The following is a 144,179-nucleotide window of genomic DNA, read 5'->3' on the forward strand; positions in this document are numbered from 1 at the left end:
GTATGCAAGTATGCAACGTGGGGCAAAAGTGTCGACATATGATAATTATGTTAGAAAATATTTTGGAATGAAGCTCTTGGGTATGTGCCATTAGCAACTGATTAGAAGGATTAGCGTCCCTGTGATTATCCCAAATTTGCTACAGTGAATTTAAGTGGTGAAAAATGAGCAATGCAGAAAGTGCTGGCACATGCGGCTGAAATAGACAAAGGACTATAGCGTTTTGAACGCGAACTTGCATCGTCACTTTCCTGCGGCGCGTCACCACTTCGGAAGTCTGCATGGATTTAATTAACTTCATAAATTTTTTGTTTTGAGCTTCCAATAATGCACGCCACTGGAAAGTAGGCCGATCCCACTTCTGATGACGGAGACTCGATCCGTGATTCTTCGTCTTCACTGTCCATGTCAGTAGAAATTTCGCAGTTCGGTTGTCTATGACGATGGTCCAGGGTTTTTTTTGGTTTCAAAGCCTTTAGTTGCATCATTACTTCCAGCGGTGAGGTATGTCAATAGGGCGTGTCTGAGCAGGCGGAGTATCCAGAAAATTTGCGATGGTTTCACGATTGGTGTCGTCCGTTAAATTGAAGGGCATGAAAGTGGAGGACAGGTGCGAAGCAAAAGCAATTGCCTTCTCATCATCCGTCCTAAGCCAGATGCCACCTCGCTTCCACTATTACTATCTGGACCAGTACTCTCCAATAAGGTATCCGGGTTGCTTTACAGCTATTGGCTAGCAGACGGCGCAGTCGATTAGTAGTACTTGAATATTGCTGGTAAATGCTGGGATTTCCTATCACGATGTGGATGTGGTATTTAGGCAAACATTTGTATACCCGTTACTCGTAGACAAAAGGGTACACTAAATTCGTTGAAAAGTATGTAACAGGCAGAAGGAAGCATTTCCGACTTTATAAATTATATATATTCTTGATCAGGATCAATAGCCGAAACGATCTGACCATGCCCGTCTGTCCGTCTGTCCGTATGAGACTGTAGGGACAAAGACGCAGACTGTCACGCCCACTCTAACGCCCAAAAACCGCACAAAACTGACACACCCACACCTTTTTTCATATTTTCATTAATCTTGTAAATTTCTATCCACCCAAAACTCACAATTCAAAATTTCTTTATTAAATTATATCAACAATTGCTACGAAGTGCATGGGTTTACTTTAGTAGTATGGATTACCATTGCCCCGCGAATGGTAAGCTTGACCTTCTGGGCCGCCAAGGCCGGGCAATGTATTATAGTAGTCGCCTTGCCCACTGCTCCGCTGCTGTTCCATTGGAGAGCTAAAAAGAGCTACAAGAATTCGAGGAATATATGTATATATACATACTAAAGCCCGTTTCGAGAGTTCATTTCACGAAGCATTTTTGTGTATCGCAAGGGACTGCGATACCCAGGACCACCAAGCGATGCAGATCCACCATTAAAATTTGAAGATCCTTGTCCGCAATTACTCTGCTGCTGGCTATATCCTTGGCCACTGCTCGATTGGTTGTACAACATTTCAAAGCCCTTTAAAAGCAAAGATTGTTTGTGCACATCAAAAAAACTTGCTGTGTACTTACCTCGCCACCTTGGCTATAACCATCGTATTGCATACCATTTCCGTATTCCATGACTACAAATTTTGAACAAAATATTTGACTTGGATTTCTTACAAAATTTTTACAATTTTTTTAGAGATGTTTACAGTCCGAAACCTGAAATGAAACTGGAAAAAACTCATAAAATGCCTGGGAGGTGTACAAAATCAAATGTCACTTTTTCCATAGATAAAGTGATGAAAAAGGAATAAAATTTAAATTATTAAAATTTGTATTTTATTTATGTGTAAAAGTAAAGAATTAATATTTTCACCCACATATTACTTAGCCTAAAAAGTACATATATTATGGAATAGGATCACTAGCCGAGTGTCTACTTGCCGTCTGTCAGTCTGTATGAACGTCGAGATCTCAGAAACTTTGAAACTTATAGATTAAGAATGCAGAATCTGATGAATACGCTGTGCTGTTTTTGTTTTATTTCATCATTTGTGTTCTCCAACTCTTCGAGCTTTTACATTTTAGGATAATATATTTTTATATATTTTTGTATGTTTTTTATATTCCAAATATAAACTCATTCAATTTTCAAATATATATATTCAAATCATATATATTTATATATTTCATATTCAAATATAATTAATATTTAAATTTATTATAATATTTAAATGTTAATTTATTATTATTTATTTCATAAGATTCGTTGTTCGCAATTATTCGTTCCTTCAAGTTTTTTAGCTTAATTGGCTTCCGTTTTTTATAAAATATTTTCTTCGACCATGTATCCAGGATCAATTTCGGAACCAGGTCAGAACTGTATATTTTCCAGGAATGACGAGATATATCATTTGATGCTATATAACTTGAGTCCTTTTTCGCAAGTACTTGTGACACGCCCACACTTTTAACTATTTTTTGTACCTTTTTCTCATTTTATTAACCAATATATCTAGCTGAATAACAGGTATCTGATAGTCGGGGAAGTCGACTACAGCAGTCTCTCTTGTTTTATTTATATTTTCATCAAAGTTATAAGTTAGTTCGTTAGTCTTGATATCCTTAAATTGAGTAATGAAATACGTCAACATGACGTCCGGTTATTTAATCGCAATCACCACAGCACCGTTGCTACAGCAGTATCTACTTCTCTTAATATTGAAAAACTACTTACGTTTGTTGTCGTTAGATTAGTTTTTTGCAATCCTTGCCATTGCATCGCAGCTTCCTTCTTTCTGCTACATACTATCCAACGACCTCGTACACCCTTTTACCCAAGACAGAATAATTACAATGGTAATACCATATTATATCTTAATTGTAGACCCTTACGTGGATATTTAGTGTTCACTGTCAAACGACTGGCTGATGGCTACTATATCGCATATAGATGGAAAATTTCAAAGGGAATAACAAAATAGAAAAAATTGTAATGTAATGTAATGTAAGTATTGATAGAACTTTAAGGTCAATAGTCAGATACAGAGACAGAGTGCATGCATTTTTCAAAATTGTGAACATTACAGGGTTGTGGTAGTCTTTTGGCACTTTCTGGCACTTTTTTATAAGCGGTCCGGATACCTTATCTAGTCCATTGCAGCCAAAGTTCCTGCGGGTAAGGACACGGATAAAGTCTGTAAAATCGCCATAACGGTAATCAAAGCAATGCAAGCCCGGACAATACGTCCTTCCCTCCGTAGGAAAAAGCAATGAATATGCAAACTGCACAGAGTGAGAACGTCGCCGAATAATTAAAATCGAGCTGGATACCGTTTTTAAGCCAGCGGGAGTGAGATCTTCTTTGGCCGGATTAGAGATACCGGCAAACACTTTACGGCGGACAATTAAGTGCGGCTCGTAATCGGTCTGTCGTAATTATAGCGACGCGCCGCGTATTTATCTAGAGCAATTAACGCCAAGCCAGGGAGGGCCAAGTCGTATATTTTACATCACCAAAGATGCGCAATTGGACCAGACGCTTTCTCAACTTTAATTAAAACTTTATAAGGGCAAATACATTCAGCGAAAAAGAATGGTACATGGTTTAATACAATGATTTAGGTGCCTGGATTTTGCACTACAATAATGATGTAGTTCTCGGAGGGCAGCACAATCACCTCGTGGACCTTGGTGCGCAGACGTATTGTCACTAGCTCATTGCTAGCATCCAAATTAGTAATCATTTTGGCCGCCTTATAAGTTAAGGTGCTGATCAGGGCCGCGTAATGCACGGTCAAGGTGTACTCCATGGTGGTCTTGATTGGGATAGCGAACGGGTCCAAAATAATGATGCCAGTAACATTGGGGTAGTTTTGGTAGCGTTTTAGCAATTCCTCGATTTCCGCGGACATTTTAAGGACAGTAATATACTTTTAATGTAATTTAATCGATATATATATATATTTATATATGATACTTGATGTGAGTGTTGACAAATCGCACACTAGGGTAATCAATTATACGAATACTAGTGCTAAGGCAGTTAAAATAATACAAATATAAAAATTAAGTGATACGGCCTTTTAACGATGTAAACGCCACCCATGAATTCATATACGTGGAAGGAACGATGCTCGACTATTAGCACATATATTTTGTGCACTTTTTAATTACTATCTTTAATTACCATCTAACAACTATCTAAACATGAATTACATAAGCTACAAAATGAAGTATATTTCATGAATGCCTTTTGCTGTATTCACTTTAAATCCCTTTTTAAAATTATGATTTTATCACAAAAATATTTTAGTAAGACGGCTTACATTTTTACGGATTTAAGGAGACAACACGATTTTTTGTTAGTTTCGAAAGCCACAACCACATAAAACAAGCCCCACTATATAAAACTCATTTTGCTGAATGAAACAAAACGCTTTGGTCCAAAAGGCATTAAGATATATGTAACAAGGGAAAAACTTATCGGCAGAATAATCCATCCATCCAAATGATTAAAGCCTCACACGATCATACAATTCCTTATTAATGGATTGTACTTGTACAAGGATCACGATAACTGCCTTCAGTTTTAAGCTTTAATAGAACGGTCGAAAAAGAGTTGTTCCGAGCGTGCCAAATCGGAAATTCACCAAGCCAATCCTTTGCAGGTTTGCTTTAGTCCCCTCCTTAGTCTTGCCTTTTTTTCCTTAGCCCAGGAAATGCTAATATACTTGATCTGCCAAAGCGCCATGTGGCGTTACTCGTAACTGCCTGTTGGTCCTAAGCTTCCACTTCATCGGATTAGGAACGATTTTTGCAAAGCATTTTAAACGACTTGGGCTTCACTTTTACTTTCGCCTTATCTGTATACTACACTTTACAAGCACAATGTAGAGATAATGTATGGTAAAACTATTGGTTGTAAGCAACAAACTGATAATTAAAATCAGGTGTAAATAAAGCGTTTAACCTTTCCGGTGGCGCCGAGAATGCGCCGCGCCTTTTGAGTCTGCTACAACTCGGTGCAGTGCATCGTCATAAAGTTCATACATATATGTAGAACCGGTCACTCGAACTAAACACTAAACACGTTTCAGTGGGAATAAACGCGTCTGTTTTAGAATACGGGCGATGCCATGCACGAGATGGGCAATTCTCAATCAGGGGCTGACTTATGGGGTTTAACTGCCGCCGCTCTTATGACGTTCATTTATGGCCAGCTTATACATACATATCTGGTTTGTGCTAAATTTGTATGTTGGTATTAATATGAAATACATATGTTCCTTATTTGAAATTTGTCTAAATCTAATTTTTGCTTCTGCTTTTGCTTTTGCTCCTTGCCGCCCCCTGAGCACTCTATTACAACTCCTCCTCTGTTCGAGCGGGCTGCCGATCTGAGTCGCTTGAGCGTTTGCATTACTTGGCGTTGCCCAGCTATGACGTACTGGGGTTGTCTCGAGACATAGTCTATCAAAACCCAGAATGCATCGAGCTATTGGAGCATATAAAGCCCCTTAGCCTGATCGAACAGATCCACACAGTGCAAAAGCCATTTGGATGGAGAGCTTCTATAGCTGCAGCTGATTCAATAAGTTTACCAATGATGCGGACACATCTTTTTGCGTTATGGCTGTCTGTGGCTACAATAGGTGAGTTTATTTAAATTGGCAAAGAATTGTGTCGCCTCTTAATAAAGCTTTAAGGTATGAGAATGCCAAAATCCAATGGAGTCATGGTCGATTACGATGCTGAGATGGGCGAGTTCATGAATGCTCTACCGAACCTCGATGATACCCCCTATGGCTTAGGCCAGCGATCAGATATCTCAACGGAGCCGGAAGAGGATGATATATTGGCAAGCCTGGATGATGAGTTTGAGGAGGCTAAGCATTACGTCTGGAACACTTGTGACAAGGATCTCAGCGAATCGCGGGGAATCGGAAAGTTTCTGGACCTACCCTTTATAAAGAAGATAGCAAGTAACCTAAATCCATTTGGCAGCAAGAAACTTCGCATGCACTTCTATCTCTTTAAGAGGGAGTTCCCTGAGTGTGGCAGGGAGGTGGATTTCTCAATCGAGCGCAAATGGAGGCATTGTGGCTTTAATGCTTCTCTGCCCACACGATTGATGATACACGGTTGGATGAGCCAGTCGCGTGGCTCTTTCAATCGGGATGTGAAGAATGCATACCTAAAAAAAGGGGAGTACAATGTGATCGTAGTCGATTGGAGCGCGAGCTCAGCCAACTTAAACTACTTTTCGGTGGTGAAGCTCATAGAGACCTTTGGAGCTGAGTTGGCCCAATTTATAAGGAACCTCAATCGTCAGTTTGGAGCTGACTTCGACAGCATGTATCTTATTGGGCACTCACTGGGAGCTCAGATCGCTGGTTCTGCCGGGAAACGTTTGAAACCGATTCAAGTAAATACAATATTTGCTTTGGATCCCGCAGGTCCAAAGTTCCGTCAACGCGGAACCGAATTTCGGATAGATCCTAGCGATGCAAAGTATGTGGAGTCCATGCATACGAGTGCTAACTTTGGTTTTCGCCGTCCTACAGGCAGTGCCACCTTTTATCCAAACTATGGAGCCTATCAGCTTAGTTGCTACTACCTAGGTTGCTCCCATATTCGATCATATCAGATGTTCGCCGAGTCCATCAATTCGCCTTTGGGATTCTGGGGGACCCCTTGCATCCGAGACAATGGAAGGTGGCAGTGCGATCATAGCCAGCGACAATCCATCCAGATGGCGGGTGAGCCTTCGATTCATAAAGAAGGCGTTTTCTACGTAAAGACCTCCAGCAGTGATCCATTCGCCCTTGGAAAGCACTAAGGCTGTAACAGATTATTTTTTTAAGAGACTCGTTGCTGTACGCGCATATTTAATTCACTAGACGTTTAGTAAAAAAGTATTGTAAAAGATTTAACATTATATAAATAACTTCTTAAGCTTACCTAAGTCTGAAACTTTAGCCGCGGTCATTACGAAATAATGGTTTAGAAAAAATGCTTGCGGTGAATCTTTTTCATACCCTTACCAAGGGTATATTGATATCAGTCTGAAGTTAAAATGGAGTTAAGGATACATTCATATAAAGAATATAAATATAAAATATATATATATATATATATAAATATCAAATAGTTGTTTGTTGGAGAACAATTGTTTTCATACCCGCTACTCGTAGAAAAGCATGTACGAGGAAAACCGATTCCGACCATATAAATAATATATATTCCTAGTCAGGATCAATAAAAACAATATCAAAAATGGGGGCGTGGCAGTTTTCGGCGGTTTGTGAGCGGGCTTTCTATTCAACGCTCAATATGAAGGCTTTACATCTACCAACTTTGGAACTACCTGCTAGTTTAGTGGGAAAACTGATGTAACATAACCATAACCGACTTCAATTTCGTGAGTTTGAGCAAGAGGGTACTGTTTTAAATAAATTGGGGGGCTATGTGTTGTACCTATTACGTTATCAATGTTATTTGTAAAAGTTAATTTGTCTCCTTTTTATATTGAATAATTTTAAATTTATTTATTAAGCCAACTTTCAACTTTAAATTTTCCTCCTGATGATCTAATCGAAACTGTGAAAAACATTCCTTTTTTATTCATTCCTGATTTGAGTTATTGGTTCTGGTGTCTTTTGAATATAAAATTATTTGGTTCTTTCCGATTCTGATGTATCTGATGTGTGTTTTATCAAAAAGGGTAAGTGTACTATTTTTGTAATTTATAACTGATTGTCCATTTTTCAACAATTTTCTTCCGATTATAATTAAAATTATAAGAAAAACTGCGTACAGAAAATGGTTGATTTATTTTTAAAATACTATTGCTGGGTAAGATAATCGTGCTTTTCAACGTAATAGGACCATTTGATGTTAAAACTTCAAATCTAGTATTTTGAATAGGAAGACAAAATATATTTTAATTTTTATAGATCCTAAGGCATTTAGTACTCGTTTTGTTCAGTTTGGTTCACAGTTATTTTGATTTTGTTCGTCATTAATTTTGACGGGTTGGTGATGATCCATCCATGATTTTGGTATGGATTGTGGATCATGATTGTTCAAAATAATTATGTTGAAATTGTACAGTAACAAAGGTCTTAGTCGTTTGGTAATAGGGAAGTTAGTATTTTTAGATGTAGAGGGTTGTTGTAGTTGAGGGTATGTATTTCCTTTAAAATATGTTATTTGGGGATTTTGGGATTTGTCGGGATGTAGTGGGAAAGGATTTTTTGGAATAATTGGTTGTGTGTGTGTTCATGTATTGGGGTTGGGTGCCTGACACATAAGTTGATTGTTAGGCATCTGCCTATCATATATCGATTAAAATTAGGTTGGAAGGGTTGAGAAATTGTGGGTAACTTGGTCGTTGTTGAGCTTGGGTATTTGTATTGAATTTGTGTGATTTAGAATTCTGATTAAGATTTAAGTTTTTATTACGGTTTTTTTGATTTTTATTTAATTCAAAATTAATATGTTCTTCATAAATTCCCTAATTTTGTGCAATAGTAACAAAGATCTTAAGTCTGTAATATCGTGATGAGCTAAGATAGTAAATAATTGTTATGGTTTTTATTTATTAAAGTTTTCAGAGTTTACCGAGAGTTTTTAGGGTATAATCTCTTAGAATTTCAAAACTAATATTTAAAATTTTGTAAATTGTAAATATTGTACTTTGTTCTAGTTTTATTTTATTTTAACTTCTTGTAGTTTTTATTTCGAATTATAATTCCCTTATGTTTGTATATTTTATTTTAACTTGTTTCACTTATTATAGTTTTTATTTCAAATATTTATTCACGTATGTTTGTATTGTTTAAATGTTATTGGATTGTCTCTTATTTTATTAAAACGATTATTAAAACAATTAAGTGCCTTATTGTTTATAGTTCTTCGAAATAAAGTATTGGCTGGTTTGGGTGACGCAAATACGTCAATATATAATCATATAGTCGGAAACGCTTCCTTCTGCCTGTTACATACTTTTTACTCTACGAGTAACGAGTATAAATATATGTGACGACTTTTGATTAAGAGCAACTTAGAACGCCCTGATCTTGGCAAGCTTTCAACGTTGGAAAAAATTCACCGATCGCGGTGAAAAATTTGTTTAAGCACTACGTGGCTTGATGCTAATTTTTGTTGTGTTGATATTAATTGCGGCTCAAATGCGGGGATGGCAGCTCTTACCTCTCGGTCACCACCCTCTAAAGTTGGAGTTGATTAATTTGCGACAGACTCCAATCTACAGCTGCACGCCGATCGTAGTAGTCAGAAATACCCATTTGAACTGGGTTCGACTGGGAAGTTTATGGCAAACCAGGCCATAAGAATCAAAATGGCTGTAGACACGAAGGCAGCCAATATTAACCCTACACATAGCAACTCTACTCCAAAGCGGGACATGCCAACTATAAAGATCTACCAAATGGGTGAGGCCGATCCATATTTTTCTGATTCAGGAGCTGAGTGTTCCCTATTAAAAGAAAAACAATAGAGAATGCTGTAGTCGCGTTCCCCGACTATCAGATACCCGTTAATCAGCTTGTGCAAACGCGAAATTCAATCATTTTTCTGGGATCGATAGATATCGATAGATATTGGCGAGTAAAATGAAAAAAGAAATGAAAAGCTGAACTCGCAGAAACATTGAAAGCCAAAGTTGGAAGTGCTTTAAAGTTTATAAATGGTATTCCAAATAGCCGAGTTCTACATTTAGTCGATTATCAGTTTATATCGATGATATTTTGATCGTAGCACAAAGGAGACTTTTATTAGACTTAACGACGATATGCAGCACTAGATAGCCAGTGCTGGCTTTTCCTATAACATGAACAACAACTGCATGGAAAGATACAGAGAAATGGCCGAAATAGGTGCCTGCCAGTAATACCGCGAGCATTCTGGGGGTCCATGATAAACCATGTCCCTGAAGCTATCATGCACTTGGGTTGGAAAAAGACCTTGGATATACACGCAATATTGGTTTCAAAATATGTCCAAATGCGTGCGAAAATTTGTGGAGAATTGCATTACATGTAAATTGTCAGTCAACCTCAGGCAAAGTCGAAATGGAATTGCATTCCATATTGAAAGTCTCCATACCACGGCACACAGTGCATATCAGCATATCAGCATATGTAGATATGCAGCGGCAAATTAAGTGGTAAGAATGACATCAAAGAATATGTGATACTTCGTAAAGACGCTAAGTATGTTCTTCTGCATAACACATTCTGCCTCGACACTAACAGCTGCGTTGAGGCATCTTTATGCATTTGTGCATTTTTGGTGTTCCGAGTTGGTTGATAGCGACCGCAGTGTTACCAGCAGTAACTTCAAACAGTTTTAGTTTTGTAGTCTCAACGGATGCTAGCCGCGCAAATGGCCAGGCTGAGCGCGTGATGAGCTCTTTGAAGGCTATGCTAACAGCTGTAGAGACGAGAAAGAGATCATGGCTGGTAGCTTTACATTAAGTTCAGTTGGCTATGAATTGCACGGCCAATAGAGTCACAAAAAACAGTCCTTTGGAACTATTAACTGGTAAAAAAAGCCACTGGACCACTGGTTATGATATTAATAGAGGAAGAACAGTTCATGTTCATATCATGCTAAGTTGTAAACTGAATGAATGAAATAAATGAAATGTTATCCTAAATGTTATGTTAGAACCGAGTATCCGTCAAATATTATTTATTATACCAGTTACTCGTAGAGCAAAAGGGTATACTAGATTCGTTGAAACGTTTGTAGAATGAAGCGATTCCGAACATATTAAGTATATATATTCTTGATCAGGATCAATAGCGGAGTCGATCTAGCCATGTCCGTTTGTCCGTATGAACGTCGAGATCTAAGGAACTATTAAAGCTAGAAGGTTAAGATTACGCGTACAGATTCAAAAGAAAAAGATGCAGCGCAACCCGTGTTTTTTCATATTTTTATTAGTCGTGGAACATCGTGTACTCACATACAGTTGCGGTAACAATAATAGCACCATAATCACATTTCGTGTTTGTCCCAGCGTCCCATAGTAACAATATATACGTAAATTTTCTGAAATTGCAGAAAACCGCGAATCATATTGATTGTTATATTTCATTTGAATTTATGTTTTCCTCATATTTTCCTTTCTGTTAAAAATCTGTTTACCATTATGTTTTTGGTTTAACAGCATAAATCAGTTACATATTTGCGTCTTTGTATTTTGATTATTATATTATTATTTCCAATACAGGGAATTCAGAAATTAATGGACTTTTAGTTCAGCAAAATAAACAATGATATATTTATTAACGCGGGTTTTGTTTGTTATATTTTATACTCAATAACAGTCTTCCCGATACATGATTCTGGAAAATATCCAGAAACAATCCTGAGAAATGTTTACGAAAGTATTGAAATATATATATTCTCGTATAATTGTCTCAGATTTCAGTGAATGCTTACAGATGCTTTTCAGGGAGTGCTCACAGATGCGTTGCACGGGAAGTATGAAAGAGGGACTTACGCCAGGCAAAAGGGAATGCTGTGACCCCCGATGTGAACCTGTACTTAATTCCAGGCATAAATATTTTGGAATGTAGTGATGCATTTAGGATGTATCGAAAAGAATGAAAGTGCAAAACCGAATGAAATTTGGACTAATATGCAAGAGGTTGTTGACGTCCTTCGCAACATTCGTGAAATAGACGTACAGCTATTAACCATTTTGCTGCTTAGCCGAAGGGTACAATCGATTTTTCATTTTGCCGATTTCTATCGATATTAAACCTTATTAAAATACGAAACGAAGCCTAAAATAATCTGAAATTATTTTATTTCGCCATTTCTTTGATATATCTCTCAAAATTTTGAACGGTTATCTGATGTACACATGTGGGATTTATTTTGTAATAGCTGTTAAATACGCCTACTGACAGGAGTCCGGAAAAGCAATAAAATGAATGTCGTAAATTTGTCACACCTAGTTTTTATTCAATATTATAATGTAAAGGACGTCTATTTATTACGCAATCACATATATATGATTTTTTATGCTCTTCCATTACAGCAAAAATGAATTATAAATGTATTTTTCCCAATTATTACGTGCTGAAAAACAAAATTGGTATTTGCTTATAAAGGATCAGCATTGTCTTATCACTGAAACGGTTAGCTTGAAATTAGTTGCCTTGTATTTTGACATTGAGATTGTTAAAGTTCACGCATTAATTTGGCTGTGTGAATAGGTCGCATAATTGTCTTGGCATTAATTAATGTAAGCGGGTGCCGACGGTTTTTTTTACCGTTGCGCCATCTGGTAACACTGCCCAGGCCGCAAATGGAATGGATTTTCGAGAGCTCGATAAATTGAACTGGCGTTTGCATCTGAGTAACAATAACAATATCGTTAATTATAGTGCAAACCAACACCGCGGTCCTGATGCGGCAGAAGAGCGACGCCCGGAGCTCTTAGTCAGCCAAGTCAATTGTGGGACCGGTGTAAAGACAATGGGCACAAACCAAAAACGAGCAGCAACAACATCAGCGCAGGCCGTAGCGGTGGATGAGCAGGTCGTTGTAGCCGGGGGAAATGGCGCGACCAAGGCAGAGGAGTGCCCTGCAGCGACCATGGCCGCAGAGGATGGCGATAAGGGAAGTAACCGCCGCTTGAAGCACAAAAAATTATGTTCATTATGTTATGTTCTGTTTACCCTTCAAACAGGTGGAAAGTGCTTCCTACTGCGAACTGGATCTGGACGTGGCAAGCTACGGGCTTGCAGCAGCTGCCCTCTCATCCTTTGAAGCCGCCGCTTGTGGCTATAACTCTAGCCGCACTTCCATAAACAACTCAACCGAAAACCTGAGCTATGCCAGTGACAATTTTTACGGCGACGATCTAATTTTGCTGGACGACAACGACGTGAACGCGGAGGAGATATCTATCAACTACGACGACTGCGTCTACGCTTACCGTGGTGAAGGGGCTGATTTTGACATGAACATGGAGATCATCGCCACGGGAAGGGTAGCGGGGCAACATTTCGACCTTGGCCGAGGACCAGTGAATACTATGGGAGGCGATAGCCTCATTTGCGGCGAAGATGAAACGGAGTTTCTTGAAATGGACTTTGAGCCAGACCCCTCATCAGAGTTGGAGCTTGTTGGCGGAACCCACGATATGACCATCCTTCCGCACGCCAATTTGTTGTTAATGCAACGCGACTATAGCCAAATGAACAGCATAGGCGGAACTACTTCTACGCAGGAAGGACAGCTGCACAGCTCGCCCATAGATGATTTTCCGCAGGAGGACCTTATGCAGCAGCAAAAGCTACGCCTTAGTAAGAAGTTTGCACGCATCAGCTTGAATCTAGATAAAATCAAAGACGTTGGTGCTGGTGGAAGTGGCGTGGACATAGATTTAAATGAGCTAATAATTATTGACTCGGAAAAGCGAGCTGAATCCTCCGGAAGCTTTCAGGCTCATTCCTTGCCCAACCCATTGCACACAGGCTCAAATTTTTCGCGCAGCACTAGTGTCACCAGCGAACACCCAGAGCCTAAGATGACTGGTACTAAGCCAAAGCGTTTTTTGCACACCTCGTCTGTGATGACTAAAAGCTCCTCATACAAGTCGCGGCGCTCTCATCCATCAGCTAGCTTCGACGAACGTTGCTACAGCTGCACTGATTTCCGGGCAACAACATGCCAGCAGCAACAGTCAGGGTCGAAGTCAAAGCAAGATCAAGTGGCTCCTATACTGGTGACTCCTGCGACTGTTGGGACTTTGACCACGTCTTCTTCGTGCACGGCCCAATTTGACTTGGGAATAACCGAGGAGAACTGCTTAGACTGCCTAGAAAAGGAGTTCTTGGCCAATACCATAGGCAAAGTCCTAGACCCGGGGACATGTCCTAAGTGCCGTAGATCAGCTGGCAGTCGGGGCAGTAGTATTTCGCTTTACTCGCGGTCAGATCAGGTTCGCTGTCGTAGCGGATCCCCAGTATACTTCGATGGAGGTCCGTTCGCCGGCTGGCACAGCTTATCAGCAACCGGAATTGTTTCTGGTTCCAATTTGGGTCCACCCTGCAACCAAAGGTTTATTTCGTGTGATAATAGTTTCAACGGTCTACAGGTATGTAAACGCATGCTATATTAATTGTGTAAAGTGAATTTACCCACACTCGCGAATAGCTCCTCAATCAAGGCTATCTGACTGAGCCACTGGTGGCAAGTCTGTCTACAGGAAAGACGTGCGACGAGGAGCACCTAGTGCAAGCGCTAGATAAACTGCGCGTACCCTATGACAGGGAGCTACTTCATGGCTATTTCAAGCAATTGGCTAAGCGGCGACGGACGGAAAGCAGTGTCAATCTCAAGCAGCTCTTAATACAGGCCTCAAAGCAGCAGGGAAACCATCGCAAGCTCAAACGGTTGATCGAGATGGCGACCCACCAACAGCTAATTGTACAATTTAAGAGGGTAAAATCAAAAACATGTACATACTTTTTTACCTAATGCAACACATTTTTCCAACAGAAAGCTGGAGGAAAAACTGAATTGGTGCCTATAAATGTGAGGGACATACTTAATGCCTGGGCACGTTGTCGAGATCTTTCCCTGCTTCAGCAACTAGATGACCGCTTTCATTGCGCAAACGTGATGGGTAAGATGTTCTATAGTGTTGTTTTTTCTTAGTATGTATATACAAGTTTTAGCCGGTATTTTACATATTTAGTAAAAAAAATGTTCTAATCATAAAAGAGAACGCTATAGTCGACTTTGCCCATTATCAGATACCCGTTACTCAGCTAGTGGAAATGCGATCGAGAAATTTCATAATTTTTCTGGGATATCGATAGCTGTTGGTGAATCAAATGAGAAAACCCTTAAAAGTGTTCAAAAGTGTGAGCGTGTCAAAACGTTTTTCGGCTAATCGATACCATTTTACTGCACGAGTAACGGGTATAAATATAGCGATGAACTGTAATTAGTTAATTATAGCTTAATGAATTGAATTGATTTGATTTTAAAACGGCCTGGTTTTTGTAATACTTTAAACATTTTGAAAAATATTAAGTAATGGTATCTTTAAATTTAATAAAAAGTACGGACTGCAGGAGTGCCAACAATTTATTAATTATTATTATGAAAAAAAATCCTTAAAATCCGCCATATTATTGCAAACGTAGAGATCGGACTATGTATCTTAATTATATAACCTCAAAGTGTATGCCTTGCGAAATAATGTATTCTATAAATTAACTTTAACTTATGTCACGTTTAAAATATACATATCATAGTGTACCTAGTGGAATAGTAAGTATTGTTACCCCGGGATTTAATTGTAAACTAATGACATTTTGTCATCAACCCAATACACGCTAATTGCATTCTGAGTGGGTGCTCTTTGGATAAAATACGTGTTGACGATCAAGATGCTCTTAAAATTTTCCGATCATAATTAACCAGTAGTGGTTCCTTCCTAAAATAAATGAATTTGACATTAATTTTGGTGGTCCGTCAGACTACATAATTTGCTACCGTAAGGAAAGTCAATTAATGACATGAGGGAATGATATAGTCGATTTCTTCGAATTCGATATTTCCGTTACTTAGCCAGTGGGCGAAACAATTTTTGTATGCTTTACAAATCAACAAATCATTTTAAAATGTATTAAATTGGTTTTTTTTTTACAAAATTACATTCTATTTTTCAGGAAGGGTTGGTCACATCGTGCGTCAGGCAACAGTAGCAGCATCCACGCAAGCACAGGCCTCGTCGTCAACCTCCTTTTGTAAACGCACTCTGCCTGAATATTTAATGATCCCGCAGTATTATATGAGTGGGGTGCTGACTCTAACCCGCAAATGTTAGGACGTATTTGCACAACCATTTAATTATTTTCACACTAAGCCCCGGAACACATCATCTCTCTAGAGATTAGCCCAGTTATATTGTGTAATGCTTAGTCCAGTTTTATTGTTTAATTCTTTTTAAATAAGTCATCTTCCATATTATTATATTAAATCAGGTGATCGCATGGCCGTGACCCACCGTTTAAGTCGAGTTCACGAGTCTCTCCGCTCTATAAAACGAAAATAAAGAAACTCAAAGTTTAGTATGTGTTTAAATCTCAAAAAGGTTATCTATGTAGGCCATAATATACATGTCTCAATACAAATAAATCTGCCTCGCCTATCAACCAACGCCTTATATTGTAATGAGCAAATACGTTTACGGAATACGATATACATACATATGTAGTATACCCGTTACTCGTAGAGTAAAAACAAAGACAATAGAATATTCTAGTGTCTTTGGTAGAAGGGTATACTAGAGTCGTTGAATACGTTGCATACGTTGACGTATGTAACAGGTAGAAGGAAGTGTTTCCGGCCATATAAAGCAAATTTATTCTTGATCAGGATCAATAGCCTTGTCGATCTAGCCGTCCTAGCTGTCCGTCCGTATGATCTTCAGATGAGCATACAGATTTCAGAGACATAGAAGCAGCGCGAGTCGGGGAACTCGATTAAAGCATTCTCCCTTGTTTTGTTATTGGCCTTTTTAGTTTGTTTGGTTAGAGAGTTAGCGCTATGCTATACAAACAATTGTGATACAGAAGCTCTTTTTAAACACTGATGGCCAGAAAAGGCAACATAAGGTAACAGTTATTTAATTGTGTGACAGCAAGAATTTTTCAACACTAAATTTCAGGACTGTGCAATTCCAGTGCTTAAACCGTTACGCAACATAATTGCTACTGCGGATATTTTGATAATATAAATAAAAATAATTTAATAAAAGACATTTTCTAACTCAACTCATCTCAGTTGGTCATCGTCTTCCTGAAATCCACTTTGGCTCGTCCACGTCGATCTTCTTTCGTCATCGTTGTTACTCGTCGTCTTTAATCTTACTTTAGCGTTATATATATATTCATGCCTATGGATGTATGAAAAACCCACCCCCCATATATTGGCAAAAATATATATCGGATTGGTGGCTAGATCAAAGACAGAAAAAAGGGTATACATTCGAATGGAATTATTAAGACAATCAGAACTTTATTACATGTTTTTTACAAGAAAGGGATCTTGCAAGCGGCTTATAACTAAATTGGATTAGCTGATAAGTTTCATCTAAGAGTTGCCTGTGTATAGAACGACATATTTCTTGCTGATCCAAATTTTTGTTTTGCTTTAAAACTCACTGTTACATTTCAACGAATCTAGTATACTCGTATAACTAGTAAGTCGGCAACTAAAAACCAAATCAAGAATTTCTGCCGTTTTAAATTAAAAATCCTTATTTTTAATTAAAATCCTCTTATTTAATCAGAGCACATCATCGAAACAGGTAGATGTTTGCGACCCATGGTTCCATGGAACTTCAACGGCCAGGAGAATGTTCTTTTGCAGGAAAATGTGTTATTCCAACACACTATCGTTTTTCAGGTCGTGAACGACTTACTATCATAAAGATGTTCTGTCAAGTTGGCTTGTTGACCATTTTATATACAATTCTATTGACATAAGCATATTAGGTGTATATATTTACCCTTAAGTACGGTTAGATCTACTCAATAAAATTAGTTGGAGTATTGACAAGTACAATCTTAATTTATTCCCTTCGACAGAGGTGGTCCTATATCATAATCACACAATCAACAGGGTTATGTCTAGTTGCGACTTGAAGATTTGAAGGGAAGAACTGTACGTCAGGCATATAAGTCGGGCACAAACAAATGCAAACTTGTAAAATATATCATCGCATTATAATCCAGTCAGAACTGGTTTTTGTCTTTCACAGGGTAGATCCCTTGACATTCTATATGGCAATAAGAGGGTAGTGATCAGAAAACAATCAGAACACAATTTTTAGTCTAACAGATTTTGTCCTAGCTTCAAACCTTAATACATAATATAAAACATTACTATTCCGATTACACTATTTATTTAGATGTATTATTTAGCCCTTAAGAAAACGGCAATAAGTAATACTTTAAAACTTATTTCCTTCATATTAATATTTATATAATATTTAATTATTTCTGAGAAAGATTTACGCATTGAAAAATGTATATTTATTATTATTTAATCGCAAAAATATTTTGATAAGTGTTTCATGTTTTACCACTATATTTGGAATGGTTATAAAAAAAATAAAAGCAACTCTGGACATCGGTCAATGCAGTCAGCCAAAAATGAAAAGATTGAGACGTTTGAAACGAAGCAAGTCAGCGAATTGAGACAAAAGTAGTTGAGGTATTCGAAGGCATAGCGCGGTAGATATTACATCAAAGAGGCTTGGTTCGGAGAAATCGATTTTATGAAATTTGAAAGATGAAAAAAAATTAATTATTCTTAAAGGATTTTACTAGCAGTTTTACGAAAGCGACATGGGAGAGGGGAGCTTATATAACCATCCCAAAAGTTGGCAGCAAATAAACAAATGAATTTATGAACTGATGGCGACTGCGAGACACGAAAGTCAGCAAACTATAAAGACTAATTTTAAAGAATTTTGTAGGAGGTGAGCAAACGAGATTTCTTTTTTTTCAGTTTAGGAAAACGATAAAAGCTAATGTTAAAGTGTGGGAAAGCGTTTTTTTTCTCTCCGAGAAGACCGATACTATCTTTAAAGTCTTATATTTTCTAAGAATTCAATTTTCTAAATTCTAAAGGCTAAAAGTGGAAAAAAAGCGTTTTAAAAATTGAATTGTAATGAAGAACATTTATTATTTTCGAACATTTTTGCATTTAGCCTGGAAAACGAAACCCTTGGCCACGGCATAAATTTTGTATCCAAGTGCCCAGCACCCACCTACGCAGAATATTGCAGTGGCGCCCTCCAGAACGACGAGAGACACATAATATACATACGAATCGAGGCGGCCTGGCCAGCCGTTATTATGCCAAATGTACCATGACCAAGAACAAAGTCCATGGAAACTGCAAAACTGCACTGTTGTTACTGGTAGCCGAGCAATCTTCGCACACTATGTACGTATGTACAACCCAGAAATTATTAAAACAGCCAAAGAGCTATTATACATACCCGTTAACCGTAGAGTAAAAGGTTAGTATGTAATACGCAGAAGGAAGCGTTTCCGACCATAAAGTATAAAGTACATGTCGAAGCGCGACTCTTCGAATTCTGGGAATTGTTTCTATGATTGTAGAAATTGTAGCATTGCGGTAAAATTCTGACCAGCCTCTGCAGCCGTGTGAAGTTTGATTGGTTGAGCTGATCGGCCTTGCTGTGCTGCGTCCAAAAATTACAAAGCTAATAAACAAAATGGATGAGACTCCCCTCTTACAGACATCAGAAGTGGGATCGCCTTCGCCAAAAGAGCCCAGATCTGATCAGTATATGGCGTTGGAAACACAAAACCGTAACTTCATGGAAATAATAAAAACCGTGCACGCACCGAGAGCATCGGCGTTAGATGAGAAGTCTGTGCACGTCACACTGCCAAAATTCTGCGCTGACAGCGCTGGAGCGGATCCATCTGCATGGTGCACCACCGTGGATTTAATCTTTGCAGATAATGCGCTTGTAGGCGTGCGCTAGTTACAATCCCGTGGCCGAGGGAGGAAAGCTTGCAAAAAAACAACTGAGCAGTTTGAGGTGTGAAATGAGAATAATATGAATTCTTTATTACAAATATGTATATGTATGTATCTCCCAAATATCTTCGTCAGAGTTCGTATTGGCGATCTTCCTCGAACTTTCGCTCGGCTCTCAGTTGTTGGTGGGTCGGTGTTGTCTCTCGTTGCAGTACTGGGTAGACCGAGAGAGGGGGTATGTTAACTCGCTCGTAATAGCGTTGAGCAAAGCGTTAGAAGGCAGTGCATCGCAATGGCTGTCGCAGATATGCTTCGCTGGCATCACCTGGCCCCAGTTTAAGGAACTGCTCATACAGCGATTCGTAGGGATTGAGACGCCGGCTGCCATTCTCATGGACGTTTTGAACGGACGTTGGGTGTTACGACAAATAAGACTAGGCGCAATGAGCTTCACCAAAAGCTGCAAGCTTACGCCTTCAAGAAACGTAACAACAAAGATGATTCTGGCGCAGAAAAGAAGAAGTTAAGAATGCAGTCGCAGACCAAGTGCCATTTTTGTGGGACAGTTGGCCACAATTTCGCCGATTGCCGTGCTCGGAAGGAAGGTACATGAAACACATAATGAAGAAGCTACAGCGGAAGCAACACGCCTGGGTTAAAAGATCGTTCGAACATAACATGTTTTAAATGCGACGAATTGACGAATGCAAAGGCGGGCGAGCCGCCCTTTCCATTCTTTTTCGATTCGGCAGCCGAATGTTCTTTGGTAAAAGAAAAATTAGGTAACAAATTGGCTGGCAAGAGAATTAATAATCTAGTTATTTAAAGAGGAATTGGTGACGATATAGTTAAGAGCCACTTGCAAATACTATCAACAGTCCAAATGTCTCAATTTAATTTAGAAATGTTGTTTCACGCTGTGGACAACTATTTAAAGCACGACATAATGACAAGACATATTAAAGCTTGGTTTCGGTGTATTGACTGAATCTGATAAAGTTAGTATTTACAAATCCAAAGTTATTAATGCCGTTCAAAATAATGCACCTGAGAACAGTTTGGAAATACTTTTCGATACCAATACAGAATTAAGTGATAATGATAAATGTAAATTAAGAAATATATTGGAAAAGTATGCCGATAGTTTCGTAACTGGGATACCAAATAAGTGTGTAACCACAGGTGCATTGGAAATTCGTTTAATTGATAAGAATAAAACTGTCCAAAGGCGCCTATATCGACTCAGCGTAGATGAGAAGCTGATCGTGAGCGAAACTTAAATACGATTTCTGATAAGTTTCCATTGCCGCTGATTTCGGATCAAATAGATCGTTTGCGGGGTGGTAAATATTTTTCCATTTTAGACATGGCCAGCGGATTTTATCAAATACCGATTCATCCAGACTCTATAAAAAGAACAGCATTTGTGACTACAGAGGGTCAGTACGAATTTCTGGCCATGTCATTTGGTCTAAAGAATGCGTCGTCTATTTTTCTTAGCCTATTCCTATGCAGTTGCTTACATAGACGATGTGCTGGTAGTTGCGACTATAAAGGAGGGAGAGGCTGAATACAGTGCTAAAAGCGTTATCAGAGGCATGGCTCTCGTTCAATATAAAAACATTTTATTTTCTTTGTACAGGTATAGGGTACCTAGGATTCTACATCAAGGATGGAGAAATTAAATCAAATTCTCGTAAGATAAAAGCTCTTTCTGTTTTATCTCAGCCAACCTCGGCAACGCAGTTAAGGCAGTTTATAGGTCTGGCATCGTATTTCAGATAATTTGTTCCACGATTGTCAGAGAAAATGAAGCCACTGTATCAGTTAAACTCTGAGCTAAACGCTTTTGTTTGGAAGGAGGAACACGAGAAGATACGGCAGAATATTATCAAAGTGCTTACATGTGACCCTGTATTGACCATATTCCTGAGCTTCCAATTGAATTGCATACTGATGCCAGTGCAGATGGCTACGGCGCTATGCTCGTGCATAAAATAGAAGGGAAAAATAGAGTAGTCGAATATTATAGCAAATGCACGTCAACATCACAAGCCAAATATCACTCGTATGAGTTAGAGACGCTAACTGTCTATAATGCAGTAAGACATTTTAGACATTATTTGCATGGTAGAAAATTTTTTGTGTATACTGATTACAATTCGTTGAAAGCTAGTCGTCGAAGGCCGAGCTGACCACAGGAGTACACCGCAGGTGGGCGTACTTACAGGCATATGACTTTAGTGTAGAATACCGTGGATTTTTTATCACGAAATCCGATTCCCACAGTTTCAAGTGCCATAAGCAAAGTAGATAAAGTTCGTGGTGATCTGGCGACAATAACAGATAATTGGCTATTAGCCAAACAGCATCTTGACTCTGAAAATTGTACTAAAGCTATAAAGTCAAGTATGTCTTTCTAGCGGATCAAGGCAGAAGTTTTGCCAGCAACAAGTTCCGAGAGTTTTGTTCAACAAAAAAGATTGTTTGGACTTAATAGCTACAGGTGCCAGCAGAGCAAATGTCAATTCAGCGATCATGCCAAGACGCGTTGGCAGAAATCCAGCTAATTATGAATTGTACCACAAATCGAGTCACTAAAGCAAGTGCTTTGGAATTGCTGGTAGGAAGAGAAGCTAGGCCTTTTGGGTTGTTGCCAAGGAAAGCCAAGGAAAACATGCGAAAGAATGCACAGTACGACAAAGGTTTGATAAAAACAAAGCAGAAGTAGTTCGGTATAAAGTCGGTGATCATGAGTTACTGAAAAACGAGGAGCGTCATCAAACGAAGCTTGACCCCAAATACTGGATGGTGATCGATACGAGGGAAAAGGGTTGAAAGATGGCACTAGTAATCGTGCATCTGTGTCCCAAGAGGGGAAAGATTTGGCACACGGAAGAAAAAAGGATGACCGCACTATAACAGCTATCTCGCAGGGACGAGAAGTGTTATGGCGGTGGTCAAGAGATTGGGTGTGAGAGAAGACACGCCAATGTTGATATGTGAAAATAAAGTTATTGAAAATTTGAATAGTTTGAAGTTTTGATATGTAAATTGGAGATGGCTTTGTAATTAAGTCTGTAAAAGAAATTAATCATGAGATGAATTGTCAATTAATGTTTGTGTAAGCGGCTAAGAGAGAAAGATATTGAAGTTTATTAAACAAATTGGAATTAAGTTGATGAAATTGTGTGACTTGGACTTGATTGGTGGATGAGACACCCGAAGACGTGTGAAAGGTCAGGAAGGCCGCGTCGAAGCGCGAATCTTTGAATTCTGGGAATTGTGAAATTGTTGCATTGCGGTAAAATTCTGACAAGCACTGGGGCAGAGGCACAGACAAGGGCGTCGGCAGGCCATCAGACCGGGGGTGGGCAAATAGTAGAATTCATCTTCCAACACTGGAAACTCTTAGTGAATGCACCTAGAAAACAGCTTATGTATGGAAAGCAGATCGATAGAAAAGGAGCTAGATTGACTAAGAGAATAAGAATAGTAAATAGTGTAAATAAACAACGGGAAGTTGCGTGATAGGCAGCAAATTATGAAATTTCTTGAACATTCCTTTAAGGTCCAGGGGGAGGCAGCTGAAAACCCCCCCTGCCGCTGAGTGAAGTTTGACTGGTTTGACACGCCACAATTTTGAAAAATGTTTTGATTTTTCTTCGTTTTATTGTTTGTCTTGCCAATTTTTATCTATATACCAAAAACACTGGCACTACAAAACGCCCAAAACGCTAACGCCCACACTTTTAAACCATTTTTAAATTTTGTTTCATTTTATTCCCCAATATCTATCGATATCCCTGAAAAATGATGAAATTTTACGTTCGCATTAACACTAGCTGAGTTAGATATCTAATAGTGGGGTACTCGACAAAAGAAATCTCACTTGTTTTTTATTATATTCTCCAATATCTATCGATGTCCCAGAATAAAGTATAAAGTCAAGATACATAGCTTTTTTGCCTAATCATTCTAAGATGTAATAAGGCAAATTGCAATATTATATATATATATATATATATATATCCGGGCTTTGTAGGAATGAACAAATTCCTGTTGGGAGGTCCAGCTCGTCAGAAGTCCTTCTAGATTTATTCTAATATATGTACATATGTTGAAATCCAAGGTAAGGGACCGTATGGACACATTTATCTTCCACTGTTATAAAATTCGCCGTTACGCACGTTCCGCTTTGTCGCAACGTGTCGCCCCAATATCTAAAATATTTTTTTTTAGTTTATTTGGTTTTATTCAGTTTTGGAAACATCACTTCAGCAAAATTATGCTAACAAGTACATGTGAAAGGGTAAGGAACCTAGCTCTACATAGGGAATAAAAATCATTGATAAATACCCCTTGACAAAATTGGGCCTAGAGTGTTACCAAAAAAGAAAACGGAACCGACCGAACGAAAATCCCCGCTCTAAATTCTATTGTGAACGGTTCGCTAGTTTTAATATACAAATGTTTCTTTTCTTGTTTCTTGTTATTGCATCTACCGAGAGGTCTCTACTAGTACCGCTGCTGCGATGGACGCCCACCGGCGTTGTAGTATCCACTGGATCCTGGTGGCAAGCTAGGCGGCATTGGTGGTGGTGGTGCAGCGCTCCCGCTATAGTGTCCGACCACTGTCTGCTGGACTCCCCAGCCGGAAGAGGGGTACGGCGGCATAGGCACTATCGGCGGGGGCGGCGGTGGAGGTGCATGGTAAAGATGGTACCCGGATGGCTGACCAGGAGGTGTTGGGCCCTGTAACAGATTCTGGGAGTCGCTAGGACCAATGACTGGCACGCCACTGGCTAGGGACTTAATGCTCTGAATGTTGCTAACCTCCAGCACGCCACCGTTGCCACATACTGGGGGCGGCGGCTGTTGGGGAACGGAAAGTGGTCCAATACCCGTAGAATTTGTAAGCTTGCCGGCTTTTGGACTGTCGGCTCTGCTTGGTGGCTTTTGGGGCGGACTGGTCGGCTGGAGCGCTTCTTTTTGGGTTGATTGGTACAGGTCCAGAACTTGGTGGCAGATGTCTTCGAGTATTTCCATCGTAACATCAGACACAAACATGTCCCACCAACGCTGCTGCTGTGGCTGGCGGCCTTCCCAGTCTTGCACAGTGAATTTGCTTAGCTTGCTGGCCAAATGGATAAGAGCCACAGCAATAATCTCCGGTTCCCACTGTAGACAAACTACTGTGCTGAGAGAGTCGTTGACGAAGTTCCACGCCATTTGCACCATCTTTTGCAGCTTCTGCTGGTCGCCTTTGAAACACTTAGCGTACTTTAGGAGAAAGGTGTAAGGATGCTCTACCTGCAAATCGAATTTGATGGTCTGCAGCAGAATACGCTCGAGCGTCATCACCTCCTCCTTAGGGTCGTCTCCAAACGAGTAGAAGTAATTGTCGGTAAGGATGCCACGTGCAGTTTTAATAATGTCGCGACACTTCTTTGGGGTCTCCTCCACCTTGCCAGCAAAGAATAGGCAGCAGCACGCAGTCACGTATCGGGGGAAACTCCGAAACGAATGAAACATGTAAAATCGGTGAAAATATACAACGCCGGTGGCCATCGTGTTGTGGCCCAAGCCCATTTTGGTGCCACATTCCATGATAAATCGAGCACCTTCTTTTCTGTACCGCCGCTCCGTTTCGAAGCTTATTCCATCCAAGATCGAGGGCGTCTCCCGCAGCTCCTTTTTGTCGTAATACCAGCACGGCATATCGCCAATTTTGGCTGCGGGTACTACTAGTAGTCCGCGTCGTTGGATGGAATTTGTGTTGAACCTTTGGCCAAATGGTTTTCAGCAAATGCGCGTGCTGGACCCGATAAACCCCTTTGTTTATTGTAAATAAATCAGTTCTCGATTTTTATGTTCACTTGCAGTGTTACCATGTCTATGATGATAAACCAAAAAACTTGATTGGAAGCCCCTTTTACACCAAGACCATCTTGATTTTGAGTTTACGGAACAACTTCATTGGTAAAAAGATAACGCAAAATATAAACTTCTATCTCTTGCGGTTCACACTGGAAATGTTTTGTGCGTTAGCGCGCTTTGGTAACTTTATTTTGGGATAGAGCTTAACAAATATGTATATATACACCTGGTTTTGACCGTCCTGTGACTGTGTTACACTGTATACGCGGAAGAAATGGGACGTTTACACTGGAATTGCATTTCCATGTTTTTGGAATATTGCGTCTCGTTAGGTATAATCCTACTAGAGAACATGCTAATGCGTTATTTATTTTTTCATTTGCATTTCCATTTTAAGCATAGATAGCTTTCTTTAAACATTATAAAATGCAATAACAAGATTATGAGCAGTGTAAACGGTTTCTATTTAATAGTAATTACTCCTGGTTAACTGATGATGGATTTATTATACCCGTTAGAAGGGTATACTAGATTTGTTAATAAGTATGCAAAGGAAGTATGCAGAATGAAGCGTTTCCGACCATATAAAGTATATATATTCTTGAATAGGATCAATAGCCGAGTCGATCTGGCCATGTCCTTCTGTCCGTATGAACGTCGAGATCTCAGGAACTACAAAAGCTAGAAGAAGCGTACAGATTCTAGAGACAAAAACGCTGCGTAAGTTTTTTGACCCATGTTTCCACGCCCACAAACCGCAAAAAACTGCCACGCCCACAGTTTTAAAAAATTTTTGCATATATTTTCATAATTTAATTAGTCGTGTAAATTTCTATCGGTTTGCCAATAAACGCCAAATCGGGCACGGACACACCTTGGAACAATTTTTAAAATCTTTCTCATTTTATTCCCCAATATCTATCGATATCCCAGAAAAATGATGAAATTTCACGTTTGCATTCACACTAGCTGAGTAGCGGGTTGGGGAACTCGACTATAGCTTTTTTTGTTGTTTTTATATAGTTGTTTTTATTATAAAAGCGAGTGATAAGTATAGTATATAATTAACTAATGTGCGAATTAGTTAATTGGTATTATGTTTGTATAGTTTGTGTTATTTACCATAAAAAAACGGTATATTTCATTCAAATTACTTAATATTGGAAAACGGAAATGTGAGTTTGATAGAGCTAAACGAACAAATCAGTCGAGATGCATTGTTTTAACGTTCCAGGTTTCATACATAAAATTAAAAATGTAAGAAAAAAGACAAAGAAAGTGATGACAAGCATTTTATATTTCTTTCACCAAGTGATTCAATACAATTCCAGTATTTTAACTTCCATTTAACCAACACTTAGGGAATGTGAATGTTCGTCACTCGTCTGCGGCAATTGCATGCTACGTCTCTGGTTGCGGTGATCAAGGCTGGAGTACCCCCTACGTCGAAAACTATCGACGTCTCACAACGATTTCGAACTTCAAAAGGGAAAACAAAAGCAAATGTTGTGTAAATTCTAACGTTTGATCACCCCTGATCGCAGATTGCGTCTATGCGGAATGTGTTCCAGGATAACGGAAAGCTACAGATATCGCGTAAAAATGTTTCGTAATTGGAAGCGCAGCTAAGCGTTGCGCTAGGACCGGACCGGCGATTGGCATTGTCGGGACGCGGGACCCAGATTTCCAGTTTGGCGTACACGGAAAGATTCCCAATTGGTGAACGACGACGATCTTGGTCATATACCCTGGATTGCCCAAATTTACAAATTAATCCTGCCAATGCCACGCCCAGGTAGATATTTCCGGTTCAACAGAAAAGTTCCTGGCTAGGCTATGTCAAATAACTTAATCGACATTTGATTTCATGGTTATATTTATTCTGGGACCCGGTTTCCTGTATTTCATTTGTAAAGCACAACAAACAACGAAAACTGACATATTTGTAAAATTAAAATATACATATTTAATGACTAGTACCGTCCTATGTGTTTTAAAATAAACATTAAATTATTATGTCCTTAAACTAATGTAGCCACACAAATAATAAATGCATTCCAAAAATGACTTGAGGATTGAAAAATGTGACAAATTCATTTACTTACTAAATTGAAACAAACTTATAATATATACACATTTGTAATATTTTGTGCATAAGAAAAGTTAATAGGCAATTAATTTTATTATTATTATTATTAATTTATGTAAATATATTCCGACATCAAATTATATCTAGAGAGAACGCCATATTCGTGTTCCTAGACTATTACATACCCGGTTAATCAGCACCTATTAAAAAACTTTTTACCGCTCGAATTAGCTTCCGAATAAAATTTTGAAATCGGTACCCAGGGTACCACGTGGACGACCTTGAGTTACAACGGGGTCGATTAAAACAAAATCAATTTTTGGGACCTACAGTCGGTTTTCAAACCTTGTAAAATTTGGAAAACTCCATGTTCCCCAAAAATTTGGTTTGTTCCTAGCATACGGAGGCATACATACATAATATTAATATTAAAATTAAATATTGGTAAAATAAAAAATAAAGAAAATTTCAACGCGTTTTCAGAACTGTGGGCGTGGCAGTTATTTTGTTACTATTTTATTATAATCCATTGCCATTATCGTATGTCCGTATGAACGCCTCGATGTTAAGAAGATGTTAAGTTAGAGAGTTGAGACTAGACATGCAGATTCATGAGACGCCAAACAATTTTTGGTCATGCCCACTATAACGGGCAAAAACTGCCTTACCCACATTTTTGTAAAATGTTTTGACTTTTCTTCGTTTTATTGTTTGTTTTGCCAATTTCTATCGGTATACCAAAAACACTTTGAGCCCACCTCTTCTAACGCCTTCAAAGTTTTAAAAATTTTTAATAGCTTTTCATTTTACATATTCCTTAATTTCTTGCGATATGTCAAAAAAATATGAAAGTTCGCGTTCGCACATTTACTAGCTGGAAATTTTATGATTTTATGCACAACTTCAAATAGAATAACTAAAATGGGCTCATTCTGCGCTCTTTTTACCATTTTTTAAACATGCATTTTTTATGAAGCGTACAGGTTGTAGGTAAATTTTAAATATTGTATTATAGTTTTCCCGTTAAGTAGCGTGTTTATCTAAAATTAAAATTCTTATGTTTTATGTTTTGTTGCCGAGACGATGTTATCCCCACTCACTCGTAATATTATGCTTTTACAATTTTAAACCTCCTTAAGATCTCACAAATAAATGGAAATTTTCTAATTTGCGGGGACTTCAACTCGCGCCACAGAGCATGGAAGTGTACCCGAGCCAATGGTTGGGGCAAAATTCTCAATGAACTTTCAGATCTGGGAAAATTCAGTATTTTGTACCCTACGCAACCCACATATATTCCGCATAACCATAAAGCAAAAGCATCAACATTGGACCTATGCCTCACTAATATCCCTAACCAGCTGGCTAATCCAGCAGTAATGCAAGAGCTTTCCTCTGATCACCTACCAGTGGTTATTAAATACTCTACAAATTTTATGCGCAATGTAAAAACATATCCGATTTTGGGAAGGGCAAATTGGGCGCTTTTTAAGAGAATTATAAATGAAAGGCTGATGGTTGAAGAGGTGGTTGTCAACTGCTCACAGATATCGACTTTGGATATTGATAATTTAATCGGCTCTTTCACTAGAGTAATCAATTATGCCTTTCTTAAAGCAGTCCCTCATAAACCTATACATCACTCCAAGCTTACACTCCCTGTACATATAACTGAATTATTTAAAACAAGAAATATTATCCAAAGACAATGGTTTAGGTCACGTCATCCATTATTAAAATCAAGATGTGATCATTTAAATTACATCATACGAAAAGAGCTTTTCATTTATAATAATGCAAAATGGAACAATAAACTTCAAAAGCTGGATAAATGCAGCAAACCCTTTTGGAATATAACCAAAGCAATTAAAAAAAGAAAACAAATTGTTCCGTGTCTAAGTAAAGCTGATGAAATATACGCTTCTGGAAAAGAAAAAGCGAATATTCTTGCTGATGTCTTTCAACTGAAGCATAATCTGACACATTCATATTCAAACCAAAATACAATTGACCAAGTCAAAATATCTTTACAATCTATAGCTGAAACCCCAAACAACATCGCAGAAATTTGTAGAGTCACTTATCCAGAGGTTTTTTCAATTGTAAAAGCTCTCCATACTAGAAAATCTCCTGGAATTGATGGAATACCTAATATATCCTTGAAAAACCTTCCTACAAGCGCCATTAATCATATTGTTAACATTGCCAATCACTGTCTTCAGGCAGGCTATTTCCCACGGGATTGGAAGATAGCAAAAATAGTTCCAATTCTCAAACCAGGAAAACCTCCTGATAACCCTGAAAGCTACCGACCAATAAGCCTATTAAGCGGTTTGTCCAAGATTCTGGAAAAATTAATTAAATTGAGATTGGTGAAATTTTTGGACATACACAACACACTACCAACGGTACAGTATGGTTTTAGAAATGGTCTAAATACCATACTGCCGACCTTAAAACTAAGAAATTATATTAAAGAAAGTATCCAATCCAAACAATCTGTAGGGCTGGTTACACTTGATATTGAGGCTGCATTTGATACTGTATGGCATGACGGACTGTTGCACAAACTAAAGATGATTGGAACTCCCATATACCTCATTAAAATAGTTCAAAATTTTTTGACACATCGATACTTTAGCGTTAATTTGGACAGTAGTCAATCTGCTAGACGAATTTTAAATGCAGGTGTGCCACAGGGTTCTGTCTTAGGACCTACATTGTTTAATATTTTTACACACGATATTCCACAAGCTACAAACTGTGTACTTTCACTGTTTGCTGACGACGCCGCTGTCTACAGTGCTGGTTTCTCGTACAGCGAGATAAATCAATCCATGCAGAGTTACTTAAATGAATTAGACATATATTACAAAAAATGGAAAATTAAAATTAACCCTAATAAAACGAATGCTATATTTTTTACAAAAAGAAGGAAACCTCGTTATCTTCCTGATAGACAGTTGCGAATACTAGACTCTCCAATACAATGGGTTGACAACATTCGATATTTGGGTATAATTTTTGATAAAAAACTAACATTTAAATACCACATCAACAACACAATTATGAAAGTTAATAAAATTATTTGCACACTGTACCCTCTAATAAATCGTAAATCTAAATTATCAATATCCAATAAGATCATAATTTTTAAAACAATTTTTAATCCAATATTAATGTATGGGTCACCTGTTTGGGGTAGATGTGCTCAAACTCATATCAAAAAACTTCAAATATGCCAAAACAAGCTGTTAAAATTAATAATGAACTTACCTTATTACACAAACACTAAGTACCTACATATAAAAGTAGGTGTACAAAAAGTTCAACAAAAAATACAATATTAACAATCTTTTGTTTCAAGTCTTAGTCTTTTAAGTTAGTTGTAAGTCAATTAAGGTTTTTCTTCTCCCTTGTTTTCCTTAATAAATAATAAATATTGTTATACAAAAAACTAAAAACAGGCCAACTAGACATAATTAATAAATATTTCAGATGAAAGCCTTAGCTAAACACTGTAAATACCTAATTATACCATTAGCTTTAATGAAATGTACATATATATATAAGGGATAAAGCACAAATAAATTAAAATTAAAAAAAAAACAATTTTAAAGCATTTTCTCTTGATCCGTATGATCCCCTCAGATTTTGCGGTTCCTTTCAATTGGTGAATATCTTTTTAATTGGACAGCTACCGCAGTATTCCATGTAGTTTTTGGAGTAGAATATACTACATACATATATGTACATATACATATGTATATAATAGTCGCCTTCGCATACTTTTCTAGTGCGCTTCGTCACTGTCATCCACGGAAGTATGTATATTAAAGGTACTCCAGGCACTAAAAAAAAAATCAAATTGCCTTCGATAAAAGAGATACCGATCGCTGATCGGTAATAATATCTACACTTTCACAATAGGTCTTCCCGCAATTTACTGCATATGTACATGTAAATGTATACGTGTTTTGGTCGCCAAGGACTTTTACAGGAGCTTTCAATTTGTTTTGTAATATACAGAGGTGGTCAAAAGTATTTACACAACGAGCTTTTTTTTCAATTAGTTGACAATTGAAAAAAAAGCTCGTTGTGTAAATACTTTTGACCACCTCTGTATATGTATGTGCATGCATTGCAAAGTTGACTGCGTATTTTGTTTTTGCTTAAGTCTTACCCATTTAGGGGGTATAAAAAGGGTCCGTGCCATTTTCGTCGCGCCCTTCTCTAGCCGAGATTCTTCTTTTATTCCCAATGTTTTGGAACATGCCTGCAAGTATTCCAACCAGTTTCTTTGTTCGCCTTGCTCATGGCTTTAAACGGATCTCTCTCGGGGCTCTTTCGTGTCTCCGCTATATCTCGGTTCTCTCGGCCACGTTTAGTCTAAGACACGTTCACAGCCTTGCTCCGCTCAATTCAGTCTCTATCTGAGCGTTGTCTTTGCGAGTTAGCCATTTGCAATCGTGCGGTCTTTTTCAATATGTAGCCGCCCCAATTACATATGTATTTTGTCTGTGGATATATGTACGATGTATATAGGATATACACATTTGTACATACATATGAACAATGCCTATTTCTCCAGCTTTCGTTACAGTAGTTTTGAGAACTAAGTGTATCTAAGTGTTAACGTGAATATTGAGGGCACAAAACAAAATAGCATAGCAAAGAAAAAAAACTCATTGTAAATAAGACATGGAAAAAAGTTATAAAAGTGACCAGAAGATCGCGGAGAATTCGTTGTCGCGCTTTTCATCTTGCGCAACCGGTCAGGACTCTTTCTACTGAACATTCTATTGTTATTTTATATACGTTTCTATGTACAGATGTATGTATGTATGTTAAAGCCGGAAAAATAATTAAGTTTGGATTTGTATATAACTAAAAATATTTACTGCATTTACAACACAATACATGTAAATGAATATATACATATGCATACATGTAAACACATTGATCGCATTTGCTACTAGAAAGCTCTTAGAGGCCTCACCGCTTTCTATTTGGAAATACATTTACACAGTTATACAAAAGAGATATGTTTAATAAGACTGTTACCAAAACACTTTCGTCGTTTCTTCTACCCATGTTATTTCAAAAGGAAAACCACAAAAGCTATGTGCTTTGGGTATCCGAACTTTTAAGAACTTGACAACAACATCAACAATAAATATGGTGACGGTCGAAGCTGCAACATACGAAACTTCTGATGTGAGAAATGTGACGAAAAATGTATATACAAAATTTGTATTTGTTATATAATTTTAAAATTAAAAAATTAAAGTTGTTTCTATGGCAGCTATAACATAAAGACAGCGAACCACAAACAAGGTATACAGATGTATATATTTTATACATGTATATTTTAAAAAATTTATAATTTGATTGCCATATGAATGGTCATATAAAAAAAATGAACCGAATAAATTATGTCTTTTCCGATACATGTATGACCCTTTTTATGTGGATTGTGCTATGAACTTACGTACCACTTAATTGAATAGGTTTGACTTTTTCCAATTTTCTACAAAGAAAACAGTTCTCCTTGAAATAGCAAAGATTTGGTTCTGTAAATTTTGATTTTATATTATTTATTATTATTTTTCAAAAACATAAGCAAAAATCTTCGTTGTTTTTTGGTCACCTGAATAGGATTTACACTTTTGACTTCACTTTTTGTTGGACCGTGTGGTTGAAAAGAGTTGCATTCTACATTCTACAATTTAAAGCATTTATTATCTGTTTTTTATAAAAAGCCGATTTGAAAAAGGCAAAGGAAAAGACTATATGGAATGGAATATGGAAGCCGTATCTTTTTATGGAACATGGTCCAATTTCAGTTTGTCACCTCGAAGATGAACGCAAATGAGCACAACACTGTACTTTAAAAGGTTTTTCCAACGATTTCTGAGATTTATGTTCATATTCAATGGGCGTTCCAACATGACACTGTTTTGGATCGTAAATCAGTTGATTAAGATTGCCCGAGTGGCCGCCTTACTCGCCTTATCAAACACATTTTGGAGAGTATACAAAGGAGGAAGACAATTTGGCGACCTTGGTAGCCAAGTTGAAGCCTGGTCAACAATTTCACAAAGTGAAATTAAAAAATATTATGATATAATTAATAACAATAGTGGGAATACCAAACATTAATAAAGCCTAAACAAAGTCCTTTATTATTTAAAAATATCGTTCAAAACGTCGTTTGAGCGTATATTGTTTAAACAACAACAGAATTTCTTAATTCTTCTTAATTTTTGATGGATTTTTCGAAAACTATTCTACCGATTTCAATTCCTAATTATTCAAATGTGTACAACACATTTGCGTAGAAAAGGCGCGATGGATAGTTATTTAGCAACAAACACGACCACTATCCATTTTGAGCAATAGATTTTGTATAGGCGAATACACAAGTTGTTTTAGGCCCATGCACATTTTTTATACGAAATTGCTAAATTAAAAAAAAAACAGCGACTGTACTGCATTAGCTTTTTAAGCTAGAGATTTAATGACGGTATACTAAATATTTTATAAAGCTCGTTCGAAAAGATTAAATTTTTATTGTGTATTGTGAAGTCAGATGCTAAACTATATTTCGTCACTAAACACCAGACTCTTTTTACGCAATTATTTAAAACGGATTAAATAAAAAATGTCTTAAACCAGCTGTTTAGAGTGGGCGTGACAAATTAAAATTTAATACAAATCAAGAAAAAATATTCAAAAGTTTGGGCGTTGAGCGGCTTGTGATCATTTCATCGGAAACGCCTCATTTTACCTTTTTCTATTACATTTATAACTTAACTGGCTACAATTAAATATTCGTAAATTTCGATTCGAATATCGTAAATCGAGGCGTTTTCCATTTCGTGCAATTGGGTAAAGGATCAATCAGTAAGGGTATGCTAGTCTCGGTATTGTTGCTTTTGAAAATTTTTCCTCTTTTCGGCCTAATGCTTAAAAATGTGGGACGTTGCCAATTACCACTAGGGCCACAACAATACCGAAATATGTATGTGAAAAAACTTGCAGAGGCTCTGAAGCGTGAACGAGTGAAAAAAGTCAATGAACCCATTAACTATGGTACAATTGGCTCTTTTTCATTGCTCCCAGCAACACAATACAAGAAATTATAACGGAAAGGATGCTAAGATCTGTTTGAAGCTAGCATCCGAAAAGGTCGTTACCTATTACTTGTACTAAAGTGGGATGCAGAAAAAAGCTGTTGCTTAAGTTTTATTTGTATGGTTGATGAATAAGTTTACAGAGGTGGTCAAAAGTATTTACACAACGAGCTTTTTTTTCAATTAGTTGACAATTGAAAAAAAAGCTCGTTGTGTAAATACTTTTGACCACCTCTGTATAAATGTATATGGAAATTTCTATCAGTATGTCAACTATTTTTTTGCCACTCCCATTTTTACGCCGCACACCGCTCAAAACTCCCACGCCCACAATTTCGAAAAATGTGTTTATATTATCTTATCTAATTATTTTTGTGCCAATTTCTGATATGCCAAAAAATTGTATTTCTCATTCGCACTCCCAGTTTGTAACGAGTAACCCGCCTACGTCGCTCTTTCTTGCTTAGTTTATAATACTCTCACTATGCTAGGTGTACCCACACATGTATTCAGATATGCATGTGATAATCACACCCAAGATGTGCAGCTGTAGCCCTCAAACAATTGCTTGTAAAAGTTGGTTTCGCATGAAAGGTAATCAGAGATTAGGTAGTGTAGAAAATAAAATAAAATCTCTACGTTTGTGATGCCATGAACTGTAAAATCGCTTCTGAACAGAAAATTGCTAGGCCCACAAGCCGCCGAAAACTTTTCCGTTCACACTGTTGAAAAATGTATTGAATTTTGTATACCCTTGCACGTGGTATTTTGATTTAAGTTAGAGGTTTGCAGCGCATGAAGCGGACATTTGCGACTATTTAAAGCTTATATATTCTTGTTATAGCCATGCTTGTCTGTCCGTCCATTTCTACAGAAATTCGTGTGAGTTTTAAAGCTATTCTCATGAAAGTTGTCCAAAAGTCTTAGGGCCGCTTCGGACGACACATACATACGTATGTAATTAGCTGCCATTGGAACATTGATAATGAATAAAAAAGAAGAGTAAAAAGAAAGAGTAGAGCAAAGAAAAGTGAAAGAAAAGAATATTCGGAGAATATCCACTGGATTTTTACAGCATCGTATTACATTTGTAATCAGATCAAAATGCATTCTATCATGCAGTTGCTATAGGAGCAGTCTGAAAAAATTCTTTTGAAAATTATAAAACTTAATTTTTTAACATGGCGTGCGTGACAGCACTTGCTTGATAAAAGATCCAAAAAACCCCGCAGCTCTTTTAGTTCTTGAGATTAACACGGCTGATCCAACTACCTTCAAAACATTTGGGGCTAGAGGCTTGGTCAATGTTTCGTTAACTACTGCTCAATCAGCACGCTTAAAAAGAAAGTGATCGGGCGACCGGCTTATCTCGAAAGAATCAGAAAATTAATATTTTACAGTAGGAATCGTTTGCCCATGCTGCTCATCCATGCTCATTATATTTTGAAAATGTAAAATTTAAAAATGTTAAAAACAATACTGAAAAACTAAAATTAGTTTTTGATTCCCTTAACAAGTTATTTTTCTACGTTTTCCTTTAAAATAATTTATTCATGCACAGTTAAATTCAACAGTTTATTTTAAAATATATATTTCTGCAAGGGTTATATAAGCATCGGCTTGCAAAGCTAACTTTCTTCCTTGTTTAATTTTCTTACTTGTCTAGCCTATTTTTATCGCTACTCCAAACGATTATATTTAAGAATGGTTTGTTTATAAAGGAAGTTTGTCTATGTTGTATCAATGAACAAACGCCTTGATAATGTGAAACGAAATATCTTATCACTGAGTAGTATCTTATCCGTATACACTGAGGTTACCTGCGTTCTTTAATCGCCAACTGCACATATACATACCACTGTTGGTGGGAGTCCACGTAGTTATAAATCGCTTCAGGACAGTGTGCGAAGGGGAATTCTATACATACATAAAAAAATTCAAATTGCCAAATCATAGGTAGAGCAAAGGTATTTCATACCAAGACTTTGGAGAGGTTATATGGTTCAGGAGACATGGTAGTAAAAGTGTATTAAAAATAAATTTTAGATATTTAATATAAATATATATGTATTTAATATCACCCACAAAAAACATTAATCCATTTTTTTTTCAAATACCAAGAGTTGCCAATTTCGTAAAATCCTGTGCTCCTTTCAAAGGATATTTCCGAAATAACATTTTAAGAATATTTAAAATTTGAAGTTTTTTTGTTTGTTTATTTGCCACAAAACATATATATAGTATAGTTCTACCACGTTTGGAAAAATTAAGTTTGTCGAGAATATCTATAAATAGCAAAATTTACTACGCCCATATCTTGCCATTGAATGCTGAAAAAAGATATTTCCAAAATTTTTGTGTTCACGTGTTTTACTTTGTCAAAATAGGACAAATTAAACAATTTTAAGAAAATATTGTTTTTCTCCTTTTGGTGCATATTTTCAAAAACTTGTCTGAAGACTTCTTTTGAAATTGAAAACTGTAGAAACTAGTTAAAATTTGATTAAGTCTTACTGTCGAATGTGTCACCGTCACTTTTATCTTACCTCGGCAACGAGTCTTCAATAACCTTTTACTCTGCCAGTAAGTAAGCATGTATCGTTAGCTAGTTCCAAAGTGTACCTCCAGCGCATTGGTTGGTGCAGTGTTTTGATTCGATGACTCTGCTCGCATTTTCCCCGCCTTTTTTGGGCACGCGACGGTTCTAGGGGGTTCCGGCTACCGGTAAGCTGTGCGTGCATACTTTCCACACTACTATATGTTTTTATTAGCATTTGGGAACTCCAAAAACGTATAGTGCTTAAATTTTCTATAAGATCCGTTCCCACAATTTTGGCACTTCACGACGTGTCGCTAGTGAGTTAGATAACGCTTATCATTGCTCCCCATACAACTTTGTAGTGTGTTCTCAAAAGTCTGTGTTATTCGCACATAGATAGCTCGTGTTGTTGTTTGAACACCAAGGCTTGTGATCTAATAATAATAATAATATTCAGAAAAACATATTATGCTTCTGGGGAGATACCCAGTAAGGTCGCTCGAACCGTCAAAATATTAATAACAATAACGAATGAATAATCATTGGGTTAATTGCGGCTTTTCTTTCGTGGTTATATTAAATTGTTGGCACTAAAAGGTTATACTCATGGGTGGTTTTGTTATGCTTTACGATTACAAATAGTGCCACCTATTTAATAATACAATTTTTTATTGCAGATGCCACTTTTGCCCATACAAAAGTTTTGAAATAAAACGACCACTTTATAAAGAATATAAAAACGAAATGATTCAATCAAATTTGCATTTGCCAATTAAATACGACAGCGGAAGACGATAGTGCCAATTAGCATTGCCACGACGACGATCTATGGGTACAATTTGTTCCTTGTCAGCTGCACTAAGTTGTAACATTGCTTATAGATTTCCTATCTATGAAATGGAGCATTTAGATCTGGCCGGCTATCTTGGCCACGCTCCTCAAAGTTGGAATACTCTGGGAACCTTTCAGGAGCAAGGTGAGTGTTGCGATATTGAGAGTAAACTATTTAAATTTATGAAGATTAAAACAAGGGAGAGTCATGTAGTTGAGTTATTACAAGTAAATAACAACGTTTTTAACTGCCAAAATTACATTATCCTTAACAATAAATTGATTCATACTTTAGCAAAGCTTCTTTTTAACATTTGATAATAAAAAAGTTTAACTGCAAATTATAACTAAATAAATAAAGAATATCTTTAAAAAATGCAGTTAACATAAGAATGCCCAATCCTGCTTTTGTGGTCAATTGCTAATGGGACTGAATTAGTATTCGAACCCGATTTTTAAACTGGTTCTATATATATATATAAATTGGCATGTAGTAGTACTACCATAAAAACCATTATATATCACAAACAGTGTAACGCTTCTATTAATTTAGGCTTTATTTCATCTTCTTTCAGATGCTGTTTACCTATCTAGCTCGCGACAAATGTTGGAACCAATCTTGGAGGAGACTAGCGAGGATGAGGAACGTGCCCGAAGTAGCTTCATTGTAAGCCTAGATCACCGCTCCACCCTCTGGAGCTCTACGGAGTCTGAAACTGGATCAGTCTTACGCATAGAAACGATTAAGGGTAAGCTAATAGAGTTAAGGTTCTGCCATTCCGAACATTCGCCTATACAAGCATTTTTAAAGCAGATGTCGATGCTGTTTCTGAGAGGGACTTTGTCTGCCCACCCAAGCGACCAAGGCGCAGCCATGACTTAAATTCTGGCCAGATTCCAGAGGATTGCGTGCAACTTCGCCGCCCTATGTCTTACGATCCCGAGTACCACAATAGCTTTGAACGCTTTCTGGCTTTGGAGGCATGTGCTCGCGATAGCTTCGGAAGCCAGGGCCAACGCAGCAGTATAGGTAGTAGGCGGGGGGGCACCTTCGACGATTTTTATTCCGACAGGGACTCCGCCCACTCGCTATCTCGCAGCTCCTCCCTGGTACAGTTCGAGTCCTTGGAACGCCAGCTCACGCTCCAGGAGCAGCATCAGAGTATGAACAGTCTGGGCAACAGTTCGCCCTCGCTCACCTGCGAGTCTGGTGCGGCAACGCGGGCCAGGACCAGGGACAGCAGTCCAGACAGTAGGAAGGGATCAGCCCCGACGCTGTCCCTGCTAAAGCGTTATGAATCCAGCGACTGTAGTCGTTTGCACCAGACATACTATGAGCTGAACAATCTCAATTTTGAATATAAGCAGCAGCAGGAACTTCTCTCTAGAAGCCTGCGAGAGACGAAGCTAAAATCTGAGGGCTCCTCTAGCTCCAGCTCGTCCAGCGATAGCAGTGGTCACAGCCTTCTAAGCTCTTGCCTTGTTCCCGATGGTGCTGTTGCAACGGAAGGGGGGAAACAGGATGGGGTATCCTCTCGGCGAATTCCCCCCAACTCAGCTGAGAACCTGTCCGAGGACTCCGGGTACTGCGAGCCACGTACCCTAAAGCGGGAAAAGTCCAAATCCATACCAAAGAATTTCGACAAACTTTGCGAAGAGGAGGAGGAGCTGCTGTTACTGGAGGAGGGCGCCCCGCATTCTCGCGACTTCAAAGACGAGCATGATTTGTGTCAGACCGAAATAGAGCAGACTGCGGATACGGCTGCATTAGCATGCTCTCCGTCGTCTATAAATAGTTCCCCGGAGAGGGCCAGCTCTGAATCGGAATCGGCATCGCCGCTGCCATCGCCGACCGGATCGGCATCAACGTCGTCTGCCGCCTCGTTCACTTGGCTACACAACAGTTTGCCAGATATCCGCGAGCCACGAGGTCCACTCTCTGGGGGAATTAACAATTCAAAGCCCAAGACAAACGGCAGCGTTCTGGCCACCACCAGAAAAAACAGTGGCAGCACCCGGAGCAGCAGCTCCGCCGATAGCTGTGACGGTTTATCGCTCCTCGGCCCCACCCATTCACTCAACGAGCTCCAGGTGCTTGAACGGAGGCGGCGACCACGTCAGATTCGCCCCAGCCAGAGAAACAGTCACAGCAACAGTTCCAGTGAGGAACTGGAGGAGCTGGACAACTTCTTTGTTGCCTGCCACACCCCGCCAATGATCCGACGCAGTTTCAGCTGGAACGAACGAGCTAGAAAAGTAGTGGGAGTGGCAAGTGCCGGATATTTGAACGCTAGTTACCAAAACCTAACTCTATTGAACTACACGGATAACTGGCTGCCGGCAGAGCTTCTTCAGAAGAACCACAAGAGGAGCCCAGCAGAAGAAATGTCGAAACAAAGCAGTAAAACTTGCGGAAACTACGAGCACATGATATGTAAGGGAAACTTTTTGCTGGATGAGATCAGCAAGGTTTATGACAAAAACGTTTCTATACTGACGGATAAGCCGGTGCTGGATACCAAGCTCTCTGCGCCAGAGGAATGTGATTTAAATGCTCCGATTGAATGCTCGAAGGTGCAGCACGTACAGCTAAACATAAAGCCACCGCCGCGCCAGAAACGTTTGACTCAACAGCCGCCAGCCGCCATAACCTTTAATGGCCTTGTTAAAACATTTGACCAGGATCCCACTAATTTGCGAACCTCTTACACCCAAAGCCTAGAGCGGTGCCACCTTGACGAGCAAGAAACGGCAAAGCCTGCTTCGTACCCGCCGTCAGTCATCTCACAACGGTTCCTGCCCAAACGGCGTTTCCAGTCCCAGACGTCGGCGGCTATGCAGCGAAGTCTGGTAAGCAGCACGCCAAATCTCGCGGCCAGCGACGACGGGCAGCCGGAATCCGAGTACGATATCTACGTGAGCAGTGCACACGCCTCGATGCACCAGTTGCCGCAGACAACAACGCTCCCGAAGCCGCTGGGGATTCTGCTTCCAGCTGGATCGCGCCATTCTTTTGGCAAGGAGGTAAGCTTCTGCCCAGTGGTAAGCAAGTACTGTTGGCAGGAGCAGTCGTCAGAGGAGCCCACCGAGGATCACTTTCACTCCAGCGAGGGCGAGCAGGGCCCGCCCAGCGACGACGAACAGATGGACCCCACTTTGGTGCACAACACTAGAGAGAACGAAAACATCGTTGCGCTCTTCGAGCCGGAGCCAGAGCATCATCTAAGAGAGCCGACGATCGCACAAAAGGTATCTATTAATGTACATACATACATATAAATAGGCGTTGGTTTCTAGATGTATGTACCTAGCTGTGTACACACTCGTATGTACATGCATATTTACAATATGTAAATACCTATGTACGTACATGACGGCGAACGTATTTATGTATGTATGCATGTGTACACAACTATGTATACAAATATGCATTATTCGGAAGAGAGCATTCCAGCCCTCTAAATTAAATGTTGAAAAAAATTGTTTGTGCTTGCTTGAAAAATGAAGAAATCTTTCTGCCTTAAACAAACCAAATGTGGAGTAAAATATAGTGAGTTCGTTGTCTAAATAAGAAATTGTTTAATTATATATCTACATAGATCTAAACAATGTGAAGTTAAACTTTCTGTGTAACATTATATTTTGATTTCCAATTATTAGGAAAAGTTGAAATGGAATAAATATTTTTTTAAATTTTAAATTACATATCATAGCTTGTAGTGTTATAAATTTCTTGCAATCACGATGAGAGATGACCTAAAAAGTCTAAAAAAAAGGTCCCAATCAAGGCTATCACAAATTTTACATTAAGCAAGAAAAGACAATTAAATTAAACATTCAAGAAAACCTCGTGTATCATGCTAAAAACATCGAAACTATTCTTCTAAGGTGTTTTCAAGAAGCAGCTATATGGTAAATCATCCGATTTTTATCAAATTAAAACGGATATAATATCGTGTAAAAAGTAGTTGTTTATTGTGTTAGAGCGTTTTATGATTTAAAACAACGACTAAAGCCATCAGATACCCGTTACTCAGCTTGTGGGATTAAGAACAGGAAACAATTTATTTTTCGGCAAATCGATAAAGTAGATAGGCAAGAGTAATAAAAATATTGTAGTTTTGGTCGGTTTGCGGGCGTTGGAAAGGGAGGGGAAACTAAAAATAAAACAAAAAATTATAAAACAATTTGTCTAAAGTATGGGCGTGACAGTTTTGGGCGGTTTGTGCACGTTAGAGAGGCCAATTGTTGTTGTGCAAATCCATATAAATTAACAAGACTAATAAAAAAATATTCTTCATATGTATATTCCTATGACAGCTTCCGACTTATGTATATATGTACATACATATGATAATATCTGCAATAAAAATAAGACTTTTACGAAAGTTTGATGCAGAGAGATTAGTTTGCATAAAAAGTTTGCAAAGATCTGATAATTAATACATGTATATACATATTTCTCGGCACTTTTTCTTATACCTGTTGTTACATACTTTCCAAAAGAAAGGGGTATTTTTTAAGATACATAATATATTTAAATTTTAACGCATCAAAACGTCGAAACCAACAATTGCATTACTCAGAGCTATACGTTTGTAAATATCGGTATTTTGTAAAATTCAGCTTATCGTTATCTTCCTGGAAGATCGTTAGCTGAGCTCCTATTTATACCTGTTACTCGTAGAAGGTACTCGTAAAAGGGTATACTAGCTCTGTTAATAAGTATGTAACAGGCAGAAGGATGCGTTCCCGACTATATAAAGTAAAATATTAATCAGGATCAATAGCCGAGTCGATCTATCCATATCCGTCTGTCCGTAAAAACTTCGAGATCTCAGGAACTATAAAAGTTAGAAGGTTGGGATACAGATTTTAGAGACAAAGACGCAGCGCAAGTTTGTTGACCCATGTTGCCACGCCCACTCTAACGCCCACAAACCGCACAAAACAGGCACGCCCACACTTTTGAACCAATTTTCGAAATTGTTTCATAATTTTATTGGTTTTGTAAATTTCTATCGATTTGCAAAAAAAATTTGCCACACCCACTCTAACGCCTTAAAACCACCCGAAACTGCCACGCCCGCATTTTTGAACCATTTTTGGATATTTGTGCATAATTTTATTAGTCTTGTTAATTAACTTAAACGCCCTAAAGCCGACGAATCGGTCACGCCCACACCTTTGAACAATTTTAAAAATTATTCCTCATTTTATTCCCCAATATCGATCGATATCCGGGAAAAATGATATAACTTCGCGTTCGCAGTTACACTAGCTGAGTAACGGGTATCTGATAGTCGGTGAACTCGACTATAGCATTATCTCTTGTTTTCTATTACAAACGAAGCATACATGTTTATTCTGCAAAGCGCAAGTATGTACATACATATTTAATTAAGAAGTTCATTTTTTTTGGTTTGTGCACCCCATTGAAATGATTCTCTTTCTTCACGACATAAATAATTTAACAAAATCTCTTTTTTCAGTTTACCGGTTTCAATACCAAAGCGCTCTTCTCCGCCTCCGCACACGCAGAGAAAAAATCATCATGTGAAGAGAGCGCCAATGTTAAAAACAAAGCAAACTTAGCCACACCCGATTGCCGCGATCAAAGAACCGAAGCTAAGACCACCCTAGAACCTGAGCCCGCTTTAAGCAGCACAGTCAGTCTAAAACCTTGTGCCGTTGCGAACTCGTCTTGCCGAGAAGAAACTCCGAGCGATGTCACTGAGGAACCTGCTTCTGCGACTGCAAGACCGCTTAGCCTACCGATCCTTAGCGAGCCGCCTACCAACCGCGCTCACCACATCCTGTACTCATCCCAGCAACTAAGGCGCTACGAACCGAAGGCGTCGCCGATTAACAAGATGCCGCCGGCCCAAGAACTTAGCGGGCAGGCCGCGGCTGTTGTGAGGACGGACGAGAAACATCCAACCTCCAGAAGCCTCTTCTCCAGGTTCACCCACGGGCTGAGATTCTCGTTACGTCGCAAAAAGAAGCAGCAGCAGCAAGAGCCTTCGCAGGTCAAGGCGTCGCCCGGAAAGGAGTTCAGGCAGAGCCCGGAGAGGGGCCAATCGGTCGACTTTGTGCACATCCCTTTAAAGCCGCAAAGAAGTTTGCAATGTGGCCGACTGGACGATACTGTTGTGACCGAGACAAGCAGTGGCAACGTGCACAGCTTGCAGCAACAGGAACAGCTGGGCAAGACCTCAACTCTGCAAAGGGTGACTGGCAAGCCGCCACTGCCCAAGATGCCACCACGAAGTGGCATCCTAACGCATGCGCCTCAGGAAACGACTGGTGAAACTGTCAGTTGCCACCGCACCGAGGCGTTGCCGAGCGTCGAACGAGAACACTGCAATCAGTTAACCGGACAGTTGATGGATAAGGTTCGAGCAACGAGAATGCGGGACACCGGGCTCAGCTCGCAGACAGAAGTCGCCCAAGAGACACATACGGTTAATCGACTGACCGGACACGGCAACGCGACTAGACCGACCGTGGTTACCGCCGTTCCGGTTTCCGTTGCTCCTGTCGAAGAGGTCGACAAGATGGGTTTGATCGAGACCAATCTGGACACTCATGAAACGGTTATATCGGGAAAGACACGGTCTCTTATGGATATAACTTACAACCCACTTAGCGTGCCACACAAGCGATACATCGTAAAGCGTCTAAATGTAAACAGCGTTGCTTATGACGTGGATGAATTGGACGGGAAGGTTAAACCCTCGCCTGGTGGAATGGCATCGGTACGCAGGCCGCACAAGAGTATGGAATTTCTGCTAGACAAGGAGAACCAGAAAAATGTTTTGGTAAGTTTCGATTTTTCGTGACGCTTTACACTTAATCAGTCCCTAGCTGTACAAATATTTAAATAAATATCATTTGGTTATTTGAGCTAAAATATATATATTCAACAGAATTGAAGTTTGCTTAAATTTTTTAAAAATACTTCAAAATAGGACTGAATTAACGTTAGAAAACGTTTATAGTTTCAAGTATGCTATTGATATTTTAAAGCTGTAATGCACTTTTGACAAATAGTTGTCATACTATTTATAGCCGTTACTAAAACGTAGAAAGTAAAAAGTAGATTCGCTGACTAGATTGTCTATGAAAACACACATGTTCTTTGAGTAGGTGTCCTATAAGGTGTAGGTGTCCGTATAATCGTACAGGACTTGGGAACTATAATATTGAACAAACACCCTCAAATTGTCAAATGAATCCCAAACAAATCAGCTTTATTTCTTAAAGTATATTTATGAATGATCATATGATCGAATCAATCAGGCACAAATATGTGTTTTTTTATATCAGTCAGCTATTGAGCAGCGTTGCTTCGGACAGGATAGTATTGAAAATCACTACCCAAACTATATTTTTGCGCTTCTTGCTGATCTATTGTGTTGTACAAATGCTAAACAAATTATTTTTCCAACGAAAATACTAATTTTAAAATCGGAGTTGTATTTAAAAAGTCCCAACAGAAGTAAAATTGTCCGATTTTTGATGTGGTATCACAAAACAATTATTAATAAATAATATATCTTTTTTGTTGTTTAATCATAGACATAAAGGAATGTGATAAAAATATAATATTCGTGTAAAGATATCAGAAAGTTTTTGTTTTGGCGGATTTAATCCGTTAAGGCTTATTTAAAAGTAAACAGAGCAAATACATTTTTAAAGTATATTATAGGTCTAGGTAACTAAACCGACTAAGTAATTAATTTCTGTGTGTAAATTATAAAAGTCATTTTAGTAATTATAAAAATCCTCTTTGTTTCTGTGTGTCATTTTCACCTTTATGAGTGAAGCTTAAAGAAAGAGGGAACGCTATAGTCGACTCCTTCGAGTTACAGTTACCCGTTACTCATCTAGTGTGAGCGCGAAATAGGAAATCGATAGAAACGAGCAAAAAGAAAAGGGAATGAAATAGTCCAGTTCCCCGACTATCAGATACCCGTTACTCAGCTGGTAACAAAAAAAATATATATGTATATGTATATACATGCATATATATACTTCCTTCTACTTGTGAAATACTTTTCAACGAGTAACGGGTATAAAATATAGTCAAACAAATTTGAAAGGTGTTGGCGTGATAGTGGGCGTGAACACGTTAGCGTCACTAGAATTTGCAAGTCTAATTTCAACTTACTGGCCTTTTTAGTTTCCGAGACCTCAACGTTTATACGGACGGACAGGTGGACATTGGGCTTCCCTCTCTATCGCCTACAGATGGAGAAAAGCTGTCACGTACACGTATATCTTTTAATACTTTTGATACTTTTGATGTCCACCCTCACACTTTGTAGACAACAACATTGACCTCATTTGATTGTCATTTACTATGGACAAATGCTTACACTTCGCAACAATAATAGCAACATGCATTGGTATATATATATATATATATATATATTCATATGCAAAAAAACCGCGACCGCCTTATTAAGTAATTTTTCAGTTCATATATGCATATGTAGGTAGCTGTGTATGTAGATATATATATACATACATATGTAAGTATATCTATGGGCTTTATTGCCATTCTCACTTCGCTTGTGTAATGAATTGAAAGCAAAATTCCAAATTGAGTAAAAACAAAGAGAACTTCTCTTTGTTCAATTCGCTTTCTTCGAAGATTGCTGCTCTTGCGGTAGCACTATCTTTCTCTTAGTTCAATAATTGCGTTTTATTTTGGTAATCATATGCATATGTATACGTGCATATGTACATGTATATGCATATATATATATATATATATATATTCACAACCGCAAATATTCTTTCTTGAATAATGTACATAATCTACATAGTTAGCATGCGACTTCAGAAAATCTTCCCAATTATAATTTGAAATATCAACGCCCAACTGAAACTATATTTTCTGTGTGTCCAAATAGAATTTTTGAGTTACTTCACTTGACTTCCTTCACTTACAATACTATACAAACTAATTTAGTATACAATTTTACATAAAAGTATACATATGTATGTATATGTACAAATGGGATGTACATCTCATAAACATAAAAAGATAAAGCCGTGTTCCCAAAACAATTTGGGTGTGTTGTAGGCTGCGAAAACGGATGTTCCACACAAGCATACTGATTAAACAAAAAACTAGTGACGATCGCACCTTAAATGTGCATATCTGAGATGACTTTATAACGAAGACTGATTATACGTTTAACTAAGTAAACAAGTTTATTCATCACTTTTGAATGCACGAGTTATGAACTGTTCATTTATCATTTTTAGAATGTCGCCATTCTCCCAATATATACTACATTTTTCGTATGCTTTTTATCTTACTGAGCGCATTGCCAGCAAATGGCAAGAATCACTTTTTAACGGTTGCCCTTTGTCGAAATGGTAAGGTTCGACGAACTTCCTCTGGCCGAGTGTCCCCAAAAGAACACTTTTATACCGACTTCCAATTACTTATCTTCGCGCCAGCATTTCTTTATTTGCCGCGAACCTCAAATAGTTTAATGGTTTAACGGCTAAAATGGGGGGAGTCGTTGTTGGCGTATTGCCCAGGGCTAATTCAAAAACAAAACATGGGAACTGAATTGCACACTATTTAATTTTAATTTGTATGTGGTTTTCGTGGAGCGTGTTATTGGTTTCACTAGCGTTGGTAGATATTTTAGAAGAGGTAACATTCTGGCCGTGAAAGTAACTAAAAACGTAACGCCGTCGAAAATTTCGACAACCTTTTTGACAAGCAAGCCAAAACGTCGTATCTTTTTAACACTATTGAGTTCGGACTGAAATAAACGTGGATTGACACCTTATATTAATATTGCAATCGATCGATAGATATGCTAAAATAATGTTATAATGTTAATAATGCAAATTTTTGTGTACCATATAACGCTAGTTTTTTAAAGTCACTTTTCGTGTGGATACATATATTAAGTCATAGCACTGATGCCAAATGTTTGCGAACGAGCTATGGTGTTAGTATTGGAATAAACCTCAATTAAAAGTGGCAAATTGTATCAACTGATTATTTTGGGATTGGGATATTGAGACAATAACACGGTCCCTGCTTGATAAACGATTTTTCCTCAACAAAGAAAAAACAATCACATATTTATCTGTACATTTTGCTAAGCTGCTTTTCGTATGCGTGCAGAAAAAAGTATTGCGCAAGGCAATAAATTTGATTATAAAAATCAAATCATATTTAGCGGCCATTTTTAGAATGACACTTGTTGTTTTTGCTGCTGAATTCTAGATAATATATTCAAGTGAAAGTTATTAAATTCACCATTTTATATTATTTTCTTCCTGTGAAACGTATTATTTAGTTAATAAATAATTATTGTCTTAAAATTGTAGGAAATGGATAATGTTATGCCAATATCACCATATATTTTTTATTTTTTCACGTATTTCTTCTTCTTGATTAAGTAGGTGCACCAGGTGTGCTCGGTAGCATATGGTAAACGCGTTTGCCAAGCAGGTAGCTTTGCTGGCTTTGCCGGGTGTGCAAAATTTTGATTTTGAGTAGGCCCACTTGGGACGTATTGATTAGGGAAAACCTATCATTAAAACGGATTTAAAGAAATTCCATTAGGTTCCCGTTATTTGCTACCTGTATAAAACATTTTCGCGTCCAGGTATGTAGGCCGGTAAACCGCGAAATAAGAGAAACTAATTGCCTACCTGTTACATATAAATACGATCGGGGCGCTAAGAACCAGCATCAGTTCTTAAAAGACTGTCCTACCGACAAGAGCGCTTCTTCAATCAGCATTCTAAAACATCTGAGCAGTATGTCAGCATTCACCTGCACACAGTTCCTGAACCTGAATTTAAAGGACATTTCGTCAATGTCCACCACCGTCACATTAGACGCAGCCTGCTTTGGACGGCAGGACTTGAACCTATTTATTGAGAGTCTAGAAACGATATCTCGCCTGGAGAAGGAGAGACACGAGCGACGACAGCTTCGGCGCGAGCAAAGACTACAACAGGCTCGAATTACTGAGTTGGCGGACGAACGATGCTCCAGTCCGAAACCCAGAGCCGAGGAAGCCGTTGACGAGCCGCTCTTATATCTGGAGGCCAAGTGCATACCGTATGCGGTTTCTGGCCATATTTTTGCACAGGGCGACAACACACCTTGTCCCGAATACAATATGTGTGATGACGAAGCGTACGGAAGTGCCTCGTATTCAGCACGCAGCAGCGTCACCTACTGTAGCTGCGTTGGAATCTCCAATCTGGATATAGACTCCGGAGAATCCGAAGGGAAGAGGAAACCGTTTGTGCATGCGAGCTCCCAGGCCAAACCGAAGAATAGATATTCTTCAACGCGATCCCGCATAATTAACTTGGTGTTAAAGAGAAATAGGGCGAAGCCCGCTCTCATCGAGCATCTGCAGCGACAGGGACATTGTGACACGTTATCCAGCGAGAACATCAGTCACCAGTTCCCACGGCTTACTACTAGTCAGAAAAGGTCGGCTGAGCATAGTTTTCTGGATAAGGCCCTTCGATATCTTACATTATAATAAGCTTCTTTGTGTATAGAATATCTTGTAGGTTTGTTTATAAAACATTTCAATACATTCAAGTTAATTGCCACAAGCCCAGAAATCATTATTATTATGGGAAATCTTTCCGTATCTTTGTCGTATACGGGATATGAGAATGGAAAAAGCGCTTGTAAACGAATCCAGTTAGCGACATTAAATCATGCCCATGCAAGGACCCACTTGTCCAGCTTCAGATTTGAGGTCGCGAACAATGGCTACTTTTCAAATTCAAACGTCCTAAAGATTTGCACGGATTTAAATACCTCAAATATGTTCTGAGAACTACTTCCATTTAGACACGTAATTAGGTTTCCGTCCACTTCTTCTATCAAGGCAAGCCCATTTAACATTAAAAGTATTTTAAGCGCCTAATTGTACGTCCATGCTCTTACCACTTTTTCTCCCGAAATTTTTTTGGAAATGTCACAGCGGAATATGCGCAATATCTTCCGCAGTGATATCGAAAGTTTGGAAATTTTAAGTTCCTTGCAGTTTTAAATTACAAATACCTAACAAAGGTGTTCAGAATCAATGGCTAAATTTTAAAAACAATGCTTTAATAGAAAATGGCTAATTAGCTTTGTATCACAACGGTTTTATAAAACATTTAGCATTTTTGGGGGTTTTGTTTAATTGGTTACTTCAATTCAATGTATTTTGAGCCAATGCCATATGTACCTAATTTCAAGAAAGGTTCGTTAGGAACTGACCAAATGGCAAGAAACCATGATGACGAATACTTACTTTTAATATATCACGAAATGTTCACAATAACAATTCGACATTGGTGATGCTATGCGCTCAGGACTGTAACTCATAAAACTCCATTAAGCATTAAGCTTTAGGAATTTTAACAATGACGAGCATACACCATTTTCACGCCACCCCATATCCTAAATATTTCCGCCCACCGATAGTTAGGCACTGAGGTGGCAGCCTGTTGCTGCCATAAGAGACGAACCCCTCCTGATACAGGGCGCTCCGTGCACCGAGCCTTGAATCCCTTTGCCTACATTCCTCGGAGATGCCATAAAGGCAATATCGGAAAGCTCCTTCTGTCTGCCATGCGCCAAAGCTTCCAGAAATTGTGGCCCCATTTCGGTCGGCTGCCTCCTGGCCAATTGGCAAAAAACGCGCTAGTATCTACCACAAGTCCAAGCACGAAACATTTCCTCGTGCGGGGCTTGGCAAAAGGCGCTTAGTGTGTGCTGCGCCTGACGCAAGTGTGTTTGCGTGTCGGTGTTGTGTTTCTCGCGCCATGTTTGACCAAGTAAAAGCCAAATTTATTTATTTAATTGCATCTTTGCGTATCATCCTAAAAAATCAATTTTAAAACCAATGGCCAACTCGCATGCCCACTTTCTTTTCCATTTGCGTTGTACTGTTGGTGCGTGCCTTTCACGCGTTTTCGATGGCTTTGCTTTCTCATACCCTTTGAGGTTGTGTGCTCTTTTAATATGCCTCGATTCAAACCATATACATATACATATAAATTAGAGCGCTATTTTCACAACAAAAATTATGTACACCCCGTCCGAAGGTAACTTTTTGGGTGTGACTTGCCTCTTCTCTATTTGCCAACTTAACCCAATCGCTGTTCTCTTACCCTACTTTAGTTTACCCTTGCAGAGGGCATATTGATTTCAGAAGGAAGTTTGGAACGCCTTTTTTATATCCGTTACTCGTAGAGTAAAAGGGCATACTAGATTCGTTCAAACGTATGTAACCGGTAGAAGGGAGTGTTTGCGACCATATAAAGCATGTATTCTTGATCCGGATCAATAGCCGATTCCGATTTGACCTTGTCCGTCCGTATGAACGTCGAGATCTCAGGAACTATAAAAGCTTTTAGATTCTAGAGACATAGACGCAGCGCAAGTTTGTTGACCCATGTTGCCATTCCCACTCTTACGCACGCTCTAATTGCCCAAAACTGCCACGCCCACACTTTTGAACAATTTTTACAGCTTTTCTCGTTTTATTCCCCAATATCTATCGATATCCCAGAAAAATTAGGAAATGTCGAATTCGGATTTCCACTAGCTGAGTAACGGGTATCTGATAGTCGGGAAAGTCGACTATAGCATTCTCTTTTGCTTAATTTGTAATTACTGCAAGTGTATTCGACTATCAGATAACCGTTACGCTGCCTTGTTATTTCGAAAAATAACAAACACAGGACCAACATTATTAGCTACGTCGCCAAAAACTACCAGGCCCCACTTAAAAAAGTCTTTTTTTTTTTGAGACCCGTAAGAGTAAAAGGCAAGTATATGATTCGTTGATAAGTTTGTAACAGGAAGAAGGAAGAGTTCCCGACCATATAAAAATATATATTCCTGATCATGATCAGTAGTCGATCTGGTCATGTCCGTCTGCCCGTATGAACACATCGATTTCGGGAACTAAAAAATCTAGAGCGTTGAAATTTGAGATGCAGAATCCAGAGACACTACGCCCACTATAACTCCTACAAACCGCCCAAGCCTGACACGCCCACACTTTTGAAGCATATTTTCATTTTCCTCCGTTTGTCTTGTTAATTTCAATCGGTATACCGAAAACAGACCTTGCTTCAGGGAATTCTGTAACTAGATTAGTAATATGTGCATAGTAATCTAACTATTGCGTTTGCTCTAAGCCAATGTAAAATGGAGCATTTTGTATTACAGTGTAACGGTTTTTCGGTTTGAACAAATTTAGATTCTTTAACTTAACTATTGAACTAAAAATTATATACACCGTTTACATTTTCCATCCATTACAGCCCCCTGAAAACGAACTGCAGAAATCACATGACCACAATCCAGGCGCACTAAGCGAGCATCAACTGCGCGTCCAGGCGTCGCTTCAGCGACTTAATATTCCTGACTGGTTCCGTCATTACAGCAAAGGCCCCGAAAAGGCAGCAGATGGCGAAAACGCATGCACAAGTGCGGCTGGCGGTGGGTACCGACCTGGCAACTTTACCCGCAAACGCACACAGGAATCGGGGCGCTGGCAAGCGCTCAACTCAAAGACGACTTCCCTCAGCTCGCTGGGATCTCAACGCTCCGACCGAAGTCCTTTGTTGATGAGTCCCTCAGCGCACAGCCATCACGGCGGCCAAAGCTCCTATTCATGTGGGTCGACGACAATTCACGGTCCGGCACCTGTGCAGATAGGTATGGGTGCCACTCGCTGGTCTACCTCGCATCTGAATTCCACTCAGATGTCTCCCGGTGCCTCGCAGCGCGGAAGCTTTACGCGCGGCGCGCCCATTAATAGCAGCTTTATGTCTGTGGCCAGTGGCAGCGGCTTGTTGCGCAATTCCTACCGACAGCCGTATTTGGGTTGGCGCAGCACAGAGAAGCTCTCCCAGCGAACGCCCCACGAACGGTAGGTTCCAAATACCCATTACCATAAGGTATGGAGGTCAGAACTCTTGCTGCTTGCTTATAGTATGGCTGCTCATATATAATACCAATTTTTGTAATGATTCAAGATAATCTTTTCTCTAATTCTATTTATTATGGTTTCAAAAGGAATCGTTCAGTAATTCCTCTGAACTTAACCTAATGTGTGATAAAGATAAATGAGACCAAGTGGTATCTTAATTATAAAGTACAAAAGAAAATGTAATATGTTATGTTATCCTCCTGGTAAGGTGGTCGCTGGGGTGTACCCTCTTCAGTCTTCGGAGGGAGATGGGATCAGCTAGGATAGTTGCTAGTCGGTTCGGGTGGGCCATAAGCCTGTCGGCATAACGGCTGCTGTGGAAATTAATCTGATCCCCAAGAAGGGTAACTTTCAGATCTCTTTCGATGACCATGTTCGTCACGTATCAGGGGAGCCCAGATGCGTGACGTGCAGCTCTCGACTGGACCACACGGAGCCTATTAAGCTGGGATTTGGCGGCAGTTCCCCACACCTGGATGGCAAAACTCCACGTTGGAGCGAGAATGGCTTTGACTAAAAGAGCCTTAGAGCTCATTTGAAGTTTGCTGGAGTGGAAGAGCCAGTCGAGCTTTTTTAGCTTCGCCAGTGACTTAGATTTGACCGACGTGATGTGGGCCCTCCAGGTCAGTCTCCGATCTAGATGAACTCCTAGGTAGCAGTGCGATCTAGCATTGGTGATAGGGCTTCCATCGAAGGTCAGATCTGTGCAGGTTCCGGGTCGCAGGGAAAAAGTTACACAGGCTGACTTTGAGGAGTTAATGGCCACATTCCATTTGGCAGTCCATTTTTCGATTGCATGTAGCCATTCCTGGACTGCGTTGGAGGCAGTTTGCAGTGAAGGATGAGACGCCAGCATGGCAGTGTCATCGGCGTAAGTGGCCAGGAGCAGCTGAGCCGGGGGGACTTCGGCGTTGTTTGAGTGGGTCGAGCTCGATTCTTAAAAGCAAGCACGGTGAAATTGAGGCCTAAAAACGAAACGAGAACAATATATTAGTATATATTAGAGCTTTAATGGCCAGAGTGGGAAGTAAAAGTTCTCAGGGCTTGTCGGGGTTTTAGGAAGTGTGTCACGGCTTAAGAATCCTAGCCTATCTCTAGTTCCTAACAGGACAGAATGCTATAGTCGATTTTTACCTATTACATACATTTCAACTAATCCATTACATAAGTTTCAACATGCTACTCGTAGAGGGTATATTCGGGTATAATACAGTTTTATGTTTTTTAATCAGTACTAATGAAGACCACCGTCCTAGGTTGAGTTCCAATTGTATAAGTTAGGTAATAGTTGAGTATAAAAAGTGTTATGTCTGTTATCCATTAAAAGCATGATAGTTGAGGTTAGGCACTCAGATTCCAGTAACGAATCTTCGTGTGAATCTGGTTATATCTCACCGTATTAACGCTCTGATCTCAGGAGATAGAAATTTGAGTTCGAGCATGGAGATTCTAGTAATGCTCTTTTCTGATTGTAATATTTGTCTTGTCAATTTCTATCTATATGCCACACATTTTTAATAATAGCTTCGTAGAACTTTCACTAGTTTTGTAACGGGTATTTGATGGTCCACAGAACCAGCTATAGCTTTGTCTATATTAATAATTCTTTTGAACAGTATTATGTGTAATTGAAATAAGTATTATTGTATTAGGTATTATTGTTTCGACCTAAAACTAAAAATCTTAACTAAAAATCATATAAAATGTTCACGTTCGACTTTTCATATTATTATTTTGCAGTCTGGCCAATTCGCTGCTGAGCCAACGGACAACTCCGCCCTCCACACGGGCAGACAATGAAACCCGCGCCTTACATTCTGTATCGACAGAGATTCAAAGCTCCATTAAGGAAGTCACATCCGCCATCGTTCACTTCGTGAACGACCAGCAGCAGTCGCAACATCCGCGGAGCCGTTCTACCAGTCCAAATTCAAGGTATATAACCGGCTACTAGCCGTCTTCCAAAAGAAAAGAAAAGTTTACAGTATGGTACAGATCGCTCAGCTATTCCTAGCTATCTGTTCACTGAGTGTCAAACTGTTGTTTTAGAGCACTCCTCAAATCCTCAATATCTATGCACATTATTAATTTTATTATTCAACAAATACACCATTCGTAGCTACCTGTAAAAGTATGCACCTCTTAGCCAAAGGTAAGACTTGTGCTTGGTTTATGTGAGCATTGTGATTAGTGTAGCTAACAGCTTTTAAAAACTAAATTACTTCTGTTTTGTAAAAATTTCTCTTGGTTCCAAATAACACAGTTGGCTGTCATTAGAGCGCCTGGAGCAAAAGCGTCAAGTTATAAAGCCGCAGGGGTGATGCAACTTTAGCCCGCTGTAGTCTGTTCGATTCTATCGATATGTAGGCAAACATTTAAGCACGCCCACTTAACTGCCACAAACCACCCAAATCTGCCATCTTGCCCCCTGTAAGGCAACTTCAATAACCTGTCCGGGTATTTCAAAGACTACACTAGAAATTTGCTCGATAAGGGACTTAAAATATCAGACTGTACTGTTATTGCAACATATTTTAAAAGAATGAGTGTTCGTGTTCTAACCCTCGCCCAATGCTCCACCTTTGCCCATTGCACATTTCCTTTGTTATCATCAGATACCCTGTAAAAGTTATCAAATATAATAAAATATAATTTTATTGTACACATATATATCGGTCCGGATATATGTACATACAATTCAATTCAATTTACATTGGTACATACAGCTGCGGTTAAAATAATAGCACTTCTGCAGGTGGAAAGTTGATTTCCTAAAAAAGGTATTGAATGTTTATTTTTTTTTAAGTCAGGTTGCATATGTTGTCTCTCTGAGCAAGAAGATTTTTGCTCTCTCAATGTAACGGTTCTTTTTGTTTTTGGGCACTTTCTGCAAAAGCGTGCTAAATGAGGCGGTAACAAAAATAGCACTGACCACGTTTTAGCTGAATAAAATTAATAGGAGCGATTGCTTTGGGTTTATTTTTGTGCTCATATAGTGATACCATTCCGTTTAAACCTTTACTCTTGGGAAACAATCTTATTTTAAATGTCAGAATATTGATAAAATAAAAGAAATTTGAAAAATGAACGGGCAAGACAAGTAAAACTTGTCACAAGCTGTGTGAAAGTTCAGTTTTTTGTTATAGTTTTAGTTTCCAAGCCAATATGCATAGGAAGACGTTCTTGGCCTGTATACTATATTGGTAGAAATGTTTGTAACAGGCTATTCTTACCATTATGTCCTTTATAAAGTCTTTTGCAGCTAACAATAATCAGTGAAAGTAACTAATCAGCAATGTGAAGTTGTGTGCAACCTCTAAAGTCAATTGCTGTTAGTAAATTTTCTGCTTTCTGCTGCTGGTATATCTTTTTCCGTATCAAGCTCAGATTTTGAGAATCCTTTGATTGGCTGATATATACTCGTTTCTTTCTCATAAGGTAACCCAGTTCTTCGAACCGTCTAATTTTCCCTAATACATCGTTTTAAATTCCATCCATTTCCTAAAGAAGCCTGCTTTTAAGTATGTTTTTTATAAAATGTTGTTTCATATGAGATTTTTATATTGATCAACACACTCATTTTTGTACCTTCTAACTGCAGGTGCTGGCTGGAAAGCAGCTTTGTTGGTACACGGACCCTGGACTCACCGCAAACACCCGTTATTGACAACAGTCCGCCAGAATTAGCACGAAAGCAGCAGCAGCTCCACCCGCACCAAGTGCATCTGGATGTCGGTCTGTCACCTGCAGTCTCCGCTGGTCAGCTGCCACATCGCATGAACGGAATGAATCGTATCGGCAACGGTGGCGGTGAGTCCGCCATCCAAGTTTGATAGCTTGCCAGAGTAGAAATACTGGTAACCGGCAGTTTATGCTTTTTGTTTGGTGCACGGCATTTTTGTAGCCTATCTGCAAACAGTAAATTAAACAGTAAATTATTTTTCCGTATAAAAATCATCAGCCTATATGAACACAAAAAAATATTATTATTTATCTTCTATAGTGTGTCTATTGTTTTACATTTAATTATAAAATTATTAATTCCAAAGGAGCAGAAAGTTTCGCTCTCTTAATTATTTATCGAATGCTCATGATTTGCCTTTGCTTCGGGTATAGAAAAATGTAGATTTGGGCAGAAGATTATATCCGTTACTTCTGCAGTAAATATTAACTGGATCCGTGGAAAAGAATGTAACAGGTATAAAGATGTCTGCCATGTCGGCATGTCTGCCCGTATTCCCATTTGTATAAACTTCGCGATCTCGCCATAAGATTAGGCATGCAAATCTGTTTCAAAACATTGGCAAGGATAATTTGTTGATATTGAAATTGACATTTGTTCTTCTTTCTAATATCTGTCACGAAAAACACTTTCCCACCATCATTTTAACGCCCACAATTTTTACAAGTTTTGGCCGATAAAAGTTTTAATGGCGTATCATGACGTAATTGCGTCAAATACTTATGAGCAGATAGTTAACGGATATATGATGACTCTTTTACATTTCAATTAAAACAACGAAATATTAACTTATGCTTTCTTTTAATCTTTTTTAATCAAACGAGAAAAATTTTAGTTATGATCTAATTTATTTTCCCAACTTAAAAAGTAGGACCGATTAGTACGATGTAAAAGAAAGCAATCCTTGTTCTCACGATTTTGTCCTTAACCGATTGTTAGACACACATATTGGTTTTCCCATGGACTTTGCAGTCGGTGCAGTAAAACTAGAAACCCATCATTACTTTAAATATGTGCCCATTTGATTAATAAACCCAAAATGAGACCACTAAGTATAAAATTGAACGCATGTCTTTATATGATTTGTTAGTTATGTGCATTTTATATTTTAATATGACTTTACCCAAAATCGGACTACTCTTTGGTATTTGTTTCTATAATAAAGTCCAAATTATATTATAAACTGGTATTATTTTGTTTATTTCCATCATTTTTCATATCTGTTATTCATTGAAGAGTACACTTGGAATAGTTAGCATCCGATCTTCGTCCGTCCGTATGAACGGCAATATCTCTTAAAGCATTAAATTATCAAATTAGAGATTAAACTGTTCTTATCTAAAAGCGTGCTTTTTGAAATGACTACTGTCCACATAGAAAATGCGAGTAACGGGTATATGATAGTCGAGGTACTCGAGTATGGCGTTGAGGTTGTTTTTGTGTTTAATAACCAGGCATAGTACACATCACAGTACAATTCATTTTAAGTGTGTTTGTTGGATATTTTATCGCCAGCGATATTTATTTCATTCCTTACAAATTTAATTGTTTGGTATTTATTTACAACCAACAAAATCATATCCTGGCCTGCTTAATCCACTAACAGTACCAACACGTAATATAGCACCCGAACGGTCGTTAAGCAGCGCCTCGCTAGAAGATGTACTAGCCTCGCTATTAGGACTACCAACTGCCTTCTTATCCGGCCAGAACAGCAATTCCTACAGCAGCTACACTCCCAATGCGGCGACAACAGGTATGAACCTGTAAGTTTACTTTTAATATTACAATATTAACAATATTAGGTAGAGGGACTTACATCATTAATTTTTTAGCTTGCTTTTAATTTATCTTACAAAATATCACTGCGAAATATCGTCTTTGTACTATGTTCAAATATAGAGCGTTACTGTGGTCGGAAGACCACGTAGGGACTTTTGGCCGAGAAGAGTTAGCAAAGACGACTACTACACACCAAATTCTGAAATTCTCCTGATTAACTTATCTTATATGTATCCTATTCATCAATCAAAAGCCAGTCCAAAACAAAGCTTACATAGTACATAGTGGTTCAATAGAAAGAATGGTGTAAAGAGGTGTAAAGAATTTTTGAAAATTTGCCTGATTAAGCTGGTTTTTTATTTGTTGATATCGTATCGTCATTTAAAGGATATAAAAAAACACGAATTTGGATAGTTTTTTAAAGTCCTAAAATAATTTTTTATTAATTAGTGGGATATAAAAAACTTTGGTTGTACGACTTTTTTGAAACCCCGACTTTTTTGACACGCAGTTTTAAAAAAAGACACTGTTCCATATATATACAAATATAATTATCAAGATCTAGTTTGGGTTCCCCACATTTACCCGAACCATTTTTGATTAAAGTATTGAGTAAAGATGCACAGTGCACAGTGGACTGGTTTTATGATTTTAAGCGACACACTAAAAGTTCAGCGAAGAAACATAGTGTTTACTTCACTTATAAAACGTACTCATTAAGCGTTCATGAGGTATATATTTTAATTATTTTTAATTTGATGTCGAGCTAGTGGCGCAGCCCAGGAAATTCAGCATTGGTTACGAAGCCCATGACCAGTTGACTACCTGCAAAATGTCTTAGATTAAGATAAGTTTTCATAGAGTTAAGTAAGTTAACTAAAGGCCCTAGAACGTATGAAACTTCATCTGTGGACCACTTAGCGCCATGTAATTTACAGGTGCCGATAATAGAATCAAATGCAATAACGACTCCTCCTCTCTAATTATGCATTAGACTACGTGGACTGGCACGTAGTCTCAAAGCAACCCAGAGAAATCGGAAAGTGACTACTAAAAATCTAAGTCTGTTGTTGTTTCTTGGAAAAGCGACTTTGATTAGGGAATGAGCCGTGAAAGTGCATAGGTAGAAATTTTCAGAAATATAAGGTAACTCCACCTTATTGTTATAACTAGTTGAGAAGTATATAAGAAACGGTTTATGTATTCTGGGTCACTACCCAAGTCGATCTGGACGGAAGTCCATCTGTCTTTAAGAGCTAGCAAGTTGAGACTAAGCATGTAAGAAAGTTGCCCACTCTAACGCACAAAATGTTGCCCAAAACTGCCACTCCCACCCCTTTTCCAATTTACATTTCACATTTTTATCTTATCATTTGTCTCGTCAATTTCCAGCGATATGCCAGAAATATCATGAGACCAAATATCAAAAGAGCAAAATTATTAAATAGGTTTTATTAAAATTATAAATTTAAATAAGATCCACCGCACTCATATTTGCTATTGCGTTCTATTTTTTAATTACTAGACGAAGGCGCTACTTTTCCTTTTATTTTTAGAAAAGAATTTGATCAAGAAAAAATAATGCGTGTGATCTTTCCTTATGTTTACGTTTATGTTTACCTAGAAACATATGTTGTGTAAATTGATTATGGCACTACTTTAATATATACTCCATTAATTTACATACATATGTATGGATACCGGCTTCCGCCATGGAATGCTCTTTGTTGTTCTTTTAAAACACTACCAATACCCAAGGGTAAATAATCCGAAAAAATATATTTTATAAAAGCAGGCGCAGCTTCTCGGCAGCAGCTGGAGGTGCAATCGGCCGCCGAGCAGCAGCGGCTTCGTCGCCGGAGTGAAGGCGACGCCCCCACGCAGGAAAAGCAATATTCCAAGGAGCAACCCCATACGTCCAACTCGCATTCAGTTGAAGCTGTAGACAGTGCCCAGCCAAATAACCCCAAAGAGAGCCGGCGGGCATCGCTTGGTGACCCCGACTTCGCAGCTACACGGTCGGAAACAGGAAGCGGACAGCTGCAACTCATCGAGGGACCGAAGACGGGCTTTGGATCGGGACAACATGTTCGCTGCCGCAACAGCAAGTGTGACCAGAGTACCTCTCCCAGCGATGCAAAGAAGCTCTACAAGTCGTGTCACAATTGTTCCCATTTATACTGTTCGCGTGAGTGTCGGCGGGCACACTGGGAGAAGCATCGGAAGGCTTGCCTGCACTCGCGTGCCTCCAATATTTGTCGCCAGGTGCTGGCCACGTGCAAGGACGACATCGACTCGCAGCGCCATCTGAGTCTTTTAGCCCGCAAAGGCAGCCTTTCTCAGGGACGTGGCGTTGTGCGTGTGCTTTTTCGTAGTGCCGAGGCGGCGGAAGGATTCATTAAGAACGGGTTCCAGTGCATGGGGGAGGCTTCGTACGTACGTTGGCCAGACCTTATGCCCGCCGAGATGGGCCTGGAGTTATACTCAGAGCTTCTTAAGCTCAGCACGGAGTACAAGCCGGAAACCAAGATGCTCATTTACGTTGCTATTTGCGTGGTATCCGAGGCACCGGGAATGGGACAGGCACCTGTGCGCTGGGAACGCCAACTGGTGAGTCGTTGTGCCAAACTGAAACTCTGCAAGACAGTTCTGGCTGAACTAGAGCAACATCAGGCGGCGCTCCTGCAACCGGTGTCTGTTGTGCCAGTGCCGGAGCGGACGGAAATCCTCATTCTAACTTTCAATCCCGGACAGCATAGTAATAGAGAGCTGATCCTTTCAAATATTCTGGAAATTTTGATAAGGCGCGGCGTCATGCTAAGCAAGCACTATCCGGAGGTCTTCGAGCGCCTGCAAACGTACTCTGAGGGACAGAGTGACAAGTTTAATCCGGTGACACTGCATCCACGGGACACACAAACTGGCCAAAACTTTGTATGCATCATTATGGCGGTGCACACGGACAATGAACTAACGAAGCTTCCATCAGCAGCGGATGGCGGCAATCGAGTTACTACCATAGATGTAGGATCTCCTGCGGCTCTCGTGCAACTGGAACTAGGCGATGATCAGATTTTCAAAACCAAGTCCAGAGACAGTTGATTAAGAGCCTACAAAAATGAAAACAATGAGCTTCGGAGAGCAAACGATGGCAACGCTCACTCCTTTCATTCCAGCCATTTCAACGACACCTTGGGGTGTCCCATAGAAAGTACCCGCATGTAAAAAGCATTATTCGAATCTGATTTTTAAAATTATTATTATTATATTTTCAACCTAAAATGTGGCTAAATACGTTTATTTTATTCCACTAGAGCTAAGGAAGGAGTTAAAAAATAAATACTTTGGCCGTAGCCCTATAAACGCTGAAATTCAATTATTGCTCACATAAATCAAAATCGCGAAAACCATAAATCAATCAAACAATAAATCCCAAAAATTATTTAAACAGCTAAAGAGTTATTATAAATGCCCGTTACACGTAGAATAAAAGGTTATACCAGATTCGTTAAAAAGTAGATTTCGACTATATTTCGACAAAGATCAATAGCCGCGTCGAACTGGACCTGTCCGTCCGTATGAACGTCGAGATCTTAGGAACTATAAAAGCTAGAAGGTGGAGATTAAGCTTTCAGATCTAGAGACATACCCGCAGCAGATCAAGTTTGTTGACCCATGCTGCCACGCCCACAACTGCCTCTTATTCTTCACCAATATCTATCAATATCCCATCCCAAAAACATTTTTATAAAAAATTTAGCGTTCGCATTTCCAATAGTTGAGTAACTGGTATCTGATATCTGGGGACGTCGACCATAGTTATCTCTTGTTTTGTGTTAGATTTCTTTTTATAGTTAGTAAAACCATCAAAAGAGCAAGTTCTCTAGCTCGAAAAGTAAATTAAAAAAGGATTTGAAAGTTGTTTGATTAATAAGTATTTGACTGAGAGGACTGTGAACCAAATACATTTAGCTTAAATTACTGCAGATCTTTTAAAGAAAAGTTACCAACAAAATAATCCTAAGAACCTCGGCTAAAAACAATAATCTCTAAAAGAACTACTTCCGCCGGAATTTGCTCCAAAAAAGTAAAAGGTTACTTTAAAATAACAGCAAACTCATACAAGCTTGAATGAATAGACGCAATAGTGTGTCTGCCTTCTAAACCGGGTTTTCACTTTTATCTCGCTAATGAATGGGTTTTCATGAAAGCGAGCTTGACAAAAAAGTGGTACCCAAAGCATTAAGTCGACAGACAGCATTAAAAATATCACCATATCACAATGCAACTAGAACAGCCATTTTACATGCGCACTTATTTGTAATAAAATGATTTATGTAAAGCTTAAATTATTTATGCCGAGAAGTAATCATTCATGTGGGTAACTGTTGAAATTGCTTTTCTGTTATTGCTTTTAACCGCATAAGGACCGTCATTCTGGATAGGATATTTCGGTTGTTTTGGCATACTGTTGTAATACATGAGGTGGCCCTCGCCAGTTTTGTTTAACTTGATTCTTGTCCAAGGCTGCATAACAGAAGGATCGGGCTTTGGCTAGGACTTTTAATTCTTTTGAATTTAGTGGGTGAGTGACGGTTGGCAGGGTAGGCGGTAGAAAAATGAAATCGTTGTTAAGCTACAATATATAATAAATACTAAAGAGCCAAGTTGGGTTCAACAAAATGACAAAAATAAACCAATAACATCGTTATTTAAATGAAAATGTTACTACAAAATCGTATAATTACATTCTTGCGCGACGTAAAATTTAAGCTTGAGGAGCGAGTTAAATTTAAAATGTTTATGTTTCAAAAAAATAAAAAGGACAAGAAATTACGGAAAAAAAAAAATGCTTAAAATGTGTATTTTTGTTATGTTTTGAACATATACACAACATCTATTTTAAATGTTGCTTATATTGTTTATCCAAAGCTTAAAAATAATTTGTTTTAAAATTTGAAAATTATTAACATGAATAAAAGGCATACAACTATTAAACACATCCTTTCCGTAACTTTGTAACGATTTTAGTTTTTAAGCAGTAGCAGAATTATTAAAATAAAACGTGGACCAACCACAGACACAGATCTTCCTATATAATCGTGAATATATACACATGATTGCATAGTGCATGCAATCAACATTTAAAGAAAAAAACTACAATCGCGTGTAACTAAAACATATTCATTCTTGAATAATCTTATGTGTGTATATTAGTTTGTATGAGTATATATAAGTTTGTAATGACTGCAAATTCAAAAATGGTCATTAAGCAGAGTCCATATTCGTAAATACATCTTCAGTGCATTGCATTGTTAATTTCCCAATAACCAAACCTAATTTCAATTTAAAGCTTTTTTGCTCTATAATACAAGCCATGAATCCTAATTATTAAACACTTGGCTTGCATTATTGTAAAAAATTCGTTGCCACTTCACAACTTTACTACATATGTAAAAATATTTTATTTCTAACATGTAATTCCCAAAAAAATAAAAATAATATGTTTGAAAGTGCGTCCCTTTTACAAATCAACAGCACGAATTTTTTTTTGTAAAAAGACAGCAGTAATAATAATCTGATTTTCGAAAAATTTTAACTTTATTTTACTCTTATGTCTACGAATATTTAAAGTTTCGTGTATTTATTTATTATATTCATTACCGATATTCAAATTTGCTGACCTTATAGGTTCACGTAAGAATAAGATGAACTTGGCAAAACACTAACAAAAATAAATTTAAAGTAAAAAGGTGCTTACATGAATTATAAAAACCCATAAGACGATGAAAGCGGTGGAAAATGTGCCTATTTCTATTTCCCTCTAAATTCTTGGTTAAGGCACTTGCAATTGGAGTAGGTTAGTAAAAAATTGTATTTTATTCAAATATTTATTTGATTTTATGCATTATTTAATACATACTTATAGTAGATATATTTAATTAAAATATATTTAAGCTTATAACTTTCAACTTATATGTGTGTGTTATTACCTGTGCATATTCATACGTATCGGATTTGCTCGTATCGTCACCTAATAAATCCATATTTTACACCTACAATTTTTATAAGAGAATAGCCTATAACACTTAAAAATACGATGCCTATACATATATGCGTTTAATGTTTAAAGATGTTTAAGTATATTATACAAGCTATCAAATAAATTAGGTTCATTTGTATGCTTATCGTAAAAAGCGTTTTTGGGTTTCGCCCATTTTTGAAGATCTCACATGAAAGTGCAGAAAGGACATATGCAGCTGAAGTGTTAACGATGGAATATCGTTTGTCTATTCTTTAATATCATTGTGGTGAGATATGCGCCCGCAGAGGTGGTTCTGGGGTTAGCATAGGTGGAGGCAGATGATCATAGTAACGCTCGATAAACTGAAGCTAAGCAGTGTCTCTGACTTCCTTAAGCTGCCTGTCACCTCTGCATTTAAACTATCTATAACCCACCGATAATCACTTCCTGTTGGGCCTCATCCTCCATGTCAGGAATCTCCTGCTTATGCACTATCATCCCATCGCTGCTGGTCTGACGAGGCGCTGTTTGGCCGTACTTTTGGTGTATGCCGCGGTGACGCTTGAGTGCAAAACGATCAGCGAATGCTGCAGAGCAAATCTCGCACTTGTAGGGCTTTTCTCCGGAGTGTACCTTTGCGTGGTTCTTAAGGTGCGCCGCCTGAGAAAAGGCCGAGCCACAAATTTCACACTTGTATGGCTTTTCGCCCGTGTGAATGCGCCTATGATTCCAAAGAGTAGCGTGGCGCGCAAATCCTTTGTCGCAAACACCGCACACATAGGGTCGCTCGCCACTGTGCGTGCGTTCATGGTTCTTGAGATGTGGTGACTGTGAAAACTGCATGCCGCAGGTTTGGCATCTATATAAAAATAACGCATTTAGTATAAAGAGATTAATTTCAAGTAGAAGATCGGTATTACTTATAGGGTTTCTCGCCTGTATGAATACGCGCGTGATTTTTTAAATACACGGCTTTAGCAAAAGCCAACCCACATATGCTGCACTTGTAGTTTTTTTCACCGCTGTGTAGCTTTTTATGGGACCACAGACTTGAGTAACGTGAAAACAGACCACCGCATATATTACAACTGAAGGGTTTGGACGGATTTCTGCAGGACAAACACCTTGGTTTTGTTAGCGTAGGATAAGGTTGCAATTTCATTTTATACTCACTCAGTTTTAACAGTAACTGATTGCTTCACCGATCCGCCTACCCCGCTGTGCGAAGCGTGCGAGTGCTGTCCCACTAGCACCACGCCGGAGCCATTGCATTTCTGGCATTTGGTCATCTGCTGGGAATTTCGTTTTTTCACAGGATGGTGGCCAGGCCCACTGCTCGCCTCTCGCTTTGGCGTTGTACCGCCAGTCTGTGCAGCCACAATTTGCTGAAGTTGTGCTTGGGCCTGAGGAGTCGTTGATATGATTTGCACGGGATGCGCCATTTGACCTGCAAAAGATGAAGTTAGTTATGGTGCATTGGAAATGCAAACTTTCACAACTACCGTCTTGGGCGACGAAGAGCTGTTGCTGTTGTTGCGCTGTTTGTTCAGCCTGCATGCAGGACTCGCAGCGCACCTGCTTTGGACCTTTGCGTTTGGACTGCTGCAGCATAGAGCTTCCGCAAGTTATGCACTTGCTTGCCTTTGACTCATGTTGCTGTTGCTGCATTACAGATTGCTGAACTGGCTCCAGCGTGTCAGAAGACACAATCTGTATCTGACCCATCTGACCATTTCCAATGATGTTCTGTGCCTGCACAAGCCCCTGCGCGCTGACCACGGCAATAGAATCGCCGCCCGCTTGGGCGTTATGCTGTTGTTGTTGCTGCTGTTCCCCGTCTGTATGCATCCGCTTATGAGCATTAAGCAGTGCCAAATGGGGGAACATATCTGAACATACGTCACACTTAAAGCTTATGTTGGATATGGTGTTCTGCAAAGAAGAAAAGCTTTAGGCTTTGGTTAACGAGACCTCCATTTACATACAGCTGCAATTGGCTTATTTTGATTGACTATCTGGATGCGGCCTTGTGCGTCTACCGTGGCGATGCCAAGAGCTGCACCCTGATTGAGAGGCATTCCGTTGACCAGGGCGTAGTTGTATCCGCCCACGGGCTGGGCTATATAACACGTCTTATTGTCGTCTGTGGTGGCCAGCTGCGCGAGATTGACGGTACCGCCATTGCCCTATGTGAAGACAATATAATATATAATATAATACGTCAGCACCATTAACATATAGTAAGTATAGGTATAGTACTTACATTTGTCGTGTAATAGAAGGTAGGCTGCTGCTCCGTTTTTTGGCCCTCTATTTTGGGCTGTTTAAGAATGGTGCCATCCGCCGTCTGGTACTGTATTGTGGCCGGCTGCCCATTAATGGCATTTGTGAAGATAATGTTTTTGGTAAGGTCTTCCATGGTGCCCAAAAGTCGCTTATGCTTGACAATTAACTTTTATCATACGTTGGCCTTTTATTTACTGCAGCTCCGTCGCGCTTTTCAACACTGCATCACGCGACGCTAATTCTATAAAAGAGAAAAAGAGATGAATATAGTGTCATAGGAACCCAGCGAAAACGACTGATTAAAAATGGCGACGGTGAGACAAAATATATGTACATACGCGACACAAAACATACACAGACGAACGTTTAATGCAGCAGCTCTTTACATTAACAGACTCTAGTATCTAAATCACCTTCGTTTTATTATCATACAATACTGTGTTATTTTTTTCATTATTAATATTACCTTTTACGCAACCGGACCACACCATAAATTGCGTTTTGCCTCCTCCACAATAAAATTGTTAAGATTTGAGTTGGTGTAAAATTGTATTCGTGGATTGATAACGTATTTTAACGATATATTGTTTTGAATAATACAATATATATATTTAAATAGTGTTATCTTTTTCTAACAAATTCCAGCACTTTAACTTTCAGCCCATCATTTTTTACGATTGCTAAAGAGAGATGGAGACAGAACAACGCTCAAAGAGAGAGCAGACGAGCAGCAGTTCTACTTTTTAAAAGTGTGACCGTTTCACTACTCATTGTAATACACATTGCCCTCGAAAATATACCAAAATTCACAAAGAACTGGTTGGTTTTCTTAGAGTCTTTTCACACTTATTCGATAGTTCAGAAAACTTAAATATTCTGATGTACTTTTCGTACTTCGTAACTTGGGTTACATCAACACAGCTATATTTTGTCTCCTACTTAAAATGCAGACCTTATGATCAGTAGAATCTGGTTGTTATTAGCTTTTGCAATAAAAATTTTTTGTGTTGACCTGCGTTCAAAACACGTTTTAAATTTATTGAGAATAAACTTGAAGTATTCTACAAGCTAAGGTAACAGTGTAGGTGCATGGGTTAATGTTAATAAAATATTCCATAAAGTTACCATATAAAACGTACTTAATTTTGTATACTTCAGTCTCTTAGGAATTCTTATTTAACTTTTTCACTCGAAGTAATGGACTTGTTTCTAAGTCACAAGTTTTTTCACTTAGCAATGCAATTGCACCACCATTAATATTATATGAATGCTGAGTTAGGGGACAACAGATTTTTTATGATATTGCAACCCCACGTAGTGACTTAAAGCACGCATACGTTTTGGTATTGATATCAAGATTCTGGATGAACAGAGTTCTTCGAGTGTGTGATTGGTGTTTGAAGATTTCAGCTTCAGTGATTTCCAACGATTATGTTGTATTGGTTTTAGCTAAATTATGTAACATGTAAAAGAAGGTGTTATATATATTTAGAAGAACGTTTTTTTTGCAAATCTATATAAATTAGTCTTGTAAATCAATATATGATAATATATCAAAAAACTTTTCAACAGGGTGCGCGTTTGAGTAGGCGGGGCAACGTATGGTAACAAATGTTTGGAAGCTGCATGCTTAGTCTCCAAATTATATCTTTTATAGTTACTGGGATCGAGGTGTTTATACAGATATGGCCAGGTCAAAGACACTAGAATAACAAGATGCGTAAACTACATACGATTTTTTGGCACATGATTTTTTCGGCGTTGCTCTCGAAGTTGCTCCAGGCTTTCTCGAATTTTTGTTCAAGTGCGACAGAGCGGAGAGCTATACAGCGAACAGCTCTTTTCTACGCATACAATGACAGCAGACAACTGTCCCACGTGTGCCCACGATGCTCACGCATTGTAAATTTGACAAAATATGCCCTTCACCTTAGAAGTTCTTAAACTTTAAATCTATATCTATGATAAATTGGCACCATTTGAAAAATTCTTGTTTTGCAATGCCTTAACGTTCTTAAATATAGCTTAGAAATAGTAATAACCGAATCTATGTACATAATATTACAAAACAAACTTCAAAAATGACTTTATATTAGAATATTTGTCATTAGAGATTTCAGCTTGCGATGTGTGAAAAATTAATAAGGCAATGATTGTTGAGTGCTTTTGTCCACACTTTTGCAATACACAGTTTTCATATTTTTATTTATTTTATACATTTTTATTACTTAATAGACTCGGACTTCGGGAAACTAAAGGCACCCTTTTTTTAATATTTGTAACATACACATATTTTGAAATATATTTAAAAATAATAAAAAACAAATGTGTATAAAAAAATGTATTGTTGAGCAATGCATTAAGTGACAGTAGTGCTTTCTCATTACGGTCTTATATAAATAATGAATGTTATATATATTACACATAATTAATTATCAACATAAATATAAATATGTATAAATTTTAACAAACGAATTTAAAAATATTTAAAATTATAATAGTCATATTGCTACGAAATTGGCCAAAACTCCAAATACATATGATCGAAGAAACAGAATTGATTTCGGCCCGAAAATCGTCTTCTAGCACACGTACGTACGCACACAAATACGCGTTCTCGTCTATTGTTTTTACTTACACAAGCAAGCAAATTATATTTTTAGATTTCTTACGCTCTCAGCGTAAGCGAGCGGAAAGAGAGAAATTTTGGCCTTCACCAAAAAAGTAGCTGCATAGTGCCAAACCAATTTATGGCCGTTACGCATCTTGTTATTCTAGTGTCTTTGGTAGAAAAGAATAGAATAGATAAATGCAAGAATTCAATTTTCGAGCTAGAATGAAAGCGAAACACATTGTTGCGGTTTCATATTCGTCGCGGCCACGCAAATATGCCGTAGCGACGTTAACTTAAGTTAACTACCCCCCAGAATGCCGTTGTTGCCGTATTTCACACGCTCGCCGTAGCTACGTTAACTTAAGTTAGCTACCACACCCCGCCTGGATGGGATCCAGGCTGCTGGGTTGTATTTCACAGTGTGCCGCGCCGCCTGCATGAAGTTCTCCCGCGCATGTGATGTGAGCCGGCAGAAGGTGGCGCTGGTTGATGGGGTGCAAGCTTTGACCAAAGACACTAGAATAACAAGATGCGTAACAGGCATACATTCGTTTGGGACTATGCAGCCACTTTTTTGGTGAAGGCCAAATTTGCTCTCTTTTCGCTCGCTCACGCTGAGAGCGTAAGAAATGTAAAAATAGAATTCGCTTGCTTGTGTGAGTAAAAACAAGAGACGAGAACACGTATATGTGTGCGTGTTGTGCTAGAAGACGATTTTCGGGCCGAAATCAATTCTGATCGAAGAAACGAATTTACATATTTGGAGTTGTGGCCAATTTCGTAGCAATATGATGAAATAAAATAATAATTCCCTGACTATTATAATTTTAAAGTTTTTTATATTCGTTTGTTAAAATCGCCGCTCGAATTAGCTACCGTTTACATATTTATATTTTATTCTTATTTTATTTATATTATGTTATGTTAATTAATTATTTGTAATATAAGCTGAATATAATGCGCATCTTAAATAATAAAAATGGTTCATTTACATACATCATATTAAGTCAAATGACTTAATAAGTATACTAAATAATTAAAGCAAATACAAAGGAAATTATTATAACTACTGTAATTTGAAACATAAATTTTCCAAAAAGAAGACATAACATTGAGAAATAAATATTTCATAAAAATAATAATTATTTTTTAATTTCATAAAAAAATAATAATTTTATTAATAAATAATTAAAATAATAATTTTATTAATAAATAATAAAAATAATAATTTTATTAATAAATAATAAAAATAATAATATTTCATAATAATATTTCATAAAAAATAATAATACGTAGTAGAAAATAAAAATTAATAAAATAAATAAAAATATGAAAACAGTTCGTTGCAAAAGTCATATCGTCAGGCACGAAGTGCGGACACAAGCACTCAACAATCATTGCCTTATTAATTTTTCTCACGCCGCAAGCTGAATACCCTAATGACAAGTATTCTAATATAAAGTCATTTTCGAAATTTATTTTGTGATGTACATAGATTCGTCTATTACTATTTCTAAGCTTTATTTAAATAATAATAACGTTAAGGCAATGCAAAACAAGAAATTTTCGCATGGTGCCAATTGATAAAAAATAATATAGATTTAAAGTCAACGAACTTCTAAGGTAAAGGGCATATTTTGTCAAATTTACAATACATGAGCATACGTGTGCACACATACAGTTGTATGTTATCACTGTATGCGTAGAAAAGAGCTGTTTGCTGTAGCGCTCTCCGCTCTTTCTCTCTCGAACAAAAACTCAAGAGAGCCTGGAGCCACCTCTAGAGCCACGGCCAAAAAATCGCGTGCCAAAAATTTGTATGGCCGTTACGCATCTTGTTATTCTAGTGTCTTTGAGTGAACGGTGTCAATTTGCGACTCTTTTGCTGTCTTGAGGATTAGGTTGACGGTGGCAGTTAGTTTATTGATTTGAATCTGGATTTTGGTATTAATTTCTATTTGCCTATTGTTCGCCTCTAAAACCCTACTCTTTTCTAAATCACCGGCATCAGGTGTGCCGGCTACAACCTTCAGTATGGAGCCCAGGAATTCCAGGCATCCAGCAAGTCCCGGAGGGGACCTGAATTTACGCTCAGCAGATTTCTCATGTGTGATTGTGGAAATTGATCGAGCATGCCGACCGTCTCCTCTGCCACACGTGCGTACTCCGAAAGATTTGCGGAGTGCCTTACATAGGCAGAATTCTCCCACACCAAGATCTGGCCGTCGACTATGGGAATGTATTTGGCGCGCGAATAATCGGTGATGTGCGCCGATGCCAGTGAAAGATACACGAAAAGGATAAGATTGGTCCTGTGGGTGAAAGTTTAAATGATTGATTTTTCTGTTTTGTAATCAATAGGGAACCCAACACCGATACTAAGAAAAATGCTTAAGAATACGCGCGGAATATGCGCGGATGGCGCTAGGTTTAGATCTAATACAAATTGCGCCAAGTGGCTAAGAAATTTACCATAAAATTAAGCAGTACGCGGATCTCGCTACTGAGCACGTCATTTTAAATTGTGGACCACCCTCCCTTCAATAAGGACCGTGGTCCCCATGTCCGCTTCTGCAGCTTTTTCCTCGCACAACGGCTGAGCTTGTTGCCGAGTCTTCGGTTGGTTTTTACCAACACCTTTTCACCAACCTCGAATACCCTAGTCTGCCGCGAGGCGTTTTCTTATGCCTTTGTCTAAATTTATGCACCTGGCTTGCTCCAGCAACGTGCTGTGGAAATGCTCCACCTGTCCGTTGGAGGTACTGTGCAGTGGTGATGCGTTTGTAATGCTTACACCAAAGTTGTTACAATGGCATTTCGCTGGCCGGATTTGCCCTGCTGCTTGTGCTGGCTACTAAAGTGTGGGTTCTTTGACCCACTTGCCTGCGCTTCTGCTTGTTGGGTCGGTTTTACCCGCTCCTGGGCACTTGCCTTGCATTCATTTTCCTCCACGCTCCTCGCGAAGTTGGCAGCGATCGCATATCTTTCATGGTTCCATTCTACCTCTTGCGCGAGCGGCAGAACTGACGGCCAGTCCCTTGGCTTTGCTGAGAATAGCACATCTGTGAGAATACGCTTGAGTCCCGAAACAAACACACGTAGTGCATCTTCGCGGAACTTTTCACAGAGTCCCCTTGCTAGGAGCGGCTCTTATGACATGTTGACTTTATTAGTCAGCAATGTACGTTTTTTGCTGACTTCATCGTAATATTGCAGTAGGGACATGCTGCCTTGTCTCAGCGTGCCTACCTCTTGCTCGATTGGGACGTTTGTCACTGTATGTGAAGTCGAGGCGACTTATAATCGCGTCAAAGTTAAGTACTGTGCCGAAAGAGGCCAGAACAACATCCGCAGCCCCCTGATTTTGTTTCTTATAATTATAACCGCTTGATAATGGCGTGAGCTGCCGTACGGCCTAAAAATACGGTAGGATGCCAGAGCCGCCAGTCTCCACGAAACGTATGATTCATGTGCGCCTGTGAACTCGGGAAAGCATTTGACGGCATCCAATAGCTCATCGCAGCGGATATCATTACTTATTTCTATGGGTGCTGCCTGCATTACGCATTTCAACTGTTCTGCATCTATGTTTCTTGGAGCGGAGGGTGCTGCAATTGAGTGTCTTGGTGCTGGAACGCGAATGTGATTACCACAGCCAGAGTCTGAATCACTAGACCGACGGCAGGGGGTTCTATAGCGTCGGAAGGGTGAAGTCTTATGCTTCCAATCTAATCAACGAAACTTCGAATACAACGCTTGTGGCTGCAACAAGGCTGCAAAATTCCACGGATCCGTATTACCTTGATACGACAACACAAAACGGACAAGACAAAGGCAAACGGAAAAATTTTGTGCGCGCGTACAATTAATGCGCTGCTTTTAATAACTATTCAAGAAATGTTTTTTTTGTTTTAATTTAAATTATTTTTGCTGCCAATAGCTTATTTCACCAACCTAATCCACCACCACTTCACGCGTTGTTGTGCGTGTTAACACTTTTTATTGTTAAATTTTATCTTGGTAATAAAAAAATTGCAAAAATTGTATTTTTGTTTTTATTGTATTTGTATTTATTTATTTGCAGATTCAAGAATAGTTTAAAAAGAGGTGCCCAGTCTAGTGGGCCTTATAATATATATTTTTTTGTTTTCTAAACCGCAGGGCAGAATTCATTTATACTGGGGCCCAAAAGAACCTACAAAAATTTGGGGCCGATCGGATAATGTTTATAGCCGCCAAATCGCCCCAAAGTTGGAAATTTGGTTTATATGGAAAAATTACTCATACGTTAACTTTTTTTTGTCTAACTTCTTTAAAAATGGTTTATGAGGAAGTAAGGATTGTATAACCGCACGTCTGGCAGCTGCTGTTGATGGATGCCAAGGTATCCGATAGAAAAGCTGTTCATATTTTGACGGCAACTTCTGAAGCATTCGGAGTAGACCTAAATAGTCTAATTTTAAAAAGAAATTCAGTACGAAACGCAAGAAGAAAGTACCGAGAGCTTGCTCTTACAAGCACAATTTCAGATTTTGGCGAGGAAGTGAGTAAATCATGAAATCGAGAAATGTATGTTTTTTAGGTCAGTAATGCACGTTCAATGGTCGTTCATTGGAATGGTAAACTAATGGATGATATTGTTGGCACACAAAAAGTAGATCGCATTGCAGTTCTGGTTAGCTAAAATGGCATATCTAAATTTCTATGTGCTACTATCATTGAACCTTCTACTGGGGAAAACATTGCAAAGGCTGTACTTGACGCGTTAATAAGGTGGAATATAAATTAGGAGCGACTGTCTTTCTTCAAAAATTTGTATTTAAAATAAATTCTTCTATTTCCTTGCCGACATCACATATATGTGATGCTCATATATGAGCTTATCTTGAAAAGCGTTTTTAAGCAGTGCTCCCGAGGTACTTTTGTTCAACCAAAGACAATAGAATAATAAGATCAGTAACGCCATACGATTTTTTGGCACGCGATTTTTTGGCAGTGGCTCTAGAGGTGGCTCCAGGCTCTCTCGAGTTTTTGTTCGAGAGAGAAAGAGCGGAGAGCGCTTCAGCAAACAGCTCTTTTCTACGCATACAGTGATAGCAGACAACTGTTTGTGTGCACACGTATGCTCATGCATTGTAAATTTGACAAAACATGCCCTTCACCTTAGAAGTTCGTTGACTTTAAATCTATATTATTTTTTTTCAATTGGCACCATGCGAAAAATTTATGTTTTGCATTGCCTTAACGTTATTTTATTTAAATAAAGCTTAGAAATAGTAATAGCCGAATCTATGTACATCGCAAAATAAATTTCGAAAATGACTTTATATTAGAATACTTGTCATTAGGGTATTCAGCTTGCGACGTGAGAAAAATTAATAAGGCAGTGATTGTTGAGCGCTTGTGTCCGCACTTCGTGCCTCCAGATATGACTTTTGCAATAAACAGTTTTCATATTTTTATTTTTATTTTTATTTTCTACTAATTATTATTTTTATGAAATATTTATTTCTCAATGTAATGTCTTCTTTTTGGAAAATTTATGTTTTAAATTACAGTTGTTATAATAATTTCCTTTGTATTTGCTTTAATTATTTAGTATACTTATTAAGTCATTTGACTTATTATGATGTTTGTAGATGAACCATTTTTGTTATTTAAAATGCGCATTATATTCAGCTTTCAGTTTAATTTTTTTTTTATCTATATTAATTATTATTTTATATCATCATACTGCTACGAAATTGGCCTTTGTGTTACTCACACAAGCAAGCAAATTCTATTTTTAGATTTCTTACGCTCCCAGCATAAGCGAGCGGAAAGAGAGCAAATTTGGCCTTCACCAAAAAAGTGGCTGCATAGTGCCAAACCAATGTATGGCCGTTACGCATATTGTTATTCTAGTGTCTTTGGTTCAACCGTTTCGCAGCAGCTTGGTCCAAGATAAACCAAAAGCTTTACACTTCTGGATTGGATGATTCTGTAATTCGCAAAACTATAACACAGGAACAGGAGCTTTCTCTTAAACAGTTTTGTCATTTGCAACTACAGCTAAAATCGTTTTTCTTGGATAAAACTACACTTTTCGATGTTGCAGTTCAACGTCCAACGCCAGGTTTATGGGTAAAGCTGAATGGCTTAAAATATTTATATTCCGCGGTCAATTTAAGTTGAGTAAGCAAGAGATGAATGCACTGCGAGATATTTGCTTATTTATTAGACTTTTGTACATAAAAGTATGGTATGAATGTACAAATGCAATCAGTGCTCCAAACTTGGACTTGGACAATTTGTGAAATATGCCCTTATGTACGGAGACATTGATATTGCGGTGTCTGAAAAAATAATCTCCAAAATGAAAAGTAATTTGTGGAATTTATCGCCGGAAATAGCTGCCCTAGCATTTTTCGATCCTACAGTGACAGTTGCTGAAAAAAGAAATATGATTAACCAATTAAAATCAGAGGAGCCGAAAACAAAGATTTTGGAGCAAAGGCGTATTTTAGACGCTAACGACTTGCGATGCAGCTGTGACTTCATCTGTTACAAAAGCAGTTACTTTTTCGATGCATTCGGGCTATCCAGCAGTTTCCTAAAACATGATCCACTAACCTGGACAGAAAATGACGATTATATCGAGTCATTTAATTTTTGTGCTGGTTTGTTGCCAATGATACGGCTGAGCGTGGCATAAAATTGATGAAGGACTACAATTGAATTTTGAAAAAAAATGGGGAGGAAAAAACACTTATTCTTCAATTCGTTGAGAGATATCGCAAAACATATCGATCACATTGTAAAAAAGACCTTATAGGTATAAAACTGAGTTCAGAAAAATGTGTTTGTAAATATACAGAAATACATTAGCAATATTTAAATTAACACACTTTATTGGCGTTTATCTTTTTTATGTGCTTGTAACTTATTCTGGCTATAATCAGTTATACTAAATATTACAAATTAACTTACAAATAAACAAAAGAATAAGTTGATAAATTTTTTTTAAAGAAGTTAGACGAAAAAAAGTTTACGTATGAGTAATTTTTCCATATAAACCATTTTTATAACTTTGGGGCGATTTGGCGGCCATTAAACATTATCCGATCGGCACCAAATTTTTGTAGTTTGTTTTGGGCCCTAGTAGAAATGAATTCTGCCCGGCGTATTGAAATATATTTATAAGGGCCAGTCTAGTGCCCACTTACATTTTTTTTCTATTCTAGGCTCTATTTCTATAATTCTAGGCTATAATTTCAAAAACGCACAAACAAATATACAATTAAAGCATGAAAAAAACGATTTAGTTGACAGTGAATTCAGTGGTCGGTAAAGGTGGTCCCAGGAAAAGCGTTGGCTTAGTCCTAGTGGACGATACACACTGCCCCCATACCATCCTAAACCCATTCGAGTCGGCATGTGGTCCGTTGCCGCGAAATCGCAGGATAAAGAAGGCAAGACAACGAAGGAGCAACGTTGTGCAGCAGACGTTGATCACCGGAGGAATCCGCTGTCACATACATACTCAAAAAAAGCTACTATAATGTGAAACTCTGCCTTCTTTTTGGTCAGGCTAGCACACAAATTATACATTTTACATACCGATGCAACTTGTAGCGAGCAGAACAAATAAAACCAGTTCGTTACATCTGGCGCCCAACAGTGATTGTCCTGCCTAAAGGAACAGAGAGTAATATGGGGAAGGCGTGGCCATAAAGCTTGAAAGCTTTTCCGACAAGCGCCCTTGGGATCAATCTGGGGGTTTAGTTGAGGAAATGTGGAAGACCAAGTTTATCGACCAGACCACAGACGAGCCCGAAACCGTCGCAATACTATAGGCATTAGGGCAAGAGTACGGAAGGAGACCGGCCGAAGAGTTCAAAGTTACCGGCGTTAAAGGACTTTTCCTGTATGACGGAAACGAAAAGCCGTTGGAATTCCTGGAACAGGTGGAATGGTCAGCAATGGACTGGACACCAACCAGATCCCAAGGGCGATGCCGGATCTTTTGAAGGGCAGGGCCTTGAAGTGGTTTATTGCCAACAAAAGATTCAGGGAGACCATTTGGCTTCTACACCGAAGCCGCGAGCGAAGAAAATTGGGTTGGGGGCGCTGCGATGCGGCGTTTGATTGAGAATAAGATCGAAAGGGAAATAATACTGGATTTTCAAAATGCGGTTACACTATGGGCAGCTATTGTCACAACATGGCAGCACTGGAATACCGATAGCAAAATGAAGTGGCAACGCCGCTCGCTGAGTTCAGGAAGGTGCAACGGAAGGATGCTGTAGAAGGGTGCGAGCCACCCAAGGGCACAGATGTCGAACGGTGACGGTGCGGACTTTGGACAAGCACAAAGAGGACGCACCGTGAACTAACGGGAAGCTAGGACGCACGGAGAAAGAGACGGTTAGTGCAAACAGACAGTGAGAAGGTGTCGAGCAGTGAGATACTCGCAGGACATAGAAGGAAGGTCGATCACTGTAAGTAGAGATTGATACTCGGAGCAGGACAAACGAGGACTTGGGGTGGTTGGAAGGGACAGTGATGTCAGTGGTCGGCAAAGGTGGTCCCAGGAAGAGCATTGGCCTAACATAGTGCCCCCATAACATTATAAGCCCATTTGAGCCGGCAGTTGGTCAGCTGTCGAGAACACGCAGGACAAAGAAGGCAAGACGACGGAGAAATCCGCCGTCAATTATTATTATAAAGCTATTATAATCAGAAACTCTGCCTTCTGCTTGGTCGGGCAATCACAAAATTATAAATTTGGTGGGACGACAGCGCTTACCGGAATCGCACGAACAAACCGTCTTATGCCTTGTCGAGAAGACCCTGGTAGAACGCGAGGAGGACACTGTTGCGGTCACCGAATGCAGTGAAACCACGTACCATACCTTCTGCGAGCGGTCACACTTAGCCCAGCTACCTGTGGATGACGTCAACATAATCATCAAATAAGCGGCAACTTCCGTTAGCACTGATGGCGATCCAGAGTTATTCGTTGCCTGGTGACCATTGAACAAGCAGTAATTATTAACGGCACTGAGTTCGTAAACTTGTAAAAATCATTAAACAAGCAGCCTGGCCTCGTTAGGTCTCTTTTATTAATACTATCGTTTGCAGCGAACCAGTGCTGAGCATACCATCTCGACGCTCTGGATTTGGGGTATTGCTAGATATTAAGTTGTAACTGCATACAATGTATATACGTGTTCCAACATATAATAGATTAGAACACTATTGAAAATGCTCTCGCGAAATTTTATAATTTTTCTGGGATATCGGTAGATATATGTATTAGATATATGCTAATAAAATGAGCAAAAAATTTAAAATTGTTCAAAAGTGTGGGCGTTACTGTTTTGTAGGTGTAGTTGTAACCAATAGAAATTGGCAAGAAAAGCAACGCAAGGAAGAAAAATCTAAAAAAATTTTAATAGTGTAGGCGTGGCAGTTTTGTGCGGTTTTAGGGCGTTGAAGTGGGGGTGGCAAAAAGTTTTTTGTCAAATCGATAGAAATTTACATAATTAATAAACTTATGAAAAAATATCCAGAAATTTTTCAAAAGCGTGGGCGTAGCAGTTTTCGGTCGTTTGTGGGAGATGCGTCTTTTTCTCTTGAATCTGTATGCTTAATCTTAACCCTTTAGCGTTTATAGTTCTTGAAATCGAGCAGTTCATACAGACATATGGACAGTCGGATAGACGGGAGCGTTTCCGACCATATAAAGTATATATATTCTTGATCAGGATAAATAGCCATGGTGATTAGGTTTATAAGTCTTTTAAAATTCTATCGACTTGCCATGCCCACTATATCGCCCTAAAACCGCACAATACTGGCAACCCCACATTTTTAAAACTTTTTGGATATTTTTTCATAATTAAGGTCATGTAAATTTTTATCGATTTGCCAAAAAACTTTATGCCACTCCCACTTTGTCGCCTAAGCGGCCTACGGCGACAAAAATGGTGTTGACGTTTGAACTAAAATTATTTTTTTTCTAAAGATTGCCTATGTTTTGCTTCTACCAGTTACATACTTTTCAGCGAATCAAGTATACTTTTCAACTTCACGAGTAACGGGTATACTAAATTTTTTAATAAACCGCGGCATTGTTTGTTACATTCTCTCTCATTAATTACAAAGAGTTCCCAATCTTTGTGCTGTTAAGCTAGAATATACTCATAAGCATTGAATATAAGTTTTTCGGATAATTGATTCTATAAAGTATTAATAAACACTCCTGCGTAATGTTTGAATGTCTTCAAAATGTCAATGTCTTCAAAATTGTGTAATAAAATTCCTTCCTGTGGAAAACTTTTTAATTAGACTACGGAAAACGGACATTCAGATTGATTTCATAACGAATGCAAGTACGTTTCTTCTTAAAAAAAAACGAATGAGAACGTTAAGAAAGCTGATATTCTTGTACTATCTTATTCAAAATTATCATAATGTTGTATATATTCTAAAAACATATGTTCTTGAAGGTTTGCTAAATATTTCTCCGCAGCACCAAAGACTTGTTTAAAATTTCATTTATTTCCATTTATTATATTTCTTTAAAAAATAATGTTTTTTAAGAGAACGAAATTCAGTTAAAATTCAGCAGTTAGGGCCATTGTGTGGACCTTTGATAAGGCTACCACCTTATATTAATCGACAATGAAGAACCGATTTTAAATACTTTTCAACAAACAACAGCTTTATACTATAATTTCAAAAGTTTCATGCACGGCCAACCCCGTAAATGCTAGTTGCCCTACCTCATTCTTAAATTCTTAATTTACCATAACCCTTTCAATTCGGAACTCAACTTATGTCGCTTAATTCGGTCTTATTTCTATTTCTTTTGTATAGAATAATGAGTTTCGCCAGAACTATTACTTCCGAACGAAGTCCAACGGTTGCTGATTAAGTCTCAGTGCCTATACCCAATACTAGGACGGAGAGAATTTTAAGTTATCAGCATGAAAGAGATTAAGAGCAATGTCCAATAAAATTTATAAGTGCAACTAGAATGGACGGACCCAGACATTTCTGTCGAATCGCTATCGCTAAAATCTAATGGCAACATATTTGTGTACATACATATGTACATTTGACTGATCAGTTTCAACTTTGCCTCATATTATCAACAAAGAAGCCAACAGGGAAATTATAGTTTGCAGTTCGCTGTAGTTCAACGCCGATGTTGGACAAACATTTTTGTGCAGACACAAATATTTTGACCAGTAAAGAAATGGTGAATAACAGCCCGACCCGCGGATCTGTTATGCTGCTGAATTTGGTGCTGTTGCTACTGAGTAGAAAAATCGGTTTGGTAGATGGGCACAAAGCTACGGTAAGATTGAACACTGCTCAGGTCGTTAAAAAAGCTGTGGAATTGCATAGAAAGTAAGCGGTACCCATGCTTAATGTATTTCAGTGTGATTTAAATTTATAGAAATTAATATTTTCAATTCCTGAGTTAACAAATAAAAGTACCACTACGGCGTAGTTTTAATTTATGATCCTAAAGAAATTAGAGGTTATTACATGGTCTACGATTTTTTGAAACCAGTGACATGTCAGATTATTTCTGAGTGGCGTTCTCAGGTTACAGAAATGTTTAAACCCATCTTTAAATATAATCATAAATATTTCGTGCGATTGACAAATAAAACCTATCTAATTTCCACGTTATAAATGCTTTAAGCTATTAGAGGAGTCTCCACAGCTGCACGTTGCGCTAGGTTGCCTAAAGGGAACCCCCCGCAACCTTTGGCAAGTGATAAACAGGACTACACAGCTGATCAGCTGCAAGAGCTGGTGGATTTTAGTTTTAGGCATGTTGGTTATATTACATGCTCCAATTCCCAGAATATTTTAATCATTTGCCCGTTATCCAGACATTGTCAAAAGGGCAATCCGATAGACATCAATAGACGAATTGCTTTAAAATTCCTTTCTTCATTGAGAAGGTAACAAACAGGATGAAAGCAATTAAAGGGAAGTCTTTAAATATTCGGCTTTTCCTAAGCTTTTTTGAAATTTAGTGACAACCCCCCCTCTCCGCATAACCAGCACCATTGTATGTAAATTATATCATTAATTAGAACAGATGCAATAAACAACCTCTAACCTTTTGGAATTTATTTCATTTGTATTATTCGTGCCATACGAAGACATACTTTTTGTGCTTACTAGAAACCCGTATTTAATTTGTTTGAATTTTTCATTTTATAGAATTATATTTCCCTATAAACCTTTTTTCAAATTTACATTAATTAACTGATTTATAAATGATCTAATTGCCTCCCCCTTTCCGTTTGTCCGTATGAACGTCCAGATCAAATGAACTATAAAAGCTAGAAGGTTGAGATTCAGCATACAGATTTTACAGACGAAGACCCATGTTGCCACGCCCACTCTTACGTAATCAAGCCGCACAAAACTGCCACGCCCACAGTTTTAAAAAATGTGTTGATATTTTTCACAGTTTTATTAGTCTTGTAAATTTCTATCGATTTGCCAAAAATTTTTGCCATGCCCACATTTTTGAACGAAGCTAAGTCTAACCGCGCCCATTAGCAACTACTTAACTTATCTCACCGAAGTGTGTCCTCCAACTTTTTGAAAGCTACCTTTTTGGCGGTAAGTTACAAAAGCAAAAGCAGTATGCCCAGACGCATTAGGGTTAACACAAATTCAGTGAAACTCACTATCACACTCTTTCTTATGAGCGTTCCTAAGTATATCTTGTCTGTGCTCGAAGGACGAAATTAAGTATCTACGGTCAGCAATATTTTGTACCTGCTGTAGAACCCAATTTTCGATGTTTTGCCGTCTTACGGCGGCGATTAAATTAGTACCGACTTGTCTACCGACACGAAATGCAGAAGCCAAAAGTCTTGACTTACACAATATAAGCTTCCTGATTTGAATCCCTGAGTAACAAATCTTCGCTTCCTTTAGCTTGAGATACTGTGTGTGCCAATCTATCTATCTGTTCCAATTCTTCAATTTCCCTTTTTATTCTTGTTAAGCTATAAGTTTTTTATTAGGTATTTTGAGCAATGAAAAGACGAACTGTATATAGTGATTTCAAACGATACTATTGGCTATAGCGACCGAGATTCTGAATCGATGCGTAGGTAACTAAAGCCAATTGTAATGCACATAATGCAACTTAATTGCTGAGCGAACAGCAGAACGCTAAGCCAAAGGTGTAGGTGCAAGCGTCCTAGGGAGGAGTGCTTAGATAAGGAAGATATTGTTGCACAGCTGGCAAATTAGGAATTGCTGGCGGATGCGTGAACCGGCAATCCTATTTGTCAACATTTGCCATTTTGCATATTAAGAGGCATTGGTTCTTTTTTAGCGAGGGACCTATAACAATTATTACACAGCTAATTCCAACGCTCACAAACCGCCAAAAACCTCCACGCACCTATGTATGTATGTATTTTTATACCCGCTACATGTAGAGTAAAAGAGTATACTAGATTCGTTGAAAAGTATGTAACAGGTAGAATGAAAGGTTTCCAACCATAAAAAGTATATAGTATATTATTATTTATTAGGATCAATAGCAGAGCCAATCTGGCCCTGTCCGTCTGTCTGTCCAAAGACACTAGAATAACAAGATGCGTAACGTCCATACATTGGTTGGCCAAAATTGCTCTCTGTTCGCTCGCTTACGCTGAGAGCGTAAGAAATCTAAAAATAGAATTTGCTTGCTTGTGTGAGTAAAACAATAGACGAGAATGTGTATTTGTGTGCGTACGTGTGCTAAAAGACGATTTTCGGGCTGAAATCAATTCTGATCGAAGAAACGAATTTACATGTTTGGAGTTTTGGCCAATTTCGTAGCAATATGATATGACTATTATAATTTTAAAGATTTATAAATTTATTTGTTAAAATCGCCGCTCGAATTAGCTACCGTTTACATACACATTTATATTTATGTTGATAATTAATTATGTGTAATATATATAGTAAAATAGTTTTTGTTCTGAGTGGAATAAATAAGATCAATGCCGAAATAAATCCGCTTTGCGTTTTTATTGATTGAATGTCGCTGCTTAAGACTGAAACAATTGGTGTGATAAAAATTTAGATGTACTGGGTCAGTGGGCTGTTTACTTGATCTGCGTGAGAGCGCTTATTGATTATGCTTATGTGCATACATATGGAAAATGAATTCTTATGCACTACGTGGCTATGTGCCTGACTAGTGGCTGGGTTTTGGTTACGTCTTGAGTTTATGCGCAATATCGGGAAATGTTTGTTTATTTAACGAGGAATCGATACGGCGGACCACCGCGGTCGATCTTTTGTATAAGTAAATTATGAGGAAGGCATAATTACGTTACTATATAACATTCATTATTTACATAAAATTATAATGAGAAAGCACTACTTTCATTTGTGCACTTAATGCATTGCTCAACAATATATTTTTTGTTTGTTTTTGTTTATTGTTTTGTTTTTTATTATTTTTAAATATTTTTCAAAAACTTTAATGTATATATTACAAATATTACAAAAATATAAGATGATGCCTTTAGTTTCCCGAAGTCCTCGGACTATTATATTAAGTAATAAAAAGGTATAAAATAAATAAAAGTATGAAAACTGTTTATTGAAAAAGAGGCACGAAGTGCGGACACAAGTACTCAACAATCATTGCCTTATTAATTTTTCACACGTCGCAAGCTGATATTCTTACATAAGTAATTTTTCAAATTTGTTTTGGTATATTTGCTATTTCTAAGCTATATTTAAATAATTATAACGTTAAGGCAATCCAAAAATAATCTAGAATTAAAGTCTAACTTCTGAGGTGAAGGGCATATTTTGTCAAATTTGCATGCATCTACGCTCTCTCGCTCTTAAGCAAAAATTCGAGAGAGCCTGGAGCCACCTCTAGAGCCACGTCAAAAAAATCGTGTGCAAAAGAATCGTATTGCGTTATGCATCTTCTTATTCTAGTGTGTCCGTGTGTCCGTCTATATGAACGTCGAGATTAGGCATACATATTGTAGTGACATAGACTCAGCGCAGGTTTATTGATTCATGTTGCACGCCTACAAACCGCCCAGAACTGTCACTCCCACACTTTTGCAAAAGGTTCTGATATTTTTTCATATATTTGTTAGTCTTGTAAATTTCTGTCGATTTGCCAAAAAACTTTTTGCTTCACTTTTGAAAATTTTTTTTAATTTTTTCTAATTTTATTAACTAATGTCTATCGATATCCCAGAAAAATTATGAAATTCTACTAGCTGAGTATCGGGTATTTGACAGTCGGGGAAGTCGACTATAGAATTCTCTCTTGTTAAAATTGTATTGATATTTTTATATCCGTTACTCGTAGAGTAAAAGGGTATTTTAGGGTCGTTGAAAAGTAAGTAATATGTGGAAGCGTTTCCGACCCTATAAGTGTATTTTGTTAATGCGCCGAATTTAACGGGACTAAAAGTTGATCTATAAATTAAGCTCTGAGGACTTGCTGATGCATTTCTGAACAAAATATACTGCTTGATTTATTCATGGGGCGAAAACTTAAATGCAAAATCAAATTAATGTGAAGAAAAAACGAATATGCGCGCGACAAGTTATTTAGAGGTATGTTCTTCTCTTCGATAGATAATCGATCGTATAAGTGAATAATCGTCCGTACATGCCGCCCTCCAAAACTTGGTGCAGTAAGAAGCCATCCTTTCTGACGGTACCTGACAAGAAGTAAGTGTTTACTATTGGGTATTTGATATCATCGTGTGTGTGGATTATTTTCTTTGTTCTTAGCAACTTCAGAATAGCTTGGGATGGGTAAACGACATATTTTGGATAGTTTAAACGGTCGCTACCCGAACCATGCTATCAATACCAGGATGCAACTTAGGTATGCGTCTCCACTCTGTGGTGGTACCCTGACAAATCTGACAATCACCGACCTTTAAATTGGTTTCTTTCTGTCTCCATTTTGGACGTGCTAGTAGGTGTGAGAGCCAGTATGAACACCATTGTCGTAGGATCCGTTGTCCGTCCAGAAATCGAGTGTTAAGGGACTTATCCTGGTTGCTTGTACTGCCAGCTTCGAGTCTTCTCCGCTGTCTCGGCTGTCTTCACTAGAAACGATTTACTGTACCTGGTGTAGTTTAAATACTCCCCGATTGCACTTGCAAACTGAGTGCCTCTTCGAATATCTGAAAGCATTATCTTTGGAATGATATCCACACCCACGGGGACGTAGATTCGTCCACAGCGGGTAAAGTTTGGATCAGTTAACTCCAATCCTTGAAGGTGCTGATATGTGGGAAATTTAATGCCTTTTTACCGGAAAGTCTACATAGAATCCAACCTATCTTCCTGAGTGCCTCTTCGAATATTTGAAAGCATTATCTTTGGAATGAAATCCACACCCACGGGGACGTAGATTCGTCCACAGCGGGTAAAGTTTGGATCAGTTAACTCCAATCCTTGAAGGTGCTGATATGTGGGTAATTTAATGCCTTTTTACCGGAAAGTGTACATAGAATGAATGACGTAGACGTAGGGCTTGGAGGAGATGATGCAATGGAATAATGTAGTATGGTGTGATGGCGTTGGCCGTAGTGGTAAAGCTGAGAGCGCTGGCCGGACGGTCAGAGCCATGTGAGCCAGATGAACAGAATGTTGAATAGAGAAAAAAAAAACTGACCGATAGCAATTAGAAGCATCGATGTTGCATCGATGGTTTTCTCATTATTGCTTGCATCGGTCATTGGGAATTTCTCGTGTTAATATTTTTTTGAAATTCTGCAGTAAATACTTTTTTTTTGGTGATTTGACATCTAAAGATGCGAGAGAAGTGGCACAATGTTCACATCAAATTAGACTGCTCTTCAAAAGGGCTAGCAGATGCATCGGGGCCAAATGCGTGGTTAAGGTTTACTACACCTACAGAAACACTTACTTCTTCCAGTCAGAAGCGGGAAACTGAAAATATAGCTTAGTAATTCCTTGTGTCCGTTGTTTGTAGATCCGATATGTATGGTTCCGTTAGTCATAGCTTTCTGTGCGTGGCTGATAACGTCACTGAAACACGCGCTATAAAAGCAGAATGTTCAGAACGCTGGTTTGTGTTCAATACGTCGATATCAATTGTTTGTTTCTCCTCATGGGCCACCAAAAATGTTTTATTTATTTATAGGGTGAAAACGTAAAAGCGAAAACAACTGGTATTCAATTTACACGAAGAAACGAAAAAACGTGAAAAAGGAACACACGCCAGTTTTTGTGTGTGTTTCTCCTCTTTTTGAACCGGTAGTTGATCGAAAGATAATCTATTGTAAAAGTGAACAGTCTCCCGTGTGTGTATATATTACTAGCCAAGTAAATCTGCTCATGTCCGTATGAACACCTCGATCTCAGGAAATATAAAAGCTAGAAAGTTAAATTAAAGTTAAAGTAAAGTTTCTGAGACATAGACGCAGAGTTGATTCTTTATGTTTTTTTTTTTTTTTTTTTTTTTTTTTCGCACGGGTCCCACGGCCACACCTCCCGCCCAACCGACCGAGGGGCGCTGCCGTGTATCGTACGGCTCGATTCGCGAGAAGATATAGACGCGATATAAAAAATAGAATAGGAACGAGGAAATTAATATAATGTGGAATAACTATGTTAAATATTAGTGTTAGTAGGATCTAATTATGTAATAGAATAGATAAAATCGATTGCTTTAATAGCGGCAGAGAGTCAAGATTACAGATAATAGGATAAAGTCTATTATAGTCAGAACATAAAACTCTGTAAGGGTCATGCAACTCATAAGTAGATCTACAATGATTTAAGATAAGGGGTATATAGTTTCTAGTGAATCTACTTGGAACCGAGAAGTTAAGCCGACTAATCAAGTCGGGACTCTCAACATCCCCACGAATAAGCTTACAAATAAAGACTGTTTCAAGCATAGTTCTACGGTTAGCTAGGGACGGTAAATTAATTAAAAGTAGTTTACTAGTATAAGGATGTAATATACGGTTTGCATCCGAATTTAGGTGCCGCAAGGCAAAAAGTAAGAAGTTTTTTTGAACCGATTCAATGCGGTCCGAGTGGACTGCGTATTGTGGACTCCAAACAGGTGATCCGTACTCGAGAATCGGACGGACTAACGAAAAAAATAAGGTTTTAGTCAAGTAAGGATCATCAAATTCCTTAGACCACCTTTTTATAAAACCAAGCACACCCCTGGCCTTATTGACAATAGACGAAATATGGTCAGAAAATTTTAATTTCATCATCAACTCGTGTTATTCTGTCCAAAGAGCACCCACTTAGAGTGTAAGTCGTGCGTATTGGGTTGGCACGACAAAAGGTCATAACTTTACATTTGGAGCCATTTAAGTCTAATATGTTATCACGGCACCATATTTGAAATCGGTCTAGATCGGATTGTAAGTCCAAATGGCACGAAGTGTCCTTGTACTGGAGGCATAATTTAACATCGTCTGCGTACATAAGTACACGCGAATGTTTTATTATTAAAGGGAGGTCGTTAATGAATAAGGTAAAAAGAAGCGGACCAAGATGGCTCCCTTGTGGGACACCGGATGTGACTCGGAGAATAGAAGATAAAGATACCCTTGTGGTGGTAAACTAATCGAGACAGGTGGAATCTCTGGTTCAGAAACCAGTGCAGACAATTCGGAATTTTTAGCAGTCACAGGGTGGGGTCCATCCACAGCTGATGGATCGGATTGCTCCGAATCTTTTTTAGCTGCCGATCTTAGCAGCATATGTGAATTTCCTGCGATTGACAGATGATCAGTTGTGGAGTCCTGTTGATCATTTGCCCGTGATTGCGGGGCCTTAGGCAGCCTACCACCAGCGGCTTTTTTGCGCTTTGGAGATTCATCTAATAGCTTAAGGCCATTAAACTGTGAATTAAGCGCGGAAAGAAGATCATCGGCTCGACGAAAACTATCTCTAGCTACGCCAAAACCTTTAGTTTGGCGCATAAACGATTTCATCTCGTTCGCAACCACAAGGCAAGCATCACAACGTTAATTTAGATTTTTACCTTTTGCTAGGTCCGTACTTGTTCGGCCATTAAAGCCAGCGCACTTAGTATGCACCATTCTATCACATAGCCAACAAGTCATTTTTGGCTGCTCAGGTTTTATAACCTGGCAACAATTTTTATAAAAGCAGACAACATTTACGGTTTCCATGTTTAACTGAAATCAGACCACTGTGCACGAAAACATAAGACCAAAACTTTCAAGCGAGCTGTTAAAAGAACCGCATGAGAGCAGTCTGCACGCTGAGAAATTTAGATTTTGTGTGGGAGAGCGAAAGAGAGAGAGAGAGAGAGAGTGAGAGCGAAAAGTGCAGTTTATGTGCATGCAAAAAACAACACCAAACACCACTGCGAACAACGCACAAAAAGGGAGAGTAAACAAAACACAAAGACGAAAAATGCAAACTACTTTGTATATTTGTTTAAACTACTGCACAAATCACAAAAGAATCACTCGCGAAGCGAAACGGATCTTTAATAATTATGTTTAAGTATATGATAAAGAAGATTATTAAAACCACGGCTGGTTTGACAAACACAAAATAAAAACCGGGGCGCAAAAAAAAAACACGACCGTTCGCTTTGAAAGCTAATAGAATAGATGTTACCACACTTTCTTTTAGGCTTACTCATAAACTCCGAAAAAAAATGTGTTGATTTATTTTTAATTTAATCACTTGTTTCCAATATTTATTGATATACCAAAAACTTTCTATCCACGGCCATTTTTACGCCAAAAATGTTTTAATTTCCACTGGGTACTTCCTGTGACTGAACAGGTAGCTTCAGAATTGCAGCTGAGACCTTATAACCAATCACTTTTTTAAATCATTAATAGGCTACGTCAATTTCCAACCACAATTACCCAGTAGAAGAGCATACAGTAATCACCTATGATGACTACATCCTTACTATTTACCGCATCCCATCATCCCCAAACCGAAGTCATCTGAACAGAGCAGGGCGAAGGGCTGTAGTGTTTTTGCAACATGGCATACTGAGTGCTTCCGATGATTGGATTATAAATGGACCAGAGTCGTCTCTGGCCTACATGCTTGCAGACGCCGGCTACGATGTCTGGCTGGGCAACGCACGTGGCAACACGTACTCAAGGCAGCACAAGCATATCCATCCGGACTCGTCCGACTTCTGGCGTTTCAGCTGGCACGAGATAGGTGTCTATGACCTTGCAGCCATGCTGGACTATGCGCTGGCGAAGAGTCAGTCCAGCTCTTTGCATTTTGTTGCACACTCGCAGGGTACCACGGCGTTCTTCGTACTTATGTCTTCTCTGCCTTTGTATAACGAAAAGTTGCGTTCCGTGCACCTATTGGCGCCCATAGCTTACATGCGTTACCACTCTTTTATTCTGTCCAAGCTGGGTGGCATTTTTCTGGGAACGCCGTCCTTTCTTAGCTGGGTATTAAGCAGTATGGAGCTGCTACCTATTACTAATTTACAGAAACTGATATGTGAGCACATCTGTGCCAGTAGCTCCATGTTTAACTTTCTGTGCTCTGGGCTGATGGACTTCATCGGAGGGTGGGGAACACGACACTTGAACCAGGTTAGTGGCCATCTGGATCTTAAATGATCGTACTTTGTTATATAGCCTTGACACCCTGTAGACTCTGTTGCCAGACGTTTGTGCAACACACCCAGCAGGGGCATCTTCCAGCCAAGTAATCCACTACCTCCAGCTTTACAGGTCAGGCGACTTTCGACAGTATGATCATGGACGGGAGCTAAACGAAATCATTTACCAGCAACCAACGCCTCCATCTTACAACGTCCAATACATTAAGAGCTGCGTGGATATGTACTACAGCGAAAATGACTACATGTCTGCTGTTGGGGATGTGAAGTATCTGGCCTCACTCCTACCATGCGCCCAACTATACCGCATTCCATTTGGAGACTGGAACCATTACGATTTTTTGTGGTCCAACAATGTAAAGGAGGTTATTAATAATAAGATAATTCAGAAGATACGTAAATACGATGAAGATGGTGTAGGTTTCTAATATCGCACGAATTTTGTAATATGTATATGAATTACGTTTTTAAGGAAACACTTTTTATTTTCATCTATTAAAGAGGATTTTATTGGAAGGATCATCGTAGTTGGATCCCCAATGTGAAATTGATTTTATTATGTATTTATTTATGTATTATTCTTATAACTATGGCGTTTATCTTTAGCTTAATTAATTTGGGCTGGTAAACGTTTTTATGCTGACGAGTGGGCTGCCGATGGAAAAGGCGTGTGGAATGTTTACAACTAAGGATCCGTCCATGCAAAGATCGACTACGATATAATGTCAAAAATTAGAACCACGAACCCCAATATGTACAATTTCATGCACACGCCGAGCTGCCAAGCAGAGCTCCAAAAATCTGTTTGCCAATGCTTTCGCTCTCACTAGCGCTTGTGATTCCAAGAACACTGAAGTTCATCGTGGTCTATTGGAAACAGCGAAGCCGACGTCGATCCTTTGCCAACACGGGCACCACAAGCGACGATTAAAGTTAGGGACAGCATAGGTAGTTTTAGTTTTAGATTTTCATAAATAAATACGTTGTTCATTTATTCTTTTTATACCCGTTACTCGTAAAGTAAAAGGGTATACAAAATTCATTTAAAAGTATCTAACAGGTAAAAGGAAGCGTTACCGACCACATTAAGAATATATATTCCTTATCAGGATCAATAGCCGAGTCGATCTGGCCATGTCCATCTGTCAGTATAGACGTCGAAATCTCATGAATTATAAAACCTACAAGCTTGAGATTCAGCATACAGATCCTAATGAAATAGACAGCTTGATTAATGCTGCCACGCCTACTCTAATGCCCACAAACCGCACATTAATGGCACTCCCAAACTTTTGTTAATGTTTTCATATTTTTTCACATTTTTATTAGCTCTACAAATTTCTATGGACTTAGAAAAAAAAATTTGCCAAGCCCACTCTTAAACCCTAATCGATTCGTTTCACCAAATATATAAAAGTAACAACACTTTGCAGTTTCTCGTTTAGATCGTACGGAACCATCATCTGCTTGGGTTACCATATGTTTGCTTCCCCAGGTTCTACCGCTGACAAGCATGATTGGTGGCGAGGAGATGTTCTGTTGGGTCTACGAAGGAGCACCTTTCCTAGGTTGGCACATTCACACCCAGCACAACGTATGTCCCAGATGGCCGGTAGAAATTCGGGTCCGCCAGGATGGCCGGTAGAAATTCGGGTCCGCCAGGATGGCCGGTAGAAATTCGGGTCCGCCAGGATGGCCGGTAGAAATTCGGGTCCGCCAGGATGACTTTAGTGCGGAGTCAGTCAACTCTCGGGCAGGAGTCCGTATCCGAAGCTCCTCGACGCAAAACACCACCTCAATCCGTGACGTCTCCGTATGAATCCGAATGAGAGTGGCCTTACCTTGGAGGCCCTCCCTAATCCCAGGATAGGGAGGGCCATGTCATCGGCCAATTCGGCTTAGGGTAGAAGCGTTCGATTCGCCCGTATCGAAGCGTTTGTGTCGAACCGTAGAGATTGCCGCCAAAAAGGGTCATGGCAACTAATGAAAGGATCCAGGGCGAAGTCCATTGTTGTTAATGATGGAAAGGTCCGATATATCATTATGGACACCAAGGTCAAGCTAGCATCCAGCATCGGTGAGTGGATAAACACCTTAGAAGAAGCCGGTAAGCGAGAGTCCGGGGTGGCAAAATGCTTGCACAGTGCTGAAAGCACGGCCGATAAAAAGCAATAGGTATTAAATAGGAGCGTGCACCGCAAACCGACTCAGCCGGCGCAAGCGTTCTTCAGGAGGTACTTGGAAAGCGTACGTGGCCGTTGCTGAGCAAGCAACCTGCACAACTGATAGTCCAGCATCAGCATCAAAAGTGCTGACACAATGAGGCATGGCTGAGGTTCACGAAATGACAGATGACTCGAAGGATTCGCTCTTTGAAGTCCGTGGTCTCGCCGCAGGACCTTTCTGCTTCTATCGCTACACTCTTTGGGATAGATGCGAGGAAGGTGGAAGTTCGGATGATTTACCCAAACTTCGGTGCGGTCCAAACAGCGGTCTTTAGCCTGCACGTCCCTGAAGGGAAGACAGTCTCAACGCACAGCCATATTAAAATAGGCTCCTCTCCGACAGATGAGTGCCCCGAAAAGGGCGATATAGATACCTGGGCCATATTGCAAGTAGATGCAAGAACATAATAGGCATGAGTGGTATGTGGGTTAGGAAATGAGATTGGGGACATAAGGCACCAATGAGCTCAGTTGCTTTATCTGCGCCGCTTCCGGCAGGAAGAACATGAAGCATCGAGCAGGTGGCCAACAATGCCCCTTTGGATGCAGAGGTGCTCGATTGGTTGCCTACAGTGGAGTGCATCAATGACGGCATTCAAGCCTCAGACGACCCGAATATGCTAGAAAACACCGTCTACGCCCTATTCCCCAGGGGTCGATCTTCGATGGCAAAGTCCACTCTGATTTAGACCATGTAAAACAACTAATGTTGGCAAGGAAGCCATTAAAAAAAAACCGCCCACACTTCCACCTCACTGCAATCCAAAATACAAATAGTAAAAATAATAAGTTCTAAGACAGAGGACCCGACCGAAAAGGTGGAAACATCTGACTTAAAAATAGTTAACATCTTGTTATGTATATTTATTGTTTGTCTTAAAAACTAAAAAAAAAAAATGAACTAGACAAGATCTATACATACAAACATATTTATATGTATAAACAAGATAGAAAGCTAGTGTGAATGCGAAATTTTATCATTTTTCTGGGATATCGATAGATATTAGGAAATAAAAAGAGAAAAAATTTAAAAATAGTTTCAAAGTGTGGGCGTGACCGGTTCGGCGGCGGTAGGGCGCCGATTTTTGGCAAATCGATAAAAAATTTACAAGATCAATAAAATTATGAAAAATTTCGAAAAACGGTTCCCAGTCTATCAGATACCCGTTACTCAGCTAGTGTGAACGCGAAATTTGATAATTTTTCTGGGATATCGATAGATATTAGGAAATAAAAAGAGAAAAAATTTAAAAATAGTTTCAAAGTGTGGGCGTGACCGGTTCGGCGGCGGTAGGGCGCCGATTTTTGGCAAATCGATAAAAAATTTACAAGATCAATAAAATTATGAAAAATTTCAAAAATCGGTTCAAAAGTGTGGGCGTGGCAGTTTTGTGCGGGTTGTGGGCGTGGGAGCTTTTATAGTTCCTGAGATCTCGAGGTTCATATCTGGTAAACCCTTTTCATTACAGGTAACCAAAAGTGTCAAAATGGTGATGATGTGGCTGACCAAACGTAGTCGCTTCCCAAAAGCATATAGGAGCTAGTGATTAATACTCCGAATTCGTAAGTTCAAAGCCGTCGAACACCTTGAGCGCCGAGGCGTCAATATCGTGCCTGGCTTATGTAGAAATGATTTTACTCAAAGCGTGGGCTCGTACTTGAATTTTGTCATCTGAGATTCTTGACCGCAACTCCAGTGTGCTGCAACCTCTAGGTAAGTCAGGCAGCCTGGAAAGGTAAGTCAACAAACTGTGGACATGTAGAAGAAAATTCGAATATCCTTCTCCCTTTAGCACAACATGACTTTATTGACGGCTTGCTCGACTTATCGCTGTCGCAAGTAAATTATATTAGAAACTCTCTTGGTCGATTATTGGATCTATGTCTTGTAACAAATCCTTAAAGTGTGTTTCTGTCCAGGGTAGCAGCTCTTACTCAACCTGGAGATCCATATCATCCTACATTCGAGGTGGCAATCGACATAGGTACACGGTATTAAAAGTAAATTCCGTGAAATCAACAAAGCGAATTCACTGTTTTCGCAAGGCAAATTTTCGGAGGCTAAACAATTTTATTGCTGGCTTTAATTGGACCGATCTTTACTCCTGCAACATAATGATGGATGCCATTAATATTAATTAATTATATTAATTATAATATTAATTATTATATATAATTATTAATAATGCCACAATTAAATCATTTTTTGACTCTTGTGTTCCGATGTACTATCCGTCAATCTCTAAACCTCCTAGGTTTAATAAAGAGTTGACACACCTAAGAAATGTAAAGTCCAGACTTAATACAAAATTTAAAAATACCGGTGCTTTCTAAATGTGTAAGCGCTCGGTTAAACTTTACCGTGCTTAATGCTCAGTGCTACAGAAATTATTTAAACCGTTGTAAGTTCCAGTTCGCACAGGACCCGAAACAGTTTTATAATTTCGTTAACACTAAGCAAAAAACAACTTCCTACCCATCCTCGCTATTTTTTGAAAACACTACGGTAACATCGGATCAGGCAATAGCCGATCTATTCGCCAAGTTTTTTCAAACAACATATTCTACTTTACCTCATTCCGAACAGCCATACTCTTATGCGGTATCTAAGTCGAATCTAATATTTTGCCCCACCATAAACGAAAGCTCACTGCTTAACGATCTTCAGCGTGTTAAACCGGTCTATTCGCCAGGTCCCGATGGAATCCCTGGCTGTGTGCTCAGATTCTGTGCGGAAGCCTTGTGCAAGCCTCTACTGAAACTGTTTACCTTATCTCTGGAATCTTCACAGTTCCCTCATATATGGAAGGAGTCCTTTGTGATTCCTCTTCAAAAAGGTAGCAAACTGGGTGCAAGCAATTACAGAGGAATCTCTAAATTGTCGGCTATCCCAAAACTTTTTGAAAATGTTATTGCTCCTCATTTGCAGCCCCTTTGTAGATCAATCATATCACCGTGTCAACACGGTTTTATGAAACGCAGATCAACAACCACTAACCTCTTGGAGCTAACTTCTTTCGTAATACAGGGTTTCAAAAATAATCTTCAAACATATGTCATCTACACTGACTTTAGTAAAGCATTTGACTCTGTTAATCATTACCTTCTAGTAAGGAATCTTGATTTATTAGGTTTCTCTGTTGATCTTCTAAATTGGATTTCAAGTTATCTTAATGGCAGGACGCAAAAAGTCCTCTTAATAAATTCTCTTTCTTGTATTCTCCGAGTCACATCCGGTGTGCCACAAGGGAGCCACCTTGTTCCGCTTCTTTACAGACCTCCCCTTAGTAATAAAACATTCGCGTGTACTTATGTACGCAAACGATGTAAAATTATGCCTCTAGCACAAGGACATTTCGCGCCTTTTGGACTTACAATTCGATGTAGACAGCTTTCAAATATGGTGCCGTGATAGCATATTAAACTTAAATGGCTCCAAGTGTAAAGTTATGACCTTTTGTCGTGTAAACCCAATACGCTCGACTTACACTATAAGTGGGTGCCCTTTGGACAGAATAACACGGGTTAATGATCTTGGTGTTCTTCTGGACCCTAAACTAAAATTTTCTGACCATATTTCGACTATTGTCAATAAAAGGTGGTCTAAGGAATCCTTACATGATTAAAACCTTATTTATTTTGTTAGTCCATCCGATTCTTCGATCATTGTTGATCTAACTATGATTTGCGTGATCCTTACAGAGTATTATGTTCTGACTATAATATACTTTATCCCATTATCTGTAATCTTGACTCTCTGCCGCTCCTAAAGCAATCAATTTTAACTTTTTTAGTACATAATTAGATCCTACTAACACTAATATTTATTTATTATTTAACATTATTCATTTCCTCGTGTCTGTTCTCTTTTCTATAACGCGTCTATCTTCTCGCGAATCGAGCCGTACGATACACGGCAGGGCTCCTCGGCCGGTTGGGCGGAAGGTGTGGCCGTTGAACCCGTGCGAACAAAAAAAAGAAAAAAAAAATTATCTAGTACTTTGGCGATTTTATAGGGGCCTTTATATTTGTTTATTCATTCCTAGGCTCTCCAACTGTTGAATCAAAATTCTTCACCACAACATAGACTCCTAAATTGTATTTATTTACTTTTTTAGCGTTAGCGTCAACATATTTCTAGTTATAGTTCTGTACTTTTTCCTGCGAAACTTCTGCATTTTTTCTAATTTTCTCTAAATTTATTTCTATTCTTTCTAGCCTTTTCTCCAATACATTTTCTTTTAAACAATTTAGCATTTTTTCTTTTTGATTCACTCCAAACAGCATTATACTTGGTTGCTCATTTATGCTTCTGTGCTTTGTATTATACATCTACGAGCTTACTAATCATGGGTCCTAGGTCTATATTTATTCGCTCAACTTGTCCATTTGCTTGTGGTGAGCCTGTTTCAATTTTGACGTGCTTAATGTTTCTTGATTCCAAAAATTCTTCGAACATATCTGATGTAAAACATGTCTCTCTGTCTGAAACAATGGTCGTTGGTCTAATATACTCTCTAAAATAATCACTTAGGGTTCCATTGCTTCCTTTGAGTTTGTTCGCTGGATACAATCTCCCATCAACAATTACTAATACATATTTTTCCGTAGAATTCTTTTGATTTAGCGGACCATAGTGATCTATATGTATGACTTCAAATGGTGTATTTCCCTTTGGTACAATATTAATAGTTCCTTCTTGCTTACCATTTCTTCCTTGAAAAGCTATACATTTTACGCAGTTCTGAACATGTTTATCTGCTTTACTTCCAACATTTGGAAACCAATAACTTTTACCCACCAGTTCCGTAACTTTGTCTTTCCCTACATGGCCTAACTCATTGTGGTATTTATACAATACGTGTTCTTCCATAGCTTCCGGGACATAGAACAATAACTTATCTTTTACTTTTTTGTAAATCACACCATTCCGCATTTCATATAATTCGCTTTCTTCTTTACTTAGCATTTCTTTAATCTTTCTCAACTTCTCGTCTCTGTTTTGGCATATAACTAAATTGTCCTCGAACGTATTTTCCTCTATTACCAAAATCGTATTACATCTACTAAGAGCATCAACGCGTTTCATTCTAGTTCCTGATCTATGTTCTAGTTTATACAAATAAATCTGCAATTCCAAGGCCCATCTCGGCCATGGAACCCATTCTTGGGTTCAACTCTTTTTTGTTCAACGTCATTGTGAGGGAATTACAGTCTGTTACTGTTTTGAACTCAATTCCTTGTAGGAACACTCTAAACCTTTTTAATGCATATATTACTGCCAGTGTTTCCAGTTCAAAACTATGATACCTTGATTCTGTATCCGTCGTCCTTTTTGAGAAGTAAAAAAATGGATGTAGCTTACCATCTGCTTTCCTTTGCAAAAGGATTGATCCGAAACCTATCGAACTTGCATCGCAGTGCAATTCTGTATCATCCTTAGGACTGTACAATGTTAAAATAGGCGTTTTTAACAGCTTGTTTTTTAATTAATCAAATGCTTCTAATTGCGCTGGGCCAAACTCAAACTTTTTGTCTTTCTTTGTCAAATCATGGAGTGGCTTTGCTGATGTTGAAAAATTCTGTATGAATCTTCTGAAATACGAGCACATCCCCAAAAAACTCTGAACATCATGAACTTTTTGTGGCACGAGAAAATTTTCAATTGGTTTTACACCGTCATCATCTGCTTTAATACCCTTTTCTGATATTATACATCCTAAATATTTCACCTCACTTTGGAAAAACATACATTTATAGATTCGCAGCTCTAATTTGTTTTTAACTAATCGCTCAAATACTTCTTTTAATATGACTTGGTGATCTTCTATATTCTTTGTCGCTATCATTATGTCATCGAGATAAACTATCCCTTTCTTTTCCCTAATCATGTCGTCAAATACTTTGTTGATGAACCTTTGAAGAACAGACGGAGCATTTGTCAGCCCAAAAGGCATTCTTGTGAACTCATACTGTCCTAGTGGCGTGGTAAATGATGTATACTTTCTCGATTCTTCGTCCATATAAACATGGAAGTATCCATTTTTTAGGTCTAACTTCGAGAACACAACTTTGTTTGCTAGGGTATCTAATAAATCATCAATTATTGGCACCGCGATCTTATTTAGTTTCCTATAGACTATGCACATCCGAATGCCACCAAATTTTTTTTTTACCAGCTTCAATATCAATATTTCCAGTCTTTGAACATCGCCGCCATGCATAGTTACGTTGTTGCGCATCATTTGGTTTCCAAAAAATGGCATCTCAGGATTATTTTTGCTAGCCATCGGGATCGCGAAACATTTGACGGACTCATTGTTGCTGGCGCTCACCATCTGCCTCTCAGAACATTGCTCAATCTCATTTTTGACTGAGGGGCGCTGCCGTGTATCGTACGGCTCGATTCGCGATAAGATAGACGCGATATAGAAAAGAGAACAGAGACGAGGAAATGAACATAATGTAATAAATAATAATAAATAATGTAACTAAATAATAACATAACTCCAATAAATATTAGTGTTAGTAGGATCTAATTATGTACTAAAAAAGTTAAAATTGATTGCTTTAGGAGCGGCAGAGAGTCAAGATTACAGATAATGGGATAAAGTATATTATAGTCAGAACATAATACTCTGTAAGAATCATGCAAATCATAGTTAGATCTACAATGATCGAAGAATCGGACGGACTAACAAAATAAATAAGGTTTTAATCATGTAAGGATTCCTTAGACCACCTTTTATTGACAATAGTCGAAATATGGTCAGAAAATTTTAGTTTAGGGTCCAGAAGAACACCAAGATCATTAACCCGTGTTATTCTGTCCAAAGGGCACCCACTTATAGTGTAAGTCGAGCGTATTGGGTTTACACGACAAAAGGTCATAACTTTACACTTGGAGCCATTTAAGTTTAATATGCTATCACGGCACCATATTTGAAAGCTGTCTACATCGAATTGTAAGTCCAAAAGGCGCGAAATGTCCTTGTGCTAGAGGCATAATTTTACATCGTTTGCGTACATAAGTACACGCGAATGTTTTATTACTAAGGGGAGGTCTGTAAAGAAGCGGACCAAGGTGGCTCCCTTGTGGCACACCGGATGTGACTCGGAGAATACAGGAAAGAGAATTTTTTAAGAGGACTTTTTGCGTCCTGCCATCAAGATAACTTGAAATCCAATTTAGAAGATCAACAGAGAAACCTAATAAATCAAGATTCCTTACTAGAAGGTAATGATTAACAGAGTCAAATGCTTTACTAAAGTCAGTGTAGATGACATATTTTTGAAGATTATTTTTGAAACCCTGTATTACGAAAGAAGTTAGCTCCAAGAGGTTAGTGGTTGTTGATCTGCGTTTCATAAAACCGTGTTGACACGGTGATATGATTGATCTACAAAGGGGCTGCAAATGAGGAGCAATAACATTTTCAAAAAGTTTTGGGATAACCGACAATTTAGAGATTCCTCTGTAATTGCTTGCACCCAGTTTGCTACCTTTTTTATGAAGAGGAATCACAAAGGACTCCTTCCATATATGAGGGAACTATGAAGATTCCAGAGATAAGGTAAACAGTTTCAGTAGAGGCTTGCACAAGGCTTCCGCACAGAATCTGAGCACACAGCCAGGGATTCAGACGAATGGACCTGGCGAATAGATACGCTGAAGATCGTTGTGAAGATGGGCCAAAATATTAGATTCGACATAGATACCGCATAAGAGAATGGCTGTTCGGAGTGAGGTAAAGTTGAATATGTTGTTTGAAAAAACTTGGCGAATAGATCGGCTATTGCCTGATACGATGTAACCGTAGTGTTTTCAAAAAATAGCGAGGATGGGTAGGAAGATGTTTTTCACTTAGTGTTAACGAAATTATAAAACTGTTTCTGGTCCTGTGCGAACTGGAACTTACAACGGTTTAAATAATTTCTGTGGCACTGAGCATTAAGCACGGTAAAGTTTAACCGAGCGCTTACACATTTAGAAAGCACCGGTATTTTTAAAATTTGTATAAAGTCTGGACTTTATATTTCTTAGGTGTGTGAACTCTTTATTAAACCAAGGAGGTTTAGAGATTGACAACACAAGAGTCAAAAAATGATTTAATTGTGGTATAAAACATATTTATAGTTGCAGGAGTAAAGATCGGACCAATTAAAGCCAGCAATAAAATTGTTTAGCCTCCTTAAATTTGCCTTGCGAAAACAGTGAATTCGCTTTGTTGATTTCTCTGAATTTACTTTTAATACCGTACCTATGTCGATTGCATCCTCGAAAGTAGCATGATATATCATAGATCTTCAGGTTGAGTAAGAGGTGCTAGCCTGGACAGAAACACACTTTCAGGACTTGTTACAAGACATAGAACCAACAGTCGACCAAGAGAGTTTCGAATATAATTAACTTGCGACAAACAATAAGTCGAGCAATCCGTTAATAAATTCATGTTGTGCTAAAGGGAGAAGGATATTCGAATTTTCTTCTGGGGACCACGTTGTGCCAGGTATAATAAAATCACCTAAAACCAGCAATTGGTTCCTGTCAGGCAGTTTATTTAAGATGGATTGGAAAGCGGACTGATGATTCTGATATTCTGAGAATTCAGAAGATGGTGGGATATACGAGCACGTAATATAAACTGAGCTGTCGGAAAAGAAGAAGATGAAGAGGCGGATGGTGCACGGATCTGGCCACGTGAGGGAAGTTTAATTCCCACGGGCCCCTTTTTCCTATTTTTGATCTTAGCTTCGAACTCTTTTACCACCATACTATCCCAATCACCCAATCACCCAAACATATGGTCGAAAAAAGCTCGTTTGGGACAGTTATCTTAAAAGATGATATATCCCTAGCGTAAGAGAAGATAAATTTTTCCACTTTTATATTATCGGCTTTTGTTTTGTCTTGTATATAATGATGTTTGATCAGGGGAAAGCCGAGAAACGAAAATTTGTTTCTTTAGTGGAGCCACCGCGAGGGGTTTTGGCCCTGCAGATTGTATTTCTGAAGTGCCAACTTGTGCCGGTAGTCCGGACTCAATGTTCCCTTGTGTAAACTAATCGGGACAAGTGTAATTGCTGGTTGAGAAACCAGTGCAGACAATTCGGAATCTTTAACAATCCCAGGGTGGGCTCCCTCCACAGCGGATTGATCGGATTGCTCCGAATCTTTTTTAGCTGCCGATCTTAACAACATATGCGGATTTGCTGCGACTGACACCTGATCAGTTGTGGAGTCCTGTTGATCATTTGCCCGTGGTTGCGGGGCCTTATGCAGCCTCCCACCAGCGGCTTTTTTGCGCTTTGGAGATTCATCTAGTAGCTTTAGACCACTAAACTGTGAATTAAGCGCGGAAAGAAGATCATCGGCTCGACGAAAACTATCTCTAGCTACGCCAAAACCTTTAGTTTGGCGCATAAACGATTTCATCTCGTTCGCAACCACAAGGCAAGCATCACAACGTTAATTTAGATTTTTACCTTTTGCTAGGTCCGTACTTGTTCGGCCATTAAAGCCAGCGCACTTAGTATGCACCATTCTATCACATAGCCAACAAGTCAATTTTGGCTGCTCAGGTTTTATAACCTGGCAGCAATTTTTATAAAAGCAGACAACATTTACTGTTTCCATATTTATCTATAATCAGACCACTGTGCACGAAAACACAAGATCAAAAACTTTCAAGCGAGCTGTTAAAAGAACCGCACGAGAGCAGTCTGCATGCTCAGAAATTTTAGATTTTGTGAGGGGGAGCGAAAGAGCGAGAGAGTGAAAGCGGGAGAATAGGTGCACAGTGCAGTTTATGTGCATGCAAACAACAACACCAAACAGCACTACGAACAACGCACAAAAGGGAGAGTAAACAAAACATAAAGACGAAAAATGCCAAAGACTTTGTACATTTGTTTAAACTACTGCACAAATCAAAAAGAATCACTCGGGAAGCGAACGTATCTTTAATAATTATGTTTACAATATATGATATACTAAAACTATATATACTATATATATATGTCGCATTACGAATGTATTTTGACCATTGTACGTGTCTGTCATATTATTAGCATGGTTTGACCACTGTGCTTGCAAGACGCAGCTGTGCAATGAGTTTGGTATATTGTGAGGACATTCTTAGAATTTGACTACAACGTAGAATATGACTGGCGCCAAAGTACCGTTACGAGTGAGGCGACAGCGTTGTCGCGCTGTCGCCAAGTGTAGTCCAGCTAGCGTGTGTAAAGGATAGATCGATGCGTAGAAAATGCGATCAGTTGCATACAGACAGTCGCGCACGCCGGTTGGAATTCGCTTCACTCTAAAGGTTTATTTGCTAATATGGAAGATCAGGAGCAAGAAAATGCCAACGCTGCGACATATACTAAAAGATAATTATTAATCGGCTGGTTTGACAAATCCAAAGTAAAAATCGGAGCTTAAAAAAAATACCTCCGTTCGCTTTTATTCTGGCTATAATCAGTTATACTAAATATTAAAAATTAACTTACAAATTATCCGATCGGCCCAAATTTGTTGTAGGTTGTTTTGGGCCCTAGCAGAAATGAATTCTGCCCGGCGGCTTGAAATTTAATTTTAAGGGCCAGTCTATTGGACACTCTGGTTTGCGTACATATCGAGAGTACACGAGAGTACTCAGAATGCTTATCGAGAGTACACTGTACTTAGAATACTTACACAAATCAATAATATAATTGCATTCGCATTGGCAGTGCTAGCATAAACAATAATGTTTAAGTGGAAGTGTTATATGATCGCCCACTCGCGGAGCGCACTGCATAAGTGCACGGTCAGCATTCCCAAGCTAGCCAAATGCCGCTATGTACATAATGCGCGCACATAGAATTCTCTCTCACCCCACCATATATACATGCAGCCGCTTCTCTGCCGGCTTCACCAGGCAGCCAAGGCGCATTTCGTAGGCTAAGAGAAATATAATATTAGCATTAAGAATCAGTTCAATTTGGACAACGAAAAGAAAGAAGTCAACAAATAAATATCAAAGGAGCTATGCTACTGAAAAACCTAATCATTCTTGTGTCTTCACCATTGAAATAAACCTGGCGGATCCTTCTTCGACATAGCGATCGTGACAGGACCTGAGACTTAAGGACTAAGGAGGACACGCCACAACCCACATAAAATTCTCATTGAATCCGTAAAATTCTCATTGGACTGGACCGGAAATGCGGATGGAAGACTAAATTCTGAATGAGTAGAGTGAGGCAATGGGAAAAAAGCGCGGCGGTGGCAAAAATAAAAAACGAGAATAGCTCACCTAAGGTGGCTATTATATTCTCAAGTGCCACCACCAACCTGGTCAACTGCTCGCAAATTACAAGCAGAGCTTGACTTTCTACAAAAAGAATTGACAAAAGCGCCAGTAAAAACACAAAGCCAAACTCTCTCACTAATGAAAACAACAAATGAAACAACTATTAAAACTATAACACCACCACTCAAAGCCAGCATACCCATCTTCAAAGAGCAATGCCCGTTGGACTGTGAGGGACCTTGGAGCCCCCATGCAAATACACTAGCAAACACTGTAAGGAAATCAACCAGCCGATGAAAGCTTGTGCAGCCAGCACCGGCACCAAATAGAGACGAAAAGTGAACCGACAGCTCTTACAAGAGCGCAATTTTTATATGTATGTCGCATTACGAATGTATTTTGACCACTGTACGTGTCTGTCATATTATTAGCATGGTTTGACCACTGTGCTTGCAAGACGCAGCTGTGCAATGAGTTTGGTATATTGTGAGGACATTCTTAGAATTTGACTACAACGTAGAATATGACTGGCGCCAAAGTACCGTTACGAGTGAGGCGACAGCGTTGTCGCGCTGTCGCCAAGTGTAGTCCAGCTAGCGTGTGTAAAGGATAGATCGATGCGTAGAAAATACGATCAGTTGCATACAGACGGTCGCGCACGCTGGTTGGAATTCGCTTCACTCGAAAGGTTTATTTGCTAATATGGAAGATCAGGAGCAAGAAAATGCCAACGCTGCGACATCAGAAGTGGGATCTGCTTTGCCTACAAATATCACCGATGCATACCTGGCAGCTTTACAAGTGCAAAACAACAACCTAATGGAGATCATCAAAAATATGCAGACACCAAAGGCATCGGCAACTGATGAAAAGGGAAAACATATAACTCTCCCAAAGTTTCATCCTGAGGGAGCTGGTGCAGATGCCTCAGCTTGGTGTACAACAGTGGATCTCATTTTTGCTGATAAAATGCCCGAAGGTAGCAGCCTGATGATAACTTTAAGTAAGGCGCTAGAGGGAAGTGCATCACAATGGCTGTCCCAAATATGCTTTGCTGGCATCACATGGCCACAATTTAAAGAACTCTTCGTTCAACGCTTCGTTGGCATCGAAACGTCTGCAGCCACACTGATGAAAATTTTGAGCGGGCGACCAAAGTCTGGAGAAAGTTACACCGAATATGGAAGCCGAATCGTCACCTTACTTATGTCCAAATTTAAATCTATTGATCTGGAGGAAATTGCGGTTTCACTTACTCTGGCTCACATGGCACAAATTGATGACAAATTGTCGCGCTGGGTTTTTACAAACAATATTAAAACTCGAAATGACATGCAACAACAACTACAAGCGCACACTTTTAAAAAACGGAACCTTGATGACGACGCATCTACAACAGACCAGGAGCGTAAAAAGTCTAAGTATCTCTCTCAAGTGGAATGCAATTATTGTGGAAAGACTGGACATAAATATGCTGAATGTCGTGCTCGGCAGAGGTCACAAAATCAAAGTCACAACGGAAGTTCAACGCAGGGATCACCAGTCAAATGTTTCAAATGCGACGAGTTTGGGCACTTCGCATCCGCCTGTCAAAAAGGACGATCACGAGGAAACGACCAAGTAACCGAGAAACGTGTTGACATCTGTACTGTAGCTCCACCATCAGGAATATTGTGAAGTTCAACCGGTGAGTCCGTTCCATACTTTTTTTGATTCCATATTGAAAGAGGGATTACCGAATGTGTTCATGGAAGGATGAATTAGTGGTGATGTGCTTATGAGTGGCAAGTTCTAGCTACGTAAAGATTTGTAATTTTAATTTCATAAATAAAAAAGATTCAATATAAGAAATAAGATTCAATGTAGGCGACCATGTCTTGCTCAAGAGTGAAGAGTGGCATCAAACAAAGCTAAACCCAAGGTTTGGGGCCATATGTAATGGCGGAAAAGCTTGATGGTGACCGATATGTGTTGAGATCTTTGACAAGCATGAGAACGTATAGTAGGCCCACGAATAGTTATGGTCGATGCCTGTTGAGGTAGACGCAGACCAATGCGAGAGATCGCCGACTGAGGCACTCGTAGAGATCAATGTGAGAGATCGCCGACTGAGGCACTCGTAGAGACCACTGCGAGAGATCGCCGACTGAGGCACTCGTAGAGACCATAGACTCTGAGTTAATTATTCACAAGGCTACAGCTATGAGGGTCCGGAGAGACCATGACGCATGAGGATGCGTGAGATCGTTGCAAGGAGTGCAGCAAGAGCCTGACAGTGTGACATAATAGGGAAACTGAAGACCGCACCATAGCAGAAGAGACTTGTTATGGCGGGGGTCGTTTGTGTAAAAGGAACTACACAAAATATAAGTTCAGTTTGTGTAAAAGGAACTACACAAAATATAAGTTCAGTTTGTGTAAAAGGAACTACACAAAATATAAGTTCAGTTTGTGTAAAAGGAACTACACAAAATATAAGTTAATTATGTGTAAAAGGAACTACACTAAAGATAGGTTTATTATGTGTAAAAGGAACTACACAAAAGATAAGTTAATTATTTGTAAAAGGAACTACAAAATATGTTTGATTTGAAAAATTAAGAGAAAAATGTGTTAAAGGAATTACACGAGTGGTATGATTTGTTAAATTTGAGTTGTGTTACGAAAATTTAAGTAATTTAGTCATGTTATGATAAGACTAAAGTTGAAACTAATTTGAATCAGAAAAGGATTGAATGGAAATAATTCTTTGAAATATCCAGGGAGTCTTTGAATCCTGAAGTGTTATCACTTATGTGGTAGATCTAAGACACGAGGACGTGTATTATGTCAGGAAGGCCGTGTCGCATTACGAATGTATTTTGACCACTGTACGTGTCTGTCATATTATTAGCATGGTTTGACCACTGTGCTTGCAAGACGCAGCTGTGCAATGAGTTTGGTATATTGTGAGGACATTCTTAGAATTTGACTACAACGTAGAATATGACTGGCGCCAAAGTACCGTTACGAGTGAGGCGACAGCGTTGTCGCGCTGTCGCCAAGTGTAGTCCAGCTAGCGTGTGTAAAGGATAGATCGATGCGTAGAAAATACGATCAGTTGCATACAGACGGTCGCGCACGCTGGTTGGAATTCGCTTCACTCGAAAGGTTTATTTGCTAATATGGAAGATCAGGAGCAAGAAAATGCCAACGCTGCGACATGTATATATATATAGTGACATATCCATAAGTCCCTAAGACTTAAGCACATGCCTACACAGCATACCCAAATACCCCCTACACTACTCCGGATGTACCTAATGGATTCCAGATAAGAATAATATGATCCTCAAGATTGGGTTGAGTGGAAAATTCCCAACTCCAAATAAGTCACCCACTGGTAGACTAAACATCCGTCCCATAACTTAAACATTCCTTGCCTAAGCCCTCTACCCATCGTCATGTCCCCACGTTCCCGAAAACAAAAGTATTCGATTTCAATAAACCAAACTATAATAATCTAAGAGCACTTGTATCCAAGAACGAATGCACTTGAATCCAAGAGAAATCCAAAGACAATTAAAGTCAGCAACTCCAAAGCTCTTTCTCTTCACTTGATCAGATCCCTTAAGTCCAAAGTCTATATCAGAAAAGCTCGATACCGAGGCTTGAACGTCAATCAAATCAGAATAATTAGGAGAGTTCAGTTTGAGACCTAATTGTAATCGGTCGGTGTTCTTCAACAAAAATAAAAAATTGTAATCATTCAGTGAAAAATAATTTTTTTTTTTTCACATACGAGTATTGCAAACATTTAATTATATATAGTGACGTATTCACGCCAACTCATCACGCTCAGTTAATTGAATATTCGCGCCACCCAAACTGGGCCGCTCTTGGTAAACGGATTCCCAAGCCTGACCTAGCAGTTTCGTCTGCTCTCTCTAAAGCTCTCCTTAACGTAAACATCCAAGAACATCACATGATTTTACCGTTTAAAGCTATTTTCTGCGTTATCTGCGTGTCGATCGTCTATTACTTCACTTCACAACCTTGGGAGATATTCCGTTTTTTTCCTATTCCTTATTTCTGTAACCGATAGAGGCCCCTCCTCAATCTCACTCACATTTGAAATTAGTCTTAAGTTGAAAGTTATACCGTAAAGTTCAATAAGTCTAAAACCGATATTTAATAAAAACCAAAACCGAATTTATTCAGTGTTTAATTTATTTCGGAGTTGATCCTAGTTTAAATACGAATCATTTGTTCGACTTGAAAAATAAAAACTATTTAACTTTCAGCGTTAATCTTAGTTTAAATACGGATCATTTGTTCGGCTCAATTAAAAAACTATTTAACTGGCGCAGTCGGTAGGATAACTCAAAGATTGCTTGATGCGAAAATATAAAATTTTTAATTCCTGTAATCTGTGTTATCCGCCAAAGAACTTACGTAGTGTTACTGTGAAAGTGAAGTGTTGACCATTAATACGCCTACACTTAAAAGAACAGTGAGACACATCTGTTTAAACAACAGTGAACTTCCAACATTTACCGGAGCTATAAATCCAGAAATTTTTTTTGGTTACTCCGAACAAGTGAATTGCTGGAAAATAAAAAATAAAAAAAAAAGAACCTAAAACTAAATATATTAAGGAATTACCAAATAAGTGAAAAATTAAAATCTAAGTGAAACAAAACATAAGGAAGTAAACCCAAATCAATCAGTTAAAAAAAAAAAAAATCTTTAATACGAACTATTAAATAAGTGCATATAAAACAAAACTATATACACTTAAAGAAAATATATATCTAAATAAACTCTATCTAAGCTCAACGGAAAATAACAAAAGAAATAAATCTTAACGTGTTTTCAAGAGAGGAGAGTTATAGACTTCAAACGTAACATAAGTGAAAAATCAATAAGAGTGAATAATATTTAAATGAAGACAAACAAAAAACTGAAGATATAAAGTTTGAATAAATTAAAAATAAACTAAAACTATACAATACAAAAATAAAATTAACAATAATAAAATTATGAAATAACCGCTACTCACGAAACATCAGAAACTATAAACATTTAAAAACAAAAAAAAAAAAGAAACCAACAATTTTGTACTCTAATAATAAAAAAAAAAATGGCAGTAGCAGCACCAAGCCCAATAATGCTGTCCGACTCGAACATGATTCAAGTTGAACGACAAATAAATGGAGTCGAACACTTCAACGGGGACCCACAGACCCTGTATACGTTCATCAGCCGCATCGATTTCATCCTGGCACTATATCAAACGACAGACGAACGGCAGAAGCTCACCATCTTCGGACACATTGAGCGCAACATCGCGGGAGAGGTCATCCGCACACTAGGAGTTACGAACCTCACCACCTGGACGGAACTCAGGACTCATCTGATCCTGAACTACAAACCCCAGAGATCAAATCATCTACTATTGGATGACTTCCGGAATACCCAATTCCGAGGTAACGTTCGTGAATTTTTAGAAGAAGCCGAACGTAGACGGCAGATATTAACAAATAAGTTAGACTTAGAAAGCGACACTGCAGAAACTGCCCTGTATAACCAACTAATACGAACCAGTATAGAAACATTAATTCTAAGATTACCAACTCACATACAGTTAAGAATAGTTAAATGCGAAATTCCGAATTTAAGATCATTAATAAATATATTGCAAGAAAAGGGAATTTATGAAATAGCAACTACATACAAGAACAATACAAAGCCAGTCTCAAATCCCATTAAATCACCTAACAATGCAACTCACAGACAAACAACTAACTACTATAATCATACAACACCATTCCAACCATCATACAACGCCATGTATCAACCAATTCGCCAACCAATTTCATATATACCACCTCAATTACCCAGAACTAACCCTAATCCGTTTTCCCAATACCAATACCGTCAACTTCACCCTCATCCTAACGTATCTGTTATAGCTCAACCTAGACCATTGAATCGTCAACATACATTTGACCAGAACCGACCAGGACTTAATTATTCAAACGCACTAAATACAAGAGAAAATATAACGACCGGTGGACCAGCACTAAAGAGACAACGACCGTCTGACAGTGGACAATCACGTATGAGTTTTGATGAGGCTCGTTACCAAGAAGAATTAGACCAAACTCATCAACAGTTCAATCCTTACATGCATTACGGGAATCATCCCCAATATCCTTTCGATCTTTACATGCCTTACGGGGCGCCCCCCAACAACATCCCGATTTATTACATGCCTTACGACCCCGCACAACAACATCCGGTTGGCATACAAGAGATGGCAGAGGCACGAGAAGAGCCAACTGAACCGCCTATGGAATTAATAACAGAAGCTGAAACGGCTGAGAATTTTCGGCCCCAAGCCTCGGAACAAGCCAATTCATAATTATTAAACACAAAGGACTCAATTTAAAATGCTTAATAGACACAGGCTCAACAGTAAATATGGCCACTCAAAATTTTTTCAAATTACCAATCCATGAGATAGCAAAGAAAATAAACTCAAGTAATGGCCAGTTCATTGCACAAAAGAAAGTAACGTTACCCAAAAATAATCTTTTCCCTAAACCATACGATTTTTTGATATATCCTTTTTCAACTAAATACGACTTGATTTTAGGACGACAATTACTTGACGAAGGAACTACATCAGTAAATTACGGACCCCGTACAGTTACAATATACGGCCACGTGCACGAAATGATCGATGCCGTCCTTCCTTCAGAAGAAATACATATTCAAGATTCACAGAATAATTCCTTTAGGCTAGACCACTTAAATTCCGAAGAAAAAGCAAATTTGATAACCCTCCTAAAAGAATTTCAGGACCTTCAATATAAGAAGGGAGACCAGCTCACATTTAGAACACTATTAGAACATCCCATAATGACCCAGTATACAGAAAGCCTTACGGATACGCACCCGGACTAGATACGGAAGTAGAAAACCAAATAAAAGAAATGTTAGATCAGGGAATAATCCGAGAAAGCAATTCCCCTTATTGTAGCCCCATTGTAGTAGTACCCAAGAAAACAGACACCTCCGGACAGAAGAAATACAGAATAGCCATAGACTACCGTAACCTCAATGAAATAACAATAGCAGACGAATACCCAATACCAAATATGGATGAAATCTTAAGCAAGTTAGGAGGATGCAACTATTTTACTACAATTGACTTAATCAAAGGGTTTCACCAAATAGAAATGGACCCCGAGTCTATCCCCAAAACAGCCTTCACAACTAAGACAGGGCATTACGAGTATACCCGTATGCCATTTGGACTGAAAAACGCCCCAGCTACCTTCCAACGATGTATGAACGATGTACTTCGTCCACTATTAAATAAAATCTATATGGTATACTTGGACGACATTATTGTATTTTCAGCTTCCTTAGAGGAACATCTTCAATCCCTTACAGCTGTCTTTCAAGCATTATCTAATGCTAATCTAAAACTCCAATTAGATAAATGCGAGTTTTTAAAACACGACACATATTTCTTAGGACATATTGTTTCTCCAGAAGGTATAAGACCTAACCCGGAAAAACTACGAGCAATTGAAAATTACCCCCTTCCTACTAAGCCGAAGGAGATAAAATCATTTTTAGGACTCACAGGTTTTTATAGAAAGTTCATACCCCATTTCGCACAGATTGCAAAACCCCTAACAACATGTCTTAAAAAGGACAAAAAAGTAGATAGTAAAAACCCGGAATATATTGAGGCATTCAAAAGGTTAAAACTCCTTATTTCTAACGATCCCATACTTCGATCACCAGACTTCAAGAAAAAATTTGTACTCACAACAGACGCTAGTAATGTAGCTCTAGGAGCAGTTCTTTCTCAAGATGGTCACCCCATAAGTTATATTAGCAGAACACTTAACGACCATGAAACAAACTACAGTACGATTGAAAAAGAACTACTAGCTATTGTTTGGGCAACGAAAACGTTTAGACACTATTTTCTAGGTCGACATTTTGAAATAGCAAGTGATCACCAACCGTTGTGCTGGTTGCACAAGATGAAGGAGCCCAACGCTAAATTAACAAGGTGGAAATTCAGACTTGCAGAATACGACTTCGATATTAAATACGTCAAAGGCAAAGAAAATCATGTAGCAGATGCCCTATCCAGGATTACTATAGAGGAAGCGTTCTTTACTGAAGCTACACAGCACAGCGCCCAAGAAGACAACCAGAATTTAATTTCCCTAACAGAAAAAGCGGTAAATAATTACAATAATTACAAGTCATTTTCACTAAGGGACCAGAAAAAGTAAAACAGGAGAATTATTATAAGAAAAAGATCATTCATATTTCGTACGAAACACTCACTTATAAAAAAGCCAAACAGTATTTGATAGATTACTTCGTAAACAACCACAGAGCTTTATACATAGACAGCGACGCTGATTTTGAAACAATACAGGCAGCCCATAAAGAAATTATCAACCCAAGCACCACAAAGGTAATTAGAAGCCTAACTTTACTAAAAAACATTAAATCATATGCAGAATTTAAGGAATTAATCCTTCAATCCCATGAAAAGTTATTGCACCCAGGAATCCAGAAAACTAAGAAATTATTTAGTGAAAACTACTTTTTCCAAATAGCCAACTACAAATCCAAAACATTATAAACGAATGTCAAGTTTGTAATCTAGCAAAGTCAGAGCATAGAAATACCAAAGTCCCATTTAAACTCACGCCAAGTATAGAATTCTGTAGAGACAAATTCGTTATTTGAGCTGCATAGACACTTATTCAAAATTCGCTACACTAGAGCAGATAAAAACCAAGGACTGGATAGAATGCAAGAACGCCCTGATGCGCATATTTAATCAATTGGGAAAACCGAAGCTATTAAAAGCAGACAGAGATGGTGCATTTTCAAGTCTAGCATTAAAAGAATGGTTAGAAACAGAAGGAGTGGAACTACAGCTAAATACCACGAAAACAGGAGTAGCAGATATAGAACGTTTTCATAAGACCATTAACGAAAAAATAAGAATAATCAATACTATGAAAAATACTGAAACAGACCTGAGTAAAATAGAAACTATACTTTATACTTACAATCACAAAACAAAACATGACACCACGGGACAAACGCCCGCTCACATATTCTTATACGCAGGACAACCTACCTTGAACACGCAGGAACTAAAGAGAACTAAAATAGACAAATTAAACAAAGGTAGAGAAGACCACGATATCGACACAAGATACAGAAAAGGACCATTACAAAAAGGCAAATTGGACAACCCATATAAACCAACCAAAAACGTAGAACAAACAGACCCTGACCATTACAAAATTACTAATAGAAACAGAGCTATGCATTACTACAAAACACAATTCAAAAAACGAAAGAAAATTAATCAAACCCATACCCCGACTCAAATGGCTACCAGTTAGACTACACAGATTCACAATTATATTTTGAAAAAGAAAACAAAGTGTATAGTAATGAAAATAAAGAAATAAACAATGAATGTGTCACCAATATAATTAAGCACCTAAATCCAATCTGTAATTTTAAGCCAATACCCACAAATGAATTAATGAAATATATAGAATAATGATGTATACAAAACTAAAATTAAGAAAAAACCAAAATGGAATGGAATGGAAGAAGTTCCACTACCCTTACTATATCCATTAATCCCAGCCCAAGTATAGGCTTATCTTTAAGGGAAGGGAAGTGACGTATTCACGCCAACTCATCACGCTCAGTTAATTGAATATTCGCGCCACCCAAACTGGGCCGCTCTTGGTAAACGGATTCCCAAGCCTGACCTAGCAGTTTCGTCTGCTCTCTCTAAAGCTCTCCTTAACGTAAACATCCAAGAACATCACATGATTTTACCGTTTAAAGCTATTTTCTGCGTTATCTGCGTGTCGATCGTCTATTACTTCACTTCACAACCTTGGGAGATATTCTGTTTTTTTCCTATTCCTTATTTCTGTAACCGATAGAGGCCCCTCCTCAATCTCACTCACATTTGAAATTAGTCTTAAGTTGAAAGTTATACCGTAAAGTTCAATAAGTCTAAAACCGATATTTAATAAAAACCAAAACCGAATTTATTCAGTGTTTAATTTATTTCGGAGTTGATCCTAGTTTAAATACGAATCATTTGTTCGACTTGAAAAATAAAAACTATTTAACTTTCAGCGTTGATCTTAGTTTAAATACGGATCATTTGTTCGGCTCAATTAAAAAACTATTTAACTGGCGCAGTCGGTAGGATAACTCAAAGATTGCTTGATGCGAAAATATAAAATTTTTAATTCCTGTAATCTGTGTTATCCGCCAAAGAACTTACGTAGTGTTACTGTGAAAGTGAAGTGTTGACCATTAATACGCCTACACTTAAAAGAACAGTGAGACACATCTGTTTAAACAACAGTGAACTTCCAACATTTACCGGAGCTATAAATCCAGAAATTTTTTTTGGTTACTCCGAACAAGTGAATTGCTGGAAAATAAAAAATAAAAAAAAAAGAACCTAAAACTAAATATATTAAGGAATTACCAAATAAGTGAAAAATTAAAATCTAAGTGAAACAAAACATAAGGAAGTAAACCCAAATCAATCAGTTAAAAAAAAAAAAATCTTTAATACGAACTATTAAATAAGTGCATATAAAACAAAACTATATACACTTAAAGAAAATATATATCTAAATAAACTCTATCTAAGCTCAACGGAAAATAACAAAAGAAATAAATCTTAACGTGTTTTCAAGAGAGGAGAGTTATAGACTTCAAACGTAACATAAGTGAAAAATCAATAAGAGTGAATAATATTTAAATGAAGACAAACAAAAAACTGAAGATATAAAGTTTGAATAAATTAAAAATAAACTAAAACTATACAATACAAAAATAAAATTAACAATAATAAAATTATGAAATAACCGCTACTCACGAAACATCAGAAACTATAAACATTTAAAAACAAAAAAAAAAGAAACCAACAATTTTGTACTCTAATAAAAAAAAAAAAATGGCAGTAGCAGCACCAAGCCCAATAATGCTGTCCGACTCGAACATGATTCAAGTTGAACGACAAATAAATGGAGTCGAACACTTCAACGGGGACCCACAGACCCTGTATACGTTCATCAGCCGCATCGATTTCATCCTGGCACTATATCAAACGACAGACGAACGGCAGAAGCTCACCATCTTCGGACACATTGAGCGCAACATCGCGGGAGAGGTCATCCGCACACTAGGAGTTACGAACCTCACCACCTGGACGGAACTCAGGACTCATCTGATCCTGAACTACAAACCCCAGAGATCAAATCATCTACTATTGGATGACTTCCGGAATACCCAATTCCGAGGTAACGTTCGTGAATTTTTAGAAGAAGCCGAACGTAGACGGCAGATATTAACAAATAAGTTAGACTTAGAAAGCGACACTGCAGAAACTGCCCTGTATAACCAACTAATACGAACCAGTATAGAAACATTAATTCTAAGATTACCAACTCACATACAGTTAAGAATAGTTAAATGCGAAATTCCGAATTTAAGATCATTAATAAATATATTGCAAGAAAAGGGAATTTATGAAATAGCAACTACATACAAGAACAATACAAAGCCAGTCTCAAATCCCATTAAATCACCTAACAATGCAACTCACAGACAAACAACTAACTACTATAATCATACAACACCATTCCAACCATCATACAACGCCATGTATCAACCAATTCGCCAACCAATTTCATATATACCACCTCAATTACCCAGAACTAACCCTAATCCGTTTTCCCAATACCAATACCGTCAACTTCACCCTCATCCTAACGTATCTGTTATAGCTCAACCTAGACCATTGAATCGTCAACATACATTTGACCAGAACCGACCAGGACTTAATTATTCAAACGCACTAAATACAAGAGAAAATATAACGACCGGTGGACCAGCACTAAAGAGACAACGACCGTCTGACAGTGGACAATCACGTATGAGTTTTGATGAGGCTCGTTACCAAGAAGAATTAGACCAAACTCATCAACAGTTCAATCCTTACATGCATTACGGGAATCATCCCCAATATCCTTTCGATCTTTACATGCCTTACGGGGCGCCCCCCAACAACATCCCGATTTATTACATGCCTTACGACCCCGCACAACAACATCCGGTTGGCATACAAGAGATGGCAGAGGCACGAGAAGAGCCAACTGAACCTCCTATGGAATTAATAACAGAAGCTGAAACGGCTGAGAATTTTCGGCCCCAAGCCTCGGAACAAGCCAATTCATAATTATTAAACACAAAGGACTCAATTTAAAATGCTTAATAGACACAGGCTCAACAGTAAATATGGCCACTCAAAATTTTTTCAAATTACCAATCCATGAGATAGCAAAGAAAATAAACTCAAGTAATGGCCAGTTCATTGCACAAAAGAAAGTAACGTTACCCAAAAATAATCTTTTCCCTAAACCATACGATTTTTTGATATATCCTTTTTCAACTAAATACGACTTGATTTTAGGACGACAATTACTTGACGAAGGAACTACATCAGTAAATTACGGACCCCGTACAGTTACAATATACGGCCACGTGCACGAAATGATCGATGCCGTCCTTCCTTCAGAAGAAATACATATTCAAGATTCACAGAATAATTCCTTTAGGCTAGACCACTTAAATTCCGAAGAAAAAGCAAATTTGATAACCCTCCTAAAAGAATTTCAGGACCTTCAATATAAGAAGGGAGACCAGCTCACATTCACTAATAACGTAAAACACACTATTAGAACATCCCATAATGACCCAGTATACAGAAAGCCTTACGGATACGCACCCGGACTAGATACGGAAGTAGAAAACCAAATAAAAGAAATGTTAGATCAGGGAATAATCCGAGAAAGCAATTCCCCTTATTGTAGCCCCATTGTAGTAGTACCCAAGAAAACAGACACCTCCGGACAGAAGAAATACAGAATAGCCATAGACTACCGTAACCTCAATGAAATAACAATAGCAGACAAATACCCAATACCAAATATGGATGAAATCTTAAGCAAGTTAGGAGGATGCAACTATTTTACTACAATTGACTTAATCAAAGGGTTTCACCAAATAGAAATGGACCCCGAGTCTATCCCCAAAACAGCCTTCACAACTAAGACAGGGCATTACGAGTATACCCGTATGCCATTTGGACTGAAAAACGCCCCAGCTACCTTCCAACGATGTATGAACGATGTACTTCGTCCACTATTAAATAAAATCTATATGGTATACTTGGACGACATTATTGTATTTTCAGCTTCCTTAGAGGAACATCTTCAATCCCTTACAGCTGTCTTTCAAGCATTATCTAATGCTAATCTAAAACTCCAATTAGATAAATGCGAGTTTTTAAAACACGACACATATTTCTTAGGACATATTGTTTCTCCAGAAGGTATAAGACCTAACCCGGAAAAACTACGAGCAATTGAAAATTACCCCCTTCCTACTAAGCCGAAGGAGATAAAATCATTTTTAGGACTCACAGGTTTTTATAGAAAGTTCATACCCCATTTCGCACAGATTGCAAAACCCCTAACAACATGTCTTAAAAAGGACAAAAAAGTAGATAGTAAAAACCCGGAATATATTGAGGCATTCAAAAGGTTAAAACTCCTTATTTCTAACGATCCCATACTTCGATCACCAGACTTCAAGAAAAAATTTGTACTCACAACAGACGCTAGTAATGTAGCTCTAGGAGCAGTTCTTTCTCAAGATGGTCACCCCATAAGTTATATTAGCAGAACACTTAACGACCATGAAACAAACTACAGTACGATTGAAAAAGAACTACTAGCTATTGTTTGGGCAACGAAAACGTTTAGACACTATTTTCTAGGTCGACATTTTGAAATAGCAAGTGATCACCAACCGTTGTGCTGGTTGCACAAGATGAAGGAGCCCAACGCTAAATTAACAAGGTGGAAATTCAGACTTGCAGAATACGACTTTGATATTAAATACGTCAAAGGCAAAGAAAATCATGTAGCAGATGCCCTATCCAGGATTACTATAGAGGAAGCGTTCTTTACTGAAGCTACACAGCACAGCGCCCAAGAAGACAACCAGAATTTAATTTCCCTAACAGAAAAAGCGGTAAATAATTACAATAGACAAGTTGTTTTCACTAAGGGACCAGAAAAAGTAAAACAGGAGAATTATTATAAGAAAAAGATCATTCATATTTCGTACGAAACACTCACTTATAAAAAAGCCAAACAGTATTTGATAGATTACTTCGTAAACAACCACAGAGCTTTATACATAGACAGCGACGCTGATTTTGAAACAATACAGGCAGCCCATAAAGAAATTATCAACCCAAGCACCACAAAGGTAATTAGAAGCCTAACTTTACTAAAAAACATTAAATCATATGCAGAATTTAAGGAATTAATCCTTCAATCCCATGAAAAGTTATTGCACCCAGGAATCCAGAAAACTAAGAAATTATTTAGTGAAAACTACTTTTTCCAAATAGCCAACTACAAATCCAAAACATTATAAACGAATGTCAAGTTTGTAATCTAGCAAAGTCAGAGCATAGAAATACCAAAGTCCCATTTAAACTCACGCCAAGTATAGAATTCTGTAGAGACAAATTCGTTATTTGAGCTGCATAGACACTTATTCAAAATTCGCTACACTAGAGCAGATAAAAACCAAGGACTGGATAGAATGCAAGAACGCCCTGATGCGCATATTTAATCAATTGGGAAAACCGAAGCTATTAAAAGCAGACAGAGATGGTGCATTTTCAAGTCTAGCATTAAAAGAATGGTTAGAAACAGAAGGAGTGGAACTACAGCTAAATACCACGAAAACAGGAGTAGCAGATATAGAACGTTTTCATAAGACCATTAACGAAAAAATAAGAATAATCAATACTATGAAAAATACTGAAACAGACCTGAGTAAAATAGAAACTATACTTTATACTTACAATCACAAAACAAAACATGACACCACGGGACAAACGCCCGCTCACATATTCTTATACGCAGGACAACCTACCTTGAACACGCAGGAACTAAAGAGAACTAAAATAGACAAATTAAACAAAGGTAGAGAAGACCACGATATCGACACAAGATACAGAAAAGGACCATTACAAAAAGGCAAATTGGACAACCCATATAAACCAACCAAAAACGTAGAACAAACAGACCCTGACCATTACAAAATTACTAATAGAAACAGAGCTATGCATTACTACAAAACACAATTCAAAAAACGAAAGAAAATTAATCAAACCCATACCCCGACTCAAATGGCTACCAGTTAGACTACACAGATTCACAATTATATTTTGAAAAAGAAAACAAAGTGTATAGTAATGAAAATAAAGAAATAAACAATGAATGTGTCACCAATATAATTAAGCACCTAAATCCAATCTGTAATTTTAAGCCAATACCCACAAATGAATTAATGAAATATATAGAATAATGATGTATACAAAACTAAAATTAAGAAAAAACCAAAATGGAATGGAATGGAAGAAGTTCCACTACCCTTACTATATCCATTAATCCCAGCCCAAGTATAGGCTTATCTTTAAGGGAAGGGAAGTGACGTATTCACGCCAACTCATCACGCTCAGTTAATTGAATATTCGCGCCACCCAAACTGGGCCGCTCTTGGTAAACGGATTCCCAAGCCTGACCTAGCAGTTTCGTCTGCTCTCTCTAAAGCTCTCCTTAACGTAAACATCCAAGAACATCACATGATTTTACCGTTTAAAGCTATTTTCTGCGTTATCTGCGTGTCGATCGTCTATTACTTCACTTCACAACCTTGGGAGATATTCCGTTTTTTTCCTATTCCTTATTTCTGTAACCGATAGAGGCCCCTCCTCAATCTCACTCACATTTGAAATTAGTCTTAAGTTGAAAGTTATACCGTAAAGTTCAATAAGTCTAAAACTGATATTTAATAAAAACCAAAACCGAATTTATTCAGTGTTTAATTTATTTCGGAGTTGATCCTAGTTTAAATACGGATCATTTGTTCGACTTGAAAAATAAAAACTATTTAACTTTCAGCGTTGATCTTAGTTTAAATACGGATCATTTGTTCGGCTCAATTAAAAAACTATTTAACTATATATATATCACTTCGTGGGAAAATTTTTTTGCGATTACATTGCGATGCATTTTTTTTTTCTATCTATAAGAAAAATTTAACATTGAGCGGAAACACATCTGCCCGATGAGCCGTATATCCCATAAAGCTATACAAAAACAATAGGCAGGAACATATGTAAAAATAAAAAGAAACATTTTTAAATGAAGAATTAATTAATAGAAATACAAATCACAACGAAATTTTTAACGTAAATGTCAATAGTGACAAACAGAATATATAAAGAAGAAATTTATGAAAAAAATTAAGAAATCTTAAAACCCAATATGGGCAAATGTAAGAAACAAAGTGGAGATCGATATTTCATATATTTCTTTTAGCAATTTTTATACTAATGATAATACAGGCACTTACAAAAGTGTATAAGCTCCAAAATAAATGCTTACAAAAAAAATATAATAGAAATAGAAAAATTTAATAAGTCATATAAATGTTTGTCTCAGAATAGGACAATCCAAAAACAAACTCTCAGTAAGCATACAACCATTCGTGTAGAATCTTTAATCAGGCAAGATCCCTTATACATAAACAAAGAGGGAAACTAGACAAAAACAGTGGACAACAGTGTTTGATTAAACTTAGATATAACCTAATACATATCAAAGAAAGGTACGATTTAAACCAACAATTCTAAATTCCCATTTGACTCTAAGTGAAGAAGCAATAGAATCTCTCAATGATTCTGACTCTGAACTAGAAGTCAAAGAAGAAGACCTGGACGATCTGAAAATACTAACAATATTTCAATTGCCTGAAGATTCAGAGAATAGAGAAAATCAGAAATTAAGCAAAATGACGGACAATTCAGCCGCCATTAGGGCCTACATAAGGGAAGTGTCGAGCGCAGTACCGGAGTTTGATGAACAAAAGATCCATCTTCACAGGTTTATTATGGCCATCATATTAGTAGACCTTGCAAATGGACCATTTGAGGACATTTCAGTCCAAGTAATAAAATCAAAATTGATTGGCACTACTCTGAACCTGGTACTGAGCGAATCTACAATTGAAGCAATAATTAATAAACTGCAAACTTCAATTGTTGGGGAGACATCCCAAAACATCAAGGCAAAATTATCCACTGTACAACAAAGAGGCAAAACAGCTACACAGTTCACAACCGAAGTTGATAATTTACGTAGGCTCTTAGAAGCCTCGTATATCGATGAAGGTTTACAAAGTGAGCAAGCTGTTATGATCAAAAAAACCGAACACGATAGTGTTTGAAGCAGGTACGTGCACAGCTATGGATGCTGCCATAGGTGCGTACAGCGTACTAGCACTAGAGTAGCTGGAAATGTGAATCATGTAATGTATTCAAAGAGAGGTTACTCTAACAGAGACTAAGGTTATAGAGGTAATGGTCGCGGCAGAGGCCATTACAATAACCGATACAATAACAATAATTACAATTACGGCAATACTGGCAACCAAAATAAAGGTAATTATTATAGAGGCCGTGGCAACCGTGGCAAATAGAGGAAGCCATAACAATCAAAATCGAAACTATAACTATAATAATGATAATGCTAGAGGGAGAGTAAACCAAAATAGTTCGGGAAACTCGCAGCATCCCTCAGATTTGCAGTAAATTAAGCTTATGTACATTCAATCAATAAATATATTCATTGCATTTGACCATGTGGCAACAGGAAAGAGATTAACTTTCGTGGTTGACATAGGTGCTGATATTTCAATACTAAAAGAAGAAGCCGACTACTTCAATAATATACAAGATGACAGTATAATAAACATTCAAGGCATAAGCCAAGACATAGATTATTGAATCTGAGGGCTTAACCTCAATAGAGCTACAAACAGATAAATACATAATTCCTCACAATTTTCATATTGTTAATCAACAATTTCCTATACCATGTGACGGTATAATTGACATTGATTTTATAAAATATTTAACTGCCAATTAGACTTCAAAGCAAAAGAAGATTGGTTTATAATAAGGCCCAATCACTTAAAATTTCAGATTTATGTTACAATAACATACAACTCCGGTAATAATATAATATTATTACCAGCGCAATCACAAGTTGTCCGAAAAATCAATATAACTTCAATTGAAGAGATAGAAATATATTGATCCTAAACCAAGAAATAGAAAAAGGTATTTATGTAGCGAATACCATTTCAACATTAAACGATGTTTATGTCCTAATATTAAATACGCATCATACTGATAAACTAGTAGATGCAAACAACTTAAAATATTTTCAAACTGTTGAATATATAATGAACATATATGTATGACGGAGCGTAGATTTAATCAAAATTGTGAAGCGAGTCCCTGTAGTTTTCCTCTTTTTTTGATTCTTGCCGCTGCGTGTGTGTGCTTTTCCTCGTTCTCTTCTCGATAGCCACGCACGGCCACACTACTATCAGGGCCACACTCGATCTCAATGTTATTGAAATCTCACAATCGATTACAACTCGTCCTATCGATAAGTCTCGTGAACAGTTGACCATCGATAGGGCGCCTATTTCAAAATATCATTCCCTTCTCCGACACGGCCATTCTGATAAATTACACGCCCTCGTGTATGAGCTACCCTCTGCAATAAATCAACCTTCAACCTTCAGTTGTACTTTTAATGTGACAATCTTATTCATTAACAACTTTGAATTTTTTAACTTAATCTTTAACATTCATTATTCATTTCTTAGAATTCTTCAATTTCTTGACTATTTCGTTCATTTAAGCAATTTCTTTTCAAATCAAAATTTTATTAATTTTCCTTCTTTCATCTCGTCTTTACTTATTCTATTTTCTCATTTTCTTTTCTCATTTTCGTCTCTTATTTTCTTCTCTCATTTTCTTTTCTCATTTTCGTCTCTTATTTTCTTCTCTCATTTTCTTTTCTCATTTTCGTCTCTTATTTTCTTCTCTCATTTTCTTTTCTCATTTTCTAACAACATTATCATTTTACCACTCAGGGTCAGGTACCGCCACGTAGCCATCGATAAACTGTGTACTTCCATACACCTTCCGCCTACTGTCTCTTTCAACAGTTTCCATTTCATATCTTTCAACAACTTCACTTACTGTCTCTTTCAACAGTTTCCATACCATTTCTTTCAACAACTTCTCTTACTGTCTCTTTCAACAGTTTACATATCATCTCTTTCATCAACATCACTACTGTCTCTTTCAACAGTTTACATTTCATCTCTTTCATCAACATCACTACTGTCTCTTTCAACAGTTTCATCTGGCGGGCTAACATCGATCTCCAACTCGCTTGGCACCTGCCCATTTGGCAATCTTCTTAATCTCTCATGCGCATACTTATACCGCCTATTACTTTTCAAACTCTTTAAAGTATATCTGTCATTATCCAATACCTCAATAATCTCAAATGGTCCTCTATATTTAGCATCTAACTTAGTCTGGTTTCTCTCACTATTATTTAGCAACACAAAATCTCCAACACTGAATTTTACTATCTTAGCTCTGCCTTTATCAAATCTTTCCTTCTCATACTTTCCTGATCTTTCTATAGCTTGGGTTCTTATCTTAGTCAGATCTATTTCAGTTTCTGGTTCATGAATGGGAACAAGGCCTAAAGGTCGAGCAACCTTTCCCATTAATAATTCTAATGGACTCGCTTTTGTTATCTTATTAGCAGTACAATTAATAGCTAATTGCACGTCGCCCAATGCCTCTTGCCACGATCGAGAACTCATTTCAACAGCTGTTAACAAATTTTTCAAGGTACTCATAACTCTCTCAACCTGGCCATTACCTCGGCTTGCTCCTGTTGCTATCAAATGTAATTTTATCTTTTGTGAAGAGCAAAATTCAACGAACTTAGCACCTGTAAAACTTCTTCCCTGATCAGCCACAATACGAATAGGGACTCCGAACAACGAAATTGCTGATTTTAACGCCATTACACAGCTTTCTGCACTTAATGTGAACGTGTGGTAGAGATAAACATACTTGGTAAATGCATCTATCTGTACAAAAACATATTCTTTACGATCGCTTTTACCACTAAGCTTGCCTGATATGTCTATGTGAACAGTATGCCACGGAATGTTTACTTTGGGAATAGGATGTAATTCCATTTGTAATTTTCCAGAAGATGATTTGGACACTCGGCAGGTTATACAATTTTCAACAAATCTTCGAACGTATTTGGCCATGCCCTCAAACCAATAGTAATCGTAAACCTTGTCAAGTGTTTTCTCCCAGCCCAGATGCATTATGGATTCATGTACTTGGTTAATAACTGACCATCTAAATCCACGAGGCACCACTGGCAAACATAGGGTCTTGCCATTTCTTTGTATGATTCTATACAAAACTCCAGCTCTCAAATCATATGTCTTAGCCAAATCGAATGGACATTCATCATTGTTCAGCTTGGCAACGATTTCTACGATATCTTGATCTTTCTGTTGCTCTGCACAAATCCAATCCTCAGATACTTCAGTTAAGTCGATTCGCTTTTCAACAACTTTCGCATATTCAGGGGAATTTTCCGGAGGAAGTGGATTTCTGGAAAAGAAATCAGCATGAGCTTGCCTTCTCTATACTGTGTGTCTAAATCGAATGTCTGTAAATAAGCCCACCAGCGATAGACTCTAGGCAACAACTCAATCTTATTTCGTGATGATTTTAAAGAATTACAATCAGTGAACATTACAAACTTTCTGCCATGTAAGTAGTGCCGGAAATGCTTGACTGCATTTACCACCGCAAGAGTTTCCAACTCATACGAAGTATATTTAGATTCGCATAAACTTGTTGTCTTACTGTAGTATTCCACTACATACGGTTTATTTTCAATTCTGTGCAAGAGTATAGCACCATATCCGATTGCACTCGCATCGGTGTGTAACTCTATTGGATATTGCGGGTCAAAGATAATCAAAACTGGTTTATTAGTAAGAATGTGAATAATTTTTCTACGAATTTCCTCATGTTCTATATTCCACTCAAATTTATTTTTCTCTGAGGTGAGAAAATATAAAGGCTTCATTAGCTGTGAAAATCCTGGAACAAACTGACGAAAGTACGATGCTAACCCAATGAACTGTCTCAATGTTGTCACTGACCTAGGAGGTGGCAAGGCATTCAAAGATTCTACTTTGCGAGTATTTGGACTAATCTCACCTGCTCGTACTTCGAATCCTAAATATTGGACAGAAGTCCTCAGAAAGAAGCATTTTTCAACATTGAATGAAAATCCTGCCTTTGATAAAATATCCAAAACAATCGTTAACCTTTCGAGTGCCGTTTCCTTGTTTGGAGCTACAATCATTATGTCGTCCATATACACAATGACATACGAATAAGCGACCTCGCCTAATGCCTTTATAACTGCTCTTTGAAAGACTGATGGCCCATTCTTAAGTCCAAATGGCATCGACAGGAACTCATATTGGCCGTCAGGGGTGACAAATGCCGTGTACTCGACAGAGTTCGGATGCATAGGAACCAGATAATAGACACTTGCCATGTCCAAGCAGGTAAAGAACTTTGCACCACGCAACCTGGCTATCTGATCAGATATTAAAGGCAACGGAAACTTGTCAGCTACTGTATTCGAATTCAATTCTCTATAATCCACACAAAGCCTAGCTGATCCATTCTTCTTCTTCACCAATAGAACAGGGCTCGCAAAAGGGGAGCTACTCGGTCTGATAACTTTGCAATCTAATAATTCTTGAACTTTGTTTCGAACCACATCTCTCTCACTGGGGCTCAATCTATATGGTCTTCTCTGTACCGTTTTTGTCTCATCAATCAATCGAATTTTCATTTCTCCCGAATTTACGCGAGTCTGAGGCGTTCCCTGTATAAAAGAATCTGAGTAGGATTTCAACAATGTTGTTATTTCATTTTTGTTTTCACCGCATACATTGTTTTCTATTATTGCGAATGAGTTTTCTATGAACTTAGAGCACGAATTAACAGTTTTTGTTTCATTCTTAATTATTTCTACTCCTTTACAAGACACTACAGCAGCATATCCCTGAGCTAATACTTCTCGTCCTAGTACGATATTATTTGACATACAATCATCTGGTACTACATGAAATATTACATTTAAACTGTTTCCATTAATGAGAATATTGTTATCGATTTGAATTGTACTGCAAACATTTGCATTTCCAATACCTTTCAGGCTTACTACGTTATTTATTATTTTACCGCTTATGTTTTTAGCAAAACTCTCTTTAATCAAAGAGCACTCTGCTCCAGAGTCAAAGATAATTGGAAAGTTCTCACCTCGTAGCAGCATACTTGTCTTTGGTTCATCCACCACGCACAGCTCAGCTCTCTTCTCGTTCCGGAATCCAGCTCCACCACTTGCCATATTTTTGGGGCATTGTGAAGCTATATGACCTTGCTCCTGGCAGCGATAGCAAGTTATACTGCCTTTAGAATGCTGCTGAAATGATTGGCTTCCTCGGTGATCCTGTCTCGACATGCCAGCGCTCTGCTTCCTGTTTCGGCAGTCAATCATCTTGTGCCCCATTTTACCACAAAGATGGCACTTCAAGGGCGCGAACTTAGCTCGCTTTCCTCCAGATTCCTCATTTCCAGAATGATGTGTGCGCCTGTCAAAAGCGAAGACCTGCAACTCAGCCTGTTGCTATTCTATTCTAGTCTATTCTTGATCTCGGCAGTGTAGGCAATTCTTTGTAATCGGCGATCAAAGTTGGCCAAATGTCCCAAAACCACAGACACAGCAATCCTTTCGGTATCCAAGCCCTTCCATTTGCAAACGAGTGACGTCACCATGCGACTAGCATATATGGCAAGGCATTCACTGTTGCCTGGGCGACTGTTCAGTAACTGTAAAAACATGGCGGCTGGCGTCTCTGCATTTGAATAGCGTTGTTGGAATAACTGCTTAAATTCCAACCATGTCACACCAGCATAGCACACTTCTGACAGCCATTGGGACGCACTTCCTTCCAGCGATTTTGTTAAGGCCAATATTAATGCACTGCCTTCCAGAGGTTTTTCAGCCACAATAATATCAACCGTAGAGCACTATTGAGTAGCGTCGGCGCCTGGAATGTCGGCGTTAAACTTTGGCAATGTGACGACGCCATTTTGTGCCGGTTCTCGCACAGACGCTTGCAGTGTTTTTGCCAATTCCAAGAAACTTTGGTTTTGGTGCTCCATCAAGATGCGCAGTTGGTCCTCCATGGTGTGCAGACGAAGGCACAATCCCACTTCTGATGACGGAGCGTAGATTTAATCCAAATTGTGAAGCGAGTCCCTGTAGTTTTCCTCTTTTTTTGATTCTTGCCGCTGCGTGTGTGTGCTTTTCCTCGTTCTCTTCTCGATAGCCACGCACGGCCACACTACTATCAGGGCCACACTACAATGTTATTGAAATCTCACAATCGATTACAACTCGTCCTATCGATAAGTCTCGTGAACAGTTGACCATCGATAGGGCGCCTATTTCAAAATATCATTCCCTTCTCCGACATGTATAATGAACAACTATGTATGTATGTAAGAATCACTCAATTACTTGTGTACTCAAACACTCAAGTCGCCTGCGAGCAACGGTTAATTCCTTTTTGAGTGTTTTCGCTACTAATCGGCGATCACTCTTTGTTCGCATATTTTGACGCTGCCTGTGTGCAGCAAGTATACATAATTTGAATTCAGTTACCAATAAACCTCTGCGCTGTAAACACGTTTAACAGGTTATGGGCCCAGACACAAGTTTGTTGCGGTAACTCGAGTGAATTTGTCTTTACGAAAAAGAAGATTCGGAAAGTGACTATTAAAAGTAAATTTGTCTTTACGAAAAAAGAAAATTCAAAATGAGTATTACGGTCAACATTGATAAGCTCGATGAGAGCAATTATGACATTTGGTCAATGTCCATGCGTAGTGTTCTGATAGCTTCAGATTTATGGGACGTGGTATGTGGTAGTGTGAAGGAACCCGATGATGCGCCAGAGCCTACGAAATGGAACACTAAAGACGCGAAAGCTCTGTCGAGCATAATTTTCCATCTAAAACCGTCCCAAATGATTGTAACGAACTGATTTCCTTTGTTTCGCTCGCTACTGATTGCAGCGGCTAGCTCAGAGAGTTTGTGTGTTCGTCCCACCAAATTTATGATTTGTGTGATTGCCCGACCAGGGAAAAGCAATAGGTTCTGGAGATAGTCGTTTATTATGCTATTCCTAATACAAGAAATAATTCCCCTAGAGAATTACGGAGATCTCGCTGCTCCTGCGGCGCTCCTTTTGCAACGCCCTGCCTCCGTGGTACCGCTGGCTCCTTGACGTAGACGACGAGTCGGTCCGGTCGGGACTAGGATGTTATGGGGCACGGGTGTATCGTCCCGGGTGAGGCAACGCTCGTCCTGGAACCACCCGTACCGACCACTGACTCCACTGTCCGCCTCGAACTCGCTACGTCGCAGTCGCCTCCTCTGGCAGAACCCCCGCTGGGTTTAGGATGTTATGGGGTTAGGGTGTATCGTCCCGGGTGAGGCAACGCTCGTCCTGGAACCACCTGTACCGCCCACTGACTCCACTAACCCTTGCGGACACGTCGGGTTCTTTGCCTTAGCTTCCGAAGGTCCTTCCGTCGCCAGAACGGATCTAGGATGTTATGGGGCACGGGTGTATCGTCCCGGGTGAGGCAACGCTCGTCCTGGAACCACCTGTGCTGACCACTGACTCCAACGATCCTTATGGCACGTCGGCTCCTTGTCCTTCGCTCCCAGAACCTCCACTCGCCTGTGGCGATTCGTCCTTCTGTTCCTTCGGGCTTCTTGCCGCCTGATGTTCTCACTCCTCCTTTTCTTCGCGCTCGCCCGCGTGTTCGCACTTCCGATACCTTCGATTTACACTCCGACACTCCGCCACCTTCCGCACGCGATCTCCCGGTCTCCTTCACTGTCCCGCATTCGTGCTCGCGCCTACCCTTTATAGGCCGCAGGGATCCCGCTATTTCCCTTTTTGCGCACGGCCCGCTTGGGTACAAGGTCCACGTGTTGTACCGTTGATTCACGGTGCGTCCTCTTTGTGCCCGCCCCGTTACCGTTTAACCGGTCTGCCCTTGACTCGCTGGGGTCCAAGGTCCACAGCGGTACCGTTAGTTCACGGTGCGTCCTCTTTGTGCCCGCACCGTTACCGTTCGACCTCTTCGCCCTTGGCCAGCGGAGTCCAAGGTCCACTGCGGTACCGTTAACTCTCGGTCTTTCAGCTTCGCCCTTCGTCACGACTGTTGCTAGGCTGCTCCCCTACAGGAGATTTGTGGGGAGTTTTACAACTCCTCACATCTCCCCCTTCCTTCGGTGAATTTTTAAAACTGTTGGTCCCGGCGGTCCTCCGCCCCGGTGTCCCTTCGTATCGGCCGCTTTCCTGTTCCTTCGTCCGGTGCCACTGACGATTCCGCTCCATCTGTTTGACATTCAAATTCTCCTGCCTTCCCCTCCCGCCCCAAAATTCCTTTTGTTTTTTTTTTGTTGTTATCATGCCGGTGTTGTAAAAACCCCGACATACGGTTTTCACTGCCGTCTGGCGTCTTTATTCGGCGACCGTCACTATAACTTCCCCGCCCCTCCGTACCTTAAGGCGGTAGCGCTGCCCGCCCAGCTCGAACAACTTGGCCCAGTGCCCTCGTCGCTTCCGGGTTCCTTGTCGAGCCGCCTCCTCGGCCACCTGGGGCGGCCAGTCCTCCGTCGGCACCTCTCTCCACTTCTGCCCGTCCAGCGACGCCTGCCTGCAAGGGCATGGGCGGGGCGGCGGCTGCCGCGCCTCTGGGCACGACATCTGCCTCGGCAGCTTTGGTGGTGGTGGCGCCTCACCTGGCGCAGGCCAGCTCCACTCCTCCTTTTCCGGGTTTGCGTCTCCCGGGCTCTCATCCCTCGGGCCCTCCTTCTCCGGGCTTGCTTCTCTTGCTCGGGCGCGCAATCGCGGATCACGGGACTCCCGGTCCGGCGTTCTCCAGCCGATCGCTTCCGCCTCTTCCCAAGCCCGGGCTTCCGGCGCGTCCTCGGTCTCCACCGATGCGGGCCACGTCCACGTCACCGACTGTTGGTGCCACAGCCGCCCGCCCATCTCGAACGTGCGGACCACCTGGCCGACGTGGGCCTGGGGCATCTCCCACGCCTGTTGCCGGTCATACCGAGGCCATTCCCCCTGCTGGGGCGGTGGCGTCGGCGAGCGAGGTTGCGGCGGTGGTGTCGCCGGCGTGCGCGGCGGCTGTGGTGGTGTCGGTGGCGGTGACTGCGCCGCCGTCATCCGGGGTGGTGGCGGTGGCGGTGACAGCGCCGCCGTCATCCGGGGTGGTGGCGGGGGCGGCGACTGCGCCGCCGTCATCCGGGGTGGTGGCGGGGGCGGCGACTGCGCCGGCGGCGGCGGCTGCCGTGGCGGCGGCGTCAACGGCAACGGCGGCTGCGTGGGCTCCGGCCGCTCCCTGGTTGGTGCCCACAACGCCTCCTCCTCCTCTTGCAGCCGAGCCAGCCGCTCCTGCCATGCGGTCTCGGCGGCGGCGACCCTCCGCGCGTCTACCATTTGCTAGAAACGCCGCAGGGTGGCGACTCGTGCCTCCATGAACCGTCTCGTCTCCACCGGGTCCTCGGTCGGCGGCGTGATTCCGAGGCGTATCCGTCCCAGGCCCTGCGTAGCCCGCCGGACGCTCCGGTAAGCCATCCGCGCCCTGGCCTTCCGCGCGGCCTCGTCCTCGTCCGAGGACACCTCCGGCGTGACCGTCTCGCCTCCGTCATCTTCGCTCTCCGAGGAGAGGGTGATGACCTCGGCCGCGCCCTCCTCCTCCGCCATCGGCTGGTCGTCCTCGAGGTTTACGTCCGGGATCTCTTCCGGGTCCTCCATACTTCCCGGGGATGGAGATCGCGACACCAGGGGTGACGCCAGGAGCTGGAGGTAGGAATCGGAATCCCTACTCCCCATCGCTCCGGGCTGTTCCCCGGCGCCGGTCTCTCTAACTTCCCGGGCGTTAAACACGTGCGCTGCCATGGTGATCTAAAATTGAATAGACCAGCTCCAGCCGCGCTCTCCACGACGAAACCTCGGTTTATGCGTCTTCTCCTTATTCCGTTACTCCGTTCCGTTATTCCTGTACTGATAAGCCGGGCGTTCTGGAGGTTTCTGAGCCGTTCCGTTATTCCTGTACTGATAACGGAGCTTGGCTGCGTACCCTCTGCGTCTTCTCCTTATTCCGTTACTCCGTTCCGTTATTCCTGTACTGACAACGGAGCTTGGCTGCGTACACTCCCTGTCCCGCTCTCGCGCTCTGACGGGCGTGTGCGTGTGTGTTGCTGACTTCTGCTTCGACTCGATACCTTGTATCGTCTTCCCCCTTCCTCCCCTCGATTCGACTTTTAAATTTATTTTATATATATTTCCCTTATTATTTTTTTTGTTGTTGTTTTTTTTTTTTAACTAAAATTTTCTTCCTCTTTTTTTTTGTTGTCCCCCTTTTTTTTTTTTAATTATTTTCTGTTGTTGTTTTTTTTTTTTTTAATTTTTCTTCCCCCCCTTTTTTTTTTTTAACTTAATTTTTTTTCCCTCCTTTTTTTTTTGTTGTTTTTTTTTTTAAATTAAAATTTTTTTCCTCTTCTTTTTTTTTTGTTGTTTTTTTTTTTTAATTAAATTTTTTTTTCCTCTTCTCCTTTTTTTTTGTTGTTTTTTTTTTTTTTTTTTTGTAATAAATTAATTTTTTTTCCCCTTTTTTTTTTTGTCCTTTTTTTTTTTTTTAAATTAATTTTTTTCTCTCTTTTTTTTTCTGCTATTTTTTTTTTTAAAACTTAATTTTTTTTTCATCTTTTTTTTCCTATTCCTCGAAGTCTCCTGGCCCGTCGGCGTCCGCGCTTCCCGGCTTCAGATCCCTGATGTGAGCGGTCTTTTGTTTTTTCGTCATCTTGTGTTCTAGGACGCATATAACTGGTGACGTGAATTTCTTTATCGTGTACGGCCCGTCACACCTTGGGGCTAATTTTGCCGCGAAACCTTCGGCTGCCTTTGACAGGTGGTGCTCTTTGGCCCATACGGTGTCCCGCACCTTGGGTCTCCACGGCCGTCTCCTGAGGTTGTAGTGCCGTGCCTGATCCTGTGCCGCCTTCTCCATATTCCTCCGCACCAGTTCGAATATGTCCTTTAATTTTTCCGCATTTTCTTCCGGCGTCTGGATACACTTTCCGGTCCCGGTCGTTTTCTCGTCAAACAACGCGTTGGGCAGCCTCGGCTCCCTTCCCTGCGTTATGAACGCCGGCGAGTACCCTGTGCTCTCCGCCACACTTGTGTTGACCGCTAGCTGCAGCTCCGGCCAGTACTCGTCCCATGTCCTCTGATCGGCACCTGTGAATTGCGCGATCATTGTTTTGACGGTCCTGTTGGCCCTTTCCGTAGGGTTCTCTTGCGGGGTATATGGAGCCGTGAGCTGGTGTCGAACCCCCAGCTCCTCCAGAAACCTCTTGAACGCCCTACTCGTGAACTGCACGCCGTTGTCGGTGATCATCACTTTGGGCACTCCGAATCTGGCCACTATCCGCTCTCGAACCGCCTTTCGCAGCGTCTCAGTTGTCGCCCTTCTCATAGGGACGATCTCGGTCCACTTTGAAAATCTATCCACCAGGACCAGCAGCATTGAATTCCCATGCTTCGATCGCGGCAGGGGCCCCACGAAGTCTGCGCACACGGTTGCCCAAGGTTCTTCCGGCACCTGTGTTAACATCTTCCCGGCCGCCTGTAGCTGGCTGGACTTATACTTCATGCAGCTCTGGCAGTTCCGTACATACTTCCTTATGTCCCGATGCATTCCCGGCCAATGATACCGGGCTGCAATCCTGGCAATCGTCTTGCGGCTTCCCAAGTGTCCTGCAGCTGGCATGTCGTGGTTTTCGGTCATGACACGCTGTCTCTGCCCGATCGGTACACACATCTTCCATGACGCCACCTCCTCGTTGCCCGCCCGATGCGGTATGTGCCGGTATAGCTTTCCATCTTCCTCGAGATAGTCCGGAAACTTTTCTGGCTGCTGCTCTACTTTTCTCCGCATCTCCTCCAGCCACTTACATCCCTGCTGCTCTCTCGGTTGTCCGTCGTCCTCCACGCTCACTCTCCGGCTCGTCTCCTGCAGTGGTTGTCTCGAAAGCGCGTCGGCGATGATGTTCAGCTGGCCCTTCCTGTACGAGATTTCGAAATCGTACTGTTGCAGCTCCAGCGCCCACCTCGCAATCCTGCCGGACGGACTCTCGATGTTATTCAGCCATTTCAGAGCCATATGGTCCGTGATGACCTTGAAGCGATAACCCTCCAGGTACGGTCTCAACTTCCTGACCGCCCATACTATTGCTAAACATTCCTTTTCCGTTGCCGAGTAGTTCCTCTCCGCTGTGTTTAGCGTTCTACTTGAGTAGGAGATTACCCGCTCGCCTCGCTCGGAATGCTGTGTAAGGATCGCGCCCAGCCCATAGTCGCTGGCATCCGTCTGCAACACAAACGTTTTCGTGAAGTCGGGGCACGCCAGAATCGGATCGGCAACCAGTCTGGCCTTGACGGCCTCGAAGGCGGCTTGGTGGGCGTCTTCCCATTTCCATTTTGCCTGCTTCTTTAGGAGTGCATTCAAAGGCTGCACCAGCGTCGCAAAATCGGGCACGAAGCGTCTGTACCACGATGCGACTCCTAAGTATTGCCTCAACTCCTTCACGTTTCCTGGCGGCCTCAGTTGCGCTATTGCCGCTACCTTCTCCGGGTCCGTTCCAATACCTTGATTCGTCACGCGGTGACCCAAGTATTGTAGTTCCTTCCTAAAGAATTTGCACTTCTCCGCATTCACTTTCAGGTTCGCCGCTCGTAGCCTCTTGAACACCTGCTTCAAGTTGCGCATGTGTTCCTGCAACGTCCGTCCGATGACTATGATGTCGTCCTGATATGCGAACGCGTGCGGCATCATTTCGGGCCCTATTACTTGGTCCAATGCCCGTTGAAACGTTGCCGACGCTGAGTGCAGTCCGAATGGCATCACTTTCCATTGGAACAGTCCCTTTCCCGGCACCGTAAACGCCGTATACTGCCGGCTCCCCTTTTCCAACGGAATTTGCCAGTATCCATCTTTTAGGTCTAGACTGCTTATGTACTTCGCCTCTTTTAGCTGGTCCAGGATGTAATTTATCATCGGCATCGGATACGCATCCTTCACGGACCTTGCGTTTATCTGCCGGAAGTCCACGCACAGTCTCCATTGCCCTGTCTTCTTTCTCACCATCACTATTGGTGAGCTGTACGGGCTTCTAGACGGCTCGATACATCCTTTTTCCAGTAGCTCGTCGACCTTGGCGTTGATCTCCACTTGCATCTTAGGGTTTTTTGGGTAGTACCGCTGCTTGACCGGTTGCTCGTCCTTCATTGTTATCCGGTGCTCTGCCACGGTTGACGTCCCTTGAACGTTTTCTAAACTAGCCAACTCCGACCTCAAGAATTCGTCCACGTCCTCCTCTGAGAAGTCAGACCTCTCCACAACTGCCACTGAGAGCTTTTCCTTTGGCCTGCTTTGTCCCGTTGAGCACACTGGTATTGTTACGGTCAGTCCGGCGCACTCCACACGTGCTCCCACTCTTGTTAGGTAATCCCAACCCAATACCAGTGCGTCGATTATGTTGTGTAGGATCAGCAGTTGCATCCGAACGGTCCTCTCGCCGAGACCTATGTCGACTTCGATCATCGATGTGACATCTTCGTACCGTCCATCTGCCATTCTAACTTCTCTTCTCGTAGGTAAGACCTCTCCTGCCGCCTGCAACCTGTCCGCCAACTCCTCGCTGATAAAACTGGCTGTCGCTCCAGTGTCCACCGTGGCCTCTATCCCTACTCCGTCTATGAGCACTGTGGCGGACAGTTGCCTTTCTTCCGCCTTCAGATTGCCCATTAATTTTGAGGGGCAGCGTCTTGCGAACCCTGGTTGCCCCTCTGAGGCTGGGGTCGCATGGCGTTTCCCGACCTGTGGCAGCATTCCACAGTCCTTGGACCGATTCTTCCGCAGGTCCAGCAAAAATTGACCGGCCGGTTCCTGCACTCCTGCGCCCAGTGGCCCTGACCACCGCATCTGTGGCAGGCTTGTGCTGGGTTTGGCACAAAACCGTGCCGCACCGGGGCCGGTTCTCTTCTGTATTCGATGTTCCCCGGCGGGCCTGCGGTGTCATCCTGGCACCTTCTGCACACCGCGTTGTGATCTCCCCTCGGGAATTCTCGCTGGCGGCGGGTCCTATTATTCCTCTCTAAATCGAACCGTTCCCTTTGGGTGTCCAGCTCTTCGAACTCGTCGGCCAGAGTCATCAGGGCATCCAGGTGTCGGCACTCATATGGGCGTATGAACATGCGTAAGGCTGGCGTGCTGTTCTCCCTTATTCTTGCCAGCGTCTCCTTCTGCGACATTCCTAAGGGCCGCATCAGGGTCTGCATGTCCACCATGTAGTCCTTAAAGTTTTCGCCGTGTCGCTGCTTCCTCTGCCTGACCTGGTCCGCCAGCTTTGTCATGAACCCTCTAGGCAGGAAAAATTCCTGGAAGCTTTGTATGAACTCGACCCATGTCTCCCAGAACTTGTTGTTGGCGATAAACCACTTCAGGGCTCTGCCCGTTAGTAGTTCCGGCATCGCTCTTGGGATCTGGTTGATGTCGAGTCCATATGTCATTGCTGACCATTCCACCTGTTCCAGGAACTCAAGCGGCTTTTCGTTCCCGTCGTAACGGAAACTCCACACTCGCACCTGTTTCGCCACCTTTGCGTGCTGCCCTTGCGGTCTCCCGCCTGTCACGGCTGGTTTCCCGCCGCTCCCTTCTTTCTCGGCTGCTGTCTCGGCGTTCCTGTCCGATCTCTTGCCTTTCGGATCTGCTTCCGCTGGCCTCCGCCATGCTAGCGAAGTCGAGGCTCCTCACCAGGCCTTCTACGCCTGTGACTTTCACCTCTACGGCCGGTCTCTTTCCATACTCCTTTTCCAGCGCTTCTATGATTGCGACTGTTTCTGGCTCATCTGCGGTCTGGTCGATGAATTCGGACAATGTCTTCCGCATTTCCTCGACCAAACCTTCCAGCTTTATCCCGAGTGCTCTCGCTATGCCGGGAAAATCATCCTTCTTTAAGCTGTACAGCCACGACTTCCCCATCTTGCTTTGTTTTCCTTTTGCCTGGACAATCACGATTGGGCGCCAGATGTAACGAACTGATTTCCTTTGTTTCGCTCGCTACTGATTGCAGCGGCTAGCTCAGAAAGTTTGTGTGTTCGTCCCACCAAATTTATGATTTGTGTGATTGCCCGACCAGGGAAAAGCAATAGGTTCTGGAGATAGTCGTTTATTATGCTATTCCTAATACAAGAAATAATTCCCCTAGAGAATTACGGAGATCTCGCTGCTCCTGCGGCGCTCCTTTTGCAACGCCCTGCCTCCGTGGTACCGCTGGCTCCTTGACGTAGACGACGAGTCGGTCCGGTCGGGACTAGGATGTTATGGGGCACGGGTGTATCGTCCCGGGTGAGGCAACGCTCGTCCTGGAACCACCCGTACCGACCACTGACTCCACTGTCCGCCTCGAACTCGCTACGTCGCAGTCGCCTCCTCTGGCAGAACCCCCGCTGGGTTTAGGATGTTATGGGGTTAGGGTGTATCGTCCCGGGTGAGGCAACGCTCGTCCTGGAACCACCTGTACCGCCCACTGACTCCACTAACCATTGCGGACACGTCGGGTTCTTTGCCTTAGCTTCCGAAGGTCCTTCCGTCGCCAGAACGGATCTAGGATGTTATGGGGCACGGGTGTATCGTCCCGGGTGAGGCAACGCTCGTCCTGGAACCACCTGTGCTGACCACTGACTCCAACGATCCTTATGGCACGTCGGCTCCTTGTCCTTCGCTCCCAGAACCTCCACTCGCCTGTGGCGATTCGTCCTTCTGTTCCTTCGGGCTTCTTGCCGCCTGATGTTCTCACTGCTCCTTTTCTTCGCGTTCGCCCGCATGTTCGCACTTCCGATACCTTCGATTTACACTCCGACACTCCGCCACCTTCCGCACGCGATCTCCCGGTCTCCTTCACTGTCCCGCATTCGTGCTCGCGCCTACCCTTTATAGGCCGCAGGGATCCCGCTATTTCCCTTTTTGCGCACGGCCCGCTTGGGTACAAGGTCCACGTGTTGTTCCGTTGATTCACGGTGCGTCCTCTTTGTGCCCGCCCCGTTACCGTTTAACCGGCCTGCCCTTGACTCGCTGGGGTCCAAGGTCCACAGCGGTACCGTTAGTTCACGGTGCGTCCTCTTTGTGCCCGCACCGTTACCGTTCGACCTCTTCGCCCTTGGCCAGCGGAGTCCAAGGTCCACTGCGGTACCGTTAACTCTCGGTCTTTCCGCTTCGCCCTTCGTCACGACTGTTGCTAGGCTGCTCCCCTACAGGAGATTTGTGGGGAGTTTTACAACTCCTCACATGATGCACATTAAGTCGTGTGTGACTGCAAAGGAAGCGTGGAACATTTTACCGTTAATTCAAATGCAGCTCTATCAAAAACTCATTCGCTTAAAAATGAAGCAAGGTGATAATGTGATAGACTATGTGAATTCATTTGTAAAAATTTGTGGAAAATTGGAAGAACTCGATATTTTACTAGGTGATAACCTAAAAGTGATTATGCTGCTAACTGGACTTCCAAAAAGCTTTGAAAATTTCGTAGTTGCCATGCAAACACGCTATACTTCGCCCCCGTTTTCAACTGTAAAATTGAAGCTTCTCGAAGAAGCTGAACGACTTAGGGCGAACGAAGAGTGCGAAGAAGTTTTCGAGAAAAGGGCATACGTGACTCGGTTGAACAGCGTCCCTCGAAGAGCAATACGAAAAATAACGGTTCCTACAAACCACGTCAAAAGCAAAGTGTAAAATCGTTTGAGTGCTGGTCGTGTGGGCAGCGTGGCCACAAAGCTGTTAATTGTAGAGAAAGAAAAACTGAAAATAATAAAAAGCAGAGATCATATTCTGCAGTGGGTTGTGGCTCAAGTGTGAGTGAAATGTCGCGGGGTACATGGTGTCTCGATAGTGGAGCCACTGCTCATTTGTGTTGTGAGCGAGAAATTTTTTCGGAATTTAAAGAACATAAAGAGCGTATTCTATTGGCGGGAAATAACTGTATTGAGTCCGTTGGCCGAGGCTGGTTGATGATCTTTATGTACAGGAACTTCAATATAATTTTATGTCAGTGAAATTCTCAGAAAAAGGCGCGAGTGTAATTGAGAATGACGGAACTGTAATACTAAAGGCAGAGAACCGTGAAAATTTGTTTCTGTTTGAGAATGCCAAGAATAAATGTTACAATTTGCAAAACAAAAATGCATCGCAATTATGGCATAATAGATTCGGACATCTAAATTTCAGAAGCCTTAATAAAATGATAAAAGAAAATATGGCGAAAGGCATGAAGTTTATCGAAAACATTGCCTGTGAGTCGTGTGCAAAAGGCAAAATTAGTGTAAAGCATTTTCCAAAGGCCAGTGATAATCGCGCAAAAAAAATTCTGGGTCTAGTGCATACCGATATTTGTGGCCCGATTAATAAAAAATCAAATGGTGGTGCACGTTACTTTGTGACCTTTATTGATGACAAATTCAGATACGTAACGGTGTAATTTATGAAAACGTGATATGAAGTTTTTGAAAAATTTAAAGAATACAAATCATTTGTTGAAAATCAAACGGGTAAAAAATTGAAAATCTTGAGAAATGACAATTTTTTTTTTTTTTTATCGCACGAGTCCCATGGCCACACCTCCCGCTCAACCGACCGAGGGGCGCTGCCGTGTATCCTACGGCTCGATTCGCGAGAAGATATAGACGCGATATAAAAAATAGAATAGGAACGAGGAAATGAATATAATGTGGAATAACTATGTTAAATATTAGTGTTAGTAGGATCTAATTATGTAATAGAATAGATAAAATCGATTGCTTTAATAGCGGCAGAGAGTCAAGATTACAGATAATAGGATAAAGTCTATTATAGTCAGAACATAAAACTCTGTAAGGGTTATGCAACTCATAATTAGATCTACAATGATTTAAGATAAGGGGTATATAGTTTCTAGTGAATCTACTTGGAACCGAGAAGTTAAGCCGACTAATCAAGTCGGGACTCTCAACATCCCCACGAATAAGTTTACAAATAAAAACTGTTCCAAGCATAGTTCTACGGTTAGCTAGGGATGGTAAATTAATTAAAAGTAGTCTACTGGAATAAGGGGGTAATATATGGTTTGCATCCCAATTTAGGCGCCGCAAGGCAAAAAGTAAGAAGTTTTTTTGGACCGATTCAATGCGGTCCGAGTGGACTGCGTATTGTGGACTCCAAACAGGTGATCCGTACTCGAGAATCGAACGGACTAACGAAATAAATAAGGTTTTAGTCAAGTAAGGGTCATCAAATTCCTTAGACCACCTTTTTATAAAACCAAGCACACCCCTGGCCTTATTGACAATAGACGAAATATGGTCAGAAAATTTTATTTTTGGGTCCAGAAGAACACCAAGATCATCAACTCGTGTTATTCTGTCCAGAGAGCACCCACTTAGAGTGTAAGTCGTGCGTATTGGGTTGGCACGACAAAATGTCATAACTTTACACTTGGAGCCATTTAAGTTTAATATGTTATCACGGCACCATATTTGAAATCGGTCTAGATCGGATTGTAAGTCCAAATGGCAAGAAGTGTCCTTGTACTGGAGGCATAATTTAACATCGTCTGCGTACATAAGTACACGCGAATGTTTTATTATTAAGGGGAGGTCGTTAATGAATAAGGTAAAAAGAAGCGGACCAAGATGGCTCCCTTGTGGGACACCGGATGTGACTCGGAGAATAGAAGATAACGAATTTTTAAAGAGGACTTGTTGTGTCCTGCCATTCAGATAGCTTGAAATCCAATTTAGAAGATAAACAGGGAAACCTATAAGATCAAGTTTTTTTATTAGAAGGTAATGATTAACAGAGTCAAATTCTTTACTAAAATCAGTGTAGATGACATCTGTTTGAAGATTATTTTTGAAACCCTGTATTACGAAAGAAGTTAGCTCCAAGAGGTTAGTGGTTGTAGATCTGCGTTTCATAAAACCGTTTTGACACGGTGATATGATTGATCTACAAAGGTGCTGCAAATGAGGAGTGATAACATTTTCGAAATGTTTTGGGATAGCCGACAATTTAGAGATTCCTCTGTAATTGCTTGCATCCAGTTTGCTACCTTTTTTGTGAAGAGGAATCACAAAGGACTCCTTCCATATATGAGGGAATTGTGAAGATTCCAAAGATAAGGTAAACAGTTTCAGTAGAGGCTGGCACAAGGCTTCCGCACAGAATCTGAGCACACAGCCAGGGATTCCATCGGGACCTGGCGAATAGACCGGTTTAACACGCTGAAGATTGTTAAGCAGTGAGCTTTCGTTTATGGTGGGGCAAAATATTAGATTCGACTTAGATACCGCATAAGAGTATGGCTGTTCGGAATGATGTAAAGTTGAATATGTTGTTTGAAAAAACTTGGCGAATAGATCGGCTATTGCCTGATCCGATGTAACCGTAGTGTTTTCAAAAAATAGCGAGGAAGGGTAAGAACTTGTTTTTCGCTTAGTGCTAACGAAATTATAAAACTGTTTCGGATCCTGTGCAAACTGGAACTTACAACGGTTTAAATAATTTTTGTAGCACTGAGCATTAAGCACGGTAAAGTTTAACCGAGCGCTTAAATATTTACAAAGGATGGACTGAGAACCGGTGTTTTTAAATTTCATATAGAGTCTGGATTTTACACATCTTAGGTGTGTCAACTCTTTATTAAACCAAGGAGGTTTAGAGATTGACGGATAGTACATCGGAACACAAGGGTCAAAAAATGATTTAATTGCGGTATAAAACATATTAATCGCATCCGCCATTATGTTGCAGGAGTAAAGATCGGACCAATTAAAGCCAACTATAAAATTGTTTAGCCTCCGAAAATTTGCCTTGCGAAAACAGGGAATTCGCTTTGTTGACTTCTCTGAATTTACTTTTAATACCGTACCTAAGTCGATTTCCACCTCGAAAGTAGGATGATATTGATCTTCAGGTTGAGTAAGAGGTGCTACCACAGAAACACACTTTCAGGACTTGTTACAAAACATAGATCCAAAAGTCGACCAAGAGAATTTGGAATATAATTAACAGCGATAAGTCGAGCAAGCCGTCAATAAAGCCATGTTGTGCTAAAGGGAGAAGGATATTCGATTGTTTTTCTGGGGACCACATTGTGCCAGGTATATTAAAATCACCTAGAACTACCAATTCGTCCCTGTCAGAAAGTTTATTCAAGATGGACTGGATAGCGGACAGATGATTCTGATATTCTGGGAATTCAGAAGATGGCGGAATATAGGAGCACGTAATATAAACTGATCTGTCAGAAAAAGACAGCTTTACACATACGAATTCCGAGTTACGGGAATCGTCCAAAAGTAACTCCTCCGACGCGAGGGTAGATCTAACCGCAATTAAGACTCCACCTCCCCGTCTGGAGGGACGGTAAAACCTATATATAGTGTACATACCTGGGAAGACTTCGGAGTTAAGTATCTCCGGCTTTAGTCTCTGTGAGCACTATAATATGGGATGCAAATGAAAGACTATCACAATACAATTTGATTAATTTGCTACGCAAGCCTCTAACATTTTGATAGGAGATAGTAAGTTTTGTAGTCAGTTTTTTGAAGAGGAAGAAGATGAAGAGGCGGATGGTGCAGTGGTCTGGCCACGTGAGGGAAGTTTAATTCCCACGGGCACCTTTTTCTTATTTTTGATCTTAGCTTCAAACTCTTTTACCACCATACTATCCGACCAAAAATCACCCGAACATATGGTCGAAAAGAGCTCGTTTTTGACAGTTATCTTGAAAGATGATATGTCCCTAGCGTAAGAGAAGTTAAATTTTTCCACTTTTATATTATCGGCTTTTGTTTTGTCTTGTATATAAGACAATACATCCGACGACGTTTGATCAGGGGAAAGCCGAGAAACAAAAATTTGTTTCTTTAGTGGAACCACCGCGAGGGGTTTTGGCGCTGCAAATTGTATTTCTGAAGTGCCAACTTGTGCCGGTAGTCCGGACTCAATGTTCCCTTGTGGTGGTAAAATAATCGAGACAGGTGGAATCACTGGTTGAGAAACCAGTGCAGACAATTCGGAATTTTTAGCAATCACAGGGTGGGGTCCATCCACAGCTGATTGATCAGATTGCTGCGAATCTTTTTTAGCTGCCGATCTTAGCAGCATATGTGGATTTGCTGCGATTGACAGCTGATCAGTTGTGGAGTCCTGTTGATCATTCGCCCGTGGTTGCGGGGCCTTAGGCAGCCTACCACCAGCGGCTTTTTTGCGCTTTGGAGATTCATCTAATAGCTTAAGGCCATTAAACTGTGAATTAATTGCGGAAAGAAGATCATCGGCTCGACGAAAACTATCTCTAGCTACGCCCAAACTGTTGATCAGTTCTTTCAAGCCACCTTTAGTTTGGCGCAAAAACGATTTCATCTCGTTCGCAACGACAAGGCAAGCATCACAACAGTAATTTAGATTTTTACCCTTTGCTAGGTCATCACTTGTACGGCCATTAAAACCAGCGCACTTAGTATGCACCATTCTATCACATAGCCAACAAGTCATTTTTGGTTGCTCAGGTTTTATAACCTGGCAACAATTTTTATAAAAGCAGACAACATTTACGGTTTCCATGTTTAACTGAAATCAGACCACTGTGCGTGCACGAAAACACAAGACCAAAACTTTCAAGCGAGCTGTTAAACTGTTCAACTGTTCTCTGCACGCAGAGAAATTTAGATTTTGTGTGGGAGAGCGAAAGAGAGAGAGAGAGTGAGAGCGAAAAGTGCAGTTTATGTGCATGCAAAAAACAACACCAAACACCACTGCGAACAACGCACAAATAGGGAGAGTAAACAAAACAAAGAGACGAAAAATGCAAACTACTTTGTATATTTGTTTAAACTACTATATTTAAGTGGCTTGTTTGAACAGTTTCTTATTAATCATGGCATTAAAAGGCAGCTAACAGTGCCGCACACCCCCCAACAAAATGGTGTAGCGGAGAGAGCAAACAGAACATTAGTGGAAATGGCCCGTACCATGTTACTGTGTGCTGGCCTTGATGAAAGTTTTTGAGCTGAAGCGATCAAGACAGCATCCTAATTTAGGAACCATGCAGAAACAACAACGTTTAACTCCTTTTGAGGTATGGACAGGAAGAAAGCCATACGTAGGGCACCTCCGTGTCATTGGTGCCAAAGCCACCGTGTTGAACAAGACACATAAGACGAAGTTTGCTCCGAAGAAGCTGAACGACTTAGGGTGAACGAAGAGTGCGAAGAAGTTTTCGAGAAAAGGGCATACGTGACTCGGGTTGAACAGTCTACCTCGAAGAGCAATACGAAAAATAACGGTTCCTACGAACGACGTCAAAAGCAAAGTGTAAAATCGTTTGAGTGCTGGTCGTGTGGGCAGCGCGGCCACAAAGCTGTTAATTGTAGAGAAAGAAAAACTGAAAATAATAAAAAGCAGAGATCATATTCTGCAGTGTGTTATGGCTCAAGTGTTAGTGAAATGTCGCGAGGTACATGGTGTCTCGATAGTGGAGCCACTGCTCATTTGTGTTGTGAGCGAGACATTTTTTCGGAATTTAAAGAACATAGAGAGCGTATTCTATTGGCGGGAAATAACTGTATTGAGTCCGTTGGCCGTGGCACAGTGATTGTGAAATGGCGCGAATTCGAAATAAAGCTGGTTGATGTTCTTTATGTACAGGAACTTCAATATAATTTTATGTCAGTGTCGAAGGCGATCGAAAAAGGTTTTTGCGTGAAATTCTCAGAAAAAGGCGCGAGTGTAATTGAGAATGACGGAACTGTAATACTAAAGGCAGAGAAACGTGAAAATTTGTTTCTGTTTGAGAATGCCAAGAATAAATGTTACAATGCGCAAAACAAAAATTCATCGCAATTATGGCATAATAGATTCGGACATCTAAATTTCAGAAGCCTTAATAAAATGATAAAAGAAAATATGGTGAAAGGCATGAAGTTAAATTTTAACGAAAACATTGCCTGTGAGTCGTGTGCAAAAGGCAAAATTAGTGTAAAGCATTTTCCAAAGGCCAGTGAAAATCGCGCAAAAGAAATTCTGGGTCTAGTGCATACCGATATTTGTGGCCCGATTAATAAAAA

General features: G+C 39.6%; 9 protein-coding genes across 25 annotated transcripts; 5 read left to right on the forward strand and 4 right to left on the reverse strand.

Annotated features, from left to right (window-relative positions):
* Positions 1 to 1,114: 1,114 nt before the first annotated feature.
* LOC117144799 lies at positions 1,115 to 1,727 on the reverse strand. 2 transcript variants are annotated; one of them, XM_033310178.1, is made up of 3 exons: positions 1,582 to 1,726; positions 1,347 to 1,528; positions 1,115 to 1,299 (listed from the first exon to the last, which is right to left on the reverse strand). In XM_033310178.1, exons 1-3 carry the CDS (start codon positions 1,630 to 1,632, stop codon positions 1,179 to 1,181), a joined length of 354 nt encoding a protein of 117 aa, XP_033166069.1. In that variant the 5' UTR covers positions 1,633 to 1,726; the 3' UTR covers positions 1,115 to 1,178. The 2 variants fall into 2 exon arrangements, with proteins under 2 accessions (XP_033166069.1, XP_033166075.1); XM_033310184.1 differs by having other exon boundaries at positions 1,157 to 1,283; positions 1,582 to 1,727.
* A 1,799-nt stretch (positions 1,728 to 3,526) lies between these two features.
* LOC117149303 (dynein light chain roadblock-type 2) lies at positions 3,527 to 3,991 on the reverse strand. The gene has a single exon (XM_033316764.1). It carries the CDS (start codon positions 3,909 to 3,911, stop codon positions 3,618 to 3,620), a length of 294 nt encoding a protein of 97 aa, XP_033172655.1. The 5' UTR covers positions 3,912 to 3,991; the 3' UTR covers positions 3,527 to 3,617.
* Positions 3,992 to 4,898: 907 nt separating this feature from the next.
* On the forward strand, positions 4,899 to 7,115 carry LOC117137699 (pancreatic lipase-related protein 2). The gene is made up of 3 exons (XM_033299272.1): positions 4,899 to 4,920; positions 5,355 to 5,651; positions 5,706 to 7,115. The coding sequence occupies exons 1-3, from the start codon at positions 4,899 to 4,901 to the stop codon at positions 6,836 to 6,838; spliced, it is 1,452 nt and encodes a 483-aa protein (XP_033155163.1). The 3' UTR covers positions 6,839 to 7,115.
* A 5,205-nt stretch (positions 7,116 to 12,320) lies between these two features.
* LOC117143970 lies at positions 12,321 to 16,130 on the forward strand. The gene is made up of 5 exons (XM_033308910.1): positions 12,321 to 12,660; positions 12,731 to 14,143; positions 14,203 to 14,490; positions 14,548 to 14,674; positions 15,729 to 16,130. Exons 1-5 carry the CDS (start codon positions 12,352 to 12,354, stop codon positions 15,884 to 15,886), a joined length of 2,295 nt encoding a protein of 764 aa, XP_033164801.1. The 5' UTR covers positions 12,321 to 12,351; the 3' UTR covers positions 15,887 to 16,130.
* Positions 16,131 to 23,815: 7,685 nt separating this feature from the next.
* On the reverse strand, positions 23,816 to 25,640 carry LOC117149223 (cyclin-K). The gene has a single exon (XM_033316758.1). It carries the CDS (start codon positions 25,303 to 25,305, stop codon positions 24,103 to 24,105), a length of 1,203 nt encoding a protein of 400 aa, XP_033172649.1. The 5' UTR covers positions 25,306 to 25,640; the 3' UTR covers positions 23,816 to 24,102.
* Positions 25,641 to 26,897: 1,257 nt separating this feature from the next.
* LOC117135175 lies at positions 26,898 to 61,954 on the forward strand. 14 transcript variants are annotated; one of them, XM_033295287.1, is made up of 10 exons: positions 26,898 to 27,259; positions 37,906 to 38,204; positions 38,635 to 38,808; positions 38,874 to 41,308; positions 43,552 to 44,880; positions 52,397 to 53,007; positions 54,808 to 55,002; positions 56,669 to 56,877; positions 58,416 to 58,565; positions 60,384 to 61,693. In XM_033295287.1, the coding sequence occupies exons 2-10, from the start codon at positions 38,057 to 38,059 to the stop codon at positions 61,691 to 61,693; spliced, it is 6,561 nt and encodes a 2,186-aa protein (XP_033151178.1). In that variant the 5' UTR covers positions 26,898 to 27,259; positions 37,906 to 38,056. The 14 variants fall into 14 exon arrangements, with proteins under 14 accessions (XP_033151178.1, XP_033151135.1, XP_033151143.1 ...); XM_033295244.1 differs by lacking the exon at positions 26,898 to 27,259 and adding an exon at positions 31,982 to 32,387; XM_033295252.1 differs by lacking the exon at positions 26,898 to 27,259 and adding an exon at positions 31,982 to 32,327.
* LOC117135248 lies at positions 48,686 to 49,681 on the forward strand. Its single transcript, XM_033295396.1, has one exon. The coding sequence runs from the start codon at positions 48,865 to 48,867 to the stop codon at positions 49,603 to 49,605; it is 741 nt and encodes a 246-aa protein (XP_033151287.1). The 5' UTR covers positions 48,686 to 48,864; the 3' UTR covers positions 49,606 to 49,681.
* Positions 61,955 to 64,787: 2,833 nt separating the features above from the next.
* LOC117135237 (zinc finger protein 93) lies at positions 64,788 to 67,632 on the reverse strand. 2 transcript variants are annotated; one of them, XM_033295375.1, is made up of 7 exons: positions 67,369 to 67,632; positions 66,880 to 67,143; positions 66,602 to 66,802; positions 66,119 to 66,548; positions 65,790 to 66,063; positions 65,537 to 65,740; positions 64,788 to 65,475 (listed from the first exon to the last, which is right to left on the reverse strand). In XM_033295375.1, exons 2-7 carry the CDS (start codon positions 67,033 to 67,035, stop codon positions 65,040 to 65,042), a joined length of 1,701 nt encoding a protein of 566 aa, XP_033151266.1. In that variant the 5' UTR covers positions 67,036 to 67,143; positions 67,369 to 67,632; the 3' UTR covers positions 64,788 to 65,039. The 2 variants fall into 2 exon arrangements, with proteins under 2 accessions (XP_033151266.1, XP_033151275.1); XM_033295384.1 differs by having other exon boundaries at positions 65,537 to 65,725; positions 67,369 to 67,630.
* Positions 67,633 to 80,511: 12,879 nt separating this feature from the next.
* On the forward strand, positions 80,512 to 90,676 carry LOC117135258 (lipase 3). 2 transcript variants are annotated; one of them, XM_033295408.1, is made up of 3 exons: positions 80,512 to 80,863; positions 89,409 to 90,137; positions 90,199 to 90,676. In XM_033295408.1, exons 1-3 carry the CDS (start codon positions 80,711 to 80,713, stop codon positions 90,592 to 90,594), a joined length of 1,278 nt encoding a protein of 425 aa, XP_033151299.1. In that variant the 5' UTR covers positions 80,512 to 80,710; the 3' UTR covers positions 90,595 to 90,676. The 2 variants fall into 2 exon arrangements, 1 of the variants encoding a protein (XP_033151299.1); XR_004458995.1 differs by lacking the exon at positions 80,512 to 80,863 and having other exon boundaries at positions 90,054 to 90,137; positions 90,279 to 90,363.
* Positions 90,677 to 144,179: the final 53,503 nt, after the last annotated feature.

Source organism: Drosophila mauritiana, chromosome 2L (assembly GCF_004382145.1).
Source record: "Drosophila mauritiana strain mau12 chromosome 2L, ASM438214v1, whole genome shotgun sequence".
NCBI classification, from domain to species: Eukaryota; Metazoa; Arthropoda; class Insecta; order Diptera; family Drosophilidae; genus Drosophila; species Drosophila mauritiana.

Excerpts from the sequence above, each read along its gene's own strand:
- LOC117149303 (XM_033316764.1), bottom strand. The coding sequence starts at position 3,911 with ATGTCCGCGGAAATCGAGGAATTGCTAAAACGCTACCAAAACTACCCC.
- LOC117135237 (XM_033295375.1), bottom strand. The coding sequence starts at position 67,035 with ATGGAAGACCTTACCAAAAACATTATCTTCACAAATGCCATTAATGGG. Across the intron at positions 65,741-65,789 it reads TCAGTTACTGTTAAAACTGA|GTGTTTGTCCTGCAGAAATC; the intron begins GTGAGTATAAAA and ends AACAAAACCAAG. Across the intron at positions 65,476-65,536 it reads ACAGGCGAGAAACCCTATAA|ATGCCAAACCTGCGGCATGC; the intron begins GTAATACCGATC and ends ATTTTTATATAG.
- LOC117135248 (XM_033295396.1), top strand. The coding sequence starts at position 48,865 with ATGTCAGCATTCACCTGCACACAGTTCCTGAACCTGAATTTAAAGGAC.
- LOC117144799 (XM_033310184.1), bottom strand. The coding sequence starts at position 1,632 with ATGGAATACGGAAATGGTATGCAATACGATGGTTATAGCCAAGGTGGC. Across the intron at positions 1,529-1,581 it reads GTTATAGCCAAGGTGGCGAG|GGCTTTGAAATGTTGTACAA; the intron begins GTAAGTACACAG and ends TTGCTTTTAAAG. Across the intron at positions 1,284-1,346 it reads AACTCTCGAAACGGGCTTTA|CAGCGGAGCAGTGGGCAAGG; the intron begins GTATGTATATAT and ends CCAATGGAACAG.
- LOC117135258 (XM_033295408.1), top strand. The coding sequence starts at position 80,711 with ATGTTGGACAAACATTTTTGTGCAGACACAAATATTTTGACCAGTAAA. Across the intron at positions 80,864-89,408 it reads TAGATGGGCACAAAGCTACG|GCTACGTCAATTTCCAACCA; the intron begins GTAAGATTGAAC and ends AATCATTAATAG. Across the intron at positions 90,138-90,198 it reads GAACACGACACTTGAACCAG|ACTCTGTTGCCAGACGTTTG; the intron begins GTTAGTGGCCAT and ends GACACCCTGTAG.
- LOC117135175 (XM_033295287.1), top strand. The coding sequence starts at position 38,057 with ATGGGTACAATTTGTTCCTTGTCAGCTGCACTAAGTTGTAACATTGCT. Across the intron at positions 44,881-52,396 it reads AGAACCAGAAAAATGTTTTG|CCCCCTGAAAACGAACTGCA; the intron begins GTAAGTTTCGAT and ends CATCCATTACAG. Across the intron at positions 56,878-58,415 it reads TCGTATCGGCAACGGTGGCG|TACCAACACGTAATATAGCA; the intron begins GTGAGTCCGCCA and ends ATCCACTAACAG.
- LOC117143970 (XM_033308910.1), top strand. The coding sequence starts at position 12,352 with ATGGATTTTCGAGAGCTCGATAAATTGAACTGGCGTTTGCATCTGAGT. Across the intron at positions 12,661-12,730 it reads CCGCAGAGGATGGCGATAAG|GTGGAAAGTGCTTCCTACTG; the intron begins GGAAGTAACCGC and ends CCCTTCAAACAG. Across the intron at positions 14,491-14,547 it reads TAATTGTACAATTTAAGAGG|AAAGCTGGAGGAAAAACTGA; the intron begins GTAAAATCAAAA and ends TTTTTCCAACAG.
- LOC117137699 (XM_033299272.1), top strand. The coding sequence starts at position 4,899 with ATGTATGGTAAAACTATTGGTT. Across the intron at positions 4,921-5,354 it reads GTATGGTAAAACTATTGGTT|CACTCTATTACAACTCCTCC; the intron begins GTAAGCAACAAA and ends CCGCCCCCTGAG. Across the intron at positions 5,652-5,705 it reads GCTGTCTGTGGCTACAATAG|GTATGAGAATGCCAAAATCC; the intron begins GTGAGTTTATTT and ends TAAAGCTTTAAG.
- LOC117149223 (XM_033316758.1), bottom strand. The coding sequence starts at position 25,305 with ATGCCGTGCTGGTATTACGACAAAAAGGAGCTGCGGGAGACGCCCTCG.